Raw genomic sequence first — 144,179 nt, forward strand, 5'->3', positions numbered from 1 at the left:
TGAATCATGTCTTCTCATTATGTGTCGAAAGTATGATAACCCCCATTTCATCATTTTATCTTCCAGTGATAGTTCTGGTTTAATTTGTTCTAACACCCAATTATTTGTCTTTTTCGCAGTCCATAGTATGCGCAAAGCTCTCCTACACCAGATTTCAAATGAGTTGATTTTTCTCTTACCATAACGTGTTTTAAAACAGACGGCAAATTTATTATTCTTATTCTTGTTATAGTGTAAACTGCCCTGGAAGGTTGGCTGAAGGGTGGTATATAAACACTTTAAATATATAAATAAATTATGCAAAACAGTAGGTTAAGAACATTTTGCAACTTGTTCCTATGCACCCTTAGTCAGAAGTAAGCCCTCTGATATCAGTGGGACTTACTCCCAAATAAGTAGCCATAGGATTGCAATGAAATATTTGGAGATGCCCACAAAATATTTGAAGATACTCGACCAGTCACGGAAGAGGCAATCAGCTGACAAGTCAATTGAGTAACATTGTAATCCATGGATACTGTCTTGTTTGGCCACTGTGAGGACAGGATGCTGTACTAGATGGGCCACTGGCCTGATCCTGCAGGCTCTTCTTATGTTCTTACATTTATATCAATTAATTGTACCATATATCAAGTCAGGCTGGCCATTCAGAAGTCTCTGTGTGTTCCCATGTGTCCGCCTTCTCACTCCTTTCCTCCAAAAAAGCTCCAGTTCCTCCTCACTCCCACTAACTTTTTAAAGCGGAAGAGCCTTTTCAGTGGTGGCTCCTTGCATGTGCAACTCCTCTGCTAAGCTGCATCTGGTCCCATTTTTTTGTCGTTTTAGGTTGCTGGTTAAGAAGCACCTTTTTTAGCAGGCATTTGGAAGAAGAAAGGGCCTGATAAGATAAATGGATTAGTTGCTGCTGTTGCTATTAATAAATTGCTGTTTAGTGAATTTTGTTGTGCCTTTTAAGGATTGTTATTTTATAATGTTACATATTCTTTTTACCTTATTTGACTTTGTTGACAAAACCACCCTGTGGCCTTTGCAAAGGGAGATATAATAAATCATCTAAATAAACAAATCACGTAAATAAGGGGCTCAGAGTCCCGTAAGCCCCCACCTAACAGAAGCCTTGGTCAGCAGCCACAACCATAAAGTCAGTGGTGTCACACAGTCCAATAATCCATCAATGAGCAGAAGACCTATTCTCACGCAATATACATGAGTTAGCTACATATCCCAAATTACAGAAATTAGATGCTTACCAAGCTCTATAGTCTACTCTATAGGAAGCCAATACAGAACACACACACACATACTTTCTCACACACATACACACACCAGAAAATTTGAAGGGGCGGGGGAAATGAGCAAAACTTGTAAACATTAATCCATGCTTCTCCTTCCCCCTCCTCTCTCTATTAGCCTTTTTTGTTTTATTTTAGATTGCTTTTGATTTACATGGGTTTGTCAAATTGATATAAAGTGATAACAAAAAGCAATCAATAATAATAATGATAATAGCAGCAGTAGTATCTCATCAATGATGATGATGATGATGATAGCAGCAGCGTCTCCTCGCCTGGATAAAGCGTTAGGGTCTCAGGCGCGCTAGCCTATACATAGGCCAGCGACCGCGCGCTCATACAGCTTCAGGCGCCTGAAGGCACCGCTCTCTCTGTCGCCTGGCCCTCCCACTAGACACCTCCCCCGCATAAAGAGGCACTTCTCTCTATCTCCCCCCAGCTTTCCGATTCATTTCCCCCGCGCTCTCTCTCTCTGTATCCCCCTCCCCATCCCGTGCGCTACATAGTACCTGCGAGCTACAAGCAGGGAGAAACTTTTCCCTCCTGCCGGTTCAAACGTGCTGCCGTAAAGCGGCCGTCACCCCTGGCAACAAGGTTCCGGCGGCCGAGCACTAGGTGTAGGAAGGTGATGTAAAAAAGTAAAAAAAAGAAAAGAAAAGAAAAAAGACACACGCACACATACACACCAAACCACCCAGTGTCGTAAACCAGGTCCGGGCGGGGGTTGGGGGGGGAGAGCAGCGAGGGGGAGGGGGGAAGGGAGGGGGGAGGAGGTGACTGGAGCATTTAGACACAAGCGAGAGGATCATGGCGGATGGCCCCAGGTGTAAGCGCAGGAAGCAGGCGAACCCGAGGCGCAATAACGGTCAGTCAGCTCCGCCGGGCAGCGGCCCGCGCGGCACTAGAGCGGCTCGGAGGAACCGGGCCGGGGGTCGGGCTGAGCTCTTGAGGAGGGGGAGAAGGGGGGAAAGAGAGCGAGGCGAGAAGTAGAAAGTAATTTCCCGGGTGCTCCTCGCTGGGCGCCGGGCTCCCTCTGCACCGTTAGATCCGCTACCTGGTGCCTCCCTCCCTCCCCGCTCACTCTCCCTCCCCGCCTAGCTGCCTCCTTCTCCGCCTAGCGGTGCCTCCTCACTCAGCCTGCTTGCTCAGTGCCACTACCCGTTAGCTCTCGCTCGCCTGCCCGGGGACCGTTACACGCCGCCCGCAGCCCTCTCTCTCTCCCCGTCCCACCCTTCATTTTGCCCCGCTGGCTCGGCGTCGCCGTTCCGTCCCCGCTTCTTTCCCTCCCTCTCTCTCCCTGAGGAGAGCGAAAGGGGTTTCTTCCTCCAGTCACTCCGGTCTTTCTCCGAGGGAAGGCAGAGGAGGCCGCTCCTTCGCCTCTCGGCGACCTTACAACAGCCCCAACTTGGAAACTTATTACCTAAGCCGAGGCGAGTCTCACTGGCCTCCGAGGGCAAGGCTAGCCCCGCGCCCCAAACTTTTTCGGGGGGCTCTTGCGGAGGTTTAGGGATGGAGGGGGGGGTCATTCCCCCCTTCTTTCTCCTCCCCTCACGCTGAGGAAAGTCCCCGAGCGAAGCGCAACGCTTTCTGCTCACTCCCTTCTCATTGCTCTTCTCAACCCCCATAGTTTGTTGTTGTTGGTTTTGGGTGGTGGGTGCGCGGGGGTGACAGTAGGTGCGCGAAGACTCTTAGTTTGAGGAAGTCGTGGGGGGGAGGGAAGAGAGAGAGAACTGCGTGTAACTGCTAAACTACCTGCTTGCTAGACACGCAACAAAACGTCGAGGCAGGATGGCTGTAACGGGGAGTTCGTTTTCTCTGGCGTGTGGCGTGTTTTGGTCCCGACGGGGGAAAAGGGGGGTGGAGGCGAGGGGAAAGCACTGTTGCTTGCTGCAGTGTGTATTGATTTTTTTTACAAGGGAAACGAACCACATGCACACCCCTGAGATCGCCTTGAAAAGGGCCCCCCTCCTTTTCTCTGCCCCTCCTCCCTTCTCTGCTTCCCCCCTCTCTTCTCTCTCTCTCCCCCCCCCCGCTACTTTCGCCTCCGCCTCTTTTAGTGCCTGCAGTGCATGTTGATTTATCTCCGTAGCCATTGAACATATTGTTTCTCCTCCCACACCCCCGCCAACCTCCTGATCTTGGCAGAAGTGTTAGAAGTGGGGTGTGTGTGTGTGTTTCAAATTTCTCCCCTCCTTTATCAATGTGTTGGCGGGGGGGGAAGGCTTTCTTCTGTGTGGGTTGGGGAGGGGACGTGAATCAGCCAAGTTTCTCTTTCTCGCCCTCTTCTTGGATTTCGAGGTACCTGTTTGTATAATAATCATAATAATGGGTGGTAACGGTTTGGCCGCTGCTCTGCTCCCCCCCCCTTGTTCGCTGGCTATGAGCAACTGCTACAGCCTATATAAGGAATGACGCTTACTTTTCAGATTTCAGGGCTGTCTCTTTTTGTGTGCATACGTATTACTTTGAAATGAGTTTGAAAGCTACGTTGAGAAGTGGGGGAATAAATAATCAAAAACTTCTGTCTTTGGATTTCTTCTTATTGCTTCTAGAAAATAACGGGAAAGCTTGATGACTTCTTAGGATGTGAAACGGGAGGTTTTGTAACCTTTCTTGGCAGTTCTTTAGCTTTCGTTTGGCATTTCCTGTATACGGTTATGGATTGGAAGGGTTTTAGTGGTTGGTCCGAGATCATGACGTTTTGCTCGGGTTTTTAATATTGCCGAGAAGAATTATGGTTTCTCTGGGTGAGAGGGCGCTATGACTTCTGATACTTAACGTGTGGAGCACTCACATAAACATTGGCCTTCTAATCGACTAACAAGTTGATCTGACAGTTCTGAACTAGTAGTTCCCTGCTCTGTGTTGGGTGGGTTTATTTATAGCAAGTCAGGATGTATACGGGATAGTGGAATGCTAATTTCCTGATTTAGAGCACGCATTTGTGTGGTCTGTTTAATGTTGAGGCAATATTAAAGGTAAGTTTGGAAAGTACTCCTCTCTCCTTACCTTATTTAAAATGTTAATGATAGAGAAAGGGGGCTTTTCTTGTTGCTGACGACATGGGTATGACATGGGAGTCTGAACCACCCAGTCTCTGAGCAGGAGCTGTAAACATGTTTACCTGAGCACGGAAGAAAATGGATTTTCTCTTAGAGATACTCTTAATTGGAATATTATACTTGTAAAGCGTATCAACAGATGCCTTGAGAGAGTGCCTGAAAATCTTGCTTTTGAAATCAACCCGGGGGGAAAAGGAATTCTGACGGCTGCAGCAAATGGCAACTTGTGCAGGTAGAAAAAAAAATGGTGTGTGAGGTTTCTCTAGCATGCATGCCAGCCCTCTCCTGTCTGCTGCTTTCATTCTCAAGGGAGAGATTTATTTACCATGCTTGCTGTCAGTGTTTTTCCTTTGTGCTTAATATTAGAAAAACAGATTTGAGGCTGTTTAGCACAAACCGTTTTGTCTGCATCATGCATGACTCGTAGAAAACAAAAGGTGCGTGGGATACAATGCTGTTCCAGGTATCTTTCCATTTTTCATGATTTCGGCTGAAATCATTGCACCAGTGTTTTGGGAGGAAAGCCTTTGATTTATTATCCGGTGATTTCTGATTATAATATAATCTTTTTAACACATAAAGAATAAGTTGAGCTGCTCTGCATTAACCATCGCTGGGTAGGCAAGATAATAGATGCTGGATAATAGAGATTTCTCAGCAGTAGGTTCCTGTTTGACTTGCAAATGTTTACTGATCAGAATTGCTAGGGAAAGTTAACCCTTAAATCTTTGCCACAAATGGGCAATTGAAATTATTTCTCTACCAAATCTCTTTCATAAAGATGCTGTTGATCTCTTAGTTTTCAAAGATAGATACCTTGTCTACTTGTTAGTCGTGTGTAATATTTTTCCTGTCTCTAGTCTTAAGGAGGCCACACTATGGTAAACTGACTTCCAGTGGGGTGGTTTTTACTTAGTTGTAACACCAAATTAAGTACTGCACCTGTCTTAATGGAGTAGTATACTCTTTTTAAAATTCTACTTTTTTTAAAAAAAAAAGACTCAGTGTTTCTTCCAGTGCCTTGGCCTCTTATTAAAGTGAAAATGGTTCAGACCACCTTTTTCCTTCTCCCCCTTCTTTAATAGTATAAAGGTGTATTATCTTTGTGTGACAACTTAGGTATATGTGACATACGTGCCATTTTTAATACCTATATGTAACTGCTGCGCTGTTCTCTCTATTGACAATTTCAGTATTTGACTTCTGAGATGTGGACTTAAACATTGAATATTTGAAGTTAGAAATGTGAACTTGAGTCAGACAAATTGCTCAACCTGAAAAGCTTTTTATCCACTGGAAGATATCATGCCTAGTTTAGGCAAAATACTGAAATAGCATCCAAGCTAATGTACATAAATCTATTAATTTCATATAAAAGCGTCTTGAACTACTTTGTTTTCTACTGGTGTTCAGCTGCACAGCTTTGCCTCTGCTGCTCTCTGTTGTACTCTTGAAGTTTGCAAATAAAGAGACCTATTCAAATCACTTCATTCAACTAAATGGTTAGTGGTTATTTTACTTACATTGTACAGCTTAATTTGGACTGATTATTGTCATTGTTTTATTTAAGATACTTATTTCTCCACTTTCTACCACTTAGATCTTCAAGGGTGACTTATGTACACGATTGAATAAAGTTGTTTACAGTCTCGTTTGGGGTGGGCTAACACATGCATATCCTCTGTCCCAGAAAAAAAGAAACAGCCTGATACCTACTAAGGGTCTGGCTATCTTGGCCTTGCTGGTAAGGCAAAGAGCAACCTATTTCAAGATGAACCTACTTCCCCAACCAAATCTGGGAGCAGAGAAGGTAACCACAGAGTTCTTCACACAGACAGTTAACTAATGGCAGTAACAAGTATGTCTGAATATATACCTATTACTTGTAATGTCCGTAATACTTTGCCACAGTGCCAAGTTTCTAATATAATACAGTTCTTCTGGAAATTTCACAATACTTCATTTGCATTCTCTTATCTCTAACATCCCTTTATGCATTTATCCCCATTCTGCAAAATTGATTAGGGCTGAAAGCAATAGATATTTAGTTTAGGAAAAAAGTGAATAATGTGTACGTGTGTGGGTGGAACATGATAGAAGTGTATAAAAGTATGCCTAGTATGGAGAAATACATTTTTCTCCCTTTTTTCTGGGATCAGAAAAAACACGTAGTTAATTAATAGACTCTACCACAAGTTGTAGTGATGGCCACCAACTTAGATGGTCTTAAAAGGGAAATAGACAAACCCATGAATGATAAGGCTATCAATGGCTACACATTATGATGGCTGTGTACTACCTCCCACTGAGTACCAGGGGCTGAAGAGGGCTATTGCTCTGTTGTGTTTCTTGTAGGCTTCCCATAGCCATATGGTTTCCACTGTGAGAAACAGGATGATGAACTAGATAGGCCTCTGATATGATCCAATAGGCTTGCTCTTGTGTTCTAAGGCTACCTAGTGAATTAATGGCTGAGGTGAGATTTGGCCTTCCTGACATTCTTAACTGCTATACTATATTAGCCCTTGCAGTGACTTTGGGTTTTTTCCCCGGGGTGCTCAGAGAACATCAGTAGTAAAACTATTGTCATAGGCTTTCATGTGCTCCCATATAGTTTGGCTACATTGAGATATAACCTTAAACCATCACTTAGCATTATGAGACTGACCCTCAGGCTTGCATGCTTCCCTTCTCCCCTCTCCTCTGAGGTGGTCATGAGGAGATCAGAGTCTTCCATTTTGCAGTTTAGTGTGTTGTCCAAGCCATACCCTGTGATTTATCTTAATTATGGTTAATCGAAACAAGCCAATTTCAAGCCATATGTTATAAAGCTGTCTTGTTTCAACCAACAATAGATTAACCAGTTTGTCCAGGTTCATGACATGACAAGATAGCTTCTGAACTTGCATCTGTAGTGCAGTGGTGACAATGTGAGCCCAAGTACAGCTCAACAGCAAAATGCTAATCTGTGGTTTAATGCAGGGCCTTATGACCTGTGACCTTCCAGATGCTGTTGGCCTCCAGTTCCCATCAGGAAATCTAAATACCCATTTTGCTGAAGAAAAACTGGAAATGCTCAGAACCTCACCTCACTGCAACAGGCAAAAAAAAGACTGTTGATATTTTTTAAGGTCAGATAACACCCTTAAACAAATAAAAAGGCAGACAACACTTCCCCCAAACAGGCAAACCCCAAACAACTCAATAAAAAAAATTAGGAGGGACAGGGGGCTTGGCAGGCATCAAGGGGGTGTCTGAGGGTGCCATGGAGCCCACAGGTGGTGTGTTGAGGGTCTGAGTTGTATATGTTAAAAGGTTTTATGCCATATTTTATCATTGGTCTTGGGCAAATCACAGCCTTGATTTTTCAAGGTAATAAGTACTTAAGTATCTAAGTAAGTAAATAATCATTTAATAAGTAATTAAATACACTACTTTAAGTGTGTAGTGCAAATTCTATATTTACTAAAGTAAATTCTATATTTACTAAAGTATTATTAATGTTATCTTTCTGTAGCTAGTAACATAAATGAGATAACAAATAAGAATATATTAATAACCTAGCCCATGGCACTTTGATTTGCAAACAAAACTGTAACTCCCCCGTACAGAGCAACTAAAACCTCAACAGCAATAAATATACCAAATCACAGTCAAATTTTCAGGCACCATTCAGGTCAAGTGCTTGCTGATGTCTTGACCTGATGCCTAAAGACAGACAGTGTGCCAAGGAACTCTGTCAAGGCAGCAGATTTCAAAGTTGTGATGCCCTACTGAAAAGGCCCTCCTTTGTATCATCATCTGTTGTGCTGCCAGTGGAGCAGAGCCTCATCCAAGGAGCTCAATGTATGAGTGAGCTCATATGGGCAAATGCATCCTTCAGATACCCTGGTCCCAAAGCACTAGGGCTTGAAGGAGAAAACATACCTAATTTAATATCAGGTAAGTGTGCATAATTGCAGACTTATTGTCTGCTGATATTGAACAGTTCAGTATTAGTATAAGATAACTTCGAGGGAAGAAATTGATCACCTGATCAGAGGTCTGAACTTGACAGATAGCTTTACCCCCATCTTTGCATCCATTTCATCACTCCATCCACCATATAGCCCTTGAGCTGCAGGTTCTGCACTTCTGTTCTAGCTATAAAAGTTCCTATAGTTATCCTTTGAATCTTAAATTCCTATTCCCTAAGGTTTCAGCTGTGTCACCAACAGGTGGCTCCTCTAGATAATGCTTGTTTAAAACACCACCTCTCTCTACAGAATGTGCAAATATTTAAATTACACAGTGTCATACATACAACCTTGGTGTATACTCATAAGTCTAGTAAACAACTCCACTATTTAGTAGATACCTAATTTTATATGCAGTCAACTGTAGAAGTACTCATAATAAATATGTTAAGCAAATAATTGCTAATTGGGAGATGTTAGTGCTGCTTGGCATACAAAGATTTTCTTGTCCTTCCTTTTTCATTAAAGTCGTGGAAAACACGATAGTTGCAGTAACTTGAAAGTCCCAAGCATAGTATAAGATGTCTGCATAGCAAGCTTGAAATTTAGCTCATGATCATGAGTAAACATTGCATTTTGTAGTTAAGGCTTTAGTTTTAAGTTGCTTATTTGTACATTGTGTATAATATAATAGCTTTAAGGAATGCCACTACTTCCATGGGAATCCAGAGGAAATCCTGTTTATGCCAGTCGAGAGTTCTTGGAAGTAACTTGGGAGAAGGGTAGGATACTAACACAGCTTTTAGTCTCAAAATATCCATTCTGATAACATAATAGAAAGAAAAGTGTTTAAGGCAATATTCTGGACAGCAGTAAAACACTGCAAGTATCAAATGAGTTTGATATCAGTTTTTTAAACAACACTCTTTTGCAAAGTAGTACAAGAAGTGGTAAATGGGATAAAGAGTCCAAACAAGAAGATATGCTTTGACTGCACTGTTTTGGTAGGCTATTATGTTGACCACAGTGTCATGTGACACAATCATGATGTTTGTTTTATTATTTTACATGTTTATAAACCAGTTCGCTGCCACAAGCTTTTAAAGTAGTGTACAGCAAGTTAAACTGTGAAAAAATATAAAATATAATGTTGATAGAGCAGCTCTTGCTTTCTGTCATCTTCAGGCATCCAGTTTCTCCTATCTGAGGCAGGTGAAAGTGCACCTGTCGAAATTCTAATTCTGTACAATATGTTAGGGCACAGGAACTCTTTATGGTAACCTGATTAGAAGGAGCCCAATAAGGAAAACCTGATCATGTCAGTCAACTAGAGCAGACACCCTTCTTTGCTGCCCTGTGCCACCATGAATCATATCTAAGAAGCTGCCTTCTCATGTTGATATTTTTTAAGGTCACATAACTAGAATTATCCAATATTTAGCAGCCAGCTATATATAGTATGAAGACATGCAAATTAATAAGGATTTTTCATGAAAGTTTTTGTTCCACATTTCTGGCATTTCCATGTTTTTATAAACATGGACATAATCTGTGTGAGACAGAACTCTTTAACATTTTGAAGTGAATGTTCTTGCCTCTAGCTCTTCAAATTACTTTCTTGTATTTAAGGTAATAGTTTTCAGACACATTAATACAATTGTATGTCTCACTAGTATTTGTATAGCTCGTAGTCCAATGCCCGTGTTTTGGTTTACCACATTCCATTAGCATTGTAAAAAGGGCCAGGAGTATATGGATGTCTTTATTTTTCCCCTCCATTTATTTCCTTATTATTTACCCATATGCACAGTAAGTGGCACAATTGAAAAGTGAAATATGGCAGTTGGTTCAGACATATGCAGTGGTTTGCTCTTTAAAATGGTGCTAGTGCGCAGTTCCTAACCTTGTTTTTTGATAGTAAGATTTTACCTTCCCATTCCTTTTTAAGCTTTCAAACTGCTGTTCAGGGTATTTCCAAGATATTTTGGGATAGTTATGTATAGAAATCACCTGCTTAATGGGCGTGGGTGGGGAAGGAGAACTGTAAAAGATGTCCAAGAAATGGAAACTCTGTCTGCACCTTGGCCTTAATAACTCATCTGCATCAAGTTCTGCCAAAAGCAGGTGGGGTGACCTATGGAGTCTGTTACCTTACTAATTTTAAGCCGAGGATTGCTGAAGAGACTGCAGTTGGCTTCCCTGAAATCTACCCTGAGGGAAACAAGGCCTCCTCGCTGTTTAAAAGGGAAACCATTCTATCTGAGCTTGCTGAAGTGTAATGTTGAGTTAACATAAGGGTAATGCATGTATTTTTGTAAGTTGCTTTGAGAACTTGTGTAGTTAATAACCAACTACTATGTTAAACTTATATTTGTCCATGAGACAGGTACATCTCCTACCCCGTTTGATAGCCCTCTCCCCATAAATTGCTTGTGCATGTCTGTATTTGAGGGACAGGGAGTTCAGTTTTTAAATGCCTATATTGTTTGCTTTTGCCCATTGTGGCAGAACAAATTGAATATTGGTGTTTCTGGTAATTGAATTGGGCAGAGGTACATGGTGCCTGTTCTTTCCCAGGGAGGAAAGTGGTAGAGACAAAAGGTCTTGTATATTTAGGAAGAAAGTGAACAGCCTGGATGGTCTTTCTGGGTAGGTGATCTGAATTTATTGTCCTTCCTCTCTACCCTTTCACCTTCCCATTCTTTTTTAGCTTTCAAACTGCTGTTCAGTGTATTTCCAAGGAAGTTTGTGTATGTAAGAAGGAAAGGAACTGCATAGACCTCACAGGCAGGACTGCTGAACACACAAAATAATAAAAAATGAATGGGGAATTTTATACACTTTTCAACAGCACTATAAGCATTCTATGAACAGGTTTGACAGAAACTCATTTGGAGCAATTTTTCTTAAGACTGCTATGCTGTCTGCAGAACAGCTGCTGCTTGTTGGGCTCATGCTTAGCTGTGGATGGTAACTAAGGAAGAGTGCTTCTGGTTGCCTGGATTTAAGACTACACAAAACAAAGAATTATCAGAACTAAAGTTAACATTTTTTTAAAGAAAAAAAACTTTCTAATCTCAAGCTGTCTGCAGTGTAATGCTGCTAGGAGGAGGAACTTTGGTTGGAGATATTTCATTTATGCTGAATCACTTTTGTTTTTGCTTTTTGAAAGTAGCCCATAGCATCGCCTTTTACACTTGCTTATTCATATTTACAATTTTGTTTCAAAAGTCAAAAAAGAAAATCCCGGGTGGCTAAAACAAGCACTATAAAGTACAATAGGCCTAACTTGCCAGAGGAAGGGCCTAGCTGCTGTTCTCCCTCTCCTGCTAGCTGCAGGTTGGCTGGTTGCAAACAGCCTGTGTGTGAGTGGCAGTTGGTCCCAGTAGACCAATAGAAATATTATACAATGAGAGCTGTTGTGTCATCTTCAGGTTTATTGGAAGACTGTTCAGCCTGTGTATGAGAGACATACGGAATTGTCTCTGTTCTTCTAGAATGGAGAAGCAATGTCACCTGGGATCACTATTTACATTTACTGAAACTTGAGTTTGAGATTGGGGGGAGTGAAAATAGACGACTCCTATGACCTTATTGGAGCAGGTAGGAAAACTATTTAAATGTCCTGTATACATCTGTCCTGAGTACAGTATTTGGTGTAAAACTCGATGAAGAGTTATGTTCAGTATCCAGGGGTCGCCAACCTTTTTGGGCCAGTGGGCACACTAGGAATTTTGAGAAAGTATTATCAGTGTCAGATACAAAATAGCTGCTGTGTGGGAGAGGCATAACACTCTTCTTCAGAATGGAAGTGTTGGTAAGTGTCCAGGCCTGGCATCCAATAAAATGTGGGCATGTTTACTCGTGGCTGAGTAAGATTGTCTTCCAAGATAAGGTCTTTAATAGTGGGTCCGTAAGTGACTGTGGAGGCCAATTCTGGATCCACACAGCCTCCCACAGTGAGGACATAGGTTTCCAGATGGAAGATGGTCGCAATGAGGATTTGTTTGATGTGCCTTCTGCTTAGCTCGTTTGTCCCATTTGCCCTGTATTCGTGCTTCTTCAAAGTCCACAGCACCTTTGATAATAGCCGATCTCCATTTGGGACGTTCATGGACCAAGACCTCCCAGTTCTCAATGCTCATGTTACATTTTTTAGATTCGCTTTCAGAACATCTTTAAGCCTCATTTGCTATCCACCGATATTCCATTTTCCATCCTTAAGTTGTGAGTAAATTAGCTGCTTTGGAAGACGGTAACCGGATCAGGCATTCGAACAATATGGCTGGTCCAGCGAAGTTGATGTTGAAGGATCATTGTTTCAACACTGGTAGTCTTTGCTTCTTCCAAAATACTAACATTAGTCCGTCTGTCTTCCCAAGTAATTTGCAGAATTTTCTGGAGGCAGCGTTGGTGGAATCTTTCAAGAAGTTGGGAGTGGCATTTATAAATGGTCCATGTTTCACAGGCATACAGTAAGGTCGGTAGTACAATGGCTTTTAAAATAAGCACTTTGGTCTCCCTGCAAATATCCTGATCCTGGAACACTCTATGCCAAGTCAAGTGCAAACACAAATTTAACAGGAATAGCTAACAGTATCATATCAATTATGAATATTTACTGAGACTTTTTGCAGGCAGCATAAGAGGTACTGGCTGGTGCATTAGTGCCCACAGATGCCATGTTGGCAGTCCACAGTCAAGACAGTTCAAAATATATGAAAATTTGCTGTAAACCAAAATGGGGGGGGGTAACAGTTTTGTCTCCAGCAAACTACTTCTCTCTTTTAAGTAACATTTTGCATTTCTTTATGGAAAGGTGCAAAACCTATTTGTAAAGAGGTTGACATTCCTCACCTGATCTACTCACTTAGTAGTTGGGTAGCACACTGCATTACTTCCAGTGGGATGTGCCTTCAGATGCTCATCTCCATTCTTCCCCAACTATCCATGTGTAGTCATACATACCTAGAACCAAACTAGGGTGAAAGTCTGGCAGTCCTCCTGACAGGCAATAAAATAGCTAACAAGACAAGGTGTCTTGTCCTGTTGCCTGTACAATGGGAAAATCTCCTTTTTCTATCAGAAATTCACGACATAGCTAAATCTGGCTATGATGTAATTGAAAATTATGAAAATGGTGCCATAGCAGCATATCAGGTCTGTGAAGTAGGGATGGGCAAGAAATTTGACTAGTTCACATTCAAAGCTGAATTTATCAAATTCACACTCTCTGAAATAATATGAGAACTGAAACACAGCCATCTTTCTAAATTTGCACTTATCCAAATTTTGCAATGTAACTCACCAACACCAGTGGTCTATAAAAATGCATATATTAAAGGAAAATATGTATACTGGTGAAGATGAAATACAAAAATGCATTATAAGAACTTGCTTGCAAAAATGTACGTCAGTTAAAACTGCATAGAAAAAATGTATTAGGAGAAATTCACACTAAAAAACTGAAGAATTTTCATGAGGATTTTTTAAAAGTTGGCAGTTTGCTGCAGATATGTAGAGAATATCCAATTGAAGAATAGAAAAATGAGAAACTGAGAGAACTGAAACTGACACATCATGCCATCCCGACTGTGAAGTAGTGCAAAGAAATCAGTTAGGATTTCCCCCAAAACGCTTTTTGCACACCTTGACTACCTTCTCACAACAGGTTTTCCCAGCTGCATGAGTCTCTGCCTACTCATCCTCTTGAGCTCTGAATTGGACTGTAGTCTGTTTTGTGAATTGAACAAATTCTGTTTCTTTCAATTCTTGTTTTTACTATTAAAAATAACCCTTGGGTTTGCTTCAATCATGCTTGAGAGTTAGTTTTTATTAAGTTTGACTTCTGTGCATAGTTTAAGATAGTTATTTCCAGCATGGCCCACTAAGATGTATCACTTCCTCTTTCTAGAGCATTAGCAGTTATATCTTTAGAAGCAAGAATCTCTGGCATTTTTTGTAAATTTAGCAATAGCAGGGCTGAGCTGTGTGATGCTATTTTACTGGATCGTAACTAGTTTCTTATGGAAAAAAGTTTTAACTGATTAAAAGATATTGTCATTTTCCATATTAAGCTATTTTACAGAACTCATAAATGGAGGCAATTCTAAATGTTCTTCTAGCATAAGACCAATGCAGAGTTTTAGTTGATACTGCAGTTTTTATATTTTATATTTCAAAATATTTAACATAGTATCTTGCAAAAAAATACAAACAAATGTGCCTAATTGCAAAGAAAAAACCCACAATCATCATGATTTATGTTTGATTACTTTTTTGTGTTGCTGCTATTGTAACATTTTTCTCATATACGTCTATATTTCCAGTATGGCCTTCTTGACATTTCTGTATTGATTTTTTACTGTTCAAATATTCAATAAATGTAAATATTTATATCCCTAAATGTTTTTGCATTGTACTGTAGCTTCTCACTTTTCATTGTTTGTTATAATGTTGTATTTGTTTTGTAAATTACTTAGACTGCCTTAAGTATTAACCAGTTATCATACATAAAATAATAAATTTGTATCAACATTCCAGTAAGTGTTGTGCCATGCTACAATTTCTTGTATGTCTTATACACTAATGTTCTGTGCCAAATTGATTGTACCCACATATGGATGGTAACTCTTGGATTTTCCATTAATTAGCAGTCAATATTCTAGATGCAGTTAATTCCAATTTTTTATTTGTTTACAATTTATCATTTCATTTTCCCCAGCGATATAACTCCATTGTCCAGTTTTAATTTGTGTCCTGTAATTTCACTAATCTTTCTTTATAACTTAGTCTAGAATATTAATTTCTTTGTAGTCCCACCAAAAGTGCTTAATCTGTCTTGTCTGATGCATATCGCCAGGATAATGCAGTAGGAAATTTATTTTAAAAACTTGTATTCTGTAAGGAGTGAGATACCATGTGTGTTTTATAGCACACATGAAAGTGTGTTTTCTCTTGCTGCAGCATCACATGGAATATTGGACTATTTTTACATATAATACACCAGTCATAATTGGTTATTACAGTTGTAAACATTTTTCCCACCTGTTTCTAATACTAACTTTTGTTTCTTGAACTTCCAATAAAAAAATAAAATTTTAATACCCCAAATTCACAGAAAGGGACGTTATTTGATGATAATTCAAATTTGTAGGTGATCTTTAAACGATAGTTTGAAGGCTTTATTAATACTTGGATGTTGGCATTTCATGCAGGCTGGTGTCAACTTAAAATCTTGGCATAAAATACGTAGTAAGTTTTGATTGCCAAATCAAGATTTTGTCAAAATATGTAGCGTACAGAGAATTGACAGACCCATATCAAACTTTAGTTGGCAGCTGAAAAACTAACAACCTTTGACACAGGAGAGCAAGCAAATGCCCTATGTATGACTCCACTTTCACCACATTCTCTGAGCCTGAAAGCTTGTGAAATCAGATGTGTATTTAAATCTTTTCACTTAGTGTGCCTAGGAGGAAAAGAACAAAGCTTAGGGTCAGTTTGTAATAATTCCACATTTATCATTTGCTATTGTAGTGGCTTGTGAGGGATGAAGTAATTGTTCTTTAACAGTTTAAAAATACAAGCCAAAACATACGTAGGCTACTGGTCTTCTGCTATGCTTTGTTCACAGGACATCAGCTAGCTTTAAATGCTACATTACATGCATGATTGATTGGGCAGCTAGTTGATGTGTTCAGCTGTTTATTCTGCATGCTCATTGCGTTTATAGTGCCATCAATTGGGGAAAATGTCTGAAATAAAATTGTTTTTCAGGATTCAGTTTTGGAGAAAGAGTTATGCTGTCTTCATCTTAAAGCTTGACAAAAACCGGAACTTGATTATTTACTTTTATGCCCTCTACTTTCATGTCCTTAACACTTGTTGATACTGTGTAATAAAGGTGGGTGGCTTGTATTGAACTTGCGTGTTCTGTATCTGTATATGAAATACTGTGCAAAAAGGGCTGAGGGATTAGAAGAACTACACAACAAAGGCTTAGTTATGCTTTTACTGTCTCTGTTAAGTAAAACACTGGTTGGGGTGGGGGGAGCGCTATACAGTATACAAAGACATTCTTTGCTCAACCTGAAAATGGTTACAAATTAGCAGGAACTCAAATAGCTGATCACAACTGGTTCTGTGGAACACAAATTGGATTATAAGCATATATAGGAAACAGCAAAAAGTTAGCAATTCTTTTTATATGCAGGCTTGCATTGGGGAATAGGTGTTGGTTAGAAGTTGCCATACAGAACATGAGATCTGACTCTTAACTGTGACAGGCCTGTAGAACTGTGTATATGCTATAGAAAACAGAAGGCTTTTTTGGTGCTAATTCACACTGGGTCCTGCCAGATAAGCTGTACGCAGAATGGAACATATGAGCAAGCTCATGATCTCCCATATTTAAAGAAAAATTTGTGAACAGTCCTACATATTTTATTTTAAGAGTATACATAGGTATGCAATTATCCCCTCATTTTTTTTTCAGCTGATACATCTCATGTACAATGTTCACACAAGGGAGGTGCAAGAGGTGCATTATAGGCTGGCCAATAGTATCAGATCCACTGTACTTAAGCAAATGTGTCTTAAAAGAATAGTGAAGACTTCTAAAAAATCCTTCTTCGTTGCTGGGTTTGCTAATAAGTATTTCTCATATACTCTTTGCCCATAGCATAGACTTTAAGCAGACAATCATTAGCAAAACAGGAGCAATTTTGCCCTTCACCGTTTCTGTGGTACAAACACCTGTCTAGCATTGGTAGCTTAACATCTGTACAAATGTAGGGGGGAGTGTGGGGTGCCTAGCTCTGATAGTGTGTGTATGAGAAGGAAAGCCAATTTGCTATATTATTCCTAACTGCTGCTGCTTTCCCTCTCTGCTTTACATGAGGACTGATTCTTTACCTGTTGGTCATGGCTGCATTTAGAATACTAGTCTTTAACCTCTTCAAGCTCTGGAACCACATTTAGGCCAAGCATGCATTTGGGGACACATCTCTTAATTTTTTACCGTATATGTGTATGATGGTAGTATTGTTGCAACCCATCTTAGGTCGGACTTTGACCCACACACCAAATGAAGATCAGTTAAATAATTTAGGAGACAAGGTGCTTGACATCTGGGTGACAAGTAATCATCTATACCAGGTAATATTCTGAAGGCAGTGCATTGTAGCTGCAACCATGTGAAAATCCAAGGAGGAGGTGTTTCGGTCATGTCTCCAGGCCACCTTGCACTGATTAGTAGCGTGTCAGAATTGTAGCAACAAATGACGAAAACTTCACTAAACCTGCATTTTGGATTTGAAGATGTTTCTTATGATAGTGACTTTGAATAAATGTTGTGATTCAAATTATGCATGTTGTAGAAAAAGTGGATAGAGAAGTTTTTCACTCTTATAACACTAGAACTCAGGCATATCCAATAAAGCGGAATGTTGGAAGATTCAGGTCATACAAAAAAAGTACTTCACACAGCACATAGTTAAACTATGGAATTTGCTCTCACAAGAAGTAGTGATGCCACCAACGTGGATGGCTTTAAAAGAGGTTTAGACAAATACATGGAGGATGAGGCTGTCAGTGGCTTCTAGCAGCAATTGCTATACTATATTCTGCCTCTCCCGTTGGAGGCAGGATGCCTGTGAATGCCAATTGCTGGGAATCACAAGTAGGGAGAGAGCTGTTGTGCTTAGGTCTTGCCTTTGGGCTTCCCATAAGCATCTGGTTGGCCACTGTCAGAATGGGATGTTAAACTTAATGGGCCATTGACCTGATCCATCTGGCTCTAATGTTCTTATGATTTGGAAATGGAAAAAATTAAAATATATTTTTCTCTTAGGAAAATATGTGTTAAGGCATAAGCTGAAACTTAAAATGTAAACAGTTGTATACATGGTAAGGATAGTATTTCCCTGCATAATTTTTCCGCACAGAGAAAGCTTTGATATCTATCCTGATAAGGTAGTTGGACATGTTAATTTTGCTTTTCATTAGCTTTGTGTAAATTTTCATGAATGCTGGTAAATAAGGAAAATGCAAAAATATGTGGTTGTCATTCTTCAATTCCAAAATGTCTGTGTATTGACTCTCCAACTATTTTTCATGGAGTAAATATGGTTCTGTGCATATAGCAGTAAGGTATTATGAATATTCCACTGGTAGCAAAGGAAGGATGGGTGTTGTTTTGCCTTAGCAATTATACCCCCAAAGGGCATTGTATGAAAGTTGCATAGTTAGTGATAGCAGACTAAATGGGAGGAAATTGCACTATCCATTCAGCATCTGTTCCGTGATGCTCCCACAAACTATTTCAATACGTTGAGAATTTCCTGTAGCTACTTTGAAGCCTTTGGGAGCCAAGTTTGGGAGGAGGGGAGGATAAGTTGACCAGGTACAAAATTCAGTTTTTGAGCTGAATTAAATGTGCCCTACCAAAAACACCAGAACTTTTGCATTAAAAAAGTCAGAGAATACATAGTCCTGGAGGGTTACTTCAAAATTAATTTTCTAAAGCCTTCTTTCCACTTTGTCTCATGGCGTGTATCCACCCTCAATAAATTTTCTAGAAAGAGTGATGTATGCTCTTTTCCTCTACCCCAATGTCTGAATTGCACATAACTAGTTTCTTCAGCCATTCCTAATATCTATATATTAAATCACCTTTTACTGTTGCTTTCCTAAAAATCCTTTTTTGCAGGCTGAAGCAGCACAAACTAGATACCTCCTGTGATTTGCATCAGAACTAAGTTGCCCACATGCCTAAATCTTTGATATTGTGACTTAAAGAAATATTCACCCTTGGGTGTTTGTGTGTGCGTGTGTGTCTTGTGTACATTACTTCTGTTGATTGGCAGCTGTCTGAAGCAGAGTTGGCTGAATTTTAAAGACATATTTTAATGCAAGTTTTATTTTAAATGCCTTACATTATTTGATATGACATTAAAATATGTAGGTGTTCTTGTTTTAAATTAGACTTTATATTACTAGGCACTTAAAAAAAAGAATGCCCTAGTTTATGCACATAAGGCTAAGGCCAACAGCAGCAAGAAAACACAACTTATATTTACTCTTTGGATTTTGTTTGTAGCCTGTAGAAAAAGGATCATATCAACAGAGCCACCTAAGCTGAAGCTTCATTATTACATTAAATTACCAGCTTGCTTGAGTCTTCCGAGTCTCACATGGCAGCTTTCCCTCTGATGGTAAGATAAGACTCTACAATAGTTGTGATAGTCTTGGTCTTGAATGGAATTACTCCTTTGCTCCATCAGTCTTGTAGGAGCTAATGTGGGCTGGAGGGAGGCTCATATTCTCAAACTTGATGTTCCAGCAGAAGGTGCTTATTTCCAAGTTTTTTCATCCCACTTGGAAGATGATTTTTAAGCGAGAGGAAGTGGGGGAACCTGTGGCCCTCCAGATAGTTGGTTTCCAATTCCCATCATTGCTGACCATAGGCCATGCTGGTTGGGGCTGATGGGAGCTGGAGTCCAGCAACATCTGGAGGGCCACAGATTCCCCACTCTGATTTAAGACTTGGCTTGGCTTCTTATGATTCTATTTTGAGCTTATCCATTATAACTTGCTCTGCCAGCTTGCAGTCATCTTCTACTCAGTTTGTTCCAGAAAGTGATAATCTTGAAGTTGAGTGCCTTGAGGGCAGAAACATATGTAGTGGGGTGGAGGCATTAATACCATTGAATAACACAGGGGCTACATTTTTTGGATTAGGTTTAGGTTAATCTGGGACTGCCCACCTGACAAAACCTGACATCATCATGATGTCAGATGATTGACAGGTAGGGAAGAGGAGGAAAATATACTTTTTCCTCCTCCCAAAAAGCATGAACAACAGTACTACTGCAGTCTTGTTCCAGACTAGCTGGAGTCCTCGACAAGAGCTCAAGGATGATACAATTTTTTCTTGGCATCTTTTATTCAATTAAACGTCTATAATGCCCTTCAAAAATAATTCTTGAGGCAGTTTGCAAATGAAAAAAGGTATTTATTTATTTATTGCATTTGTATACCACCCCATAGCCGAGCTCTCTGGGCGGTTGACAACAATTAAACATTAAAAATAAATGTACAAATTTAAATATACAAATTTTAAAAAGCAATTTAAAAACACATGCTAAAATGCCTGGGAGAAGAGGAAAGTCTTGACCCGCACAGAAAAGATAACAGTGTTGGCGCCAGCTCAACAGGGGGATCATTCTAAAATTTGGGGGCCACCACTTAGAAGGCTCTCTCCCTTGTCGCCAGCTTCCCTTGGAGTAGGCACCCAGAGGAGGGCCTTTGATGTTGATTGAGCGTGGGGTACGTGTGGGTTCATGTCGGGAGAGGCTTTCCATCAGGTATTGTGGTCCCAAGCCGTGTAAAGCTTTATAGGTTAAAACCAGCACCTTGAATTGAGTTCGGAATCATACAGGCAGCCAATGCAAGCGGGCCAGAATCGGTTTTATATGTTTGAACCGTCTGGTCCCTGTTACCAATCTGGCCTCTGCATTTTGCACAAGCTGCAGTTTCCAAACCATCTTCAAAGGCAGCCCCAGATAGAGCGCATTGCAGTAATCTAACTTGGAGGTTACCAGAGCATGGACAACTGAAGCCAGGTTATCCCTGTCCAGATAGGGGCATAGCTGGGCCACCAACCTAAGTTGGTAGAAGGCTCTCCGTGTCACCGAGGCTACCTGACCCTCAAGTGACAGAGATAGTTCTAGGATAACCCCCAAGCTACAAACCTACTCCTTCTGGGGGAATGCAATCCCATCCAGGACAGGTTGGACATCCACCATCTGGTCAGAAGAACCACCCACTAGCAGCATCTCAGTCTTGTCTGGATTAAGCCTCAGTTTATTAGCCCTCATCCAATCCATTGTCGCAGCCAGGCACCGGTTCAGCACATTGACAGCCTCACCTGGAGAACCTGAAAAGGAGAAATAGAGCTGCATGTCATCAGCATACTGATGGCAACACACTCCAAAGCTCCGGATAACCACACCCAACAGTTTCATGTAGATGTTGAACTGCATGGGGGACAGAACTGATCCCTGCGGAACCCCATACTGGAGAGTCCAGGGTGAATAATGGAAAATATACAATCAAAAGAATAAAAATAGTACAATTATAGAAACTTACTGGATATGAAACCGTTTTTGGCATAATGTGCTGGGAGAACACTTTAGTACGATTTGGTCATAACTCATGCCTAGGATTTAAAACCTTTCTTATTCTGACCTCTACATATTAGATCAAAGCACTGTATTTTTTACACTAGTCAATGTGTAAATTGCTATAGCAGGTGAGTGCTGTTTCACCCATGTCCTGCATGTAGGCTTCCCATATGCATTTGGCTTTCCAGTACTAGACAGGCAATTGGTCTGCTTCAGCAGGGCTGCTTGTATGGTCATAAATGGGAGATTATGTCCACAAAAGGCCAAGAGTGAGACTTAAACTTTTAAAAGACATTGGAAGTTTCTTCAAGTGAAGTTTCTATCAAACAATATTGTAAATAATGGGAAATCAAGCACAAGTGCTGCAGGACTAGGGCAGGATATACACCTGTGTGACCAAAATATCCTGAAAGCAGTAGTAGTTCACTGATTTGAGGAAAATTATAATCACTCTTGAAAGCAAAGCACCTGTCTTAAATGATAGCTGCTATTTATGTACACTGAAAAGGGCATATTAAATTAGTGGCACTGTAAATCTAGATCTTTATCAAGTGTCTTGGTGTGTAAAAGTGGGTGAACACATATTTCTAATCCAGGGGCAAGTTGGAAAATTATAGGTGAATGCTAATTTGGGGGTCTGAATTGGTCCTCTACCTTCATAACAGAGGTCAATAGGTAATGTGAACACATGAAGATTCTGCCATTTGTCTCTGGTAGATGTCTGGTAGACTTTCTGCTTCATTTCCTGTTGAACAGACCTCGAGTGAGTGCTTTTGATTGCTTTATGTGTGAACCATGACTTGAAAGACCTTTTAAAAGCTAATTAACCTGTTATGCTTTACCGGAGCCAATCTCTGGATTTTGAGAGTGCTTCCATTGATACCAGTGCAGTTGAAAGTAAATTTGAAAGTTCACTATAAAATATGTATGTAGCTATTTTCCCAATTTAATTTTTATGCCAGCTTACAAATAAGTATATAATATTTAGCAGCATATATAATTTGATTAGTCCACCTGTCTATACTTAAATACATTATATATTGCCTTGAAAAATGCCATAGGCTCACTGCCTACTATCTTGATAGGATTCTTACTTGCCATAGGTGATTAGCCAAGTGGCTATTTACAAGCCTTTTTCAATATGTATCAAGTGACTTTAGCATTTGGATAAGCTATTTCTCTTGGAAGCTAAAGTGATATAGCACCTCTTTTCCCTGGCCTTTGATACCTGAGATATTAGCTGCATAGCATTTTGTAAGTCAAAACTAAACTTCAGCAGTAACACACATCAGTCATAAAATTTGAGAGGGTGGTTGTTATAACTCCTGGGATCTTAATTTAAAACTTGCACTCTTCAATCTATTCTATAAACTCCATGCATTTTTTTCTTACTAAAACTCAACAATACCTTTTGAAACCTATGTAGAGGAGGAGAGGGAGACTAATCACGTTTTTTTTAAATGGCTAGAAATGTCTCGAACAGTTTTCATAAAGTATAACTGTGTTCAAACATACATGATACTTCGGCCACTGGAGGGCTCCAATATTTTTCCCCATTTCAGCAGTGAATCCTGAATGATAACTGCAGTAGCTTCAGTTGGATCACTTCATTGTCTGTACACCACTCTGTTTACAAAATTTCAAAAATGAACTCTCTGTGGACAGGGTGGATTGATTTAAACCAAGTTTCCCATTGATTTACATCATATTTCCTAAACAATGGTGCAAATGTGTCCATTAAACCAAGTTAATTTACAACTAAATACAGGAATACCCCGCATTAACATACGCAATGGGACCGGACCGTGTATGTAAAGTGAAAATGTACTGAAAGTGAAGCAATTATCTATGCATGTACTGCACTGCAATCGTCACTAGATGGCAGCGGCGTCATGCCATTAATTGTCCGTAATTGCTAAGCGTGTGTACGTTAGCGGGGTATGGTGGCTTATGGAGCATGTCCATTATTGCGAGGGTCCGTTAAACGAAGGTACGTAAATCGGGGTATTCCTGTAGAGTATTAATATTGCAATGAGTTCATGCATTTTGCACTTTATACATTTTGTAGGCTTTCCTTTTTCATCTATAGAAGAAGTGTCTTTAAAATATTCCCTCATATAGTGTTTATTAATGATCAGTAGCCATGACAGTTTGTGGCATTAAGTATGGGGATACAGGAACCTGAGCACTGGACAAATCTTGTCTTCTTTTCAGTGTTGCTCCTTTTTCTTTACTTTGCCTTGATTCAGCTCCATCCTCACAGACAAAAGTGACAAACAAAAATGAAATATTTATGACTGTTAGGTCAAATTAAGATCTGATAGTGACTGGGCAGACTAGGTTAATTTCATCACATGAAAATGAAATGCTTCTGCTTGATAGGTAGAGTGTAAAAATGGTGAGAAATTACCAAATTTGTTCTTCTATAGAAAAGTTTCCTTCAAATTAATGCATCTGGTAGAAGCATTGATTTAGTTTAGAGATTAATTGTAAGGCAAAAATGTTTTTATTCAGATAGTTTAATAATAATTTAGTTATTCTTTAAGAGAAACCTGGTATAGTAAATATCCACTTATCAACTGTTCATAGTCCACCCAAAAAAATCACAAATCCTTAAAAGTCCCAACAAAAAGTGTTTGGTTCTCCTTGTGGATATGCTTGGTAGCCCTGGAATAAGAACGCTACTTGCAGTTTGGTAACCGGTTAAAGAGCAGGCAGCAGGCATAAATGGATAGTTCTCACAATGGAGTGATATAAGAAGTGGGGTCAAAGAGTATCTGGGACCAGTGCTTTTTATCTTGTTTATAAATGATTTGTAGTTAGGAGGAAGCAGTGAGGGTTTAAATAAAACCAAGTTATTTAAGATGGTAAAAACAAAGATTGCTAGGAACTCCAAAAGGGACTCTCCAAACTTGCTGAATAGACATTTACAATGGCATATGTGGTTCAGTGTAGGAATGTGTATAAAGTGATACATGTTGTGGCAAAAAAAATTCCAAACTTTACACTTAGGCCTGGTTTGCATGTCATGGTAAGCCATAGTTTTTCTTTCTTCAACAAACTACAAAAAACCACAAAGTGTGTTTGATTGTGTGGCAATCAGGCAAAAAATGACTAATTTAGTGAAGCTTGGTTCCTTTGTGGCACTTTAGTACTGGCACTCTACCAGCCCCCTTATCACTGGCCACCTGCACACACAGTGTTGAACTTCTTGGCACACTTTGACCAAGCCATACCAGCTTCCTTCCATTTAATGGAACTCCCAATGTTCCCTGGAGTTGAGAATCACCTAAACCTGGCCCTTGCACCTCTCTTCTGTTATTTCTTGTTCTATATAAGCCTCCAGTTAATAACTCTCCCCCTCCCTTGCAAATGTTTGGGTAAAGTGAATTCCTTGAAAAATATACCAATCTTCAGAGGGGAATAAGCAGGGGGCAGGACATACTTTCTTTCCAATGTTTTGGAAGACAAAAAAAACCATGATGATGCCAGCAACAAGGGTCTCTCTCTGTCCAGCAATGTGTAAAGCAACTTTCACTTTGCTTTTAAATGCCCAGACAATCACTCCACAAGTAACCTTGATCTGCTGATTATAGTTCCTGTCAATGCTGATTGTTGGACACTTGTAGGGAGTTCAGCCAGAGTTACAAAGTGAATGCCTAGCTCTCAAGAATGATGAGATGCACTGGAACACCATTGACTAACACCATTAGGCTGTAGAAGAAGGTCCCCCCGCCCCGGAGATTATCTGCCAGAGGGGATGTCCAGAAGGTGACAGTATATCGATGTTTTTGAGAAATGCCAGTGTACAAGTCCATAAATCCTCCTTTGGCATCCACAGCATGAGGGACCATGCTATAGAAGCACTTACGGTTGTAGTATCCTGCCCCATGCCTCCCAGGAATCAAAATGTGTATGTGGGATGAATTCAGGCACCCAATGCTCATGGAAGCTAAGCTCACAGAACCCTTGAATGACTTTGTTTATCCACCACATCTGCAAGGTAGTTTCTTCCAGACAGAGATAGTCTCTCCAAGCATCTCACAAGTGATGGATTTACCTACCCCAAAGGTAAGACTCTGGACATTGGAAGCCAGCTTGCATAGGGTCATGGACACTGCACATCATATTGTGCAGCCTCTGCAAGGGCCAAAGTGATCTCAACAATTTGGGCGAGGGTTGCCCTTAACATCTGAAAACTGCCCTAGAGAAACGAACATCATCACTGTCTCTCAGCTTCAACATGGTCAGCCAGAGTGTCTCTGTTTTGGGGAGGATCCATCTCTGCATGCCCTGGACTAGTTCTGGATTCAGCTGCTCATCAATGACTGCTGTAGCAAGTGCAGTAACTTCCTGTTTCACTGCCAGTGCACACTGTCTATGTGACCCCTGAAGACTGAAATTATGTGCTGGAAGAAGGCCCCTTTCTGTGTTGAGAAGACATCCAGCAAGGACTTCATGGAGGCATATCTAGAGTTCATGTTCACCCCTCTTTCTTTTCTCATTTTATCTACTATTGAAGCATAGACCAATATAGCACCAAAGGTGATCTTTAAAGGTATGAGCATCAGTAGAGCATCTTAAAGCAGGGATTGTTGCAGCTGCTTTTTAGAAGTGGTATGGTGTGATGCTCCTTCCTTAGCATTAAAAGACCTGTGGTGATAGGGGTTGATGAGGGAGGAGGGAGTTTGATGCTGGCATTGCTATGAGTGAATGGTGGAAGATGATAGAGGTGAGAAATGTGTGAATATTTTTCATTAACGGAGTGTGTAGAGGAGGAGGATCCTTCTTGCAGCCTGGGCTCTTTCTGGGAGGAAGGACGGGATAGAAATTTAAATAATAATAATAATAGTAATAATAGATGTGGGCAATTTGGAAAATGATTATCAGAGTTTGGGGCTGGATGCTGATGGTGTGTTGGTAGTTGGGGGAGGATGGGCATTTGTTCTGATGATGGTACTGAGAAAGATATTTAAAGGGGGAAATGAGGGCCAGCAATTTTCCAGATCACATTCAGGATTCAATCCTTTTTACCCCTAATGAAAGCTAGCACCTTGAAGTAACTCTTGCATGTTGTCTCCATTTCCCAAAGCTATCTGATTCTTGTGAACTTGGTAATCAGAGTTAGTAATAACTTTCTCTAAAGAAGAGAAGAGAATGTTGTTGTAAAATGCAGAGAGGGCAGCTCTAAGAAAGGTATACATGTTTAGTTGTATGTTGCTGCACTTTCAAAAGTTGCCATAGTATTTTAATAGTGGCAAAATAAGAAATAGTGGGGAGCACAAGGGCATCTATCCTTGCACTTGGACTTATTTAATATTGCCAAATTCTCCCTCATTCATTTTAGTGTCCATTCAGGTTATCTCTTAGAGCTACCACAACCAATCATTCTCAGGGAGCATCTCCCTGCCTGAACTTTAACTTGCCTTCTCCCTGCACATTCTCTGATGCTTCACATAATGTTTCTCTGCAGTATTTGTACCCATGTCAGTAAAGTAACCATCTTTTCATCTAGAGTTGAAGATAAGCAGCTCCAATTTCAAATACTAATTTTTAAGAAAATAGTATATTGACTTTGTAATTGTTCAGTTTTTGGAGGCAAGGGTATGCCATTTGTAGGTATGTTAGTGAGGTGTTCAGTAAGGTAAAAATGAAAAACGGAATTTGAGAAAGAAAACAATTGATAGAATATGAACTTTAAATTTCCTTTTCCCTCTCAAGCGAAGGCATTTAATTTACCAACCAGCCCAAAAGCATTACCACCCTTGAGTGCAACCTTCAAGTTATACACACCTTTTTTCTTTAGATATTCTTATCTTGCAGTTCATCCTCTTATTACACAAGGATATTCTCTGAGTGTATCTATGTTCATTATTATTATTATTATTAAGGTGCCTAGACCTCCTGCTTGATCATGGCATCTTGTATGATTTCTATAGAAAATGTCTCTCAGCAGAAACTCTACTGTGTTTTATAGAAATATGTGACCTTGAAGTTTAGTTACAAGTCTTATCTATTTGCAAAATGAAAAGCCATAGAACGTGATGCTATGTTCACTTAGTTTTGAATAAAGTGCAAAATGTAACTGATACTGTTAATTAACTTTTGTGTTATTAGGCTTCTGTCTCCAGACTTTTCCTTAAGAAAGTTAATGCTGATACAATGGCCTGAACAGCTTTTGTTTAGAGCAAGATTATTCTTGTTTCTTTATTCACATAGATCTTAACAGATTTTTAATTGTTGAAGGTATTCAACACCACCTGCATATCCCCATAGGCAACAACTTCAACATATCCACAGCTGCTTAACATTTTAACAATAATGTTAATGTTAGGAATGGGATTTTTTGGGCAGTGCCACTTTGAAAGCATTCCTTTGACCTGACAGGTGGTATTGATTTGAGTTTGTTCATTTGTCCACTATCCACTGCTTTTATTGGTCCAACTTTTTATCCCCCAAAATATTGGTATTTTAAATGGAAATAGTGATATTTTGAAAGGAAAAAAAGAAAGGAAAACGCCTTCATCTCCTCTGTTTACAGAGACTGGCTGTTCTCCTTTTGGAAAGGAGGAAAGCAGCTTTCAGTGCCCTCACCTTCCTCTACCTCCTCTTTGGCAAGCCTAGAGCCCTTAATGTGGGCAAAACTTCTAGTCTGTAGGTTTCCCCGTTAATCATTTAACAGGTTAATATTACTGTACAGAGATTAAAAGGCAAACCTAGGGTGGCTCTACCACATTAAGGATTCTCTAGAGACTCTGAAGAACTAGGCTTGTCTTTTAATCTTTATTATAGGATTGGCTTGTTTCCTCCTGTTAGGAGCTTGGATTATTCGGGGGGGGGGGAGGGAGACCGACCAACCAACCTGTATTGCTGTGTTCTGAGTAAAATCAATAAAAGCACAATATATTCTAGGAGAAAAAAATCTGGTGTTGGGGGAAAGCCGCTGAAGTTCGGAGCAAACAGAATCGCTCTGCAAAGATGAAGAATATGCAGACCACTTAAAATTCAGGTGCTAAATCTGAGTTCAGCAGAATTCTCTCCCACCCCTACTTAACATTATTGCAGTGCCACAGTCTTCTCGGCAAGTTCACTTTTTAAAAACATATTTAACTTTTCAATACAAAAAGTAATAGAACTGCTTGTTTTAATTAGCAAAGGTTTTAACACTCTGTTTTAAACTTTGTATAGCAACTACACATACTTGTAGTTCTTCTCTCTTCCTTAACTCTTACCTCAAACTGCTTCTTTTAAGTTACGTAAACACAGACCTTCTTTAGATATTCAACATAAAACAAACTACTTATTTTCAAAGCTTACTGGGAATTTCCCCCTTCTCCCATTTGCATTTTCTCTTGGTTCACAAAGAGACTTATGGCCATGTGAGGATCGTTGGAAAATGGAAGGATAGGGTTTGGGGGAAGTGGCAGTGAAGGTGGGTGTAGGTGCTGAAATGAGTCTTGCGTATCACTGTAAACCATTGGCTATCGCTCATTGGCTGATACATCTGCTGTGGTACAGGGAGTGCAGCTAGTTGAACAGTCACAGTGTCATCAGCCATTCAAAGGCAGCATCTGACTCCCTCATAGTTCTGGCCATGCATTCAGTGCCCTCCATAATGCTTATATGGGCGTGTTTTACACACCAGGGGGAAACCTGCCTGTCCCAAAATCTGCTTTCTGCTTCATGAATGTTTAGCTCTTAGTCTCGATCATCTATTCTAGAGCTGGGGGCCTTTTTCGACATTATTTGGCCCCACCCCACAGGTGAAGTTTGACATGTGGGAAAGGCAATCCACCTGTCAATCACATTACATGACATCATATGATTGACAGATGTATTGTTCTGTCCACAAAGCTCAGGAATCATAGTGAAAGAGGTGTTGCCAGCCCTGTGCTTTGCAAGCCACTTTGCACTGCTCCTTTCAACCTCTGATTTTGGAGGGTGAAAGGAGTAGCATGAAGCCACTCCCCCGCCCAGCAAGGTGTACTCCTACCACCAATGATGGGTGGTTGGGAATGCACCTTGCTCCTGCTAAGGAATAATCAGAAGTCCACTTTAAGCTCACAATAACTTGGAAGCTACACCCTTACTTGCCCCACACCAGTCCAGGTTTGGCCTGCAGGCTGGAGATTCTCCACCCTGACTATTCCCTGTGTCTTTTGATTGCCTTTATGAAGCTCTTTAAGCTGTACAAAATCATTTTCCTATTCCTTAGCCTTGCTGCCCCCTGCACATTTGTTAGTGCCACCTCTCCTTGCAGTTGCTGCTAAGAGGGAGCCTGGCTCCTCAGGTTTCAAGTATGAAAAAAGAAGAAACATTATAACTAATTTTTATGAGCATATATAAGTTCCCTTAGGATTGGGAACACAAAGCTGAGTCGTACTTAGCAGGATAGGAATGCACTTTCCTAGAGAGTACCCCTTACAAGATATATTTCAGAACAGGGATGTCTCTTTGCTAGAAGCATGAAGGGTGGACCAGTGGGAGCATCAAAGACTGCTGGACAGCAAGTTCTGCTGTACTGATAATCTTTCCCGCTATTCAGTTGCTGTCTAATGACCCAAGAGCCAACTCATTGTAGGATAGATCTTCAACTTCAAAAGAGTCTCTTTCTTGCACTATCTAATGTGATTGTCTAGACCCAGTAGAAGATGTTGATGGTTCTAGTGATGCCTCCTCAACTGATGTCTGCCTGTGGTCAGAAAAGAGAAGCAGTGAATCCTTCATTCCTGGAGACTGCTATTGCCTTGGTAGTGTTATTTTGGTCACACTTGCTGGATCGTCACCTTGTAGTGGTGCGTGGGCTTGAGTGTTCCAGTGACCCCTGTGAGTGATGCTGTCGGGAGTCATGTACTCCCAGCAGGGTCACGCATGGCAGTAAGGTCAAGGGAGAGGAACCAGACAAAGAACGATCCAAGAATGTCCTCAATGGCAGAACAAGCAGAGGATAACAATGTGTATGTTACAACGGCTATGAAGGTGGATGAAGGCTGCAGCAGATAAAAGACTTCCAATTGTCATGGTATCCATGCCATTGGATCAAAGCCTTTTTCTGTCAAGATTGTGTATTGATCATTGTGTGCCGATTTCCCCACATAAAACAAATTCACGCACAAGCGTCTTCCAACCAAAATAAAACAAAAGTCCCATAATTTTGATTTATGGCCAGAAACCATTGGGAAAGAAGGAGTTGGCAATAGCAACCTGAATGGAATTCTGCTTCTGACTAAATGTGCAGAGCATAATCTTGTTATAACAAACATGCTCTTTCACCAGAAAAAATAAATTTAAAACATCATGGAAGCATGCTTGGTGGAAACACTGGCATCTCCTGGGTTACTTAATTGTCCATGCTAGAGATGGTCATGATGTACTCCTCACTGCTGATCAGATCACCGATTAATTTGATCCACTATGGCCATTAATATTGCTCCTCAATGTAGGCTCCAAGGAAGAAAACCAAGATGTAAAATGAACAACTATTCCCTTCAAGATCCTATTAAGTGAGCTTGTTTTCAAATAACGCTTAAGAAATATCTACCTATGGAATTCCCTGAAAACATCAAGGAACACTGGGTTAAAGTGAAGACTTTGATTATTGCAGCACATGAACAAAATAATAGATACAAAACTTAAGAAACATCAGGATTTGTTTGATGAGAATGATACTGAGATTGAATGTATCATCAACAAGAAAAGGAAAGCCTTCCAGCTATGGCAGAATGATATTGACTGTGCTGCTAAGGAGAAAATCTATGCCAGTGCAAAGGCTGAGTTCCAAGGAAAAACTAAAGAACAAGAATGCCTGGTGGATAAAGAAAGCTCAAGAAATCCAGCATTTTGCAAATGCTCATGATATACAGCAGTTTTTTTAATGCCACAAAGGCCATCTATGGACCGACAAATTCCGTACGTTCAGTGGATGGTACAAAACTTCTTAAGGATAAACTATGTATTGCACTGCATTGGAAAGAGCATTACCACAACCTCCTTAATCATAACTCTATTGTGGCTGGTGAGGTCTTCTCGCAAATTCCACAACAACAAACTAGAGACGAGCTTGCAGTATCCCCTAATTTGGATGAAGTCAATAAAGTCATTAATCAAATGAAGAATAATAAAGCTAGTGGACCTGATGGGATTCCTGCTGAAGTCTTTGAAGAAGTTGGGCCTAAACTTACACAACAACTTCAGAAGCTCATCTAAAAGATCTGGATGAGGGTGGAGATCCCGGAAGACTTTAGAGACACCATAATTATCACTCTTTTTAAGAAGGGTGATAGAACAGACTGTGGGAGCTATTGAGGCATGTGTATTCTTGCTACCGCAAGTAAAATCCTTGCAAAGATCCTCACAAATCGCCTCCTACCTATCTTAGAAGATATCCTCCCCAAATCCCAAAATGGTTTCTGCCCTTCCAGGGGGACAGTGGACATGATCTTCACTGCACGACAACTTCAAGAAAAATGTTGGGAGGAAAACCAACCTTTATGTATAGCATTTATTGATCTGACTAAGGCCTTTAATACTGTGAATCGAACTGCTTCCTGGACCATCCTTTGGAAAATTGGGTGCCCTGATAAATTTGTGAATATTTTGTGACTCCTTCATGACATATCAGCAACAATTTTGGATAACAATGGCTTCCAGAGCGATCCATTCAGAGATGGATCAAGCGTAAAACATTGCTCAGACTTTATTTGCTATTTTCATTGCTATGATTCTACACCTTATTGAGGGAAAACTTCCTACTAGTGTGGAAATCATATACCGAACAGATGGAAAGCTTTTTAATCTCAGCAGGCTGAAAGCAAAAATTAAGATAATTACAACCTCTGTCATAGAACTTCAATATGCCGATGATAATGTAGTCTCCGCACATTCAGAGGAAGATCTTCAAACTATCCTAAATGTCTTTGCAGAAGCATATGAAAAGCTTGGCCTCTCGCTTAACATCAAAAAAACCAAAGTGCTTCATCAGCAAGTGTGAACCAATCCCTCTGTAGCACCATCAATCCAGCTTAATGGTGCGACGCTGGAGAATGTTGATCACCTTTCCTATCTTGGCAGCCATCTCTCTATAAACGCTGACATCAACACTGAAATGCTCTTTCAGACTGAAACATTATCTGAGCTCTGCAAGGGCCACATTCTCCCAAATGAGGCGTAGAGTGTTTGAGGATTGGGATATTCGCAGGGAGACCAAAATGCTTATTTACAAAGCCATTATACTATTTCTTAAAGCGAATCTAAAAAAAGTAACATGAGCATCAAGAACTGGGAAGTCTTGGCCCATGAACATCCAAATGGAGGTCGGCTATTATCAAAGGTGCTATGGACTTCGAAGGAGCACGGATGCAGAGCGAATGGGACAAACAAGCTAAGTGGAAGACACGTCAAACAAATCCTCAGCGTGACCAGCGTGTGGATCCAGAATTGGCCTCCACAGTCACTTATGGACCCACTCTTAAATACCTTATCTTGGAAGACAATCGTACTCAGCCACGAGTGATCGCCAATGAATGAATGACACATGTGAAACATGGACCATTTATAAACACCACTCCCAACTTCTTGAAAGATTCCACCAATGCTGCCTCCAGAAAATTCTGCAAATTGCTTGGGAAGATAGGCGGACTAATGTTAGCGTATTGGAAGAAGCAAAGACCACCAGTGTTGAAACAATGATCCTCCAACATCAACTTTGCTGGACCTGCCATGTTGTTCGAATGCCTAATTACCGAATGCCTAATTACTTTGGAAAGCAGCTACTTTAGTCCCAACTTAAGGATGGAAAATGGAGTATTGGTGGACAACAAAAGAGGTTTAAAGATGTTCTTAAAGATAATAAATGTAACATGAGCATCGATAACTGGGAAGTTTTGGCCCATGAGCGTCTCAGTTGGAGGTTGGCTATTATCAAAGGTGCTATAGACTTTGAAGAAGCACGAATACAGGGCGACAGTGACAAAGGAGCTAAGCCGAAGGCCCGTCATGCAAATCCTCATTGCTACTGTCTTCCATCTGGAAACCTATGTCCTCGCTGTGGGAGGCTGTGTAGATCTAGGATTGGCCTCCACAGTCGCTTACGGACCCACTGTTAGACCTTGTCTTCGAAGACAACCTTACTCGGTCATGAGTAATCACCAGTGGTAATTTGCTGCAAAATGCGGATGGATGTGTCCGATGGCTGGTCTCTTGTTATTGGTACCTATGTCGCATTCGTGATGGATGGACAACCTCGTGCTGCCCATGTGCAGTCACTCCAAGCTACTTCTCTCCACTTGGCATCTTTGTAGAAAAACCAGAATGTGCAGCAGACTCGTGGTGACGATTTGGGGACCTAACCCCAGTCTGAGCAGGTGCAGACTGTTTCTGAAGATGCTGAAGGATCTTGTAAGCAGGAGCCTTAGAGAAGACAGCAGCAGGTCAGCATGGGGGATGTTTGTCAGGGCCACTACTTTCAGAGTTGGCACCTGTTCCTGTCTTGAAATTCTTGGGGTCATTGCCTCAAATGGCCAGATGTTCTCAGGGTGAATGGTGATTGCCTAGATTGCACATTTGTCTATGTGGCTGGTCTGGGTCTCTTCCATTGACACTGATCAAGAATGTTAATGACACTGCCCACAGTGTAATCCAGAAATTGAAGCCAGGGATTGCATCTCTCCTTCTATAAGAATAGTTGCCAACTCATAAAAGAAGGGAATTATCCTGGTTTCCACTCTCAAGTGCTTGTTGTGAGTGATGGCTACCGTGAACATCTTCGCTGCTTTTTTATTTAACCCATTTAAGATGTTAGTAGGTAGTTCTGGGCTGCAGTCACTTTAAAGTTGCCTCTACTGGGCAGCAGCTGCAAAATGGTGTGCCTTGTGAGGGAGGGATTACAGTGTGGGAGTGGGGTGAGGAAAGGGACAAGGTGGGGAAAGCAACCTGTTCCCAAGCAGGAACAAATTCTTCAGGCAAAGCACCAGTGAAAGCTGCTTAGTCTTGGAATCAGTTTTTGTGTTGCTCATGCTGTACAACTCTACAGTTGGGTGATGAGCGTCTGGAATGGGCAAACAGGAAACCATGCCATGTTTGCACATAATGACAAACCACAGAATAAGGCAAGAGTCATAAGCCAACAAAAGCCCATGGCTTACAGTTGTTGGTTGTTAGGCTGCTTCACACAAACCAACTAACCACGATTAAGCTAAATAAACCATAGGTTTAGTATTATATGTGAACCAGTCCATTGTTTCCATTTTTGCTGCCACTTTGGTGCCACTTACAGTCCACAGTCAGGATTATGTTCATTGAGTGATTCCAGCAAATTGGATCTGGCTGTGTGCTGATGTTGCTGAAAGTAAATAAATTTCATTTACATTGAGGGCAATGCTTCCTGGATTGGTCATGAGTGATCTTAGCCAATCAAGAATATGAAGACATCACAGAGAGCAAACAAAGCTTCTGAATATGCAAATGTCCCTTTTTGCAGAAGTGCCCAAAACTTGCCAAAGGGAGTGTCTTTTTAGTGCACAGTGGGGAGGAGAGCCTGGCTGGGAGTCTAGAGTCTGTGAGTTCAAATCCCCGCTCGAGTCTCCTGGGTGTAAAGTGCCAGCTAAAGATCACCCCCACAGTGAGTGGCTCAGGGGTTACATGCCCTGCCACCTGAGCAGCCATGGGCAAGCTGCATAGTCCCAAGGAGCCCAGTTGCCCCCCAGCTGGCAGTTACGGACAAGGAAGGGGCTGGCTTGTGCAGCTGTGGCAAGCTGAGCAGGCCCTAGCCAGCTGGGAAGGACTAGCCTCAGAGGGAGGCAATGGTAAACCCCCTCTGAATACCGCTTACCATGAAAAGCCTATTCATAGGGTAGCCATAAGTCAGGATCGTCTTGAAGGCAGTTAATTTCCATTTCAATGTTTGTTCTCTTCCTTTAACTCATTAAAAATACTATAATCCTTAATCAATCAAGAAGACAATGAATTGCATTAAACGTGTTTTATTGCTTTGTATATTTAACTTATCCTGCTCTATGCCATAGGGTCAGAGAAGCTAACAGTCATTTTTCTAAACATGACTAGTTCTGTCCCCTTAACGCTGACAATCTCTAAGAAGTTTCCTATATCAGAATACACAAAAACTCTGTGAAGTAAAGCAGGAAAAGCAAGAGCATTATTTTAGTCTACTAGAAAGTTAATAAGAACCTGGTTAGAATTTTATACAAAGTCATCTCTTATTGATTAGCATGGATTGCCAAGAAGTGACAGAAATGTGATGAAACTTTAAACAGATGAGATGATCCAACAGACTCATTGTGTTGGCTGTGCATTGGATTACCTATGGCTTTTATTAACTGAATTGATACAGTGATGCGGCTCCTCTAACATGAAGCACATCTAATTTTTCCTTTGCAATGTAAAACTATTCCCAAATTGAATTGTCTGGATTCTAATTGTACCATCTCTGAAATATTTGAGCAGATTAGTACATAGCAAAAAGAACGTTTCCCTAATTGGTCCTAAGGGGCCAGTTGATTAAAATGTACAACTACTTTGTAGCACAACTATTTTTAGAACTTGGGAGTCTTTATCTGATGTCCTTTTTGTAGACATGCCAAGAGGTTAATTGTGAACACTTGTGAAATATTTTAATGAAATTCAAGCTCAGGATGCTTAACTGGCTGAAAAAAAGTTACAGAATTAGAGTTGAGTGTTTAATACTTTTTAGCAATATATCAGTTTTCCTGTTTTCCCTTCCACCTCTCCAAATGTTGCATAAACTTTGTGGATTACTTGGGGTAAGGTTCACAGAGCTTTTTAAATACGGTCTTAACTCTGGCTAGGGTTACTCCATTTACCTGGATAACAGTGATATGGCCAACAGTTACAGCTTGGGGGTAACACAGTCCAAGATTCAATCTTTGTTAACTTACAGTGTAAAGAATCTCTCACTGCAAATTTAGAAAGAACTGTCTGAGATTCTGGAAAGTTGCTGACAGGGGTTGTAGGCAAGTATAAGGTAGCTTGATGTGTTCAAATTTGCTTGGTGTCTCTTGCTCTTGGATAGTCATTGTTTATACTAATATTAAACAATGCACATCTTACCAATTTCTCTTGAGCAGTGTTTTGTCCAAAGGAAGTTATTTACATGGTACAACTGATAGCAATAACACTAGGTGAAGCAATATATCCTTCAGTATGGTAATTATCCTCTCTCATTATTTTGAAAGGATATCATGGTATAGAGAAGTCTGATATATGAAGACAAGATGAAAATCTTCAGCTCTTGTTGACTCTGATCCCGTCCTCCTCACATAACTCACTCCTGAGAAGGGTTATAATCCCCTCTAAGAACTCCTGGTTCAGAGGTTTTAAGTACCCATACTTTTTTATGGACCTTGAAAATTGCTGGTGGACTGGTTGACAGACCAGTTAATAAACTTTTTTTGTTGTATAGATGAAAGCACATGACTAATATATTAACTGTAGTTTTGCCTTTCTTTTTTATCATTAATTTTTATTCAAATTTTCAAAGACAAAAAGCAAAACAAAACAAAAACAATTAAACAATAAAATAAAATGTCGACTTCCGATTTGTCGCAGATCAGTTATAGGTCTAGAATATATAACAATCCTATCTCTAAAATTATATTATAAAATCACTTTCCTCCAGTAGTTATCTTAATTAATCATCAAATCTCATAAACATTATTTTATTCTTTCCACAAAAAGTCAAAGAGAGGTTTCAATTCCTTGAAAGATATATCTTTCAATTTTTCTCCAAATAAACATATCGCTTAATCCATCTAATTCAAATCTGTTAGGCCCAATAATTTCAATAGCCATTCTTCCATTATCTATATTAACTCCATCTTCCATCTTCAATAATCCTGTTAAGTCCAGTAATTTCAGTAGCCATTCTTCCGTTATCAATATCCCATAATAATCTTTTTGTCATAGCCATAGTCCAAGTAAACATATCAATTAATCCATCTCGTCAAATCTGTTAAGTCCAATAATTTCCATAACCATTCTTCCATTATCAATATTAATTCCATCTTCCATCTTCAATAGTCCTGTTAAATCCAGTGGTTTCAGTATCCATTCGTCCATTATCAGTATCCCATGATGATCTTGCTGTCATAGCCATAGTCATATAACAAGAGTCTGATGGGAATTTCCCCCATCACAAATATGTCTTTGCCATCAATTCTGAATATGTTGTTGAAATATTGTTGTAAAGTCACATCTCTGCTCTGGGTGCATCTCTGCTCTGTCACATATTTGTAGTTAATTCCACAATTTTTTTCCATGTCAAGCCCCATCACATCATTCCAGTCAAGAATTCTGAATATGTTGCTGAAGTATTGCTGCAAAGTCATATCTCTGTTCTTCTTTTTTACAAAATGCACTGGCTCATCTCTTAAGAATTTCTCCACTGTCACATATCTGTAGCCAACTCCATAGATTTTTTCTATGTCAAACTCCATCACATCATTCCAGTCCAGAAAATTATCCAAGACATTGATAACTTTACCACCAAATCTTCATTAATTTCTTCAGAGACAACGTTGAATTCCAAACAGTCAACTTTATTTCTAACATCCATAAACTCCAAATCTTTTTCCAATTTCACATTTGTTCCAATCTCCAGGTCTTGTAGCTTCCCTATCCCATCAAACTCCTCTCTCACAGAATCCACTATTTCTTTAAGCTCCTGCGTCATTTTGTTAAGTTCAATTTTCATCTCCTGTCTACCCTGTCTCAGGGTTTGTTTCGTTATCTCAATCTCACCCATTATTTTTGCCTTTCTGATGCAATGGATGCGCTTTTTTCTGTGACCAATTTCTGTAAAGCTGGATGTAGCATTTGTCAGCATTAGCAGGCCCAAGTACAGATATTCTCAACTGTTCTACATCCTTTCTGCAGACCACCTGAATGGAACATGCACACCCCAGTTTATGCAAATTAATGATTGCCATCCTTATCACCTATAGCAGTCCGTTCCACACAGGTTGTCATGTGCAAAAATATCAACTGTGAAATGTTAGGACTATGCAAGCCTCTCTGATACCATCTCTATTACCTCCCATCCTCTCTTGTCCCCTCCCCGCCACATATGGCCTTCCTTCACTGAGATTCTTCTTCCACTGTTAATCCATCTCTTTGTAGCTATTTTTTGTGGCTGTTTTAATTTTCTTTACTTTCAAATTGACCAGTGAAACCAGACCAAGGGCAAAGAAATAAGGTTGGCACCCATTCTGTCAGATTTCCTGTAAAAAAAATTAAAATCACGAATTTCTGGTAATTTTCAACAAAATAACTGTATTTGCAGGACTGATAAAAATAAAGATAACAATCCAGGCAAGAAAAAGGTGGCGTGACAGGAATTGATCTTGGCAAAAATGACTCCCCTCAGTCACATTTCAAGTGATACATTTCTGGGCATAGTCTTAACAAAAGCTTTTAAATACACAGATACCCACTTAACATTTTCCTTAGGATCACCTGGGATAGCCACTCCTAGATGCTTGCATAAGTAGTCTGCTTTTGTTTCACCTGAAACTGTGGCCCTAAAGGTCAATTAATAAATTTGTTAGTTTAAGATGTTGCAGACTGTTTTTCAAAAAGAAAATGAAACAAAGTGTTCCATTTTCTACTGGGAATGGGCCCATTTTCTGTTTCCTAAGTAAGCATCTGCAAAGCTGAAAGCAAGTAGCTCATTCTTGCTGCTATTGGTATTGTCCCTTCTTTTGCATCCAAAATACTATTTATTCTGATAAATTATTTTAAAAGTGTTTTCAAGCCATACTTTAAAACTTCTAAGGAGGCCCATGAAACCAGTTTATTATCTGATACAGCTTGCTGGGATTCAAATCTCAAAACAATTTTGCTCTGAAAGTGACATCATGGAGTTAACAGAATTAAGAAGTTTGATTCCAATACTCAGTTGGCCTTCCTTTAATTGAAGATATCCTTTCAATCAATTAATTGATTTCCTTAGTCTTCAGCCCCATTGAGAGATGAACAGACCCACAAAAATTAGGAGCTCCACCAGGCACATATAGTCTTGTGCAGATCAGTTATGCATCTGATACATAGATAACCAATGCAGAGTTGCTGTAGGGCAGAGACTGCTTCAGAGAGAGAAGGAAGCTATCATAACTTAGAGGGATGGGGTGAAAGATGAAATGGTTCTGCCAAGTAGATTTTGGTTTTTGTTTCAAGCCAAATATTGTGTATTAAAATATTTTAAAATATCTGCTTCCATTTTTTATTAACTAGTTGAGGATTTCGACAACACAGAAAGCTGTGGTTGATTTCATAGTCTGCTTCGTAAACTACAGATTGAAGCTGGCTTATTTCCACTATGTGTAGTTAAGATACATCACAAGTTTGTCAAGGTTCAGATAACATGGAAAGCTGTGGTTTGTGGCAGCCTCACTTCCACCTTCTTTGAGGATACTTAAGACCTGTGTGCCCTGAAGGAAACACAGAAGAGAAGAAGCCCAGGCCATGGAGTAGTGCCCTGAGCTCCTGAAGCCAGCCTTAGAATAACTTGTACTATTTCTGTATCTTAAATTGTAAAGAACTTGTACCAGTTCAGTTAATATTTTAAATTGTAAATGATATATAAATGAAATAAATAACCAAACACAGAGACAAAAATTGCCATGTTAGAGGAGGAAATGTATAAACCTGGAGGGAAGATTAAGCTTGTTCTTATAACTAAAAATTATGGTTTTGTGTTATGAGTGAATCAGCCAATTAGAGCACTTGTATCTAAACTGGATCCTAGATATGCTGGAATAAGGTTTATACAGCCCAGGTTGACTTGTGTTTTTTTTTAGTTTACAACTATTTATTTTTTAGTCTCCAGCGTGTTTGATTATTTTAAAAACATTTATAAACCACTTCATATTTCAAAAATCTCTTAAGTGGATTATTAAGTGGATCTAAAACAATAAATTATTACAATATTAAATAAAAACACAACCTAAAACCAATAAAACATAAAGACACATAGGCATATGAAAGCAAATAAGGCTGCAATCCAATACTCAGAAGTAATCACCATTGGGCTCAATGGGACATACTCCCAGGTAAGTGTGTATTGGATTGCAACCTAAAACAGTATTTCAGAGGATATAAACATGTAACACAGGGTCCATCTTTAAGGCTCAGGGAAAGCCTGAACTAAAAGGTAACAAGACATCTGAAGCAACTGATGGTTCCTGCTGCTTCTGTTATAGCATCCTATATTACTGCATCTTATTGCTTCTATAGTCAACCAACAACACAGAGTGGGTATGTTCTGTGCTCTGCTTACAAAAGCTGTTGCACATGTTGAGAAAGATGTTTTGAGGTGGATCAAAAACCTACATGGGGAATTCTTCTTAAATTACAAGTTATCCTGGCAGCTATCACATTATATGTGCATGCTGCAGATACATGAACTGGATAGGCTTGATCCTCAGCCTTCTCCATTCCTGTTCTCTCCTCCTCTCCTTCAGCCTAGTCTGTAGCAAAGCTGTTCCTGGTACAGCTGAAGGACTGTAGGGTCTGTGCAGGTGTGGGCCTTGTATGTGTTGTGTTGCTCATAGTAGTTGGTGGTCCGTGGGGAGCAGATGGCTCCATTGTAAGCTCTCATGCTGCATTTTTAGGCTTGATTTTTAGAATCTTGGATCTGTAGTAACATCCTCCTCTCTTTTAAGCTTTGCAAACAGTCTATGGACTGATGCGGCAAATCATCTTCTGTAGATTTAATTTGTTGCTGATGTTTCAGTTACTTATGCAGAGGAGTACTGTTGAAAAAGCAGTCTAATTTACCATGTATTGTTAAAGCCCTGGGTGCAGGGCAGGTTGATGTGCTACTATTTGGGTACTAGCCACCCCTGCTGTCTCCACTGGTATAATTTAAGGAGCAGTGGGGCCACTCTACACACCACTTGTTTAAGCCCACATACAGTTATTCCTCAAGCACTGTGTTTCTGGCCTGTTTACTGTTTCCACACAAGTGATTATTATTAGGTATGCATATCAAAAGATACAAAAAACTTTGCTTAAACAGCAGCAAATTCTTTTGGCACAAACTGCTGTTATACTTTACTCCTATTCTGCAGTTTCATGATTAAGCATAATAGATGGAAAACAGACTATTCAGGTTGACTGTTTGAATCTACAAAGCAAGCACCTACTTAATTTTAGCTTAGCCTGTTTCTGCTTTTAGAAGTTGTCATAGTTCCTTCCTAATACAGCAAATGATGCTAGGTGATTTTAATCCTCACTACTTTTACACGGCAGGAAGTAATTTCTAAAAATATTTTTAAGGATCTCCTATGTCCTCAAGGATGATCATAGAAATATCTATACTGCCCTCCACTGTTCTTTCAACTTGAAATTTGTCTAACTGTGGGTTGTCTTTTGGAAAGAGCAAGATTCAGACTGAATTTTGTACTATGTTGCCTTCTTTGTAAATGAATTTGATATGCAAAGCTCAACTTCTGAATAGTATCTTTAAGAAACAGTCCTACTTTGTTAAGGGTTTCAGCTGGTGGTTAACAATATCAGCTCAATACACTTGTTCCAAATAGCTGATTGCAGAGTTTTCCCTTTACAAAACAAGGGTCTAGAAGTGGTTCTAGAGATAAGTACTGTATCTTGCAGTGCCTCAGGCTGTAATCCTATCCACATTTAATTGGAAAGAAGCTCCATTGAACTTGTGGAGTTGTTTCCAAGCAATAACATAGGATTGAGCTATAGGTTCTGAGTCCATAACTTAACAAGAACAACAAAAAAGCCACAACGGCTTTGTTACATGCATTACAAAGTTGATTCCATAAGTCAGCCATATCAGTTTATATTAAGAGTAAAAACGTGGGCTAACAACATTTTTATAAGAACTAAAAATGATTGTAATCTATTAAGGAAGAACCTAAAGGGAACATGAAAATACCGGAATGGGTGGAAAGAAAAGACTTAAGAACCCATTCTTTTCTGCTCCTTTTATTTCTTGCCTGTAGTAGTTACATTTCTTCTTTTTTTGCTTCCTACTTTATGAATTTCTCCAAGAGCTTGGAATTTAAAAGCACGGACACAACAATGCAAGTCTGGGTGAGGGGGGCAAATTACATGTTATGCAAGTGATCGATCACCCAATGTGTGTGGTTTCTTACTGAAATCCAGCTGTGGAGGTAGTTGCCAACTATGTGCAAAACAGCAGGGGAAATGATGCGTGTGAGGAAAGAGTTAAAAAACTATTCCTACTTTAAGCAAAATTACAGCCATACTGAATGCAATTTGGTTTAGTTTTTTTAAAAAAAGGCTTAGGTGAATAACTGCATTCTCCCCATATAACATGGTTTGACCTTCAGAATTTGCATCTTTATGTATACCTGTCCAGTTCCATAGAATCTTTTCATTTGGAGGGGCAGCAGGCAGTGTTCAGTCTGAGTCACTGCATCAAGTCCTAGCAGAGAGCAGGCAAGAACAGAGCCTTGGACAGCTCCAAGGTGTCCTGATGGTTGAAATGTTCGCTTCAGGGAGCTAGAGCCAACTGAGTCTTATGCAGGTTGAAAAGGCCTGAAGTGTGGTAGGCTCTGCCTTCCTGGAGGAGCTGCCTGGCTGGTTAAAGGCACTAATCTGATTTTGTGATCTTTGACTTCTGCAAGGCTGGGGAAACAGATACCATCAAAATATGATGACGCGGGCTGTGTCTTCTGGTTTGGAGGGACTTAAATAAAATACTGATATTTCTCCTCCAGAGGAAGCAATATGAATCTTGGCCTCATCAGTATTTTGCACTGCAGACTGCAAGGTTCTCCGGTCATGATGTCAGCCATGGAGACTGCTCACTCTTTATGATAATGTGACATTCACTCTTTAATATAATATAATGCATAATCTGTTTATTTTACACATCAGGGACCCATCTAAGTTACATATAAATGAGAATTGGATTTGCCACTTCAGGTTCTTTTGATCATCTCCAACACTAACTTCTTCTATGTTTCAAGCTGTGAACAAACAATTTTTGAAGAGCTCTGATCCAGAATTGATTGATTGATAACTACAGAAGGGGAGGGGTTAATTCTCTCTCTGATTTTGAAGGAAGAATATTCTGAAATACCTAGGTATTGCTGAAGTAGCTGTACATTCTTCTTGGTGTTTTAAAGGGCTGCATGTGGAGATATTTCCAGTTTTTTTCACAATTATATTTTTTCAGAACCATTCTAATATTGTTTCAGGTAAGGGCTGGGAAGACCAGATGTTAATGATAGTCCCATAAATGCAGTTATAGCTATTATAGCTGAGTTGGTCATGTTTCTTGGAACTAGTTTACACTCTTCCCAGGTAATGCTTGAAGTGGTGCAAAAACGTATAAAACAGGTTGACACACAAAAAAAAGCCTGTGCTGGGGCTACATACTCCCTCCAACCTTTAGAAAAATTATTCACCAGATTTCCTAGAATCAAGTTTGAGAATTTAAGCAGAAGCAGGGAACATAATGTGTTGTAAGTCCAAGCAAACCCGTTTCTCTTGGCTCAAATTAAAGGTAACTGTAACTGTGGAGGGCTACAATACCCTAAAACTATTTGTCATGCAGAGTCACTAATTGTTCTCTCTCTTAAACAGCTTTATGTGGAAACCAAATTGCATCCAGATAATGGATTCTCCTATGTACCTAAAATTGTACAAATATCACATCTGTGCACAGGGAATCTTGAGCTGTATCCTCCCCCCCCCATCTATATAAAGCAATATTTTTCTGATTTATTTCCTGATTCAAAAAAGAATTAAAAACATAACTTTGAGTCATTTTTCTATTTTTTAATGAAGCTCCTCTACACTTCAAATTCCATTTCATTTTATTGCATTTTTATCTGTTCAGATGCAGTTATGTCAATGAGTAATTCACATAAATACGCTTTACTGGATTCCCAAATCCTGGATATATTGACTGTGTTCAAATGTTAACAAGTTGCAGCAAGTTTCAGGTTCACCCACTCTTCCCTCTTTTGGAGTGGCTGCAAGGAGGAGTTTGGAAGCTCTTGCTTCTGTTATTGCTTAACTATAGCTGTGTCATCTGGACTGACAAGCTGTGGTTTAACTATGGCATCTTTCAAACAACCCATAGTTATCATAAACCACAGTTTGCTGGTTTGGGTGACAAAAACAGAAATGAAAGCATTGACATTTCTCCTCATGGGTGCACCAGAGGAGGAGAGGGGAGGGGCTGAGGATCATGCATGGCTGTGGCTTGCTATGATTCACGTCACTCTAAACAAGAAAAGCTTATATGGTGCCCTTCAGCTATTGTTGGACTTCATCAGCTCCTATTATCCCTGACCATTGGTCCTGCTAGCTGGAGCAGATGGGAGTTGGAGTCAAACAACACTGGAGGGCACTATTTGGCTACCCCTCCTTTATGGTTTAGTGACATCCAGTTGCAACTAATTTGTAGTACTGATCTCAAAAAGACTATCTCAGTTTTGTAATTTTGTCTCTTGAGCTCCAATGCTATCTGCTCACTTGAGTGTAAGTCCCACTGAACTCAAGGTCTTTTTTCCAGGATCCATGGATGGCTTCAGTGGGCAATTGCCATTCAAAATAGAGAGTTACGGTCTGCATAGGATGATACGCTTGCATTGGCTGCCTGTATGTTTCTGAGCTCGATTCAAGGTGCTGGTTTTGACCTATAAAGCCTTACACGGCTTGGAACCACAATACCTGATGGAACGCCTCTCCTGATACGAACCCATCCGTACACTACGTTCAAGATCAAAGGCCCTCCTCTGGGTGCCTACTCCAAGGGAAGCTCAGAGGGTGACAACAAGGGAGAGGCCCCCAGTGGTGGCCCCCAAATTATGGAATGATCCCTTTGACGAGGTGTGCCTGGCGCCAACACTGTTATCTTTTCGGCGCCAGGTCAAGACTTTCCTCTTCTCCCAGGCATTTTAGCGTGTTTTTTAATTGTTTTTATATTGTTTTGAATTTTAAAATTGTGTTTTAAATTGTTTTTAAAATATGTTTTTAAATTGTGTATTTGTTTTAATGTTTTTGATTGCTGTAAACCGCCCAGAGAGCTTCGGCTATGGGGCGGTATACAAGTGCAATAAATAAATAAATAAATAAATAAATATGCATATTTCTCATCACGTGGTTTTACAGATCAGTTGGAAGGATAAGAATAATATATCTGTTTTTCTTAGAAAAAATAATGGTACAATCTCCTTCATCTTGCTAAGTGCCAGGAGGTGTAATTTTTTCTGTTTTACTTTCTGTGTGGTTGGTTTTTTATATATTACTTTTTTGGACCCATGTAAACTTTTTTCTGAGCCTTGAGAATCTTCTTACACTCGATCAGCCGTTTTACATTAATTGAGGCTTCTTTATTTTGTTCAGCTTGAAATTACTCTCTTAAAAACCAAGGTTCTGTTAATTTGCTTTGGTTAAAAAAAATCATTTATAAAAAGAGGGGCAGCACCAAAAAGGACTAGAAGCCTCCCCCTCCCCAAAACACACAGAGGTGAAGGGGGAGTAAAACCTCAAAATTACGTTCAAAGTTCTTTGGGGGAGGAGGTTGTTTCTGTTTTTTTTTAAAAAAATTAAGGGCACAAGTATTGTACAAATTGCTGAATTAACTGAATGTCTGATGTGGTGATAGGAGGACCTAACACCTTTGAAAATTCATTTCCCCTTTCTAAAATCTAATTTATAAAGACTACTGCTTCATGTATCCCTACACTTGGTAGTTCAGGTTTCACATCATCTAGCATTTATATGTTTGAACTCATTCAATTAAGAACATAATCAGAGCCTGCTGAATCAGGCCAGTGGCCCATCTAGTCCAGCATCCTGTTCTCACAGTGGCAAACCAGGTGCCTATAGGAAGCCCACAAGGTGCAAGCAGGACCTGAGCACAAGAGCATTCTGCCTTCTTGCATTTTCCAGCAGCTAGTATTTGGAAGCATAGCACTTCCAACTATGGAGCAGAACCATCATGGCTAGTAGCTATTGGTAGCCTTATTCTCCATGAATCTGTCTAATCACCTTTTAAAGCCATCTACGTTGGTGGCCATCACTGCTTCTTATGGGAGCAAATTCAATCAGTTAACTGTGCACTGTGTGAAGAAGCGCACTTTTTTGTCAATTGGATGTCCATAATTTTATACACTTCTGTCATGCCACCTCTTACTCACCTTTTCTCTAAAAAGCCCCAAATGCTGCAACCTTTCCTTGTTCTTCCATAAAACCATTATGTTGAGTGTTTAAAGAATGTTACATAGTTGAACCACTCATTTTTCCTCCAGTGGTATCTATTTGATTACTTAAGTGTCTTACAGTACAGTCTCAACCATGTCTACGAAGAAGTAAGTCCCTTTGAATTCAATGAGATTTACTCCCAGGTAACTTGAATTAGGATTATAGCCTAAAATGTCACTTTATCTCTTCATAACTATACTTGCCCAGTGAATTTTCTACAGACCTTTCTAATACCGCACAACTTGCTCAGTTGCATGATACTGGTAGCACAGCCTGCTTTGCTGTATGAATTCCATACAGCAAAAATCCATTAAATATACTCAAATAATTTTTCAAACTAATTTATTATGTCACTTTTGTTCATGAAGTGAACCCAAAACAACTTACAAACAATAGATAAGTTTAAACTGGTATAAAAAAATAAAACAAAATATAAGAGCAGTGAAACAACCCAGCCCCTAAAAGAGGCTACAATATCAAGAGCCCTCCAAAATTAGAAGCCAAATGACTGGGAGAATAGAAATGTTTTTACCTAGCGCCTAAAAATAGATAATGATGGCTCCAGGTGTGCCTCCCTGGGGAGAGCATTCCATAAGCCAGAGGGGCACCACTAAGAAGGCCCTCTCTCTTGTCCCACCCTTTGCACCTCCCTTGGAGGGGGCACACAAAGGAGGGCCTCAGATGCCAAACACAGGGTCTGGGTTGGTTCATATGGGGAGAGGCAGTCCTTGAGGTATTGCGATCTTGATCTCTACAATGCTTTATAGGTCAAACCTGGCACTTTGAATTGAGCCCAGAAACTGATTGGGAGCCAGTGTATTTGTGGCAGAATTGGTGTTATGTGCTCAGACCGTCTTGTTCTGGTGAGCAATCTGGCTACTGAATTCTGCACCAGCTGCTGTTTCTAAACTGTCTTCAAAGGCAGCCCCACATATAACGCATTGCAGTAATCTAGTTTAAAGGTTTCCAGGGCATAGACAACAGAAGTCAGGCTATCTCAAATCTGATGGAAGGCACTTCTCATTACCAAGGCCACTTGATCTCAAGCAACAGCAATGGATCCAGGAGTACCCCCAAGCTACACATCTGCTCCTTCAGAGGGAGTGTAAGTCTGTCAAGAGCAAGCCACGTACCGTCCATCCAGTCTAGGGAGCCACCCACTAACAGTGCCTCAATCTTGTCTGGATTGAGCTTTAGTTTATTGGCTCTCATCCAGTCCATTACCGAGGTAAGACATCAGTCTAGCACATTCACTGTCACACCCGAGATGTAAAAGAGAGCTTATTGATGACAACATACTTCAAATCTCTGGATGACTCCACTCAGTGGTTTCATGTACATATTAAGTAGCATGGTGGATAAATTCAAATCCTGTGAAGACCCATACATGGGGCCAAATAATACTTCCCAAGCAGCACGCTCTGAGAACTGCCATCAAAGTAAAACTGGAACCACTGCACAGCAGTTCTATCCACCCCCACCTTGGACAGTCGTTTCAGAAGAATACCATAAGTGATGGTATCAAAAGCCACTCAGAGATCAAGGAGAATTAATAGGACACACTCCCCTATCTCTCTCCCAGCATAGGTCATCATACAGGGAGACAAGGGCAGTTTCTGTGGCAAAGCTGGGTCTAAGCTCTGAATGAAATGGAACTAGAAAATTGGTTTCATCCATGAGAGCCAGGATCTGGCCTGCAATCACACGCTCAAGAACCTTTCCCAAGAAGGAAACATTAGTGATTAGCCAATAATTATTTAGATTTTCTGGATCCAGGGGGGTTTCTTAAGGAGTGGCCTTATCACTGCCTCTTTTAGGCAAATGGGGACCAAGCCCCTCTTGCATCAAGGCATTAGTCATCTCCCTGGCCCAGCTGTATCTTCCTTGTTAGTTTTTATCAGCCATGACAGACAAGGGTCAAGAGCACATATGGTTGCCCGAAGTGAGCCAAGCACCTTGTCCATGTCCTCAAGCCCTACTAACTGAAACTCATCCAACACAATGGGACAAGCCAGTGCTCTGGACACCTCTTGAGATTCATCTGCTCTAATAGTGGAGTCAAGCAATTTTATCCTCAAAGAGTTTGGCAAACATATCATAGCAAGCCACCATAGGTTCCACCACCTCCTTCAGGCCAGTAAAAGGTCCTGTCCAACCCGGAAAAGCTCTGTGGATGACACAGTGAGGATGCACTGGAAGCAGCAAAGTATTTCTCCTTCACCACCTTTATTAATTACCTGACCTTCATCCAGAAGGTCAATTTTAAAACACATAATTAAAACAGTTAAAAACAACATAAACAACATCACAGAAAATAGGATGGGCCCTAAAAATACACATCTCAGGTGTTGAAGGCCAGGGTAAAGAGGTGCATCTTCAGCATTTGCTGAAATTGTACAATGAAGTTGATAGTCATACCTTGTTGGAAAGGGAGTTCCACAGCTTAGGGGCTACCACAGAGAATGCCCTCTCCGAGGCCATCACATCCCAAGCTTCCAGGAGTAGAGAAACTACCAAAAGGGCCCCCTCTGCTAATCTCAACATCTGAGAGGATCTGTAGGGAAGGAGGTGGTCTTTCAGATATTTGCAACCCAAGTCGTTTAGGACTTCAAACACTAACGTGATTACCTTCAACTGGGCCCAGAAACGAACTGGCAACCAATGCAGTTGTTTAAAACCAAGGGTTTTATGAGTTCTAAAAGGAACCCCCGCCAATCATCTGGCTGCTGTATTTTGGACCCGTTTAAGTTTTCAAGATGTTCCATCAGCCTTCAGGAGCAGACCATCCTAAAAGGTCCCCAGCCTCTACAGAGGGGAAAAGCCACTCAAAATCTAAAAAACAGGAGGTGATCTGACCATGATAAAGGACTGATGTTAATATTCCCGCCATCAGCTCACCCTCTTCCTGCCCGCTTGAGAAAATCAGAACTAGAGTATGGTCTGCAACATGTATCAGGCCGCTGCTGGTGTCCTTAGCATGGATGTTGAAGTTCCCCAGAAGCAGAAGTCTGGGAGTCCTCAACACTACTTCCGAGACCAGCTCTGTCAGGTTTGTTTATTCCGTTGTTTATTGGGGAGAGGCTTTCATTTGCAGCATAAAGAGATTTGTATATGGCTCTCAAGAATGGTCAGCTGCTTTCTATTCTATAAGCCTTCCACAAGTTTTCTTCTATCTTCCACTTCATCATTGAGTGACTCACAGGCAGTTCAGAAACAGAATTCAGTTCTGTAACATGAGCTGTTTCTTGCACATGACCTTTTGGATTTATGACAAGGGCAGGTTTGCATGTTGCTTTAGCTATACTACATCTAGTTCAATATTGCCCATTATTTGAATTGTTTGGATTAATCTTTAATTATTAGAAAAACCGTACCTCAAAATTCAGGATGGATTGGCTATTCTGTTGCACTTTTGAATTGTTGACTTGCATCATTTAATAACAAGAATTTGTTCTGTCTTCAAACTGAGCACTTTAAAAATGTTCAGCTTTGACACATTTTAGAACCTGCATTGCTCTATGTTCTGGAATATTTACTGCCTTTGTTTCATTTCAGAATGACCTTATTTAAAAATGTATGAGGCTATTTATAATTGACTCCATGGCAGTGATTAAAGAGGTGTGAATAATAGGTTATTGGACGTTGACAGCTCCTTGTTTGCTAGGCGGCTGTTAGAGCGTTTATGCTGCTCAATCTTACCTCATTTATTCTAAACTGATATCTGCATTTGACGTGTGCATAGTAAGTTTATGTATTCTTGGGAGGGGGTTGAGTTTTGGGTTAGTGAATTACTAATATTTTTTAAATTAACATGAGCATTTCAATGTCAGTTTACATTTATGTGTCTAATGATGCTATGTTGTATATATTATAATTATGCTCTTATCAGCTGTTTAGTTAGTTCACTGTAAATTTGAAGTTCCCCTCCAAATGTTCTTGATCGAGAACTCTAAACTTCTAGCCAATATTTTCATAAAACAGTTTTATTTGAAGCACTATTTACTTTGCTCTCTCAACTGTGGCCAAAATGAAAATGTTAATCCAATTTCCAAAACAATAAAAAGGAATTTTAAAAAATATGTAAAGTGCAATTTTAATTGCAGACCTATCCATGAAGGAAGGAAAGTATCAAACAAATAAGAGAATTATAGGTAATATTTCACCTGTGTAGTAACTGCCATAATATTAAAAAATGGAAGAACTTCTAAACTGTATTTTTTCACCAGTATTTTCTTTAATCTGAAGAAGACATGTCTAATATGTTTTGTGTGATGTTTGAACTGAACACAGCTACAATGTCTTAGTGTGGGTTTGCCTGCTAGCAGAAGTCCATCATGCATTCTGGAGAAAGTGCATGGGGTAGCAGTATCGTGTAATAGTATGTGAAGCTGTGCATTATGTCGAGATGGGAGCATAAGACAAGATATCTAGTATTTTTTTACTGTTTTATACTCGTTTTTTGTTTTTTGTAAACCACCACAATATTCATAAATCTTGAAATGGTTTCACCTTCCTTCTCTCATCTCTCTGTTGTAAGTGTATATTTTTATCCTGGTCTCTGAACAGCTATTAATATTCACACCACAATACACCAACCAGATCATTATTCCCTTTTTAAAGGAATGAAACATCATTAAAAAGGATGAAAAAGCAACTCATATAATTCTGAAGGAAAGTGGCAGGTGGCAGCACCTATAAAAGCTGGGAGGTGGGTGAAAGAAGAAAATATGTACACCCCCAGTGTGTATACTAACAACAAAATGCCTGTGTATCATTACTGTTTGTGTCTTTGCAGAGGTCCTGGGAAGCAAATGAGGATATACAATGTTCTTAGACATTTCTTTATTATTATTATTATTATTATTATTTTGCCTGCACCTCCTGAACATTGTAAATAGACACTGGGTGCGTCTGTAACAGAGGTTGGGAACCTCAAGGGTGGGGGCTGAATGTGGTTCTCCAGGCACCTCTATCTGGCCCTTAGGACTCTTTCCTAGGCCATACCCTCCACCAACCCTGCTTTGCACCCTCCAGTGCTTCTGCCTCGCTGGAATATGTCCTTCAACTCTAATAATGCCTCCCAAGTTTGCCTGGATGGAGGACAGAAAAGGGTATGTGTAGAAACTGGCTTACTGTTTTTTAAAAAAGCACTTTAAAATTTACATTCATGGCTATGCCCACTTTTGCCTCTGGCCCTTCCCACCACTGGCATCTGTTCCCACCCACCCCCATGCCTCCAGGTTGCCCAGAAGATAATGTGACCCTTCAACTGATACCACCCCTGCTCTATATTATCAGAGAATGGATAGGAAAACATTTCCTGTTAGTGCCACTCCAGCTTGCAGCTGGCATTTTGTATAATTGAATTATTTCCCATGCAAAGAGTACATCATGCTTACCTGGGAAAGGTATGCCCTTTTAAGGATCTTCCAGATATTTCCTAACAGTTATTCAGAAAACATCTATTGGTCGTTTAGCCAGCACATTTCCTTAATATAAAAGGAAGCTTATAATGTCTCAATGTCTCAAGCTTGATGAGTGCAAATATTAAACTAAAACTGCATTCAGTCACCACAGATAGGTGAACATTAACCCTAATGTTAACAGCCAAGCACAGTACTTTAATTATAGTAGACAGGCAGATATTGGGAATAACATGCCAAATGTTACGCAAAATATAAGCAAGCTAAGCATTCTCTAAATATAGCCAACACTTCCTTATCTCATGTTCCATATCCAGAGGTAAGGTGGTGTTCCATGAGTTCTAGTATTATGAGAGAGGGAGAAAAACTTGTCTCTATCCACTTTCTCAATGCCATGCATACGTTTATACACTTCTATCATGTCTCCTCTGACCCGCCTTTTCTCTAAACTAAAAAGCCCCAAATGCTGCAACCTTTCCTCGTAAGGGAGTCGCTCCATCCCCTTGATCATTCTGGTTGCCCTCTTCTGAACCTTTTCCAACTCTATAATATCCTTTTTGAGATGAGGCGACCAGAACTGTACACAGTATTCCAAATGCGGCCGCACCATAGATTTATACAACGGCATTATGATATCGGCTGTTTTATTTTCAATACCTTCCCTAATTATCCTTAGCATGGAATTTGCCTTTTTCACAGCTGCCGCACACTGGGTCAACATTTTCATTGTGCTGTCCACTACAACCCCAAGGTCTCTCTCCTGGTCGATCACCGCCAGTTCAGACCCCATGAGCATATATGTGAAATTAAGATTTTTTGCTCCAATATGCATAATTTTACACTTGTTTATATTGAATTGCATTTGCCATTTTCCCACCCATTCACTCAGTTTGGAGAGGTCTTTTTGGAGCTCTTCGCAGTCCATTTTTGTTTTAACAATCCTGTACAATTTAGTATCGTCAGCAAACTTGGCCACTTGACTGCTCACTCCTAATTCTAGGTCAGTAATGAACAAGTTGAAAAGTACAGGTCCCAATACCAATCCTTGAGGGACTCCACTTTCTACAGCCCTCCATTGGAAAAACTGTCCATTTATTCCTACTCTCTGCTTTCTGCTTCTTAACCAATTTCTTATCTACAAGAGGACCTCTCCTCTTATTCCATGACTGCTAAGCTTCCTCAGAAGTCTTTCGTGAGGTACTTTGTCAAAAGCTTTTTGAAAGTCTAAGTACACTATGTCCACTGGATCACCTCTATCTATATGCTTGTTGACACTCTCAAAGAATTCTAATAGGTTACTGAGACAAGACTCTCCCTTGCAGAAGCCATGCTGGCTCTGCTTCACCAAGGCTTGTTCTTCTATGTGCTTAGTTAATCTAGCTTTAATAATACTTTCTACCAGTTTTCCAGGGACAGAAGTTGAGCTAACTGGCCTGTAATTTCCAGGATCCTCCCTGGATCCCTTTTTGAAGATTGGCGTTACATTTGCCACATTCCAGTCCTCAGGCACGGAGGAGGACCCGAGGGACGTTACATATTTTAGTTAGTAGATCAGCAATTTCACATTTCAGTTCTTTGAGAACTCTCGGGTGGATGCCATCCGGGCCTGGTGATTTGTCAGTTTTTATATTGTCTATTACGCCTAGAACTTCCTCTCTCGTTACCACTATTTGTCTCAGTTCCTCAGAATCCCTTCCTGCAAATGTTAGTTCCACTGTGAAGTCAAATGCAAAAAATTCATTTAACTTCTCTGCAATCTCCTTAACGTTCTTTAGTACACCTTTGACTCCCCTTATCATCCAAGGGTCCGATCGCCTCTCTAGATGGTCTCCTGCTTTGAATGTATTTATAGAATTTTTTGTTGTTGGTTTTTATGTTCTTAGCAATGTGCTCCTCAAATTCTTATTTAGCATCCCTTATTGTCTTCTTGCATTTCTTTTGCCAGAGTTTGTGTTCTTTTTTATTTTCTTCATTCGGACAAGACTTCCATTTTCTGAAGGAAGACTTTTTGCCTCTAAGAGCTTCCTTGACTTTGCTCGTTAACCATGCTGGCATCTTCTTGGCCCTAGTGGTACCTTTTCTGATCTGCGGTATGCACTCCAGTTGAGCTTCTAATATAGTGTTTTTAAACAACTTCCAAGCATTTTCGAGTGATGTGACCCTCTGGACTTTGTTTTTCAGCTTTCTTTTTACCAATCCCTTCATTTTTGTGAAGTTTCCTCTTTTGAAGTCAAATGTGACCGTGTTGGATTTTCTTGGCAATTGGCCATTTACATGTATGTTTAATTTAATAGCACTATGGTCACAGCTCCCAGTCGGTTCGACAACACTTACATCTCGCACCAGGTCCCGGTCCCCATTGAAGATTAAGTCCAGGGTTGCCATCCCTCTGGTCGGTTCCATGACCAACTGGTCTAGGGCATAGTCATTTAGAATATCTAGAAATTTTGCTAAACCTTACCTCAGATAACTAAGCATTATGTCTTATTTATTACATTTTTATCCTGTCCTCCTCTTTCCACTGAGCTAATGGCGACATGAAAGAGATGTCTTGTCCCCCATCCCATTTCCTTCCACAACAACACTGTGAGGAATTAGGTTTACACAGAGACTTATTGAATGGCCCATGGACACCCAGTGAGCTTCCTGGATTATCTTAGGTCATCAGCAATTCGTAGTTACTTTATGTGTACAATTTTCAAGTGTACAGTTTTGAAATGCACAATTTTAGGATCCAAATTTAGGATCCAAGTCCACATTTTTGTATGTTTGTTGGTGTTCTTTTTACTTTGTTTCTTTTCTGTGTTACTGCTGTTTCTGCAGCGAATGTAACCTGGAAAATTACATTCCTCATTCATCCTAGAAATCAGTGTCAAATTTATTGTTATTAATTTCAAAGCCTTTTTATTGGTCAGTGTCATGACTGGGTGGGTGGGCACTGGGCAGAGGAAAAGCCCTTTTCCTTTCCAAAAGGAAAACATTGTTAACAATATCATTATTTGGGGAGGTTTCCCCCACCTTTTTATTCTACAGCAGACACATGCAGTCTCCCACCCAAATTTAAAACAAAGCTGTCACTGGCCACATCCACACGAGACATTTATTCCACTTTAAACACTCATGGCTTCCCCCAAAGAATCCTGAGAAGTGTCATTTGTGAAAGGTGCTGAGAGTTGTTAGGAGACAACTATTCTTCTCATAGAGCTACAATCACCAAAAGAGGGGCTGATTGTTAAACCACTCTGGCCACTGGAGCTCTGTCAGAGGAATCGGAGTCTCCTAACAACTCTCAGTACCCTTCACAAACTACACTTTCCAGGATTCTTTGGGGGAAGCCATAACTGTTTAAAGTGGAATAAATGTCTGCCGTGGGTGTGCCCCCCTAATTAGCCAAGCAAACAGCTGTTAGTCTGGTTTTTAGAACACTGACTGTTTGTTCTTACTCAGCATGCATAGACTCCATTGTTAAATTTCTTAAATTAATAAAAATGAGCCATGCATTTTTTTTAACTTTTAAACTGCAGAGATTGAAAGTCAGAGTATAGGGGGGCAAGGTCAGTAAAAGGATTACAGGTAATCTGTGAACATGGCTGATTTTTAATTAATTTCAACAGATTATGAGACCACTGACAGAAAAAAGTCCAACAGGGGTCTGGATTTTTTCCCTCTTGTTTTAGACTTTAAACTCTAGATTCTCTCTGACTGTTTTGTGTATCACCATGAAAACTTAGAGGCAATATTGTTAAGGAAGCGTTTCTGAGTTCAGGACTATAAATTTTGTAACATTTTGTTTTGAAAAGTTTATGAGAAGCAGCAGAATGGCATGGGGGATATTATCAATTTAACATGGCAGAATGTGAAAAATCAATTCTGGCTATACTGTAATAATAGTATAGTATAGTTATATAGTATAGTATGTGATAAAGTTCATCAGCTGCTATTTTTTCCAACAATAAAGTTTCTCTTTCACATCTTCATTTTAGGAAAAATGTTTAACATTTGCCTGAAAGTCCTGTAACGTGATCCAGCAGAAAAGTATTAAACAACAGATTGCTTTTCATGTGTACAGGTGCAAGGTCTGGCTATCTTAGGACTGAAGAATTGATGTTGAATATGTGCATTACCCAAAAAGTATTTTAGATATTGGTCCCTTTCAGTTGCTGTGCTATTAAAAAAAATACCATTCAGAAAGTAGTTCTCGATATATCTTGTCTTGTTCACATTTGTGTAGCAATTTCATAAAATCCAATATCTTTATAGAGATTTAGCACTACCTATGCACTACATGCAAACTACATAAACTTGGCCCAAGACAGCTACAAGCTTATGTTAGATGGATAGGATTTTGGCTTGGATTGATGTGTTAGTAGCCATTCTCAAAATTTTAATCTCTTATATTTATCTAGTTTAAGCATTCTCAAGGAGCCATGTGTTAAACCATACTAGCTGTTAAGAAAATGCATCTTTAAGGGTGAAGGCAAAGGTAATCAGAAAACAGAATGCAAAGCAAATTCTCATTGGCATTCTCCAGCTTTGCAAGCAAAATGAGTTTGCTGAGCACTTCCAGCGTAAGATTTCATGCATCCGCTGGGACTTAGACTCCCAATTTATAGTGGCTGATCCTAATGAGGTGTCCGGAGCACAGTCTTGTCATGTTTTATTGGATGAGTTCCAGTTGGTTCAGCTCGAGGACGTGGACAAGGTGCTTGGACAGGTACGTGCAACCACTTCGGTACTGGATCCTTGCCCCTCTTGGCTAATAAAAACTAGCAGGGATGGAACAGTTGGCTGGGCCAAGGAAGTGATAAACGCCTCTTTACGAGAGGGAGTGGTCCCTGGCTGTCTGAAAGAGGCAGTGGTGAGACCACTTCTGAAAAAACCTTCCTTGGACCCAGAAAATTTCAACAGCTACAGACCAGTAGCGAATGTTCCATTCCTGGGCAAGATCTTGGAACGAGTGGTTGCTGGCCAGCTCCAGGCGCTATTGGATGAAACTGATTATCTAGATCCATTTCAATCGGGTTTTAGGCCCGGTTTTGGCACTGAGACGGCCTTGGTTGCCCTGTTTGATGACCTATGTCAGGAGAGGGACAGAGGGAGTGTAACTCTGTTGATTCTCCTTGATCTCTCGGCGGCTTTTGATACCATCGACCATGGTATCCTTCTGGAGAGGCTCACGGAGTTGGGAGTTGGAGATACTGCTTGGCAGTGGTTCCGCTCCTACTTGGCAGACCGTGTCCAGAAGGTAGTGCTTGGGGAACATTGCTCGACACCGTGGGCTCTCCAATGTGGGGTCCCGCAGGGGTCGGTTTTGTCTCCTATGCTTTTCAACATCTACATGAAGCCGTTGGGTGCGGTCATCAGGAGCTTTGGAGTGCGCTGTCATCAGTATGCTGATGACACGCAGCTCTACTTCTCCTTCTCATCCTCTTCAGGTGAGGCTGCCGATGTGTTGAACCGTTGCCTGGCCGCGACAATGGACTGGATGAGAGCTAACAAACTGAGGCTCAATCCTGACAAGACTGAGATGCTGTTGGTGGATGGTTTCTCTGATCGGATGGTGGATATATACCCTGTCCTGGATGGGGTTACACTCCCCCTAAAGGAGCAGGTTCGTAGTCTGGGAGTCTTCTTAGACTCTTCTAAGGCTCAAGTAGCCTCGGTGGCACGGAATGCGTTCTACCAACTTCAGTTGGTAGCCCAGCTACGTCCCTATTTGAGCAAGGAGGACCTTACATCGGTGGTACATGCTCTGGTAACCTCATGTTTGGATTACTGCAATGCGCTGTACGTAGGGCTGCCTTTGAAGACAGTTCGGAAGCTACAGCTAGTGCAAAATGCGGCCGCCAGATTGTTAACAAGGACCAAGTGGTCCGAGCACATAACACCTGTTCTGGCTCGCCTGCACTGGCTACCAATATGCTTCCGGGCCAGATTCAAAGTGTTGGTATTAACCTATAAAGCCCTATACGGCGCGGGACCACAATACCTGTCGGAACGCCTCTCCCGATACGAACCGGCCCGTACACTACTTTCTACTACGAAGGCCCTCCTCCGGGTTCCGACTCACAGAGAGGCCCAGAGGGTGATGACAAGATCTAGGGCCTTCTCAGTGGTGGCCCCTGAATTCTGGAACAGTCTCCCCGAGGAGGTGCGCTTGGCGCCGACATTGTTATCCTTTCGGCGCCGAGTTAAAACCTTCCTCTTTTCCGAGGCATTCTCATTTTAATTTTAAGTTTAATTTTAATTTAAGCTAACTTAATTTTAAATTTGTTGTAATTGATTTTAGATTGTTTTATTTTTATATGTCCTTGTTGTATTATACTGTGTATTTTATTGTATTTCTTGTGTTCACCGCCCAGAGAGCTATTGCTAGTCGGGCGGTATAAAAGTCTAATAAATAATAAATAAAATGGTAGATGTTTTTGGTGAATTTAATGTTAGCTGTGCATTCTAACTCCCCTTGCTTCAGGTGGCTGTCACATCTTTTTTATGTTTAAAAGTCGTGTGTTAACATTCACGTGTTTGTCCATCTATGTGTTGCATTTTTTTTATTTACAAAACTATTCTTGGGAGTACTTTTTTTATTTATAACATCAGGGAGACCAGCCAGTCAGTGCCATGGTCAGTCAACTCTTGAAGATTCCTGCCACTCACCAAAAGCAGAATCCTGGATACTAATAAAACTATTGAACATAATGGGAGTATTTCCACCTTAGTGTTCTGAAAATGTTACGTATGTCTTTACCCTTTTCTTAGCCTGGTCCTATACATTCACATCTTGGGTGCTGACTCATAGAGGCAGTTTTCCCTATATGTGAGCTACTGTGGCCCTTCAGCTATCTATATGGTCTTGATCATATAGAGAAGATGTTAAAGTGATCCAGCCAGTACATGGATACAACCACAGAAATTCCTATAATTGTGGTGACTAGAAAAGGTATTACGATCCATTAGCAAAATGGTTCCTATGTGCAGGCAAGTATATAGCCCAATTTGCACTAACATTTCTCTACATGATTATATACACAAACATGACTGAACTGCTCGTTTGTGAGGACCCTTAATTAGTATACTTAGAATGGTAATTTCAGGTTAAGGAAATGCTTATCTTACTGTTCTGTCATGGATGAGGTGTAGTAGCCTATCAACTAATTGCACATTACCTTCCATTTTTTTCAAGTTAACATTGAAGTCCCAACATGGTTGTGGACCCCATGATACCCTCAGACACCCCGCAGCCTTGGAGCCTGCCAAGACCATCTGCCCTTCTCATTTCTTTATTGTTTAAAAATGAGGTTTTGAGGGAAATTCTTGTTTGTTTGGTGAGTGGTTGCCTGATTGGGATGGGGGAGGTTGACTTTTTTTTGTCTTTTGTTTTGCGATGTGTGTAGGTGTTTTGCCTGTTTGTGACGAATTGGGGACTCTGAGCATCACTATTTGTCTTCTGTGAAATGGATGTTTTGTGGTGCCCACAACAGTTACTTAGATTTCCAAATGGGCTCAGAAGGCATATTTATTCCTAAAACAGACAGTACTCAAGAATGATGTGAAGAGATGCAAGCAACTATTCCACTACACTAGATAGTATACCTTGATTTAATATATGTGATATGTTCTTGTCTCATAATACATGCAGTAACCAGCAGAGCAAATCAATGATCACATGACTGTGTATTTCTGAGCTGCTGAAAGGTAGTGTTCTAAGCTGATAAATTCTGGGCTCATTCTCTTAGAGTTGCAACATAGGACATTTCTGAAAAGGTTTTGTCACACTTGACATTTGAAAGCCTCTTACTGCATGGGTTGGCCTATAGATTATTTGTGACAGTGGCCTCTAATAATGTGTGGCATTGGTGTAGAAAGTTATAGTAGCAGTTCCAGCAATCTCCCATGAAGTCCACAAGATGAGAATTGAGCAGCCGAGGCAGTGTTGTGCTGATCTTTGCAACCAGAGAAACAGCAGTACAATACATAAATGACTACATATACGTTATCTCTTAGCTTTAATGGGCATGGGGATTCTTGGAAAGAGTTCAGATAGCATGCACTTTATGTTACAGCTGGGGAAACAGCATTTAGTCACAATAAAATATTTAACCCCTGTTTTGAAAACCACAGTTTAAATTAATAGCAGCTGGTTCAATGCAAAGGGTGATTCTCCATGATCTACCTCTTGTGATTGCAGTGCGTGATAGGTGATAGCACGACTAGGTGTCTAAATGAATAAAAATATGTATTTAGAATAATTAATCAATGATTAGATATAACAATGTCTATGGTATGCACTTTTGTGGTCAGGTTGTGACTGGATATTAACGTATTATATGCTCAATAGGGATGAACTATATGTTAAATGAAACTTAACATTTGCATATTTGTTTAAATATGTACCATGGGTGTCAGCTCAGTAGCATAGATTCAGGAGAGTTTTAACTCTTTCTACTTGCACTACAGTTCTCACACACATAATCCACCCAAATCTCAAAAAGGAAATGATTCAGGAAGGGTGAAATATGCATTTACTGAAAACCAAGCATATTTCAAATTCTTGAGAGCTATTTTTCCAGGGAAAACTTAGTTCAGAGAGATTAAGAATCTCCTGTAATATTATGACTCTGTGGTTTCTACATAAAGTTCTCTATAACTTTTTCAACTATTTCCAATAGTTCAGTTTCCCTTAAAGTAGTCCCAATCAAATAATGGAATTTTAAGAACTTAACAGTTCACTTTGCTGCCACTAATTTCAATTATATTTAAGGGTGGTTCATTTTCTCTGGATTCACATCGATTGTAAACATGTCTCAGCTTTGCTCCCAGTGTTGCTTATTTCTCCCTCTATAGCTGTTGGATTTCAATTTTCCTGGCTCTAAGTTTCTTCTCAGTGCTTGCTGCTATTGTCTTATGTTTATAATATCAACCATAGTAATAAGTTGTAAGAGAATGAAACAGTTCAAGAAACTGTTCAGGTTTTTTCCCCACTCTGAAAAGAATACACACAGTCTTCGTGTATCTCCTAAAGGCTGCACATATATTGCAGGGATAGCCTGTTAGTCCATTTTTCAAAGTGCAAGATGTTTTATCCCTTATTGCTTACTGTCATTGGTATAGTTGGATGGGTGGTGTGGATATTTCTCAGGGTCATTAGGATTTTCCCAACTTGAGATTACATGATCAATAGTTTTTTGATCAGGTAACCTCCCTTGTAGACTGGGAATACTGTAGACATAATATATCTCGACTTCAGCAAAGCTTTTGACAAAGTGTTCCATGATATTCTGATTAGCAAACTAGCTAAATGTGGGCTGGATGGGACAACTATCAGGTGGATCTGCAGTTGGTTCCAGAATCGTACTCAAAGAGTGCTTATCAATGGTTCCTTCTCAAACTGGGCGGAAGTAATGAGTGGGGTACCACAGGGCTCAGTCCTGGGCCCAGTGCTCTTCAACATTTTTATTAATGACTTGGATGAGGAGGTACAGAGCATGCTTATCAAATTTGCAGATGATACAAAATTGGGGGGCACAGTTAATACCGTGGAAGACAGAAAGAAAATTCAAAGGGACCTTTATAGGCTGGAGCATTGGACTGAAAACAACAGAATGAAATTCAACAGGGATAAATGTAAAGTTCTACACTTAGGAAAAAGAAACCAAATGCACAGTTATAAGATGGGGGATACTTGGCTCAGCAATACGACATGTGAGAAGGATCTTGGAATTGTTGTTGATCACAAGCTGAATATGAGCCAACAAGTGTGATGTGGCTGCAAAAAGGCAAATTCTGTATTAGGCTGCATTAACAGAAGTATAGTTTCCAAATTGCGTGAAGTATTAGTTCCCCTCTATTCAGCACTGGTTAGGCCTCATCTTGAGTACTGCATCCAGTTCTCTTCAAGAAGGATGCAGACAAACTGGAATAGGTTCAGAGGAGGGCAACAAGGATGATCAGGGGACGGGAAACAAAGCCCTATGAGGAGAGACTGAAAGAACTGGGCATGTTTAGCCTGGAGAAGAGAAGATTGAGGGAGATATGATAGCACTCTTCAAGTACATGAAAAGTTGTCACACAGAGGAGGGCCGGGATCTCTTATCAATTGTCCCAGAGTGCAGGACATGGAATAATGAGCTCAAGTTGCAGGAAGCCGGATTTCGACTAAACATCAGGATAAACTTCCTAACTGTTAGAGTCATATGACAATGGAACCAATTACCTAGAGAGGTAATGGGCTCTCCGACGCTGGAGGCATTCAAGAGGCAGCTGGACAGCCATCTCTCGGGAATGCTTTGATTTGGATTCCTGCCTTGAGCAGGCCATTTTACTTGATGGCCTTATAGTAGATAGAATCATAGAATAGTAGAAGGAGCCTATAAGGCCATTGAATCCAACACCTTGCTCAGTGCAGGAATCCAAGTTATAGCATACCTGACAAGTGGCTGTCCAGCTGCCTCTTGAATGCCTTCAGTGTTGGAGAGCCCACCACCTCCCCAGGAAATTGGTTTCATTGTCATACCACCTTTAATAGTTAGGAAGTTTTTCCTGATGTTCAGCTAAAATTTGGCTTCTTATAACTTGAGCCCATTATTCTGTGTCCTGCATTATTTATTTATTTATTTATTTATTTATTTGATTTATATCCCACCCTTCCTCCCAGTAGGAGCCCAGGGCTGCATCACACGCAGATAGCACTACACAGTCTGATTTGGGGGGCAGGATATAACTTTTTCCCAGGTCAAATAGGATTGATGGTACCTGCTTGCTCTGCATCTGTCTTTAATTCTTGCTCTCTGCCAGTGACTCACTAGGCCTATGTGATTATTTGTTGCATCTCGGAATAGGTGTTCTTAATTACCTGGTCCTTTTCAGCCATACAATTTTGCTGTCTCCAGGATGCTAAATCTTCTTACTCTTGAAAATTGATGGGATAGGTGGGTAGATTGCATGTGCCAGGCCATGGTTTCATATGCTGAAGAAGGAGCTGTTTCTTACTAATCAAAACTGCTGCTTGTGTATTATACAAAAGAGACAGAGGGTGGGAGAGACCTGCAACGTGTTTAAGGGAGAGGTATCCTCCAGCTTTACAGAGTGCTATTCCATCAGCTAACTCAAACCTAATTCCAGACAGTCATTATCCATAAATATTCTTAAAGGTTAATGTGTGATAGAACCATTACAGTATTAGCTTGATGGATCAAAACTAGCATAATGCCACTTACAAATAGGAGTGCAAGAACATATTGTAGTGTGAAGTGCTCCTGTTCAGTGCCCCAGCCAATCAGCAATGCCTTCTTCGATACTTCAGTCCATTCCCTCTCCCCCTTGGTTTTAGCTGTTTTTTCCTTCTCGGTAGTCAGCATTCTGTGCCCACTGAGCATGCTCAGTTCTCACTAGACTCAGGTGGGATGTCCCCTTATGGGTTTGTTTTCTAATTTTATTTTATTTTTCCCTAAATAATTCTCCATGAACATGCTCTTGTTCATGGATGGTTCCATTTTGGCTACATAAGGATAAGTACCTGGCCTTTTTATTATAATCAAATGGTAATAATTGAGTCAATGCCAGTGCTTATTACATACTATATGTATGTGAAAAGTAAGACTTAGTAAGAAATTTGCCAGAAATAGTTTAGAATGTGATAATTAGCTTCATTCTTTATAGCGTTTTATTCATTTGTTTTTATTTATCTACTTACATTCATATCCAATCTTTCTTCCATAATGGAACCCAAGGTGACATACATGTGATTCCCAGGCACTTCGCACAGCTGACCAGACCCATACCTGCTTAGCTTTAAAATAGATAAAAATACATAAAAATGCATAAAACAGTTCCCCTTCCTATTATAATGTGATAACTGTTTCTCTTTATTTTTTATGGTATGGGGCCTCTGAATTTTGACATGGCTTAGGGCCTCAGCCTGTCTTAATCCAGCCCTGTTAGCTTCAGCAAGGTGATGGACTCATGTATCTTAATTTAGAAGAGGCTTGCAATGCAACTGCTATGCCAGTTAGTGTTGAGATATCTAGCAGTTTACCACCTGATTTCTAAAATGCTTAACATAGTCCATTGCTGGTGCAAATATGTAGCTGGGATGGAACAGGGAATGTAGCTATTCCCACAGCCCTTCTGAAGCCATACTGAAAGCTGCCTGCATCCTCCCAAGCCTCTTAGGCAGTGCCATTAATGGATGTTGCCAACCTGGCACAAGGTTTAGAGCAATGGAAACTAGTCACAAGGTCAATAGCAAATCACAGAATTATATATAGCTTTGTAGTAATATATACAAAGAATTATATTGTAGATACTGTTATAAATCGCTGCGACTTTATTTTTTAGCAGAAGAGTAATTGCTGGTCTTGTCTTGAGTTGCAGGTTAAAAAAAGAGGAGGTGCCTCTGATCATGGGGAGAGTGTGTTTCTTGCACCATTGATTACTGTAGCGTGGAGTTGAGGGCTGGACTTTTAGGTCAGCAGACAGAGCTAATTGTCTGTACTCATTAGAAGTCAACTGTTGCAGAACAGCATAGTTAAACTGATCTTTCTTGTTTCTCTGCAGTTACCAATTACAATAATGTTATAGAAACAAATTCAGATTCAGATGATGAAGACAAATTGCACATTGTTGAAGAGGAAAGTATAACAGATGCAGCAGATTGTGATAACAGTGTGCCAGACGATGACTTGCCAAAAGACCATGCAGTATTACCAGAGCGCAGTGAAAGAGAAGGAAGTGCAAACAGTTGCTGGGAAGATGAAGGTATGTGTCATCATGAGTGTCTCCACTTATTTCTTTGCAAACACAAAAATAAATTAACTTTTTATAAAACTGCGTTGCACTGAAATGACTGTACACTACATAAAAGGTAAACCAAATGGAACAGTTATTGACTGCTAACTCAAATAAATCTTTTGGGCTCTGATTCAGATTTTACCTAGTGCTGATGATAGAATGTCTACTTCGGAGATTATCTGTGTGGCAGAGGGAAGGACTTGCATAATCATCCTGTCATGTAAATGTGTCCATACTCATTGTGAATTGTGATTGCATTAGTAGTACCAGTTATGTTCAAAACTAGCAGGACTAATAACAGTTGTTAGATCATTTTCTCCTGGTTTTCAAAAACAGATGTTTGAGCAAAATCTGCCTTTTGTTTCAAATTTTTGTTTCTTTCAGTTGGGTGTTACTTTATTCATTTTTTAAAAAAATTAAAGCCCTGGGTGTCTTTATGCAGACATATTTTGCTTGCATATGCCTCTTATCTTGGGTTTAATTTTTAAGGCTGCATGGAGCTCATATGAAAATTACAGACTGCATACATAGCCTTAACTTAGCTACTTATTTAGCTCAAAATCTTCTTGGGCTGCAATCAAATACACACTTATCTGGGAGTAGGTCCCATTGAACCCAGTGGAGCTTACATCTGAGTAGACATGTATTGGATTGCAGCCTTAGTGCTTACCACTTCACTGGGATGTTGCAATAGGAGCTTAGATAGATCTTGAGACTCAACTACTTCTAATTCTTCAGCTTGTCACTCTGACACACACACATCCTTTATTCCCCAATAAAGAGCAAGCATGGAAATACATTGTGCTCCTAAGCTCTTTCATGCCCCATTTCAACTAGCCATAGAGTTGTCTTTTCAGTGGGATGCCAAGGTGCCATAGGTATGCTCTGTCATTTCTAGACACCATCATCCATTCTTTTGTCAATGCGTGATCTGATTTCTTCCCTGTCTTAGGCTTTTTTCAATTCTGTGTCCAAGATGAATATGTAACAAATCCATCAAAAGCATGGATACTAGGATATTTTGGATTAGGATTCAATATTCCACTGAATTTTACTATTTTTAATTCAGTAGCAAGTCTAGATGAAACTTTCTCACAAGCCTTTTCATCATCTCTTAACATCATTTGATTATAGTCTGTGCTTAACTGATGGTGATCAGTCTTTTTTAACTTGTGTAGATCTTTTACTGTAGTTGTTTTTATGATTGTCCTGGTGTTAAATGTTTGTTTTTGTTGCTTGGCTTGTTTATTGTTATAAATTGTTTTGTATTTTGATGTGTTTTTAAATCTTATTTTATAATAGTGTTTTATATCACCTAGAGGCTCATTGGATGGGGTGTCTGAATTTTTTAACAAAGAAATAGCATTTATATATTGCTTTAGAGTTTTCTATGGGCTTAAGACAGGTTATCTGAATAATCCCTCCTCAGTAGTACCCTCCTTTTTTCTTCTCAGTACTGAACTGAAGAACAAAAAAGTTTGAAATATAAGACTGAACTTCTTCAAGGAAAAAATGCTGTGTGGCTTAGACCATGAGGCAATGTATTTTCCTAGACGAACCTAAAGAAAACATTGAAGCATATTTCATATCCCTTTACTCTTTTATCTGCTTCTTTTTGGAATTAAAGTGACTGAAAGAATGACTGAAGGAGACAGCACCACAAACCACAATAGCTCAGTGAGAAAGAATAGTGTAATGGAAATTTATTAACTACTGAAAATCTTTTTAGACTACTTTTCTGGATGAATACCAGTCCAAAGCAGCTTATAATCAAAACAGAAGATAAAAATACTACAAAATTTAAAACTTTAAAAACGTAACACTATAATCCATAGTGTTTACAGAACCACATTGGACATAAATTGAGACATGCCACCACCCAGCTAGCAAACATCATGCCTGGATGGCCAAGTCTTTAGCGCCTTCTGAACATCCTATAGTGTAGACATTTGGTGCAAACCTTCTTATCTTTCTGTCAACCAGCTTTCAAAGGCATAGGAGTCCTACAAGGACAAAAAAAAGATGTGTATGAGGAGAGTTGGCCTCAGAGAGTGCCATCAAGTAGGTGCTTTTTCCATTCCAGTGGCAGGCTCCCCTCTTCTCTCTCATATTCACCTGGTAGTTCCTATTTTCAAAGTTTGTGAGTTCACCTTTTTAAGAACATAATGGCATCATCAAAACAACAGTCTCCCATCAACACTATGAAGTTGTTTTATTGCCAGGTGGCTGGCTCTGATCCTACAAGGCTAGTTCCATTTAACAATATGAGAAGTTTACATCTTACCCTCTGATGTAGCTGAGAGGTTGATGAAGAAGGACAGTTACCTGGATCTGTCCCTTAACTCCACTGAGGGTGCTTTCATTTACACCGCATATTTTATTGTTACAGTGGCACAAAAATCACAGTAACCACAAAGCAAGCATAGGACTACATTCTGGTATTCTCTTGTTGTGCCCCTGGTTTCCCCTCTTGCCCTGATGGTCTCTAATAGCCATAAGGGTTGTCCAGTGGCAGCTTAAGCTTACTTTGTAATAGTGTTGTATTTCCAGCTTTCATTCACTATGCCAATTATGTCATCTTGCTTCATCAGTGCAATGGGATTTTGTAGCAATTCTGACCTCATTCAACAAATGTAACTTGAACATAAGATGAAAAATCTGAAATACAAATTCTTTGGGGCAACACCTACTCTCAGTCTTTGTTTTCCAGGGATACAATTCCATTGACCTGGTTCAGATGATAGCTGAAGGCTTCATATAAACCACATCTTAACTTATTTTACTGGTTTGTTAACTGACATTAAGACAGAGTTCCCTAGTTTGCACATAACAGGAAACTCTTGCTTAATACAAGCCAGGATCTTTGTGCTGAAGCTGGCATGTTATGGGAATGGGAAGACAAGGGGTGAGGGGAGGAGCATTCTACCCTGATACTCATTCACATCTTCATAAACCATGGTTTATGAAGCCACAAATTATTATCCAAAGCAGGCCAGCTTGTAGGAGGTCTAAATGCATTTTATTCTTGAGCTAGGTCATGCTAATGTTGTTCAGATCGTAACTACCTAGGTGTTGATCTATTCTTTTTATTCTAGCATGGTGTGGTCTCTGTTGGCACTGAAAGAAAAATGAAAATCAACTATGTTCAAGTTGCTGTTGCTGTTGATTAAATTTATATCCTGCCCTTCCTCCCAGAAGGAACCCAGGGCAGCAAACAAAAACACTAAAAGCACTCTAAAACATCTTAAAACAAAAGACATGTTAAAACAAAAGATCTTTTTTAAAAAAGACTCCAACACAGATGCAGATTGGGAGAAGGTCTCTACTTAAAAGACTTGTTGAAAGTTACTAGGTTTTATACCTCCTAGTATAACATTTTTACCTTTGTGAAGTTAGCTTCTTTGTGACATTCTGTACGCCTGCTGATTATTCAGTTTGTTTGCTTCAGCAATATTAATTTTTTTCTATACTTACTTCCACAAACATACAGGGGTTCGCAACTGTGGTCCACATACTTCATTCAGGTGGTCTGTAGCATGTATGTGGATTTATGGTTGAAGATGGGATATAGCACATCCATAACATTAAATATTCCTATTGATTTTAATTGTACTTTTCTTGCATTCTGTGTTCAAAATGTAATACAATAAATTACAATATATGAGAAATAAAAGAAGCAAGAAAAATACAATTAAAAATCATACAGCATCTAACACAGCTCATCACAATTGCTACAACAGGCAGAAAAATCATTAAGTGATCTACTCAAACCCTCTGTGACTTTCAAGTGGTCCATGGGGGAAATGTTTGGGAACTGCTGCCTTAGGATTTCTTTCCTTATTTTTTTCTGTCTATTATAGTAGGATGAGCAATTTTAATTATTTTGCAACAGGAAGCTCACATGCCTTTATGAAGAAAAAGGTTTGAGGTGATCGTAAAAAAAGATAGCTAGATCATATGTTGTTGGTTTAAACTAATCTGTTACTTCTTTTAGGCCTCATTACGAAGTCTCCAATTTTATTAACATAATTCCATTCATCAGAAAAAGTCCTAGAATTTTACAATTTTTGTGATATATTTCTTGAAGCCCCATGTCTTTACTCTCTACTCACATCACTAGTTTAGCAGAAGAAAGTTTGTATCATCATATGGAATACTTAAAATATTTGGGGTTACAGATTTTAACCTTTATTCTGAAGAACCAAGAAAATTATTAGGTCATGGTAGCATAGCTCAAGGGTTTAAAATTCCTTGTACCACTCTTTGTGGAATTAGCTGGGACCAAAGGGATCCAGTCTTAACAAAACACCAGCTAGATTGTTGTTATGTGCCTGCAAGTCAATTACGACTTATGGCAACCCTATGAATCAGCGACCTCCAAGAGCATCTGTCATGAACCACCCTGTTCAGATCTTGTAAGTTCAGGTCTGTGGCTTCCTTTATGGAATCAATCCATCTCTTGATTGATCTTCCTCTTTTTCTACTCCCTTCTGTTTCTCCTAGCATTATTATCTTTTCTAGTGAATCATGTCTTCTCATTCTGTGTCCAAAGTATGATAATCAGTTTCATCATTTTAGCTTCTAGTGACAGTTTTGGTTTAATTTGTTCTAACACCCAATTATTTGTCTTTTTTTGCAGTCCATGGTATGCGCAAAGCTCTCCTCTGACACTACATTTCAAATGAGTTGATTTTTCTCTTATTACTTTTTTCGCTGTTCAACTTTCACATCCATACATAGAGATCAGGAATACCATGGTCTGAATGATCCTGACTTTGGTGTTCAGCGATACATCTTTGCATTTGAGGACCTTTTCTAGTTCTCTCATAGCTGCCCTCCTCAGTCCTACCCTCCTCCTGATTTCTTGACTATTGTCTCCATTTTGGTTAATGACTGTGCCAAGGTATTGATAATCCTTAACAAGTTCAATGTCCTCATCAACTTTAAAGTTACATAAATCTTCTGTTGACTTTACTTCAGTCTTCTTGACGTTCAGCTGTAGTCCTGCTTTTGTGCTTTCCTCTAACTAGATTAGAGGATTGCATTTTGTCTTTTGCCGCTTTTACATTTTAAAATCTGGTTTTTCCTGCAGGACAATAACAGGAGGTATGATGTAAATCTCAGGCAAACATTTGGTTTGTACATAGTAAACTAACTTAAATCTCACTGGGGAATAGTCTGATAACATATGTGGGCATCTCTATATTTGTTCTTGTATGATTAAAGTGATGCTTAAATAAAGTCTGCATAACAAAAGTATGCATATAGTGGTTAGGGCATCTTCCAATGAAAGTAGAACTTCTTAAGTGAAGTACAGTATACCCAGGAATAATTTACATTCTCCAGTGTCATGTTCAGATTTCAATCTAATTTCTTTTCCAGGGCTAAGTTAAAGCTATTTACGGAAGCATGTTGTGAATTCTTTAGGAGCAATCTTCCAAATGGCATCATCTGCAACCCCCAGGTCTTTCCTACAGATCCTAGCATGGTTTTCTAGCCTGGACTGTCGAGTAAACACTTTTTAAACACATACAACAAGTATAAATAGTGGAAGGTGTCTCATGTAATGAAGGACCATGCTCACAGCATACATGGATCTCTTGTGCATGTAGACTCTATTATAGCCATCATCTTTTGAGCTTGCTATCAATACCATAAAAAACTACAGAAATGAAAACTGGTCAAAGTTATCAATGTACTGATAACATTGGGATGGATAACTTTAATGTTCTGTAGGTGGAGTTGCATTTCCAGACTGTTAAAAATACAGCGGCAAGCCTGTTAATTAGTATTGACTGTAGGGAACATGTTTCACTTTATTTATTAATTTTGCATTTAAAGCCTGCCCTTCACCGTTTGGTCCCAGGGCAGGTTACAATGACAACAAGTAAACCATGTTATACATAAACATTACCAGTCTATACATTAAATTGAATCAACAGCACTCAGAAACAGCACAGCAATTGGATGCCAGACAAACATACTGTGGTTTGTGCAGGATTTTAATGGGGCTTAGGGAGCAATCCAGCTCACATATATGCCGGGCTGAGGGGAGTTGGATACAGCAGATCTTCAGTGAGCCGGCTGGGTCCCAGTTCAGCCAGGTTACACTGATGTAAGTCCCTGAGCCAGGCTGAGCTGGGACCCAGCTGGCTCAGCTGAGATCGGCGCAAGTGGTGCTGGTGTAAAGCCCCAAAAAGGGGCATGTCGGGGGAATGGCCGAGGTAAGGTGACTTAGGCCACATCCAACTCGTGTTTGGAGTGCTCCTACAGGTGCCAATCCAGGCAAACACGCTGGGGAAAAGGTCAGTCTAAGAAAATAATTGTAATAGAAGCCAATGGAGAGGGCTTACTTCCTGGTAGGGGTATTTGGGAGAGCAGGCTTTTACTGTCTGGTCCCTGTGCACAGCTCATGACCGAGCCAGCATACAGCCAACCCAGAAGCTCCTGAATGGCAATTGGATGTGGTGGAATTTTATGCCAGCCTCTCTTGCTCCAGCACAATTTAAACAACGGCTGCCCATATCTCTTGATCAGATTTTCTGTTGGTATTTTTAAAACTGATATGAGGCTGTTTTTAAAACCTGTCTAAAATTGTTCTAAAATTTGTTGAGATTTTTTGCTGATGGCTTGTCTGCTGACATTGGAGTATTGGATGTTTTGAAACTATATTGTTCCAGTTATTGTGAGCCCCACAGGAAATTACTATTGAGAAGTGGGATATAAATAAATATGGGTTGTATCCAACTAAGTCCTACTCAGAGTAGACTAGGGATATACTAGAATTCTGCCCAATTCAGATTTGGTTACGAGTTTTCCATTAATTTGCTTATTCACTATCATTACGGATTAGATTTTTATGTAGTGATTTTCCACTGCTATTTTTGGAAATAGATTTTTTAAAAATATCCATGTCTAAAATACTTATATTAATATTTATTTGTATCAATATTTCCTTCAGTTTACCAATATTTTCTTTAATTAATATCAATATTTTTTTGAGTGGGGAAAAACTGATTGGTAAAGCAGTGGTTTGTGGACAAATAATAAACTCAAATCGATACCAGTCTGTTATGTCAACAGAATGCTTTCGAAGTGGCACCTGCCAATGGATCCTATCCCTAGCGTTAGAGCCATTGAAATCAGTAGACTTGACTAACTTTCAGTGGGTCTAACTCTGAGTTGGATACAGCCCTGTATATCTGCAGTCAGTACAATATTGGTATACAGAATAAGTGACTGGAAAACAAAATCTGTTTCAAACTATTAAAAGTTGCTTTTGCTCACTAGCAATATTACATAATACTTCATTTCTGTACTTAAGCCTTTCAAGAACTCTAGTCAGAGCTACTGAATCAACTGATAAATGTTTTGATTACATTTTGTACTTTTTACAATGTTATGTCACATTTTCTTTTAGTTCCTTAGTTTTAAGATTAGTAAGACTCCCTATGTTGTGTTTTATATGACTGCAGTGAATATATTCTTCTTTGGATTTGAATATTGGAGAGAGTGTCTAATATCTACTGTTGTTCATAATATGTGCAGAGCATTTTTACGCAGCATGCATATTATTCATGCCAGCGAGGTATATACTCAGAAATAACCATAATTAAATATGCAGCAGAATGTCTACCCATATTTCTTGCTTGTGTTCAAATAATATAATTGGCTGGGTTTCATAAATCTACAGGCTAGCAGCCCCTCATTTCCAGACCAAGGGTCTCTTCCTACTGGGCTTTTGAAGGAGATGCCAGGAGTGGTACCTTCTGCAATAGCCTAATGAGTGAGAGAAACTACCCCAAGTGATAACATTGGCAGCAACCACAAATCAGAATGGCTAGAAAGTGAACCAAGCCTTTTCGATCCTAATTCATTGTTGTGGTCTGTTTGCTTTCTATTGTGTAACTGTTCACAGTAATACTGCTGTCTGGGGGAATATTTGCCTCCGATGGCAACAGACAAAAAAAAAATTCTGAGTAAATGAGAGTTTCTGAATTATGTAAAAAACTAATCTTCTCTTCTTGTCATATCAGGTAGTAAAGAAGCGAAGGAAATCCTGGGGCCTGAAGCTCAAGCAGATGAATCTGGATGTACAGGTATTTGTCGCCAAATTCCTTAGTTGGTTTTTGTGATACTTAGCATATCATTGAGGTTTGCATAATAGTGCATGTTTTTGTGAAAGGAAATGATTCTTTTCTGACTTCCATCCCTCTCCCTTTTGATTTCCTTTGATCTCTCTAACTGTCTTGTCTATGCACACTCCACTTGAAGCCTGAAGCTGTAGAAGTACTACTACTGAAGATGACCATCTTAAGCACCCATTAGAGCACTGTTGAGGTGTTGCTAATAAATTATGCAAAGCAATCCCTTCCCCTGACTGCAGTGCCTCTGCAGCCTCTTAGCTGCTTTTTTGTTCAGGAAGTAAGAGCAATGGATGGACAATTTGCTTCTGGTCTGTTGCAAGATTACAGCAGAGCATTATGATGGGTTGCAGCTGAGGTAATACAATTAGCCATAATAAGTTAATATTGCATTTTATGCTCAACAATGTATGTAAAACTACCTTATATAATGAGCCACAATATGCCAAGGACATGTTTATTTACTGCAGTTCCCTTTTATTTGTGTAGAAAATAATGATTCTTTGCATGGGGTTTTAAATTGGCACTATATCATAACTCTGGGTAAGTGGCGTACACTTCTGTGGTATGTGTGGTCTCCCAGTATTTTTATGCACATTGCAAGCTCGTCAATATTCTGGGGATACAGAGAGATATTTGAGAAGGTAGTTGCCAAAGTATTAAAAGGATCAAAAATAAGGAAGTAGGCAAAAAGAAACGGAAATTTCTCTGCGACAGTACAAACTCCTACACATGCTGTACTTCCCATACATTGCAGTGAAAAGGAAGTGTTGTGTGCATGAATTGTGATGCCAAATAGTGCCTTTTAATAGACTGTGCGGGTAATTGGAGCTGCTAAATTGTTGCTGTTATGTCTTCCAGTGCTCTAAACTGAGACTTTCAAAGATTGATTTCAGTTTAAATGTGAGCTTAGCAATTTTTGAAAGGGTGGTGTGGGAGAGGGAGGGAAGCATCATGTCTTTCATTTTTGGAATTTTCATATTGTATTTTTACAGTGTTTTTTCCTCACCTTTTTAAAAGAGCTTCAAAATAAATCAACTAGTAAAAGCAACATTTAAAATTAACAATGCAACCAGCAGCCAGAATTGAAGTCAAAACGCTATAGGCCTAGCAGAACAAAAATATATTTACCATTGTTCTACAAGTCCTTATAAATTGCGTCTTGCAGGTTTTCTTTCAGAAGGAAGTTTTATAAGTATGGTGCCACAACAGAAAAGAACCTCACCTAATTTGCTGTGAGCCTAATCTCTGATGGAGGATGCCCATGGAGAAGGAGGCAGGCCTCCTTTAGATAAAGAGGAGTAGATGGAGTAAGGCCTTGCTAAATTAACGGAGAAGGCAGAGAAGGGTGGAGGTTTTTTATGCAGATAGTTAGTATAATAGTAAGAACTTCAGCTTGTGAGTTCTGTGATCTATTTCTATATAGTAAGGCCCTGCTTATATGACGGGTTAGGGACCAGGCCCACTCCGTAAAGCGGAAATCACCGTAAAGCAGGACCCATAGACTATAATGGGGCCGTCGTGCAAAAATGACGCTAAAATGTCGTAAAATCACTAAATCGGCTTTAAAAAGGGGAATTTCCCGCCGCCGCATTAGCAAAGCGCCGGTAAGCGGGGCCCTACTGTACTGCTAAGGCCTTATTTTCTCTAACTGAGACCTGAGGAAAAGATTAGAGTGGGAGACAGAGGCCTGCAGGGAAGGTAACCAAGGAATGAGAATCCAAAAAGTAGAGATGAGTGAAGCATCGTTGGGCTTTCCTCTGACAGGCTTGCGATTTTTATATGCTTTCAAGGAAAAAATATTCTAAAACACAGAAAAATCCTGAGAGTTCAGAAAGTTTACCCTCCATCCACACAACTACCCCCATCCTGCACCTTTCAAAGGTGTCTCTGCCAGCCTCAAACATGTTTTCCCCCCCTCAGCTTGTCATTGACAGTGGTGTGTGATCAGTGGCAACAGAAAAAGCAAAAAGGAGCCTTTTTCCCATCCTTCATCCATTGCACTTGACTGTATGGACTGCCTTCCAAGTCGATTCTGACTTATGGGTGACCCTATGAATAGGGTTTTCATGGTAAGGGGTATTCAGAGGGAATTTACCATTGCCTTCCTCTGAGGCTGGGAGGCAGTACTGGCCCAAGGTCACCCAGTGAGCTTCATGGCTATGTGGGGATTCGAACCCTGGTCTCCCAGGTCGTAGTCCAACACCTTAACCACTGCACCAGGTTTACTGCTAATTTTTATGATAAATAATACCAGAAATAATCCATTTTCAAGCCTGGGAGCCAAGAAGATTGTGGGAGCTTTGCGCTAGCTGCAGCTGCTCATGTGACAGGCATCCCAGCATGTAATGCACTCCCTTCCTTCAGGCGCACACCAATTTTTTTTGCCTGATGAAAATTGTGCCAGTATTCAGGCATAGGCATAGGTAGCAGCATTCCCTTCCTCCTTTTCCCACACCCCTCTGTGTCCAGGCACTAATTCAAGCAGTGAATTATGGGGAAATTACAGTGCACATGTGTATAACTGGTGAGGGAAGAAAACAAGACATTGTTGCAGTAGTATGAAAGCCAGTTCCACAAAACGCCAGTATATCGGCTGAAAAACCCACAGTTCCTTAGCACAACAGGTACTGCAGTGTGAAAGGAATTTTAGAAATCAGGACAGAAGTGCTACAGTTTTAATTCAAAAAACTGATGCAATAAGCAGCCATGGTGTCTCTCAGAGTGCAGCGAAAATTATGGCTGAGGAGAGTGTTAACCCCGGATTTCTCTACACATTTTTGCTGCTGTGTTCCATCTTTTGTTCTTTAAAGTTGGGCAGCTTATAACCACGCAAAGCCAACACCTTCTGGCACCAGCACCAGTTTCATGGCTGTGTGGGGATTCACACCGTGGTCTCCCAGGTCGTAGTCCAACACCTTCACCACTACACCACACTGGCTCTCGTTTGACTATATAGACTAAAAGAATTATGTGGCTCATATCATTATGGTAGCTTTTTGAGAGCTCCACTATTGCATTGTAGTTCTTTTCAAGAACTCTTGCAGCTACCATAATGCTCCAAACCTTGGCATTTTTTAATCTGAGTGACAGAGGGAGAAGGAAGAGGAGGTATTTCTTCAAGCATGCAGATTTTGACCCAAACAGGAAGGAAAGAAAATTCAAGGATTTAAAGATTTGCCTTCCTTTTTGATGTGCCAAGTCCCCAAAGAACTCCACCAGTGTCTGTTCAAAGGATTGTTGGTAGAAAATAGCTAGATCAATTTAATCAATCTCTCAGATCTTTAACAAGTTTACAATATCTAGTGATAGCTGACAGCTTGATTGGCTTTAAAAAAGAATTAGACAAATTCATGAAGGATAAGGCTATATTCTACCACCACTGCCAGAGGCGGTATGCTTCTGAATACCAGTTGCAGGGAATCTGTGATCCTGCTTTCAGGATGCTAGACTTTGGCATGATATAGCAAGACTATTCTAACGTTCATTGTATCTGCAAAGACTCTAGTTCTGCAGGCATCAAAAGTAGGGTGGCCATGTGTCTACTTTACAAAGCACAGTCCTCTGTTTGAAGGGTAGTCCAGTCCCAGTCTGGTTTAAAGATAGAAAACTGCAAGAAGGGAGAGCAGGGGCCTTGAACTTGCCTATCAACAGTTTGCACCTGAACAACAAACTGAGCAGGTACACAGGTCACCAGGTCAGTCTTCTCTGTGGTGAGATGTATTTCTGCTTAAATTGTAGTAATTATTTCTACATTTTCATCAATTCATATAAATTAGCATATGAATCTGTATCCTCTTTGTCCTCTCTTTGGTGATGCATAAGTGGCCACCTACCAGAAAATGAAGGTTAAATAGCTTAGCAAATTATTGATTCATAATAAGTTCCTTTAATCTAAAAATAGATTTTAAAAATAACACGTGTACATTAATTTTCACTTATTGCTCCAAAGTTGTTATGATGCTTTTATATATAAGCCTAAAAACTAGATCCATAAGTGAACATTTTGGAGGCAAACACAGCTTTTTTGAGTGGTCTGAAATTAATAGGTGAAAATTATTATCATCATCATCATCACTCCTTGCCCTTCATCCTGAGCTCCCAAGGCAAGTTATAACAATTTAAAATGTATCCTTAAAAACAATTAAAAATAACTTATAATCACAAAAATAGGATGGGTCTTGAAATATTACACAGCCACAAGAGTGACTGTATACTACAGCCAGCATGGATTTTTTGCATTTCGAAATGTTAAATTGAAAATACTCCCACATGCCATTCTGCCACTTCCCATAAGCTCATTTCGAAACAAAACCTCACAAAACTTATAGTCCTGAACTCAGAAACACTTGCTTAAGAACTCTCTAAGTTTTCATGGCAAAACACTCAGAGAGAATTGAGAGTTCAAAGTGTAAAACAAGAGAGAGAGAAATCTAGACCCCTGCTGGACTTTTTTCTCTCAGTGGTCTCATAATCTGTTGTTAAAAATCAGCCATGTTCACAGAGTACCTGTAATCCTGTTGTTGACGTTGCCTCATACTCCAACCTTCATCTTCTGCAGTTTAAAGGTTTCAAAAATGCCTGGCTGATTTTTAATTAATTTAAGAAATTTAACATTGAAGTCAATGATAAGCACAGGCATGCTTAGTAAGAACCAACTGTCAGTGTTCCAACAGCCAGATTCACAGCAGTTTGGCTTGGCTAATCAGGGGGCCACACCCATGTCAGCTATTTATTCTACTTTAAACAGACCTGGATTCCCCCAAAGAATCCTGGGAAGTGTAGTTTGTGAAGGATGCTGAGAGTTGTAGGAGACTCCTGTTCCCCTGACAGAGCTCCAGTGGCCAGAGTGGTTTAGCAGTCAGCCCCTCTTGTGGGGATTGTAACTCTGTGAGGGGAATAGGGCATCTCCTAGCAACTCTCAGCACCCTTCACAAATGACACTTCCCAGGATTCTTTGGGGAAAGCCATGACTGTCTAAAGTGAAATAAAAGTCAGGTGTGGATGTGGCCAGTGACAGCTTTGGTTTAAATTTTGGTGGGAGACTACATGTGACTGCTGTAGAATAAAAAGGTGGGGGAAACCCTGAAAAACAATGATACTATTCACAATGTTTTCCCTTTGGAAAGGAAAGGGGTTTTCCCTCTGCCCAGTGCCCACCCACCCAATCTCCTTCCCTCCCTCCCCGTCCTCCTCCCCTCCACATTCCTTCCTACCCCTACCTTTCCTCCCCTTCTCTCTCCGTTCCCCCTCCTCCCCCCTCCCTGCCCCTCCCCCAGGTCATTTTCACCTATCCTAAATATGATTGCACAGGAGTAAATCCCAATGAACTCAAAAAGCATGCAAATGATCAAACCTGCCCTCCCCTCCTCCTCCCTCCTATCCCATCCTTCTTGCCCCATCCCTCTCCCTTTCCTTTGCCCCTCCTGCCTCCCTCCTTTCCCTCCCCTCTCCCTTCCCCCCTTCTGCTTCCCCATAGTCAGTTTTGTCTATTCTAAGCAGGATTGCACGGAAGTAAATCCCATTGAACAATAAGCATTCATATGATCAGACCTGCCTTTCACTTTCCCATCCCCCTCTCTCTTCTCCTTCCCTCTCTCTCCTCCCCCTCCCCTCCTCTTCTTCCTTACAGCAATAAGACAGGAAAGAAGCGAAGTAAGAAGAACACCAACAAAATGCAAAAATTGTAATTCTCCATCTTTGGAGATGTAGTCCTGATTGCAGGTGTTGCCACCACTCACATGTGCTCAGAGGCACATGTTACCAGTTCTTCCAAGTTAGACAGGAAGTGGATTGGATTGGATTGTGAAAGACCAACCTAAATTGTGTTTGCATTTTTACAAATTTGTTGGGCAGTGTGGTATCTCACAGAGGAGGTCAGGTCTCCTGCTCCCCTGATGCATTCTCTATAGTTGCCCAATTTCCCTGGCTTTTAAAGTTTGATAGAAATATCTGTCGGCTATAAGTACTTTCTTAAACTGCAAGGGTTTGTTGCCTATTAGTGAATATATATCTGAGGTGTCAAAGGCCAGGGTAAAGAGGTGTGTCTTCATTATTATTGTGCATCTTATTCTCAGGGACAATTTGAAAAAACACCTTTTATTAGGTCATCTTGGGAGCCTTGATGCCATTGTATGGCCAGTCAGGTTTTGATTGCATGATGAACATCCTTGGCAAACAAAGCCAGTTCACAGTGATGGCAATGATTCATGAAGCATATTCAAACACTTTTGTACGCTTGTGAGCCCCTCCCCTCTCTCTACCTGTCTTGAAAAATCCCTGAAGTGGGAGCTCTGTTAAAACAGACTGTGGCTTACCTATCACTTGCAACTTTCCCTAATTATTGGTTGAGCTATTCAGTATCATGGAACAGTTGTAAACAATGCTGCTTCAGATGAATGCATCAGGAATAAAGTACTGGCAAATATTGCATTTTCTGTGAAGGAAATAACAGTTAATTTTCAGAGAAAAACTTCATTCCAGGCACTTTCCATAGTAATTTACATGGTTCCAATACTCAGTTTTTAAAGTATTTGGAATATACCAAAGATTAGGATAGTGAAAGAAAGGAATAATATGGACATTATATATAGGTGGGCTGTGGTTCTGGAAACAGTATCTAAGGAAAAGAAGCTATGAAAACATTGAAACCTGCTCCCCTGGCTATTGAAGCTCACTTCTGGATTTCTGTCTCATTGTCCACATGTTTTCAAGCTTCTCTCCATTATCATTAAGGCTATTATAAGTCTCTTCTTTTAAAAAAGAGAACTGAATTCTAATACATGTTGTTAACACCTGTTCATTCTTTACAAATTGTCTTTTACTTCTAGTAAAAGAAGATGAATGTGATTCTGATGCAGAAAATGAACAAAATCATGACCCTAATGTTGAAGAATTTCTGCAACAAGAAGACACAGCAGTTATCTACCCTGAAGCACCTGAGGAGGATCAAAGACAAGGCACACCAGAAGCCAGTGGCCAGGATGAAAATGGTTAATATTACTTCTGTTTTCTGTAATTTGTAGAATGGTTTAATTGGAAGCAAGTGCTGTATACATTGTCTTCTGTTTTGAAATAAAATGTTCAAATGGTGCCATTTCAATAGAAGAAATCCATAGGCTTTTAAGCACAATAAAAATACAAAATAACACCTTTGTGTTAAAAATTTATATTAGGATTTCCTGTTTATTTCTTATACTCCCCATATATCCATACTCTGCTTTTTATAATTCAGGAATTTGATGTAGAGTAACTTACTCATAATTAGGTTTAAGCACAAATATTCATTCCTATCAACAATTCCATCTGCTAAATGTCATTGGATTTAACATGTAAGTAGAGCTTCAGGATTGGTCCTTTCAATTCCTATTTCTGAAACATTTGTTTAGTGCCCATACTGTGCAGAGTATGAAATTGCATGGTTTCAATTTGCAGCATTTACTTAAATGAAATGAAAAACATTGGTAGAAGGAATAAAATTTCTATACAGCAGAATAAGGCAGAACTGGCCTTATAAGGAGAGGGAAAAGAGCAGTACCCTATGTATGTAGAAAATCAAACATCCTGTCCCAGTTCCACTTCCCCTTTCTTCATATTTCATGTCCATATTAAGACCAAATTAGATGCAGTACAGGAGATTCATATTCAGAACACTTTACTTTTTTCTGTTTAACACAGCTGCAGGGAAACATCCCAAGTTAATCAGAGGTGTGTGTAGCTCTTTCCTCACACCATTTTTCTGATTGAATTAGTTCCCGTGGAGCTCATTTAGCCCCACTGGGGAGAAAATACAGGCACAGTATAGCAGCTTCAGGGGGTGATTAGAATTAGGCAGGCAGGCCCCAAATAACAAAAGAGGGGCAGGCAAAACTGCCAAAACGGGCTGACAAAACACCATCCCCAAAAGAGCCAGCGGACAACCTCTGCCCAAACCAAAAAGCACAAAACATACACACAGACACCCCAAAACCAATTCAGGAAAACTCCCCCACAAAAAAGCAAAACATCCCCTTCATTACCCCAAACTTTGCAGGCAGTGGCAAGGTCCCCCTTTTTCCTCTCCTAGAGTTTCTGTTGTAGTCTACAAGATGAAGCATGGGCCTCCAGCTGCCCCACCCTCTTCTTTTCCTGTGAAAATGTCGCTGGGCCTACATGGGGCTCCAGGGCATTTTGAGGAAAGGAAGGGAAGAGGGTTGGACAGATGGAGGCCTGCGCTCTCTTTGCAGACATGCCACCATGGCCCAAGGTAAAAGATCCCTGCCCTAACTTAAACACTGGAAAGTGCTGGGGTGCTCAGCAGGCATCATGGAGGATGCCTGGAGGCATTGTGATGCCCGTGAGCACTGCATTGGGAACTCCAGGCTTAAACACTTCCTCCTCAAATGCCACTGCTCTGATCAAAATCAGTGCTGCCTACCCCCATGGCTGCTTCTAAGAGCTGGAGGAGGAAGACGTCAGGCAATCTGGCCTGTGATCTTCTCTGTCATGTCTGACTGTAAGTCTGTGGGCAAGGTCCTTGTCAAATTGTGTACGTTGTGCAGTGTCTAGTATATCTTCGGTGCTTTAGACATTTTGATGTTTTGACGGAATTTATGGTGGTAAATACCAATTTAAAAGTGCCTTTTTATGGACCCTATAATCAAATTTTACTATTAACTACTGTGAAATGTCTTCAAAATAAAACTTCTTTTTTAAAGGACTGGCTGGTTTTATTACCATTAATAGCCAGTTTGTATTATTTTATAAAGAAATTAGAAGCATTTAGCAAAAAAATCCGCAAAGTTACTTTTCAAAATATGAAAAGGTATTGTTGATTAACTATGGTGAATGACTTCAAAGCTGCTATGTAAATATCCTTTTTTAAAATAAGACTTTTGTTATGACTGTCCTAATCGGCCTGATTAAGCCCTGGCTGCAATTTGCTTTAGCTTTTTCAACAAAGCAAAAATAGACTATTTCATAAACCTAGATTATGGGCGGTGTTGAATTGGTTCACAAATTTATGCAGGAAAATACATATATAATAACAATAAGGAAATAACATTTGGAGGGATAATGAGAAACAACATGACTGTCCAATCTTGCCTACTTGAAACGATGTTCCTACAAGTTGTGTCCCCAGGATGTGAGGGTAGATCTGTCCTCATTCTTATTTATTCTGCAGCTTTCCTGTCACATCCTAAGCATTAATAGTCTAAAGAATGTTCCTTAGGTTATTGTACATTTTTATAAAAACCCAGAATGAATTAGGCTGTTCCTAATAGAGGTAAGGAGATCCATGTGCATAAGTACATCTATTATGGATATCTGCAGCTCTACTGTTTGACCACCATCTTGCATGAACATGGTAAAGAAATACCAGATTTAGATTTTTGGTGTCCACTCACACAAAAGGGCCTCTTCTTCCTCTCCTTCCCCTGAAGCCTCCTGTGCACCCCCAGATCTGCTCTGGAGGGCTGGGGGTGCACAGAGGGCTGGAGGGGGAAAGAAAAACTTGAAAGTCCCATTGCGCCAGCAGATTTCCAAGATGCAGATGGATGGATATATTTGGATGTTGCCCTTTATGCACTTTTCAATTGTTTATACCCTGTGATGTGATAATTAACAAAAAAATGTTTTCTTATTCTTATTCAGGCACGCCAGATGCATTTTCCCAGCTGCTTACATGCCCTTACTGTGATAGAGGGTACAAACGCTTTACCTCTCTGAAGGAACACATTAAATATCGCCATGAAAAAAATGAAGATAACTTTAGTTGCTCCATATGCAGTTACACATTTGCATATAGAACACAACTTGAACGCCATATGACATCACATAAATCAGGAAGAGATCAAGTAAGTGGCAAAGTTCATATCCAGTGTACCATTTGATACTTATAGTAATTGCCTTAAACAATTGTCTTCTTTGTTCAAGTACAATTTCAGGTATAAATGTCTTAAAAGTATACATGTCTTTAAAATGCAACATAAATATAATTTCATTCTCAACCATACATTTCCAGAATAATGTTTTTAGCCGATTGTGTTTTCATTAGGCCATGTGGTATTGGCTGCATGCCTATGCCAAGGATTTGGCCAGAATCCTCTGGTGAAAATAACAGTAATGTCTTACTTTTACTTGCTATTGAACATTTCTGGACTGTGTGGTTGTTCAAAAACCTAAAACTTTTGTAGAGAGAGTTACCAGAGTACCAGTCACAAAGAACAAGAGAGAGAGTGGGTTACATTATAAGTTTTGTTAAACCAATTTTGTAGGTAAAAGTTGGTTTTATCAAACTACAGAGGGGCAGGACTTACAGATGTGTCTCCACTGATACTGTGAAATTATATAAATGTGTGAAATAACATAATGGAAGCATATTGTAAAACTAAAATCATAAGAGACGAGAGTAACCTGGGGCCATCACTGCTTCTAACACCATCCGGATGCGGCTACGGCATGAGCAATTACAGATTGTTGTATAGATATCACACCTCAGAGATGTTCTGGCAGGCAGCCAATATACAAGGAATATACAGTGTCTTGCAAATAACATGAATTGGTCAGACACCAGCACCTGGCTAACATAAAATTAAATAATAAATGTATTTATTAAAAGATAAATATATATGTTTTTCAGGGCACAAACCCTTCCAAGGCAATTCAATAACAGTACGTTTTGGGGCAAAAAAATTTTAAATTCTTCACTCACAATTGTGTTTGAATTTATATACCCTTACAATATGCAGTGTGTTTTTTAATCTTAATCTTGCATGGCCAGAAGGAGAATTTAGGTATAAGCAGTTTAGTTGCTCTTGTACAGAATCCTGATTTAGCATTACATTCAAACCAGGGGTCCTGGTTTAAAACAACCAGCCTCAATCTATGGTTTGAAGTTGGCTTGTTATGAAACTTAACAGAGTTTCCTTTTAAATCAGGATCCCTGGTTCCAACATAGCTGGGGGATTCTATATAAGTGAAACCAGTGGTGGCTTCTGCCCATTGGGGATGATTGGGTGGTGGTCAGGGCAGCTAATGGCAAGCCTGGAACCAGGGAGTCATAAGAGGTAAATTTGTTCTGTTTTTTTCCCTTTTTGCAAAGATACCTACCTCCAATTATAATTAATCTTTACATATAGTGACAATATTTCACCCCTAGTGAGGAGAACAGGAACAGTTATTTTATCATAGGCAGCCCAATCCAATGGAAGTTTACTTGGAGGTCAGCCCTGCTTAATGCAAATAGGACTTTCTCCCAAGAAAGTGTATATTGGATTGCAGTCTTAGGATTCACCTCTTTTTCTACTGGACTCGTGTCTGTGTCCCTAACAGCAGCCTGACATGCAGAAATTAAACAGGTGCCATTCTTCATCAGTGGCAGGGAAATCAAGTTCCAGCCCAAGGTTTGCAGCTATACTGAGAAGGGGACTTACTCCTAAGTGCAAAGGAATGCAGGCCTCATAGACATGTTTTTTATATCAGGCTACTGCTAAACACAAAGGATTCTCCTGGATTCTCTGTGTCAAGCTTGACATGGCATTGGTATTATGAGGAAGAGGGTGGACGCTGTCTGCTCCTTAGGCTATTGATTGCAATTTTGTTGCAAGATGCCTCAGGTCATACATTTGCAAATTGCAGGGGACAAGTAGGGCTACCATCTTTTCTCCTCATAGGATTCCTGTGCTTTTAACAGCTGCAAGAGAGGCAGATAATTAACAGGTATAGCTTCTCCAAGAATGTAAATTGGAAGCCTGTTCCATGCATCAAAATGAACAACACTAGTACAGCTACATAATTTTAGACTCTGGACTTAATAGACCCACTTACTTCAGATGCAAAGTACACAAAGATCACACAAATCAATCACTCTCAGAATTCAGCATCCTGAGGGTCTGTTGATATATGAAGCTGAATGAAGTAATAAAGGCTTTCTTTTTCTGTTTTTTAAAAACTCTCTGGCATAGAAAAATAGTACGTCAGGGAGAAACCTAAATTGAACCCTTCTCTCTGACATGCTGCTTTTCTATGTGCATGGGGGTGTATTTTTTTAAAGCATTCAAGCACATTCTTTCCCCAATCTGCACCTAAAGTGATACAGTCCAGAAAAGCTTTATTTATTTCATTTATGACATGTATATCCCACCTTTCCTCCTTTGAGCTCAAACCAGCTGTAAGTTTCTCTTGGTCCCCATTTTATTCTTGTAACAACCCTGTGAAGTAGGTTAGGCTGAGAGAGACTCGCCCAAGATCACTTAGTGATGTTCATGACTGGATGGAGATTTCATCCTGGGTCTTCCTACTATATTAAAGGCCATAGCACATTGGTTCTAAAGCTGAATGTAATATTTTATATGTATAGGTGCACACTTAGAAATAGTTACCAGAAGTTAAATTAAACTAGAAGTCATAGAATACAAGCTGATGTCCCATCCAAATTATTCCAGTAAACAAATTCTTCAATTAATTTGCACCCTACCCCAGATCAGTAACTCCAATTTCTCAAAAGGTTCCTGCTTCAGATCAATTTCAGTCCCCCTTTGATTAATTATCCCCCAATCACCTCTAGATGAAGTTATTTTAAAATGTATCCAACCAAATTAATACCCTACTCCATAGTAACCCAGAGAACATATATATCTCACCTTTCCTGTTGTGACTTCAAAGCAGCTTTACGTTTCTTCCGCTCCCCATTTTATTCTCACAATAACCCTGTGAGGTAGGTTAGGCTGAGAGAGACCGGCCCTGCAAAAAATCCTTACATACTTACAACTGGAAAACATTAGTGCTTACAGCTGCATTCCTAACCTCATTTACCTGGGAGTAAGCCCTCTTGATTTCAGTAGGATTTACTTCTGAATAGACATGGTTAGAATTGCCCTGTGAAGCTGTACATCCATTTATTTGGGAACAAACCTTATTGATTTCAGTGGGATATATGCTGAGTTGACATGTATTATAGGGTTGCACTGTAAGAAGAGAAATGTGAGGAACATAGAGCAGATTAAGTCAGGAGTAAAGAAATAAGAAATAATGATTTATTTATTTATTTATTTATTTATTGCACTTGTATACTGCCCCATAGCAGAAGCTCTCTGGGCGGTTTACAGCAATCAAAAACATTAAAACAAATACACAATTTAAAAACATATTTTAAAAACAATTTAAAACACAATTTTAAAATTCAAAACAATATAAAAACAATTTAAAAACACATGCTGAAATGCCTGGGAGAAGAGGAAAGTCTTGGCACCAAAAAGATAACAGTGTTGGCGCCAGGCGCACCTCGTCAAAAACATCATTCCATAATTTGGGGGCCACCACTGAGCAGGCCCTCTCCCTTGTTGCCACCCTCCGAGCTTCCCTTGGAGTAGGCACCCAGAGGAGAGCCTTTGATCTTGAACGTAGTGTACGGGTGGGTTCGTATCGGGAGAGGCGTTCCATCAGGTATTGTGGTCCCAAGCTGTGTAAGGCTTTATAGGTCAAAACCAGCACCTTGAATCGAGCTCGGAAACATACAGGCAGCCAATGCAAGCGGGCCAGAGTCGGTTTTATATATTCGGACTGTCTGGTCCCTGTTACCAATCTGGCCGCTGCATTTTGCACAAGCTGCAGTTTCCAAACCGTCTTCAAAGGCAGCCCCTCGTAGAGTGCATTGCAGTAATCTAATTTGGAGGTTACCAGAGCATGGACAACTGAAGCCAGGTTATCCTTGTCCAGATAGGGACGTAGTTGAGCCACCAATCGAAGTTGGTAGAAGGCACTCCGTGCCTCTGAGGCTACCTGAGCCTCAAGTGACAGAGATGGTTCTAGGAGAACCCCCAAGCTACGAACCTGCTCCTTCAGCGGGAGTGCAACCCCATCCAGAACAGGTTGGACATCCACCATCTGGTCAGAAGAACCACCCACTAACAGCATCTCAGTCTCTCTCTCTCTCTGGCTCACTCAACGAGAGTAAAAAAAAATAAAACGCCCAGAAAGGGCATGGTGCAGGTCCCGCATTTTTCTGCCTCTAGCCCCCACCCCCTCATTATCAGAATATTAAAAATAAATTGGAATAATACTATTTCCAACTTATTGAGAAGTGGCTGCTCAGTATTGACTGCTCAGTCTTGACTTTGTGATGTTCTAGAAGACTCCCCCCCCCCAACAGCCACAAAATGAAAATGCAGATCTCATTGATCAAGGTAATTGAAATTGAAGGCACAGTGCACCTGATTAGAAGGCAGAGCTTTCAGAACTGCAATCCAAATCCTAAGCTAGGATAGAGACACACTTGCAGTTGTGCCAGTTCCAGTGCATCTCTCCTCTCTTTTCTCAAAACGGGGGCACACAAAGCTAGTCAAACTCTGCCCCTTTTTACTCTTAAAACTTTGTAGAATCAGTTCCAGTGCATTTTTTTTAATTCAGCTTCAGGGAGGTTTCGCAATTGATTGGTAGATTGACCCTTATGTCTTCCAGTTGTGCCCAATGGAAACTCTTTGCTGCAGGCAGAGACAGTGATTGGCCCAACACTTTCCTGTGGGCGGTCCTGAAAGGTCTGAAGGCAGCAGTGGGAAGAGAGGTGTGGCCGGCAGAGGGCAGAGTCGCTTTAAAACGCAGCCAGAAAAACAGTTCTCCCTTCTTTAGTGGTTAGCGTGCCCGCAGCCTTACTTAATGGGCCCTGAAGGGGTCATGTGAATGGCTAGTGCTACTGATCAGTGAAATGAAGGACATAAAGAGATAAATGTAAGAGCAAAGGAGTCCTTCAGCCCTGCGTAATCCTTTCCTACCTATATATAAGGGTTGTTGCTTTTTAAAAATGGAGAGGGGGGGAAAAAGGGGGAAACACCAAAGACTCCAAAAAGGATATTTGTAAAATGTTTCCAAAACAGTTTATTAAAATGACAAGCCCAACGCATTTCGGCCATGTTATATTTCGGCCTTCGTCGGGGCAAAGGTAAAAAATAACTTTTTTCTGAAGGGATTTCGAGCAGTGTAGCCAAAGATTCTTTTTTATTGAAGAAAATGTCCAAGTCCCTGACAAAGGCTGAAATATAACGTGGCCGAAATGCGTTGGGCTTGTCATTTTAATAAACTGTTTTGGAAACATTTTACAAATATCCTTTTTGTCGTCTTTGGGGTTTCCCCTCTTTTTTTCCCCTCTCCTGACGCATCAGACGCCATCCACTTTTGCTGCACTTTTTAAAAATGCCCTCCTACCTGCTTGAAGGCAGGGGTGGGAACTGCTCTCCATACCCATGTTTTGTGATTGACTGTAATGTGCAGAGAACAGATAGAAACAACTCCAGAGAGTTTTTCAGACTTCTCAGTAAGTGGACATTTAAGGATATGAATATGAGGACAGGAAGAACAGGTTGAACTATGATTTTGGGGGGTGATTTTGATCATTTGGAGGGACTGACACCTGGGCAGGCTGAGGTTGATGGGGCAGTGACCCATTTGCCCTAATGGGTCAGTGTCCACTGAGTGAAACTAAACTCTGCCAAAGTTGTCTCCTTGGTTGCCTTGGAAGATTGAAGGTGAAAGTACAAGAGCTCCACACTTTGCCTGGGTTCATTCAGGCTTATCCACATAGCAATAAACCATAGTTTAGCAGTCTGTTATTCATAGAAATCATGGCTCTTGTGACTGGTTAGCCATCAGCAGAATTCCATCATGCCCTACAGCTGTTGCTGAAGTATAACTCCCATCAGCCCCAGGAGACATGGCCAACGGCCATGGATGATGGCAGTTGTAGTTCAGCAACATCTGGAGGGCACAGCTGGGATAGCCAACATGGTCCCCTCCCAAATGTTGTTGGACTATAAGTCCCATCAGCCCCAGTCAGTATGGACAATGGTTGGGGATTACGTGAGTAGTTGTCCAACCCCACTGGAGAGCACCACATTGGCTATCCCTGCTCTACAGTTTCAAGAAGCCAACAATAGTCTAATCTTTGCATAAGCTAGCCTGTATTTGATTGCAAAGTCACATCTTGTTCTGAATCTTGGTATTTTCTACTGTCATTTGTACTCTTCAACCTGGAGCCTTAATTTTGGGGTTACAACATTTTTAGTAGATGAATGGACAGTATCATACTTGTGCAAGTACAAGAACATGAGATCAATACTATCCTAGATGAGATCAATTAAGACAGACCTATTCATTTTTATTGGTTCAGTATCTGTGATTCTACCTTTACAAATAAGCAGAGGTAGCAACCAAAATATGTGATCTTAGTGTATCTGTTATGTTGTTTGGTGGCTAGAGATGCCTTATTCCCCTCACAGAGCTGCAGTCATCAGAATTTTCTGGGACTGTTAAACCACTCTGGCCACTGGAACTCTGTCAGGGGAATAGAAGTCTCCTAACAATTCTCAGCATCCTTCACAAACAACACTTCCTAGGATTCTTTGGGGGAAGCCATTAGTGTTTAAAGTGAAAAAAAAATCTGGTGTGGGTGAGGCCCCCTGATTAGCCAAGCCAAACAGCTGTTAGCCTGGCTTTTAGAACACTGACAGTTGGTTCTTAGTGAGCATGCCTGCACTCTCATAGACTCCAATGTTAATTTTCATAAATTAACTAAAAACCAACCATGTATTTTTTTAACTTGCCAAAGATGAAAGTCAGAGTATGGGGCAAGGTCAGTAATAGGATTACAGGTATTCTGTGAACATGGCTGATTTTTCATGAATTTCAACAAATTATGAGACCAGTGACAGAAAAAAGCTCAACAGAGGGTCTGGCTTTTTTATTTGTGTTTCAGATTTAAAGTCTGGATTCTCTCTGAGTGTTTTGTGTATCACCATGGTTGTTAAGCAAGTGTTTCTGAGTTCAGGACTAAAAGTTTTGTAAGAGTTTTGAAATGAGCATATGGAAAGCAGCAGAATGGCATGGGGATTATTTTCAATTTAACGTGACAGAATGTGAAAAATCCTTGCTGGATATAGTATACAGCCACTCCTGTGGCTGTATAAAGACTGAAACTAAATTATTATGATGTCTGAAGTCAAATAAGCACAAGGGTTGTGCTTCCTGTCCTCATCCTGGGGTCTTTAGTGAGTTTAAACAAAACAAAACAGGCTACCCAGCAACAATTGAAAGTGTGATTATCGTCAGGGCTGGCACCAGCCTGCCGCAGGCATGTGGCTCCTGACTGTTCCACCTACCTGTCTCCTGCACGTACTGCATGCGCAGGGCTACCATCAACTAAGAAGGCAGGGAAGGCTTCTTTATGGGGCTGATGCCCCACCACCATCTTGGTTGATGGCACGCATGCACGGTACGCTACGTGCGCACACGTACCTGCCATCAACCAAGATGGTGGTGGGGCATCAGCCCCTTAAAGAAGAATCCACTGCCATAATGGTTGATGGTAGCCCTGCGTGCACAGTGTGTGCAGCAGCAAAGACAGGGGAGAGCTAGGTGGAGCACGTGAACAGGCAGGCAGCCTAGAAGCTCCCTCCCTGCGATCCACAGCAGGGGAGCACTACTGACCCCACACACAGGTCTCACAGACTAACCCCACACACACACACAAGCCCTGACTCTTGAGCTGAAAAGGTTCTTTTAAAAACATTGTTTGACTCAACTAGTTTGGTTATAGTCTAGTATTTGTCAAATTTGTCAAACATGTTGCTTTAGCTGTCTCTCAGGGTCTCTTTTTGTAAGATGTACTTTGCACTCTGTTGGGTGTGTAGAGCATTTCCTGGCCTTATGCTATTTAATGTCATAAACTGAACAGTAAGATAGTTTAAAACAATATCTATTTTAATTCGCTCAATAGCCCTTGGCAAATCCATGTCTCAATCTCAATTAGTTATCTATCAAACTGGGGGGAAATAATGATTTGCCTCATGTTGCTGTTGTGATTATGGTGATGAGGGCTAACACCTTAAATTATTAAAAGGTTAAATAACTGTTTTGTTACCCAGGCTTTTGATGTCTGTTTTTACACAAAGTTGCTCTTTCTGTTAGGCATATTTAGTAAACCATCGATCATTTGTTTAATTATTTTAAGTTTTCATAATTGCCTCCAATATTTTACAGACACTCTCAACTTCCTGGTGTCTGTTAGGGTATCTGTAGGTATAGGTCATGATATCAAATTAGCAATCTTTGTTTCACTTGTTTCTTCTTCATAATAAGACTTGCTAGATATTTTGCCATGTGATCTGCAGGAGTAGTTCAGTTCCATTAAAGAGGACTTTTCATTGCAAAGTGTTGGCAAATGCCTGCTCACACCACAGATTAGTATTTATAGGGATACAATCCAACCATAAATAAGCACTTTTAGTTCCAAATCAATGGGACTTAAAAAGAGTTAATTTTGACTATATGGTCAAATATTACCTAGTAAAATATCATTACTTCTGCACCATTTTTTGTTTCATAATACTGTGCTTGCTGTGATATAGTTTTCTTTTTATTAAAGCAAATCCAAATTGAAAAGATACAAACTATATGTCATTTATCTCAGTTGTTGCAGAATGGAACTGAAATTTTGTGAATTTCTAAAAGTGCTAACTAGACATAATAGAGGGCTCAGTCATTTTATCTGGACGACAGGAGCAGTCACTCAGATACACATGCAGGGTGTTGTTGCCATGTATATTCACTTCAATGTCAGATACAGTTGCTTTTCCTAATATTAAAGTGCGTTGGGCAGCCCTTGCTTGTGTGGTATTCCAATGCTTCCTTCCATTTCATACAAATGTTTTCCTGTGGATCCTCTGTTGTTAGGGTGCAACAATTGCTATATATAGAAGGGAAAATGTATCCAGTGCATAGGCAGAATTAAATGTATTTTCTCATTCTTACCCACAATGTACCATCCTATGCTGAGTAGCTGTGAATGATGCAGTGAGCATGCAGCTTCCACCATTCAAGCTGAAGCCCTGGGGACCTTTGAATTGGAGAAACTTGAGTTCAGTGGCTCAGATTAAATTATTTGTACAACGTAAAGGCTGAAACCCCCTTGATATATTTTTGCAAAAAGTTTCTCAAGAATCAATGTAGACAAGAATTTCTGGAATCTGATCTCTTCTGTTACCATGAACTTAGCTAAATCCAATTAGTTATGTATTTATCAAACATGTTTTAAATGTAGGAAAGAGTTTATATTTCATCGAATGGTAAAAAAAATTACCTATTACAAAAACAAGTCTTCAATAATATCTTAATTCCACCTCTTATCTGTTGATACACAAGAAAAATAAGAATGCCTGAAAAGCTAAATCATATTGCAGATGTTGTACAATGTGGTGACGGGTTCTTTTTTATGATAGTTACATGGCTTCAACATAACTTATTAATGCTAATTATTAGTTATTTGTGAGCTCTACTAACTTTTGAAATATGATGTCTGTGTATTTATTTGGAGAATGTTTTATGACTGAGTGCATTTGTTACTGGACCATCTTCTCTAGAGCATCCCTGTGATGTCGTTACATAAAGGAATTCGAGGCCAACAGTAAGAGCTGGAAGCATGTAAATGGAAAAATCAAGTCAAATAATTAAAATTTAAATAGGCTTTAATGTTTCTATGTCTCATAACCCAGATTCTTTGGATGTCTTTTACAAATAGAATAAGGGAATGCCTTGCTGAATTTTCTAGACATGTAAATGGTAATACCATCTCTACCTGAAATTTTGATAGAGGGCAAAATTATTTTGTGGCTTATTTTTCTAACTTTGCTCACCTGTGTTCTTTCTAGTTTGCTTTTCACAAGCAATATCTTCAATTATCTGGTGATTTCTTTAACTCTATTAATTTTTTATCTTTTTCTATTGCAAATAAGAGATTCCTCTCATGTGTTTCATTATACCTGTTTTTTTCTTTATCTTCTGACTGATACCACATTCTGTCTTACAGAGACATGTGACTCAGTCTAGTGGTAACCGAAAATTCAAGTGCACTGAATGTGGAAAAGCTTTCAAATATAAACATCACTTAAAGGAACACCTACGAATCCACAGTGGTAAATATCTCAGGTCCTGCTCACCAGTATAGAATGTTTTTTAGCCTTTTCTACTACTTGCTATGTTAAAACTATAGCAACATATTGCCTGCAGTATAAATTATGTGTTTTGAAGTGTTGAACATAATTTGTCAGCAATCAGATAAAATATATGTAGTAAACACATAAAAATAAGTTCTGGAGGCTCTATACAGAAAGGCTTCTTATACAGTAAAACAATTCGTTGACTATAAGGCCTCTATTTTGGCTAAATGGTAGGGTGGCATTAAGTTGTTTCAGTCATTGGATATCTGGTGTTACTGCTGACAAACAGTTATTTTTATTATAACTACTATTGGGTTGAATCCAAAGGTGTCTTCCATTCATGGATTGTTTTATGCCTTGTACTCTGAGAAAATGAAAATAAATCCAAATGCAATGCAGCTTACATAGCAGCTGACAAAGGAACATAAGATGCTCCCTTATAGTGAGTCAGTCCATTGGTCAATCTAGCTCAGTATTGTTTACTCTGACTGGCAGCAGTTCTCGAGGGTGTCAGGCAGGAGATTTTCCCAGACCTACCCAGAGAAGCGGGAGACTAATCCTGGGACTTTCTGCATGCAAGACAAATGCTCTACCACTGAGCTATGGCCTTCTCCCAAGCAAAAGTATGAGAAAGTTATAGACCCTTCTTGATATATTGAACTGTGTGACCTCTTCAGCAAGTATTTATGGAACAGCACTTGCAGCTATTTTCTTTCTGTTTGGCTAAATGTTTGGTTCCACACAGCTATAGCTGTCACATAGCTCATGTCATTCATGTTTCTAAGATTTTGCCTTTTAAAAAATAATAATAAATTGCCCTTTTCTAAGAAGTTATGTAGCTTATTGATTCAACTGAACTACTGACACCCATAAATCCAGCAGATTAATAGAACCTTTGGACGTTTCTTGCTTGTTTGATATGCAGATTTTATAAATGCAGGAAATCCTGATTTTATAAAGAAAATTTAGCACAATCCAGCAAAAGTTAGTAGTCATTAAATCCCCATCTCTGGAAAGAAAGTGCATAGTTAAATGTTTAAGTTCCATTGGTGAGAGTTAGTGATAGATAACATTCATTGGCTTGTGCCTATTGTATTGTTTTTCTGAAGGCTTTAATGCAAAATTACTTGAAACGATAGTGTGATTTTATATAGGCATATGAATTGGCTTATTGCTAGTTTTGCATCTGGAAATTTGGGGGAGTTGCTGTGTCAGTACCGGGCAGGATCCAAAGGTGGCCTTCCACATGTGGAAAGCACCTGCTGCTGACAGAAGGGCTGTTTTATACTTTGAGTTAGTGTTGTGCAAAAAATGTAAAACCAAATCCAAAGTGATGCATATGCCCTTATGGAAGCATGACTTCTATAGAGCCTGCTTTTGTAGCAGTATGTGAACTCTTGTGCTTGCCGCTATTATCTTTCCAATCTCAATTATTTAGATCCCACTTATGTCTTAATTCAGATTGCTAGATTATAATGGTTCTTTTCTCTTTTTGTATATATATAGGAGAGAAGCCATATGAGTGCCCAAACTGCAAGAAACGTTTTTCCCATTCTGGTTCCTACAGCTCCCACATAAGCAGTAAGAAATGTATTGGTTTGGTGCCTGTGAATGGCCGAGCACGATCAGGGCTCAAGACATCTCAGTGCTCTTCCCCTTCCCTTTCTGCATCGCCGGGTAGCCCAGCAAGACCACAAGTACGACAAAAGATAGAAAATAAGCCGTTACAAGAACAGCTCCCCATTAACCAAATTAAAACTGAACCTGTGGATTATGAATTCAAACCCATTGTGGTTGCTTCAGGAATCAACTGTTCAGCCCCTTTGCAAAATGGGGTTTTTAGTGGTGGTAGCCCATTACAGGCAACCAGTTCTCCTCAGGGTGTGGTGCAAGCTGTTGTTTTGCCAACTGTTGGGCTGGTGTCTCCAATAAGTATCAATTTAAGTGACATTCAAAATGTACTTAAAGTTGCCGTAGATGGCAATGTAATAAGACAAGTATTGGAGAACAGTCACACCAATCTTCTTACATCCAAAGAACAAGAAACAATCAACACTGCATCCATTCAACAAGCTGGACATTCCCTCATTTCAGCTATCAGTCTTCCTTTGGTTGATCAAGATGGGACAACCAAAATTATCATCAACTACAGTTTGGAGCAACCTAGTCAACTTCAGGTTGTGCCACAGAATCTGAAAAAAGAAAATTCTGCCCAAACAAACAGCTGCAAAATAGAAAAGTTACCAGAAGATCTTAGAGTGAAATCTGAGAAAGAAAAAAGCTTTGAAGGAGAGACCAATGATAGCACTTGCCTTCTTCATGATGACTGTCCAGGAGAGCCTAATGCACTTCAAGAATCAAAGCACTATGATATCAAAAATCCCACTCAGCAACCTCAGCTCAGTGGTGCCGAAGCTGAAAAGTCTGAATCCTCTGTTTCACCAGAAACAGGGGAGGCTAATCTATCTCCTGGGCAACCCCCTTTAAAAAATCTTTTATCCCTTCTAAAAGCCTATTATGCATTAAATGCACAACCAAGCTCAGAAGAGCTCTCAAAAATTGCTGACTCGGTAAATTTGCCATTGGATGTAGTAAAAAAGTGGTTTGAAAAAATGCAAGCTGGCCAAATTTCTGGACCATCTTCTGGACCATCTTCCCCTGAGCCTGACAAATTAAAAAATTCTGTTGATAATGATAACCACACAGGACTTGCAACAGCAAGTGAACACCAGGACAGCATATCTAATTCTGAAAGCCCCCTCAAAACAGATCAACCACAGACTGTATCAACAGGATCAACTCAGAATGGTTCACGGAGTAACACGCCATCCCCATCACCTCTTAACCTCTCTTCATCTAGAAATTCACAGGGTTACATGTACCTTAATGAGGGTGTCCAGGAAGAGCCACAAATAGAACCTCTTGACCTTTCACTACCAAAGCAACATGGAGAATCATTGGAACGATCTACTATAACTAGTGTTTACCAGAACAGTGCTTATTCTGTCCAAGAAGAACCATTGAACTTGACTTGTGCAAAAAAAGAACCACAAAAGGACAGCAGTATTACAGACTCTGAACCAGTTGTAAATGTAATCCCACCAAGTGCCAATCCCATTAGTATTGCTATACCTACAGTCACTGCTCAGTTACCTACAATTGTTGCCATTGCTGACCAGAACAGTGTTCCATGCTTAAGAGCTCTTGCTGCCAATAAGCAAACTATTCTTATCCCACAAGTAGCTTATACTTATTCAGCCACAGTTAACCCTACAGTTCAAGAAACACCAAAACAAATGCAGGCCAATGGAAGTCAGGTACCTAAATTTATATATGATTATATATTTTAGTCAATGAGGCAAACCTGTAAGATCACAAAAACTATGGTTGGGAAAATGTAAGTGTTGATTGTGCTAATATTAGGTTATTTTGAATGGCTGTATTTGGCTGATAAAAGTTAAAACTATATTTCTGTGAAAATTCTTCACATGATACACACACGTAATGTGAACAAGACCTTTCCTTCCATATGCCAGGTGCCATTTAGCCTTACTGTGGACTAGATGCAGATTAGGACTAGAACCTGAGACTTGTATTGCAATTCACTTTTTCCACATAGAAATGCCTACACAATGGGACTTACCATAGCCTCTACAATGGTAGTATCACACACACGTTTTATTTGTATTCATTATTCTAAGGCACTTCCAAAATTGTCTAAATGAAACACTAAGTGTATGAAATTTACTGTGGGTCTCTTCACAGTCAGTGCCTGCATTTTAGAATTATGTATCAAAATAATAGTGTGATTACAGCTGTGCTGAATAGCTCTAATTTTGATATACTTCAAAAATGTGCATGTTATCAGAAAATATTGAACTTTCCAATCATTGCATTGTTTCAAGGCTCTTTAGAATTTTTAGGCTTCTCTGGTTACTGCTTGGTTTTACCACCATTTTTCTTGTCCATCATCTTCAACCTTACTGCCCCAGTACCTTTTAATCAGTTGTGTAAGCCACATGATTCTGTTTACATGTGTCTGTGATGTTATCCCATTATGTTGTCGCCATAGCCAATCAGATTAAACGGCAGCAAGGGCAGATGAAACCAAAGACAGTCAGAGAATCAAAACAATGTGAACAAGTTGTATGAGATCTAGTTGGGAGATTAGTAAGATCTGATACAGACACCTCAGCAAGTGCTACCCCCTCTAGCCAAGGACTCTATTAGTACAACCCTCCCTCCTAGCTATGGTTTGGCTATAGCGGTCTTTCTGGATGCTGCCAACATAGAGCCTTCACACTGTCTAAGCAGGACAACCCAACTTTGGCTTGTATGTCTAGGTAGGAGGCAGCTGGAGGGTGGCTTTTATTGCTACATCAGCGTCTGCTATGCAGTAATGCTACTAATAACCTGTGTACTAGATGCAGATGCTAGCAGGCAAATTTTGCCAATACCCAGTCCCCTGGTCCTTTTTTTTTTAATGCTCACGGAGCTGTTTATACCTTGTTCTTCATGTGTTGTAGGATGCACTAATATGTCTCACTGGTCTAAATCCAAGTTTAATCTTAAATTATTAAGGGAAATACTATTTATAAATGATTATGTGGTGCTCACATTATTGTTCAGCTGCACTGCTAAAAAGTTTCTTTTTTAGCTTGTTGATATCATTGCTGGAATTAAAATAACTTTTCTGGGTTTTTCCTTACTAATCAATGATGAACCTTTAGCATGACTATATTAGAAACAGATGCAGATCATTGGAGGCAAAATTAAGCCACTTTAAATACATGCACATGCATCAATCCTTCAGTATCTTGGAAAATTACTTTATTTATTGTGTGCATTACATTTTAATAGGTTTAAGAATTCTGTTCTTTGGTTTCTCAGGATGAAAGGCAAGACACTAGCTCAGAAGGAGTATCAAATGTGGAGGACCAGAATGATTCTGATTCCACACCACCGAAGAAGAAGATGAGGAAGACAGAAAATGGAATGTATGCTTGCGATTTGTGTGACAAAATATTCCAGAAGAGTAGCTCACTCCTGAGACATAAATATGAACACACAGGTATGTGAATGAGAAGCTACATGGCTTAAGTGTATTACTTTCATCCAGATCCCACTGTAGTCATAGGCAACAAGTCACACATAACAGCTCGTGGCCCCAGGTGGGAATATGCATCACCCTTCATGTCAAAAGATACCTCCAGCCTGTCCAAATCAGGTTCAGATGAGCAAGGCTGTGTGAATAGGGTTGCCTATCCAGATGTGCATTTTCATTGACTACAGGTACAGAAGGTTAGCAATACATCTATCTTCATGTTTCGAGGCAAGAACATAACAGGTTGTATCTAATTCATTAATTTAAATTACAATTCATATTTAGAAAATGACAGGATCATAAAACAAGAGAAAGTGATCATTGTCTGAATTTAGTGAAAATAGATGTGTTGGGTGGCCGTATTTGCTATTCATACATTTGCCCCATTCTAAAGTGGTAAGTGGAGAAAATGAGCTGGGGAGAAAAATGCCAGAAGCAACAAAGTGTTGGAAAATCAGGTGAAGGGGGGTGGGAGTGGAATTGTGGTCATCTGAGTCATCACATAACCTAATTGTTTTTGGGTTTTTCTCTGAGGAGAATTAAAAATAACTTCCTTACTGCCATTTGGTTCAGTTTCTGAGCTAATCTTTAGCACCATTATTGCTGCCCAAAATTAGTTTCCCTACCAAGTTAACACCTTTTGATTTTCATATGAACATAAGAAGAGCCTGCTGGATCAGGCCAGTGGCCCATCTAGTCCAGCATCCTGTTCTCACAGTGGCCAACCAGGTGCCAATGGGAAGCCTACAAGCAGGACCTGAGTACAAGAGCACTCTCCCCTCCTGAGGCTTCCGGCAACTGGTTTCAGAAGCATGCTGCCTCTAACTATGGTGGCAAAGCACAGCCATCATGGCTAGTAGCCACTGACAGCCTTATCTTCCATGAATTTGTCTAATCTTTTAAAGCCATCCAAGTTTGTGGCTATCACTGCCTTTTGTGGGAGCAAATTCCACAGTTTAACTATGTGCTGAGTGAAGAAGCATTTTCTTCCTTTTCTGAAACATTTCTGCTCTTGGTCTCCGTGTAGTCCCTCAAATGGGAACTATTCCTACACAGAGACTCACGTGTGGGGCCTCCTAGAAATGCTATTCACACTTGTAGAACTTGGGGCCTAACTACACGTGATGCTATATGCATAGCCGGCAATCGCATCAGGACTTGGAGGGAAAGAAAGATACTCCCCCCCCCGCAGGACTATAATACACAGGGAAGGGGGATTTTACCCTTCCCACCCCAGCCACAGTCTCTGCAAAAACCATCCCCTCACACACACACACAGTCTGAAATTAGCAATTGTGTAAAAGCTACCACTGAAGCCAATGGGAGCTTTTATACTCATTAATTGCATTGGGTGGGGAAGATCAAGGCTGGAGAGAGGTAAAATCTCCCCTCTTTGCACTGCAGTGTGTGTGTCTGGGGGAAATCAATCGCACCCATGCTCACACACTTAAATTAGCAAAACAAAAACCCCTGACTTTATAGGCAGTGATGCATTTAGTGTCGCATATAGCTAGACCTTCACTGAAGAGCAGAGCCAGCGCTTCCCCACTAGCTGCTCCTCTGCACAATGCTCAGAGAGAAAGTAAGAGGGCCTATCCCAGTATTCACTCATTAAAAAGTTTTTCAAAGTGGGAGCAAGGAATGGGGGAGAAATTTGATACACTTCACATTTAAAGGAAACTTCCCTAATTCACACTTTCCGAAACAATATGCGGACTGAAACATAGCCATCCTTCCAAATTCACAGTTCTCCATCCAAATGATGTGTACAAAAACGCATATATTAGTGAAAATAACATAGAAAATTACATTATATTAGGGGAAATAGCATACAAACCTGTATATAATAGGAGAAATGTGCACAAAAAAGCTGACAGATTTTCATGAAAACATTTTTTAAAATAAAATCCCAAACTGATGTGGAAATGGGGAGAATTGAATTTAAGATTGGAAAAATTAGAAACAGAGAGAAACCAGAATTGGCATATTTGCCCTACTGGTAGCCACTTTTGGTTTTGCATTTGAGTGAAATAATTCGTGCTTGTGGTTCAAAAACCAAGCAAATCATGGGACCTCTGCTTGCAAACACAGTAATCAAGCCCCAGTCCCGCAGTTGCACACAGGCCTGGAAGTTATATTGTTTTTCTTTTTCAGGTAAGAGACCTCATGAGTGTGGGATCTGCAAAAAGGCATTTAAACACAAACATCATTTGATTGAACACATGAGACTGCACTCTGGAGAAAAGCCCTATCAATGTGACAAATGTGGCAAACGTTTTTCACACTCGGGGTCTTACTCTCAGCACATGAATCACCGCTACTCCTATTGCAAAAGAGAAGCAGAAGAACGTGACAGCACAGAACAAGAAGAGACAGCACAGGAACACCTCGGTAATGAGCATGCAGGGGGCGGGGCGTCTCCCTCGCAGCTCGACTCTGATGAGAGAGAGAGCTTAACTAGGGAGGAGGAGGAAGACAGCGAAAAAGAGGAGGAGGAAGAGGAAGAAGAAGAGATGGAGGGACCTCAAAAAGAAAAAGAATGTGGAAAATTACAAGAGGAAGAAGAGGAGGAGGAGGAGGAGGAAGAGAAAAGTGAAGGTAGCATGAAGGATAAAGAAGCTGTAAATGAAGAAAGCAGTGCTAAACAAGAAGGTATACAGAAAGAGGAGCCAATGTCAGAAGCAGCAGCAGCAAATCAAGCTTAACTGATTATGTGGTTGTGTACAAGGAAAAGATCCTGGCTAGTAATGAAGGTTGTTCTATAATCTACATGCTTTTCATGGAAGCACAGTAGCCTGTGCACTGTGATTCCTGTTCACTACTGTGTAACAAAAATTTAAAAAGAAACAGAAAATATAAAAAATATATATATCCAGGTGTGCCTGAACCTCAAACCTAGTAATTTTTCACACTTTTCAAAGTTAGGAATTTGTGACCTGAAACAGATTAGAAGAACATGGTGACTTTGGAAGCAGATATTTAACGTGTTGTAGGAAACATGTTTTATTTGATACGTGTTGGACATCAGTTTGTTTTTATCAGTATTAATTTTTTTTCAATTTTTTTGTTGGTTTAATTTTTCAACTGTACAATTGGGAGAGATTTATGTTGTTGTTTTTAATTTTATCAGTGAAACAATTCTGCTGATTCCACTTCAGTATTTTATTATATTTTTTAAAATGTGAGAACTTCTGCACTACAAAATTCCCTTGAGCAGAAAGGTATGATGCAGTTCCAAACAGTGCTTGACTACCTTTGTAAATTCAGCTTAGAAGGTAGCAGTTTAAAACATTTAGATGTTGTTAGTAGAACATGTTCTCATTTAAAGTGTATTGTTAGCCTTAAGAGAGCAGCTGATAGAAGAACTGAAGTTTCTTACTCATGTGGTTGAAAATGTAGTTTGAAATGATTGTGGTGGGGTTCTGATTGCAGGGACTAACAGTGTTAATACTGGTGAGGACAGCCAAGTTGTCAAAATCAGTGTTTGTAATTGTGTCTGGAGTACGTAGTAAAAAATATGAAGGATATGACATGAAGCTTTGTATCTCCTTTGGCCTTATGCAAGACCTTGTGTGCTGTAAGTGCCATTTCTCAGTATTTTAAAGGCTCTGACCAGCCTTTCTCCAATGTGTGGCCTACAATAACTAGCATTTGTTGATTTGTATTGAACTTCTATAAACTAAATCATGGGGGGAAACACTTAGCCATCAGAAAAGTAAAAGCACTGGTACATTTCATAATGCAATTCTTCAGTATTTTTTCGTTAATTACTTACTTGGAGAATTTCTCTATAGTAATTATGAAGGGAAATCTTTCATTTGTTTTCTTGGTTCACTTAATTTCAGACACATATATGATATGTTATTGGGCTCATAAATGTTTCCAAATGTTAGTTATTCTGGACCCCATTTATTGACAATGTTAGCTGATTTTAACCTATCAGTATTATTTTATTTCCTTTAGTTTTTAGATCTGTGCAACATTTTGTACTGTATGTTTTCAAACCTGGCAGTATTAATACCCTTCTTACTGACATATGTACCTTTTTAGTTTTAGAAAACTTTTATATTTATGTGTCTTATTTTTATATTTCTTTATTTATTACACAGTGTAGTGTATAATACTGTAGTTTGTATTAATACAATAATATATTTTAGTATGAAAATTTGGAAAGTTGATAAGATTTAAAGTAGAGATGCAATTGGTTCTCTTGCATTGAGATTTGATTTAACAGTGTTATGTTAACATTTATACTTGCCTTGGACTGTAGAAGAGAAGAATTAAAATGGGAATGTATCAATTTTACAATCGCAATCAATTCATTTTACCTTTTCCCAGTTTTTAATATAAAGCTCTTAAATTTTGAAATTCACTGTATGACTAATAGCATGATGCTCTGCAGGTTTATTAAGAGATTAGCCTAACCATAAAACACTCATTTCCTTAGGTAAACCAAGCTAGAATAATCTTCTAAACAGTGTTGGGAACAATGTTTAACATTTCTGTGCCAATTTGTTCCTGTATTCATGTATGTGAGTTACAAATCTGAAACTTCTTTTTTTTTTTAAGTTCCTTGTTACATCATGGTCATTTTCTAGTTTTCTACCAGACTCCCCATCTCACAATAAAAAGCGTCAACAAGCCTGATTTACTGTCATTATTGCAGAAATAAAGTAAGGAGAGTGTTATTTGACACATTTGTATGGGACATCACTGAACTATGTTTATGTAGAGCAAACAAGAATGACTTTCTCCTTACTGTTATCAAGGCCTGATTCCAGCAGTGATAGCAAAGTTAACTCTACAAATGGAATGGGAGGATTAAGGAAAAGAGAACCTATTGTGAAAAAAAAAGGAACTTTCATCAGTTTCTCTTATTCAGGGAAAGCTTGCATTTCCCCCCCTTGTCGCTATGCTCCCATTCTTTCACATTCTAAAGTATTTTGAATGCATTGCAGTCTTTGCAAGGAGTTGGGGGATGGGGGTATTCATCAGCATTACCCAACAGATGCTTTCAGCAGAAATGTTAAAATATAGACTCATCTACAGCAGCAGTATCTGGCATGCTTCTGGAAGCTTACTTTCCAGGAGATAATTTTGAAGCAATGAGAAAATCTGTAGAACTAATTTGACTAGTGAGTCCATGGACAGAAGAAAGTAGAAGCAAATAGTGTGATCTTTTCTGATCAGGTATGTATTGAAGGTTAACATGATTTAATACAACTGAAAATGAAATAAAGATTTAATGAAAAGTTCTTATATCCTGTAATTTGTCTCATGTCCTTAAGTAGGGGAAAAGTGAGTAAGTTCTACCTGGATATTTGCTTCAGTTTCATAGCTCCAGAACAACTTCTCAAATTCTCAGATTCTGCCTTTCTTCCCTTCCCAACATCATTCACAGAGCTTGTTTTATCCTTCCTTCACAACAACTCTGCATAGTAGATTAGGCGGATGGATTGTAGTGTTTGTCTCTTTTGTGCAGCTGCTAGGGTGCCCAGTGGGACACCCAGCTTTACACATTACATCAGTGTTGAAAGATCTCCACTGGCTGCCTATATACAACCGAGGCAAGTTCAAGTTTTGTTGACCTTTAAAGTTGTAAACAACTTGAGACTAGGATACCTACCAGGCCACCTCCTCTGGTGCAGACCAAGCTGATCTTTAAAATCTTCCAAGGAGACCTAGTTGATCATTCCATGACCAGTGGATTGTCACTTGGTGACAGCACAGAAGAGGGCCTTCTCAGTGATAGCACCCACCCTCTGGACTGTCCTCCCTTGGGTAATTTATGAGGCAGGGACTGCAGTGACCTTTCAGCTCTTTATAGCTGATGTGTTTACTCAGGCTTTCCTGGACTTTGACCCTTAATTTTGTTTTGTTATATACATTGCTCAGTTTTATGTCTAGTATAAAATTGTGTTTGGTTTTCATCTCATTTTTGTTGAGTTTTCAGGAAATGTTTATTTAATGTATTTTAATTGTTTTACATAAACCGCTTAGAGATCTTTATTAAGTGGGTTTTTTTATAAATAATAAAATATTGACACTCTAAAGGCCATTCAGTGAGCTTAATGGCTGAGTGACTATTTGAACCCAGGCCTCTTGGATCCAAGTCCAAACTCTTTTAATCCATACTAGAGTGATCAGCCCATAAGGCTAAAGATCTTAATGCTATCCTAGGGCTTTTCGCAGTAACAGGTATTTCAGATGCATTATAGGGTGGAGACACACTCTTCTGCTAATTGCAGTGCATCTCCACCTCTTTTTCTGAAAATGGGGACACACAATGCTAGTCAAACCCTGCCCCTTTTTACTGTAAAACCTGGTGGGATCAGCTTGAGTTTTTTTTTAAATTAGCTTTAAAGTTATTTCACAACTGATCAGCAGACCAACCTGCTCCTCCTCAGGTATGGCCAATGGAAACACTTTGCTGTAGGCGACTAGTGTGCTCACAGCCATAGTTAAGTTTTGTATAAAGGCTGTTCAGTTTTGGAAACATCTCTTTATATTGTGCTTTGGGGCTGAGAAGGAAGTCAAGCAGTAAAGAAATAATACTCAAAGTTTATTTCATCTTCCATTTCAAATAATGACTTCGGTTGGTTCTTCGTTCTTGAGTCCATTGTTATCATGATCTAAGCCCAGTCTTTGCCTCCATTATAATATCTTTTTTCTCTCCTTTGGGTTTTGTTTGCAGTGATACAGTCCAGATACTCCAAACCATTTTTAAGACTTCAAGCATCTTTGCCATGGTTGTCTTTTGGGAATGTTTCTATGGAGATTTTGGAAAATTTCCATTCTTCAATTTTCAAGCCATTGCCATTTCTGCCCTAGAAGTTCTTTAGTTCTTGTTTCTTACTGATCCTCCAAGTTGACCCAACTGTAACTGAGTTGTCATATCATTAATGTTCTTTTTCATTTCTCAGGAAGGTTTTTAAAGGTTAAGCTTTTCAGTAAAGTTGCCAACTTTGGAAACCTGCAATTCCCGTCTTTTGAACATTTTATGTATTTATTTGCTAGATCTTGAATTCACCAGGGTTCAGTGAATCAGTTTGACTTTTTGTTTAATAAAATTTCTTTTTCAGTGTACAACACAAAAGGGGATGAACTCATTTGAAATGGCTCCAGTGGAAAGTCTCAACACTATAACACATTCCACCAATCAAAATTTATACTCAAAAGTCAATTAAAAGCTTTTTATTTAGCTTTTTAATTTGTAACTTTCATCCATACTGTAGGCCACGAGTGATTGTCAATGAATGAATGAAGGGTGCTGGGACTTGTAGCCTTGTGAGGGATGAACTACAGGTGCCAGGATATTTTGCGGGTAGCCATGTGCTTTAAATCTATGGTGTGGATGTGACCCTAGTCCTGCAGACCTACTCCACTGATATGGAGTACAGGTCCTCTAAAGGGGGATATACTGCAACACATGAGATCAGTTATACTGCAGAAGCTTCACTGCCTGCATATGTTAAGCCCAGATTCTCCCTTCTTTAAACCACTTAAGAAAATGTGCCATGTATATTTGAGATGGAATTCTGTTGCATAGAATGCCTTCTGTAATTTCCTGGGCATACTCCGCTACTGGAATTGTTCATACTCAAGCAGATCAGTGTTTCTGGCCTTTTTAAAAAATTGTGTGGGTGGTTGAGCAGAGGCCAGTGCGAGCTCCGGTTGGTCAAAATGAGAAGGGATGGAGTTGCTTGTTGTGATCTGAACATACTTGCTCCAACCAAAACCTTTGCTTGATGGATCACACCACAAATGCCTATGCAAACTGGGCATTAACTTCAATCCCTTTGTCCTTCTAGTATGAGATACAGGAGTAAACCTCAGTAAAAAAAAGTACAGAGGTGGTGTTTTTCCCATTTCAGCAACAAAAATAGAACAGTTAAAGCCAGAAATTTGGCCTACAGGTTCATATCCCCTCCCCACATTTAAGATATTTATTCTGATGTTTTTCCCTACATTATTTTGCCCTGAAAAGGCTATGTCTGAAAGCAGCAGTTGTCAGCTCACACTGTAATGTGGTTTAATAAGCTAATTTGTCTGTCACCTTTGTTGTTACAATGTTTCCATCATACAGCATCTCACTGCGGTGAATTCTTTCTCATATCAGTAATTCACCACAGTTAAACAGGACCATTGAACTCTGGGCTTCTCAGGCTGCAATTAGCATGCTGTCAAACTGTAGTTAACAGGTACACTAGGTGTACGCATTGGTGTGACCTACTTCCTGAAGCATCTCTTCCTAGTTCATCTCTCTTGTTGGCTGGTGTGCACAGAGTGCTAAAATTATGCATGTGTTGCTATGGGGTGGGGGGAGATGTTGCATGGTAATAAAATACAAATATACCAACCAGATGTAAAACGTGTGTATGTGAGAGAGAGAGAGAGAGCTTGTAGAGAAAATTGTATTTTAAAGTTAATGTAATTCTTTGATAGGACATGGCACTGGACCTCAGGACACCGGTCCCAGGCTATGGTCTGAAGGCACAGGAACCTGCACAGGGTCAGGTCTGGTCAGGGCCTGGATGGGAGACTGTATGGGAACCACATGTAAGCTGCCTTGGGTTTCTATCATGAAAAGAAAGGCGGGGTATAAATGTAATAAATAAATAAATAAATATAGCTTGTTCATTTGACTTGCTTACTGTTATGAACCCCTGTTCACATATCATAATGTAAAAGTAAATGTCTTCATCTGACAGATGTTGGACAGTGTAATTTAGCACTTCCTGAGTCTTTCCTATAGAAAATCCTATCATGGAGAAAGGATATTTATTTAGCTTCACTCAGGCTTTTGTGGAACATTTTATCAAAGTCACAGTACTGTCTCCATGTGTCTCTTGCTGCATCACACTGACACATTAGCTGCATTACTCATTTCTTCATAATGGAAGTCTATACATCATGGTTATGCAGGTATCATCCAACACACCATCCAGAAAATTCATTTTAAAAATGTATTTTAATTAGCTGCAGAGCCCTATATTGGGATAAACAGATATTTCATCTGTAAGACATTTTATGGAGTTTGACTGTAAAATGTTGGAGGCAAGTGCTATAAACTCTGGGTAAATAAGATTTCATAGACTCTGTCCTCTAAGGGTTGTACATACAATTATAAAGAAGGCAATTTGCAATAACTGAGTAGGAGACAGTCTAGGTTAATTGGTGCAGTGGAACCACATAATGCATTCAGACATAAATAATTGCTTCTGTGTTGCTATTTGTTTTGCTTTATTGATATAATGTCCTCAAAATCCCTCTTTAAAACTTTCCTGTCATTTCCAATAAGCTCCTAAATAAGGAACCAGGGACAACAGAACTATTTAACATTTTTCCCCCCTGAATTGATATTTTGAAGCCCTCCTGAGGTGGCTATCGTCTCTCATTTCTTGGTAATATATGAGGGTAAGGGAAGGATGGATGTCAGACAAAAACTGCTTTATAGTTTAGGGCTCTCCATTGATTTATAGGGTTTTATTTTGTTGACCTGTCTTGCTTTTAACTAATTGACTAATCTGATTAAAAATCAGCACGCTGGTATCTTGACAGAAGGGGGTGTATTGCAAGACATTTAATGAAAACCATCTCTCCTGCCTACCTGGCATAGGCAAAACGCCCTCAAATGCACTACCAGAATCAGACTGTTGCTCGACTGGAAGGGTGGATCAAAACATAGTCACTACACCTTTTTTTTTTAAAGAAAGCAAATGACTTTTTTAAAAATCACACATTTAAAATTTTAAGTGCATTTTCAACATTGCAGTTATGAGGCAGTCCTTGCATGGGGTATTTGTTTAGGACAAACAACAACAACAAAAATCTTAGGCTGCTTTAATATGCCTTGTTGTGGCATAAGCATTTGCAGCATGAGTCTATTTCGTCAGATGCTTTTCTTTCTTTATAACACCACTAATATGCCAAAATGACTTTTAAGCAATGATAGAATTCATACACAGTTTGAAATTACCCAATAAAACAATTCCATCAAAGTATTTAAAATATTTAAAATATTCATAACTCCAATATATAATAAAACAAGCTAGTTTAAAAGCATAACAATTAAAAGAGTTTTTAAAAATTAAAGCAATTAGCTTAGGAACTTTAGGCTCATCAGATGCATCTGATGAGGTGGACTCTAGTCCATGAAAGCTGGTAGAGCAGTCTGTTAAAGAGTCTTGCAGCTTCCAAACAAACAGTGCACCATATACACAAAATGTTTTTGTTGCAAATTAGTATTTAATTTCATTTTAAAATCTAAATTACAAATTATTGATTCATTGTGATGTGCACTGTATCTTCAGATGTTACTTCTCAATGATTTCTTACTGCCAGCATCATTTGCCACTGTTCAGGTGACTATAGAGCAGGGGGAAGCCAATATGGTGCCCATCAAATGCTATTGGCTTACACAATGGGAGCTAGCCTACCAACACATTCTAAAGTCTCAATCCACACCAGGCATCATTTCTGCTAATCCCCTCCTTGCCACTTTCCCACCTCTTTTTTTCTCTTGGAATCTTGACATGACGGAGGGCCTCCAGCTGTCTTAATTTGGCCCTGCTACCACTCATACCCTGATCTACTACACATCTTCCAGGCTGAATAAGACAGTTAATGAACACCTATCTCTCTCTGTTACAGCCAGCTCCAAATAGTGTGTCACACTCTAACATGAGCCAGGACCAGGGGGTGGAATGCAGATGGGAGCAGGCTTATTTATTATTGTATTTATAAAAATGTTTGCATACAGCTATCTTGTTAAAAACATCAAAACAGTTTACAACACGTTTGAAAAAACAACACCACCACCATAGAATAAAAATATTAGAAATACAATAACAACTGTCAACTGTTGTGAAAAAGTATCTTTTTAATTGCCTGAATAAGCCTAGCAGAACAGAAAGGTTTTCAGCAGGCACTTAAATTTTAAAACAGAAGGTGCCTGTTGAATTTCTGTTAGCAGAGCATTCCAGAGAAGTAGGCCGATGACACTGAAGGCTCAATTTCATGTTGATGTTAAATGATCCTCACCAACTCAGGGGACAACGTAAGCCACTCCTGCAGTGATCTCAGTGATTGAGCTGAGATATAAGGGTTCAAACGATCCCGAAGATAGAGTGGACCTAAGTTGTAAATTAATACAAGGACCTTGAACATGGCTTGGTAGTGGATGGGCAGCCAGTGCAGATGTTTTAAGAGTGGTGTCACATGTTCTCAGCCATGTGCCCCCATCAGCAGTCTGGCCGCTGCATTTTGCACCAGCTGGAGCTTCTGAACCAGGGCCATGGGCAGCCCTACATACAGTGCATTGCAGTAATCCAGCCTAGAGGTTACCAATACATGGACTACAGAGATCAGACTATCCCTGTCCAGGAACAACCGTAGCTGATGAACCAGACAAAGCTATTAAAAGGCACTCCTAGCCACAAAGGATACTTGGGTCTCTAGTGAAAAAGATGAGTCCAGGAGTACCCCAGGCTATGGACCTGGTCCTTCAGAGGGAGTGCAACCCCATCCAGAACAGGTAACTTGCATATCTCCCAGACATGGGAACCACCTACCTAAAGAACCTCCATCTTCCCAGCATTCAAGCACAGTTTATTGGCCCTCATCCAATCCACTACAGCATTCAGACACCGATCCAGAGCATTCACAGCCATTACTGATCCAGATGTTATAGAGAAATAGAGCTGCACATCATCAGGCTTATTTTTCAATAGGAGGGATGACCCCACTCAGCCATTTCCTTGGGCATCATTTACCATATATGAAAAAGTAAAGCACTCCACTTGGGGACACTGTTGCAATCGGGGGGAAAACCTACCCTCCACTTCTAGATGCAAATGACACCACACCCAAGGACCATATTTGTGCCCCCTTCCATTTATTCTACTTTTGAATAACTTATTTAATTTCATTTGTAGCACATTTCATTCCAGATGTATGTTTTGCATGCATGATTTAATCCCTGTCATGTACCATGATACATTTTCAGGCTAGGATAGGTAAGATTGTATTTACTCACGGCCTATAAATTTGTTCAGCTGTTAAGTGGATAGTTGAGTAGCTGGTCGGCAGACACAGTTGAGGCCTGGCAACCCTGCCTCCAAGAGCCTGCTGCTAAATCTGGCTCTGCTGTCACTGACAAGGACCCTGTAAGATTGTGTTTGCAATGTGTTCCTCTGAACTTCATCCTCAAGGCATTTTTTTTATGATACAACCCCTCCATCTCTACCGGGGATGGGGAACCTGTGGCCTCCAGATGTTGGACTCCAACTCCCATCAGCCCCTTCAGCTTCATCAATGGTCAGGGATGATGTGAATTGTAGTCCAATAGTATCTGAAGGGCCACAAGTTCCCCATCCCTGCTCTATACATACCCCACCCACCTGGACTCCTACTGAGAGTTTGACTCAGAGTAAAACAAATAAATAATGTATAAATAAATACAAATAAATAAGACTGAGAGTAAAACAAATAAATAATGCAGCCACTTTGGTAGTACTAATAATATAGCTCAGTCATGCCATCAACGATGGACCAAACGTAACAGAGGGAATGAAATGTCTCATGTTTACGAACTCTGAGTCACCTTGGCATGGCTGTGAAATTGTCAGTGTAATTAGAGATTGCTAATGACTTAGCCCAGGCATTCTGTTTCCCACTGTTTTGAACCCTTCAGCATACAACCTGGGCACACTTCTTCAGTTTCTGGCTGCATTTTGCTAATGGTGGGTGTGTCTGTGTGCGTGTGCACACCACTCTTCCATCAGATTGGTCAACAAACCAGAAGTGAGGCTGTGACTTCCTCCTTTGAGCTGGTCTCGACACAATGAGTACAAAAAAGGGAACAGGAAGGATTTCCACAGGCACTCGTTTGTTGGGAGAAAGATGTCGCCATGCATAACATTTTTTTAAAAAAGGAGTGTGTGCGTGTGTGCCCATGCTATTTCTCTGTAAAGCAGGAAGTATGCCTTCTGTCTGCCCCAAAGACAGTTAATTCAGAATACAGAGCCTCGTAGAGGCATTTTGATAGAGGATGCACAGAAGCAGAGTAGTATCAACCTGTGGGGCACGTCACCTTTGGATTATCTCTCTCAATCACTCACTCACTCACTCACTCACTCACTCACACACACACACACACACACACACACACACACACACACACACACACACACACACACACACACACACACACACACAGACTTTTAACCATGTGATTCCCCACATTTGCAGATTGAGGTGGCACACTTCTAGCACCACATCTGGTATTTTGTGGAACTATCGTGGAATGGAATACTATAAAGAAAAGCCTAGCATGTATGCTCTGCTACTCTGGCACTGATTCAGCGACTGATCTTGGAGGAGTCACCTAATATATCCATGTGATTTAGAAGATGTGCCATTTCAGATATCAGTTTGTATGTGATGAAGGCAAGTAATGGTCAAAAACAGGTGAGGAATCTGTGGCCCTCGTGAAGCTGGACGGCTATCATCACTAATCATTGCCCACGCTGGCTGGGGCTGAGGGCTGTTGGTGTCCAACAACATCTGGACAGAGCTTGGAAAAGTTACTTTTTTGAACTATAACTCCCATCAGCCCCAGCCAGCATGGCCACTGGATTGGGCTGATAGGAGTTGTAGTTCAAAAAAGTAACTTTTCCAAGCTCTGCATCTGGAGAGTCACATGTTCCCTGCACCTGATCAAAGGCCTGGTCCTGAATATACATGAGTTTAATTTAACAATAACAACACCAGTGCAGTTTTAAGAGCATTTGCTGTGGTTATATTTGTAATTCATAATAACTAGAAATATATGTGCTTCAGAGGAATCGGAAGGAGGTTATGCTTATTGGCTGCATCAGTACACCAGCATCTAGATTTCATTTGATCCTTACCATACCTTACATCCTACATGTCACCTGCTTGTATCAGAACAGTTGGGAAAGGGAAGGCTAGAGCTGATGCTATCTCCAGTACCTGAACATGACACAAATGGCATCCAGTCATTCAGAGAGGCAAAAAAGGCTGTGGTGGGAAGACAAATATGGATGTCAAGAAGTATAGTAGAATGTAGTAGAAGATTCCCAGCTTCTTACCTGCATTCACATGTATGTAAACAGCCTTGGGTACTACTAGAAGGGTAATTCAGGTCCATATGCCTTACCTCTATACTGCTTACCCATAATTTCAGGACAAGGATACATAATGCTTCCCTCCCATTATATTCAGTGAAATCACATGGGGATATCCCAGAATTCTTCTTGGCCCTGATTATGTCAGAGCTCATGCCCTGGACACACATATAGTGACTTTGAGCCAAAAGAACCCTCCCTGGAATTCTGACATCTCCTAAACCCATATGAGGCAAACACTGAGGAGGAACCTTCTTAGACTGCTCTCCTGCCCACAAAGATCTTATCAGCCACCTGAACTTGGGACTGATGATGCATCTCTTTCAGGTTGAAACCCCTTTGAACCTGTTAACCTCTCTGCATCAGGAGAAATGACTCCTTCACTAGAGGTTTCCAATTTAAGAGAAGCAGCAGGAGAGGTTACCTGTGTGAGATGCAGAAAAAGTGTAATTCATTAATTACAGCCAACTTGGGCCCTTCCAGCCTATTGTTATCTTGGGGTGGAATTCAATCACTTACCTGCAAATTCCATGTGTGCAATTAAAGTTGATTTGGCCCTCTTCCACAACAAATCTGCTCCCCTCCAAAAAACAAAAAACAATCTTTTTTGCAGGGAAATGTACTGCTAAATGTGGGATAGCAATTGTTTGATGCAACACCATATAATCTCCCTGAATGAATGTTCAGCAAACAGCCAACATCATGTAACCTGTGCAAACAAATCAGGATGAATGCTCAATAAATTGGTTGTCTGGAAGTCATATGTGTTTCAAGAAAACCCTTCCTCAGAGGCACAGTGCACTATATTCTAAACAGCAGAGAACAGAAAGTGTGGTGCTCCTGAGGAAGAATTTTCTCAAAAGTCTAATTAACAAATATTTTCAGCATGCCCAAGAGATCATCTCTGTTATTGTGTTTGTTTGCTTCATTTCATTTATGAATCCTTTCCCATAAAACATCCTAAAGCAATTAACAATAAAAACATCAACAATAAACATTATTTAAAAACAAGTTCACATCCAATATAGATACAGACTGAGAGAAAAAGCTCCACTTAAAAGGCTTGATGGAAAAGGAAGATCTTTGATAGACACCAAAAAGATAATAGAGAAAGTGCCAGTCTGATATATAATGGGAGGGAGTATTCTTTTAGGAGTGGACAGGCAGAATACTTGCTACCATGAGAGGAGGGAAGTTTATTTATTTAATTAAATTTATATACAGTTATATACAACTTATTATAAAAAAAAATCTAAGCGGTTTACAAAAGACATTAAAATGGTTGATAAAACAGTTAAAAACAAGAAATCAAACACATTTTTAAAACAAATTAAAAACAGCAACAGACAAAAAAATAGCACATCAGCATCTATGCATCTGGGTAGGCTTGCCTAAACAAAAAATAATTTTAAGCAGACACCAAAAAGAATAGAACGAAGCCCCCTGCCTGATGTCAATAGGGAGGGAGTTCCAAAGAGTTGGTGCTGCCACACACACACACACAAATCTTACAAGTGAGGTATGGATTATGTGGCATCTGTAGGGTGCCTGTTCCACAGATCAAAGTGCTTGAGTGGGCAGATACGCGGTATGGCTGTCCCAGCTTACTGGGGATGATGGGAGTTGGAGTCCAACAACATGTGGAGGGCCACAGATAGGGATGGGGGAGAACTTTGGTTCAGTTTGCATTTAAATGTTTAACCCCTGCCCCTTCATATTCACAGCAGAGGCAGAGGTGGATGGGATACTGAGAAGAACATGATTGTATGTTGCAACAGCTTTAGAGAGTTCCAAAGGGTAGATGCCTCCACATTAAAGGTCTGATTCCTACATGGTACCAGTATTGATACAGTGATTGGTTGAATGTGTTCTTCCTTTTCTACCCAGTTTAGAAGACAGCCTCAGCACCTGAGCACACAGCTGCAAACTAGAGCTCCATTCCTAAAACCCTTTGCATCTTCAGCTTAGGGTGCAGGGCTCTACCAGCTGTCAGTCCTGCTCAGAGTACATTCAAAAGAGGTTTTTTGTGACCTCACCTTTGTTATAACAGCAGCTTGGAGCTGTTCCAGGTGCTCCAGCCAGTGATGCTTCATATCCTACAGCTTGGATAGCTTGTCACCTCACTGTATATTCCCTTGCAATGTCCATCCAACCCAACGCGACCTAACTATGCACCTTCTTCCTCTGCTTTCGGGGTTATGATGCTGCAAAAATATCCCTGGATAACAACTCCATCTATGACAGCTTCCTACATAGCCACACTGGCCATGGTGGGCAGAGGCCCTAAAAAAGGAATGGAATGTAATCCATTGTATTAATGAATTCTCTGATGATTTACTTTGGTCTTTCCACAAATAGTTGAAATAAGACTAATTCTGCATGGCATTCCAATTCCTACAGTTCAATATCTTTATACCTGGCAAGTGACCTTATTTCCAACATCTAGTTAGCAAAACCTCACCCCTGTATTCAATAAATCAGAAACTTGCCATCTCTGTTACAAAGTAGAAAAAGTTTCACATACCCAAGTAAGACTATTATTATGGACATCACTGAAATTTTATACAAACACAGGCAATGTCTTAGGTATTGAAAACATGCTTCTTTACAGGGATATTGAAGATCAGAGTTAAGTTGTTTGCCCTGTTTTCCAAAGGGAAGCATTTTGAGAAATACCTGCATTCTGGCTGGACAAAAAGCCTAAATAGTTCTATTCATTTATATGTTTCCATTTCCTTTTCTCCACAAAATTCATTATATTTTTTCCAGTTGATTTTTAATGGCCTTAAGTTAAGTTTTCTCTCAGACGTTTTTGTCACATAGCAATGATACAGCAACTATTGTACTGAAGAAAGGATCTTCCCTTTTCATTTGATTCTCTTGCTTTTCTTATTACACTTTCAATCACCTCTTTTGTAGTCCAGTGTGTCCACTCAGTTGTTTAAGAATGTGTAAAATTCAGCAGCGCAAAGTTTGTTGTTGTCCTTGGATTAATACAGTGTCATTCACTGGAGAGTGTCTTTGAGAATGTTTGCATTAAAGTATTTGCTATTCTCCATATATTGCCATCCTTCCCTTGCTTCCTCTCTATGATATTATTTGTGCCATATTGCTATATTTGGAGTGATATATAACATAAGAGTCCTGGCCTGAAGAGGGATGGGGAGGTGCGGAGGGCAGAGATAATGATTTCAACTTAAATGCACCTGAAACAGCAGGTTCTGCTTAAAACAGTTCCAAAGTGATTCCACCTGTATTTCTAGCAGAATATCTCCTGCACCCTTCTAAGAGAGAAACAGAGGCAAAGAGCATAATACAAAGCAAGTTAGGTGAATCTATATTTCGTCAAATTTAATTGCTGCTAAGTACACATTTAAGTGCAACTGAGCACTTGAGTGCAACTGAACTGAAGGGGAGTTGGTTGTGCCTGAATTTCTCTAGTCTAGATCCATGGCTCCCAAACATTTTTCCCCACGGACCACTTGAAAATCAGTGATGGTTTTGGGGGACCACATAATGATTTTTCTGCTTGCTGTAGCAATTGTAATGCACCATGCTAGATGCCGTATTTTTATGGCTTCTTTTATTTCTTATACGGTATTTGATTGTGTTAAAATTTGCAGAGAATTCAGACTGTAATACAATAAAATACAATATGAGAAAGACAAGAAACAATACAAATACAATAAGAATCAATATGAATATTTAATATGGACATGCCACGGACCACCTGAATGAAGTTAGTGGACCAATGCTGATCTATGGCATGGCCTTCTAGATTATGACCAAAGGTCCTCCTGCTGCATAATCGTGATCATTTCACTGGTGCTTGTGCAGAAGCTACAGAAGCCCCATTGAAATAGATGGAGGTTGCAGAACAGCCATGTATGGTGGGCGACACAGAAATAACAGTAGACAAGTTGCAAGGCTGATGTTTCAGGGTACGTAGTGCATTACTTGCATTATCAAGCCTCATGACATTCAGTGTTCTAAGCCTCACTAAGCCCCACCATTAGCTTTTGCTGTACTTCTTTGTCTTGCACTGTGTAACAGCTGGATTAATGCAGTGCAGAGGAAGTGTTCATCGTGACCCACTGAGTTGGCCTGCCATCCATACTAGGGGTGGTGCTGGCACTAATACTAAAACTTCAGTCAGTCTGGCTGTTGTTCAGAGAATTTCACTGGGAAACTAGCTTGCTGTTAACTGTTCAATTGGATTCCAGGTTTTACAGCAAGTGTATAAGGATGTGAATGGGATCATCAGACCTGGTTATCTCAGCAGCTTCCGGGTCTCCGTTAGTTTAGAACATGTGTGGGGAACCTTTGGCCCTCCAGATGTTGCTGAACTACAGCTCCCATCATCCCTGGCAATTGGCCATGTTTGCTGGGGCTGATGGGAGTTCAGCAACATCTGGAGGACCAAAGGTTCACCACACCTGATTTAGAAGACCCCAGAAGCTCAACTGGTGTTGGTACAGTGCATTAATCTAGAGACTTGCTGCCAAAGAGTGCCAAAGGTTTTTACACATCTATCTGTCACCTTAGCGGCCTCAGATCTTGTGCAGGTCTCCCTGTTTAACTTCTCATAAGTTTTCTTTTTGGCCTTTTGGCCTTCCCCTCTTTACCCTGTTTCATTACTTATTCCCTTGGTCTCCCCACCCCTGGCCAGCAGCAGGTTTATCAGACTCCCTATTGCAGGGCTGGGGGACGTGTGGCCCTCCAGATGCTGGGACTGCAACTCCCATAATTCCTGACCACTGGCAATGATGGCTGGGACTGATGGGAGCTGGAGTCCAAGTAACCTCTAGAGGCCACAGGTTCCCTGCCCCTGTCTCTTTCCTAAGCCCCTCCTTCTTTTACCCCTCTTAGGGTGGCCACTAGCACATTACCAGAAAAGACATATCTGCATAAAGAGTGGGTGTGCTAATTTATATGTATAGATGAGATGGCTATTGTGCTCATGTCCTATATGCATCTGGTTGCCCACTGTAAGGACAGGGTGTTGGACTAGATGGGCCTTTGGTTTGATCCAGCTGGGCTGCTGTTATGCACATTCAGAAATAAGTAGCATAATTTAAATAGAAATACAATCTATTTGTCTTTCCTTGCCATAGTGGGGAAGACTTTAATCAGGTGGCCTGTGTGTGCCTGACTCCTCAGTGTCCAGTCCAGGTGCCTCCTGCTGATGGACAACTTCAAGTCTCCTGCTCTTTCTTCTTATGATTCACTATCTCTCAACTGGACCAAGACTGGACAATGCTTCAAACAGAACACTGCCCTCTGCCTGTTCCTCCTTCACCAGGGTCCTTTTACCTGCTCTGTTCTGTCATTATCGAGCAGCTCAGCCAATGGCAAAGATCTTTCTACCTGCTCCTCTCTGACATTAGAGCAGCTCAGCCAATCACTACTACAGTCTTCTTCGCTGCCACACTAAAACTCCTTTGCATGTTGCCATTCAGTCCCTCTTGAGATCTGCCCAAGCACGCCTTAGAATTAAAAGGGAAGAAAGGTCCTAAAAGGCCATTCATTGCATACTCCAGCCCACATTTTTGACAGCTCTCATCAGCAAGGCAGCAGCAGGAGAGAAGGAGGAGCAAAACATCTACCATCGTTTCTGTGGAAATCCACATATTATTCATTCATGCTAAGCCATGGTTTGGCTTAGCATATGTGCAAAGTGGGTCAATGACAATGTAAATCCTTCTGTGCAATCTTTAGATGAGATGGATCTTCTTTGACAACCTGTAAGAAACAGATATCTAAAGCAACTGGGCCTGGAAAGTTATTTATTTATTTTATAATTTATAACTACATTTGTATGCTACTGTATCATTTAAAAACATCAAAGCAGTTTGCACGTTTTTTTAAAAAAACCATATAGTAAAAACCATTAGAAATACAGTAAAAACAAAGGTCAACCATTGCAAAAAGACATCTTCTTAATTGCCTGCATAAGCCTTGTGGAATAGAAAGGTTTCAGCAGGGATTTAAAGTTAAAACAGAAGGCGCCTGCTGAATCTCTGTTGGCAGAGCATTCCAGGGAGCTTGGCCGATGACACTGAAGGCTCAATTTTGTGTCGATGTTAAATGCGTCTCACCAACTCGGAGGATGACCAACACCACTTCTGCTGATGATCAAAGTGATCAAAGTGGGATATAAGGGTTCAGGCAGTCCCTAAGATACCCTGGACCTAAATTGTTCAGGGATTTGTAAATTAATACAAGGACCTTGAACCTGGCTCAGTACTGGATGGGCAGTCAGTGCAGTGTTTTAAGAGTGGTGTCACATGTTGTTGGCCATGTGCCCCCATCAGCAGTCTGGCTACCACATTTTGCACAAGATGGAGCTTCCAAACCAGGGCCAAGGGCAGCCCTACATAGAGCGCATTGCAGTAGTCGAGCCTTGAGTTTACCAATGCATGGTCAGGCTCCCTCTGTCCAGAAGCAATCCTAACCACAGAGGATAACTGGGCTTCTAGTGACAAAGATGAATCCAGGAGTACCCTTAAGCTACAGACCTGTTCCTTCAGAGGGAGAGTGACCCCATCTAGAATAGGTAACCTACCTATCTCCCGGATTTGGGAACCACCTACCCAAAATGTGTCTTCCCAGGATTCAAGCAGTTTTTTGGCCCTCATCCAGCCCACTGCAGCATTAAGACATCGATCCAGAGCGTTCACAGAATCTTCTGATTCAGGTGTTATGGAGAAATATAGCAAGGTGTCATCAGCATACTGCAAAAGTCCTAATGATTGCTCCCAATGGCTTCATATAGATGTTAAATAGCACAGTACCCTGGGGAACCCCATAGCACAAGTTCCAGAGGGCCAAGGAACATTCCCCCAGTGCTTTTCTCTAGACACAGCCCTGAAAATAAGAGCAGAAACAGCGTAATACAGTGCCTCTGATACCCATCCCACTGAGTTGGTCCAAGAGGATACCATGGTCTTCGAGCAGAAGTTACTTGTATACACAAATGCAAAGAAAAAATTGAGGCCTACAAGATGCTTTAGTGCCAGAACACAGCAATCAAATTACTATTGGCTCTAAGTAGGTCTCCCACATGCTGCTAATTCATTGCCTGCAGCTAAATTGCAATCAGGAAAGTGCAACATTCTTTCTTTTGGGGGGGAGGATCAAGTTATAAACAACTTTTTTATTTTTTTTCCTGCACTAAGCCCCTGTGGATATGTGGATTATAAGCAAAGAGTGAACACACCAGAACCCAGGGGAGCTAGCTTTCCGAAAACAAGACTTAATCCATGTAGCCACTATCTCAACCAGTGAAAGCAGAGGAAATTGAGTGCCACTCTCTGGCAAATGAAAGGAAGCACTTATTAAGAGCTGCACGGATTCACTGCCTGACACCTTTCCTCCAAATAAAAGTTGAAGCAACATGAGGAGGAGATGTTCTACATCTACATCTTGTGAAGCTGTTAAAATATGCTATTTATTGTTGTTGTTGTTGTTGTTGTTGTTAATTAGCTCAATAGATTCCCCTGGATAAAAACCTACATATTTGTCACTCCCAAATGTCTCTTGCTATCATGTGAGGGCTAATGAAGGAGAGTGATTTATTTAAATCCTACATGAACATTATTACTATATGATATTAATTAAGCTAATTTATTTAGGGTGGTTCATAAAGTACTATGGTGGAGTCTTCCAGGAATCTAGCAATGTGTACAGATGTGCATGGTAAGAGAGGGAATCAGCCTGGAGGAGTCAACAGTTGTTTCCAGATGGGGGAACCAGGGGGTCCAAGTTGCCCCTTGGGGCCATTTTCCCCTAACCATGTCCACTTACCCATCAGCTGTGCACACCTGTTCCGTTCATCAGCTGAATTTAAATCCTGCTCAGTTCAGGAGGATTCCATGAAAATTTCTGGGATAAAAATATAACTGGGATAAAAATTAACTGAGTAGGACTTCACTGAGCGTGTAAGGGTTCAGTGGGGGCACACAAACAGCCACACACAACTTTTTAATATATTTATTGAAAGTAATATATCTTCAAATGGCTGTGTTTTTTGTTAACTTAGGCAACAGAATGAATAACCCAGGAACAAAATACATACTGATTTTGTCAATATTTTACCAATTAGAGACTTTAGCTTGTACATAAACAGAAAATAGTAGCAAACTGGGAAGAGTTTAATCTGTCTTTAAGAGGGAATCACTGTACGAGGCAGTATTTGTATATATTTAGATTTGGTGGAAATATCATCTATTAGAAAATTGGTAGAAGTAGCTTGTGTTCACTTTCAGCTCCAGTACAAAGAATCACTCATCTACATAATGCAAACTCATTTTACCTAATTTCACTTGACAGGTGATGGGGGGGGCTGACATGTGAGAGACAGCAGTTCAGAAGAGCAATTGAATTCATTAATGAACAGGAACAGGAACAGGAACTCAGGTCTCTCCAGAGCAAGCTGCAACACTCTCTGCTCAGTGGCTCATCTTGGTTCAGCACTAAGCCAGAAGTAGCCTGTGTGATGCCCTCCAGATGTTGTCAGCCTGAGGCAGCAGGGACAATGCCAGGGATGATGGGAACTGGAGTCCAACAACATCTGGAGAGCAGTACATTGGATATCTCTGGATTAACATCTAACTACAATCTCAGCATTCGTTTTACAAAATTTAAATACCAGACTGATTAGCACTGCAGCATGTGGGCAGGGGTAGCTGAAATCTTCCCTTCCCACCTGTGATCTTGGCAAAATACTAATATGGAGCAATTAGTATTAGGGGGGGAAACTTCTGTTGGTGCCAATGGTCTTGCTGAAGGAAGCAACAAGTTTCTTCCTGAGACTTTGATTCCTCCTACTAGTACAGAGTTCTTCAGCCTTGGGTCCCCAGATGTTGTTGGCCTACATCTCCCATAATCCCTGGCCACTGGCTAAACTGGCTGGGGATGATGGGATTTACAGTTCAACAACATCTGGGGACCCGAGGTTGTAGAACACTGTCCTTCACTGGGATCCAAATATTCCCTACCTCTGATGAAGCAGTCCTTCCACTACTGGAAGTCCTTCCACAACCAGAGGAAAACTCCTTCTTTTGGAGGAATAGAACCTTTGGATCCAACCCATTGTGAATAAAGATGAATTTATACCAGAGTGGATAAAGTTATCTCAGAAATTGTTAACAGTCTTCTGAGCAAGCAACACACTCTTTCAGAACTGGGACTGGTACCAAGACATTCATTTAAGTGACAGAAGTTGTGAGCAGCCAAGTAAGCAAAACAGGCAATGGAATTGGTAGATCACTTGAAGCTTGTTAACCTCCAGTTCACTTTCTGGCTGTGAAATGGAACAAAATTCTAATATGGCTTCCTGTCGTTGATTGTCCTCATGCTTTTTTTCAATTGGAAGCCCTCCAACTGAAACAGTTGACTGGCAAAAACAGATTAGGGTCATGTCTTGTGAATCTGTGTCAGTGATTTGTAGCAGAACCTGCTTGGCTAAATTTGAGCCGAGGATGTTGACATCGTTTGAGACTGTTCCATAACATTTGGATCTAGCAGAAACATCTTCAAATGTAACAATTCATGCAATCACTGTATTTTCCAGATATATTTGGCTTTTTTGTTCAGCATGGATTGAATGAAGGCATAATCAAACCATTATCAAAGTGCTCCATGACAATCACAGATTTTAATTCAGATCTAATATTCCCTGAGGTGGTAAAGCCATGCCACTTCTGGTGAGGGCTTATGTCAATAAATGCTCCCCCATACACACTCACAATCCCTGCACTCAGAAAGCTAGGTGCAGGAAGAAGGCTAGGCTGGTCCTTCTTATGGCCTCCCACAGCTGCTATTTCCATTTTAAAAGAGGACATATTAAATGCAATCAATGTCAGCCATGCCTAGTTTGGCCCTCCAAGTAAGACAGAGTTACATTTAGGACTTCACTGGTGTTCCAGAAAAAAGCTTTGACAACCTTCAAAGCTTGGAAGCCTATGCCAACTGAACCTGATCATTAATGGATAAGTATCTGTTAACCTCCTTCGTGTCTGCAAATGCTGCATATTTGGCACTACACTTATGCTATTACCCATGATGGCTACACCCCTACCACATTAAACTTATGTCTGAAGCAAATTTGGGTTTTTTTTCTGGTAACATCCTGGAACAATGCACCACTGGAAAAGACTCTTCAGATTGTGTCCTCCTTATGTGGCATAAGGGTGTCAGTGATATTTTTTCTGCCTTATCTTCTAAGGGCATAGGATACAACTCCATCCTGCAGACTGTCAAAGTGGAAGGAAGACTCCTAGACTCTTGTGTTTTATTGCTTCTTTCTATGGTTTAGGATTTTATATGCATTTTTGTTTTGGTGAGTTTTAAGAACACAAGAAGAGCCCTGTTGGATCAGGCTAATGGCCCATCTAATCCAGCATCCTGTTCTCACAGTGGCCAACCAGATGCCAAGGAGAAGCCTGCAAGGAGGACCTGAGTGCAAGAGCATTCTCTCCACTTGTGATTCCCAGCAACTGCTTCTGACTATGGAAGGAGATAGCCTTATCTTCCATGAATTTGTCTAATCCTCTTTTAAAGGATTTTTAAAGGTTTGAGATCAGGCTGCTGGCAGGGCCGGATTATCCATTAGGCTTAGTAAGCTGAAGCCTAGGGGCCAGGAGCTCTTGGGGGCCCGTGATCCGTGGAAGCAGGACAGGAGCCAGGGATCGTGGGACAAGAGCTTCAAAACCGCCCGACATCCCCCCGCTTCACTTACCTTTTTCTCTGCTGTTTTTTGCGGTTTGCCATCAATCAAGATGGCGGCTGAGGTTCCCTAAGCGGCTGAAGCCTCTGCCGCCATCTTGGTTGATGGCACACATGCGTGCTACAAGTGCGCATTGCTGCCATCAACCAAGATGGCGGCAGAGGCTTCAGCCCCTTAGGGAAACCTCGGCCGCCATCTTGATTGATGGCAAACCTGCGCACGCAGCCGCAAAAAAAGCAGAAAGTTAGGTGAAGCAGGGGGGATGGGATGGGATGGGACGGGATGGTGGGCGGCTCAGAATCAGCCTAAGAATCAGCCTCAGCTTAATCCGACCTTAGCTGCCGGGAAGAGCTAGGATGGCAGCTGCTGGAGACTGGCAGAGACTAAAGGGACTTTCTGTTGTTAGAAAGAATGAGACTACATAGAACATCATGGTTGGGGTGCTCTAGTAGCTAAGTTGAAACTGCTTTAATTTTCTTTTACTCTTGCAATATTGATTAGACGTATAATGCGGCCTCCTATAATATGTTATGTTATACTTATAGTGCGGAAATAGTTTTTGTGTTGTTGTAATATTTGTTATTTGTGATTTTTTTTCTATTATGGTTGTATTATCTTGCTTGAAATTGTTTTGTAATTGTTTCCTTTTGTTGCATGCTATTTCAACTATTGTGTTCTTGCTTCCTTTTTGTAAGTTGCTTTGAGTTCTATTGTTGAAAAAAAGTGACTAATAAATACTGGTAATAAATAACGACAATAATAATAATAATAATAATAATAATAATAATAATAATAATAATAATAATAATAATAATAAAGCCATCCAAGTTGGTGGCCATCACTGCATCCTGTAGGAGCAAATTCCATAGCTGAATTATGCACGGTGTGAAGAAGTACTTCCTTTTGTCTGTCCTGAATTTTCCAACATTCAGCTTCATTGGATGTTCCCAAGTTCTCATGCTATGAGAGAGGGAGAAAAGCTTTTCTCTGACCACTTTCTTCATGCCATTCATAATTTTAGACACTTCTATCATGTCACCTCTTACTCACCTTTCTCTAAACTAAAAAGCCTCAAATGCTGCAACCTTTCCTCATAGGGGAGCCACTCCATCCCCTTGATTATTTTGGTTGCCCTTTTCTGAACTGTTTCCAGCTCTACCATGTCTTTTTTGAGGTGAGGCGAGCAGAACTGTGCACAGTACTCCAATCAAAGTTTTTTAGATTGGGGAGGGGGGAGATTGGTTGGTCATGGAGTGTCTTGCTCCAAGTTTGAGATGATTTTATGTGCACACACCATCATCTTCTGTTTCTCTCCTCCTCCCCCAATAGAAGATTTTGTAGATATACTCGGCTCAGATAATGAGATCGTTCCTTTCCTTAGATCTTTCCAGAAGACTGAAGTTTCTTTTCTTGTCTTTTCTTCCTCCCTCCCCTTGTTTTTCTTTTCTTGAAGTTCCAGGAACCAGGGATGCTTTGCTTAACCCCATTGCCTTCTCTGCCTGAAAGCAAAAAGAGAATTAAAAACGTTAATGTTTTGAATAAACAAATCAAACCCTTTTCTCCCCCTCCCCCACTCTTGCCCACTCATTTATGTGGAGCAGTGGCTCACCATTGATTATATTTCTCTACAAAGCAATGTGCAGGTTATAGGACACATCGAAGCCATATATCATGGGAGAACTGGCAGAAAAATGGTCAGTCTACGCTTAAGTGACTGGATTTTTGCTTTGCTAGCTCTTGGTACACAGCCAATAACAACAATGTAGGAGCTGGCTTGAAACGACGACTATCAGCAGCTGTGTGGCAGATATTGGGCACAATCCACCAAACCCTGCTGCATAATCTCTGTCTGCATCACTGAAGCTTCAACACTGATCCACTACAGACATCATTCATATTATTAAGGTGTTGCAAACTGGCAGTTCTTTAGAGACAGCACCCGCAGTCTAAGGTTGCTATTCAGGCGGTGGAGTTAACTAGACCATTTGGCCATCCATTTGTTTGTTTTATTGTTATGCAGTCATTTTGATGAACGCTGAGATGTTGGAGTAAATGTTGGTATACGAATGTAGAACTGAAATGCTACATTTCAAGCAGGACCCACTCCTCATCCACATACAACTATTTTTAGCACAGGAGGGGGGCAGGGAGAGAGAGAGAAAAGGTGCAAAAGGCTATGAAATTTGATAGCTCACTGGATGACCAGGAAATGAAAGTTGGTGTGTATGCTTAGGACATTGTTCTACATTCTACCCCAGCTCAACATCCACAACTAATTTTGAGGATTTTCCTTCTAACACAGAGTCAGCAGCATGGTGGCTGGTGTATACATTTAGGACAGCATTCTGTGTTAAACCTCGACTTTATCCTTGCAACTGTTTTCAAACCACGGGAGCAATGCAAAATAGATTGTAATGTGTTATCTTTACACAAAGGATAGTGGCCAACACATTTTATTTAGAACAAACTCAAACACACATTAGGTATGATAAAGCCCACCAGAAGTCTCCTCAGCTACCTCATGACCTAGTCTCCAGAACTGTCTATAAAACCTGGACTGGAGCTGCTCCAGACTCTGGTGAACTGGGTCACATAAAGCACAGACTGGATTCCCTTAACATTAGATAATATAACATCTGAACTGAGGCCTCTGCCAGGCTTCATGGGGCTCATACCAGGAGCCCTGGTTCCCTGCACCACTGAGGCTGGTTGTTGGAGGATAGAAGTGCAGGCCATTCCATCTGGGAGTTTGCCACTGTAGCCTGGCCAGGGAAATGAGGTCATGCTGAAGAGTCAATCAGGTGCTACTAAAAACTAACACACCAGCTGACTGATCTCAGTCTTAGAAACTGATCTCTGTGGGAAGCTACCCAGTCCTGTGCCCCTAGACCAGTCTTTCCCAATTTTGGGTCCTCGGATGCTCTTGAACAGATGCTGTAGCCACCCTGGGCTCCTACTGGGAGGAAGGGCAGGATATAAATCTAATAAACAAAATAAATAATAAACAAACTACAACATGCATCATCCCTGACCTTTGGTCACATTGGTTGGGGATTATGGGAGCTGTAGTCCAACAACTTCTGAGGACCCAAGGTTGGGAAAGGCTGCTCTAGATTTCCAGTTTGCCTACCTGTAACTTTCTTCCAGCCTTATCCCTCCTTCCTGGGAAGCTGCTCATCCTTAGTTTGAGTGCTTGAGAGCCTCTTAAACACTAGTACGCACTTGCTTTGGTTAATCACTGCCACTTACAAGGCTGATCCACGCATACTGAGAACGGCAGGTAGAAAAACATTTGCTGCACATACAGATTTTATTGCAGGATCCCAGCCCACAGAGCTGTATGCATAGTTTCCATTGTTGGATTGGGACGTCATGGGGCATCAAATGGATTATCAGCACTGGGAACGCTGACAGTGCCAATCACCTGCTTGGCATTGGAGAACTAGTTGCAGATTCTTCCTGCCCTATTCCAGCACATAAACCGTACTGTCCAAGTTCAGAACCAAAGATGCTTTGTGTGTGTGCAGCTGGGAGCATCGTCAAAGACAGAGCGAGGCAGGTAAAAGGAGAGGCAGGAGTTTCTAACGGGAAACTGGGGTGCAGCTTGGAGAAGGGGGAGTTGCACGAGCTGCTCTCTGGGAATGTGCTGCCTGATGTAGGTGTGCCTGTTTGCCTTCATTCACTTGTGTTCTGCTTCAACAGCTTACCAGTGGTTCCTCTATCAGCAGATCAGCCTTTCTTGAATGCCAGCTTGCTCACTACTGATGAGCTTCATTTGCCCACAGACGACTACAAGAGACATTCTCAGGTGCATTTTCAGATCATGCAAGTCGAAGTGAGTGAGGCCCAATTGGCCAGCATCCCACTGGAACTGAGGGCCCACCTTAGAAGATGCCTCCAAATCCTCTACCACATGCAAGGATTCTACCCACTGCCTTAGGCTACACATGGGCATTCTCATGGGCTCACCTTGATCAAAGTAGCAGAACACAGGGTGCCACAACAGGTGGTTCCTGCATCACTATTTATTTAAAACATTTGTACCCTGCCTCTTGTCTTTACAATTGTTAAAGTAATTTCAAAAATTAGCAGAAGCTCACATAACTATTTATAATGGAACAGTAAGATTACTTTGTGAAGACACCATTCCTGACTTGAGTTACCAACATCCTATTAGTTTTTTCCTCCCTCTGGCAGAAGTCTGACAGGCAGAAATCAAGCCAGTAAAGCATTTCCAACCATCTATTTCTCCATGCTGGGAAAAATCTGGATGTTTCCAGACCTGGTGTCGAACAGGTCAGCAGGAAAGCTGATATGGGCCCAGATGTTCTACAGACCTGCTGTAGAATACCTGGGCCCATAACAGCTTCCCTGCCATCCTCCCCCTTTGTTGTCTTGTACCCTCCACTTCTAATGCAGTGACCTGCCAAGTATTTTCTAACGGGTAAGGAAAACTGTCCATGGCAGAACTGCTTCATGAATTAAAAGCCTGTAAATAATAGAGACCAGATGGAGAATGAAAGCTCTCAAATTTATGTAGCGATCTGTAGAAATATGCTGACAGAGCTGACCAATAAGAGAAACCATCTCCATACAGGTCAGCCTACCACCAGGTAAACTGTCAGGAGGTTTCCACACACACATACTAAAAGGGAAATTGGTATCATTTTGGAAAATTCAGCAGCAACAGCATCTATTTCTATGTGAAGAACCACTTTCTCCTACAGATCTACTTGAAGGACCACTTCTCCCATATGAACCTGCCCCATATGATGCAGTTGTTGCTGGAGAAGCCTTGCTCTGTGTCCCTCCCCTCCTACACACACACCTTCAGAAGAAAAGTAGGGGGGGGAACTAGGGACAGGACCATGCCAGTTGTGGCACTCAGACTCTGGCCTGTGGTTCCCTTCTCTTCCAGAACTAAAATCCAATTTGATTGGACTTTGGAAGGATGATGGTCATTTAATTTTTTCACATTGATTTTCATTGATTTTTGATTGAGTAATTATTTGTTGATTTTAGAGTAATTTTAATGTGTTTTATTGCTTCCCCCCCCCCGTTTATATTTGTATAGTTTTGTTCAGTTAGCTACTTTGGATATTTTCCATGGAAAGGTGAAGGCACAAATATTTTATATATATACGTGAATATACCTTGCTAACACAGGCCCTCCGTTCTAATTGATCGTGTGGGTTGCCTGACAGATTTGGGACTGATAGATTTATTTTTAAATGCTGGTTTCAATAGATAGATTGTGGCACACACCACTGTCCCACCATCTGAAAACTGCATGGCTAATCTCATCTAAGCTATGCTAACTGGGGACAACTACATTCATCTGAGAGATGCCAAACTCTCACCTCAGCTCTCTGCACAACTCAGCCAATTTCAATCCAAATGGATTGCTATGGCCAAGAGGTCATAGAATCATAGAATATTAGAATTGGAAGGGGCCTATAAGGCCATTGAGTCCAACCCCCTGCTCAATGCAGGAATCCAGATCAAAGCATTCCCGACAGATGCCTGTCCAGCTGCCTCTTGAATGCCTTCAGTGTCAGAGAGCCCACTACCTCTCTAGGTAATTGGTTCCATTGTTGTATGGCTCTAACAGTTAGGAAGTTTTTCCTGATGTTCAGTCGAAATCTGGCTTCCTGCAACTTGAGCTCATTATTCCGTGTCCTATACTCTGAGACAATTGAGAAGAGATCCCGGCCCTCCTCTATGTGGCAACCTTTCATGTACTTGAAGAGTGCTATCATATCTCCCCTGAGTCTTCTCTTCTGAAGGCTAAACATGCCCAGTTCTTTCAATCTCTCCTCATAGGGCTTTGTTTCCAGTCCCCTGATCATCTTTGTTGCCCTCCTCTGAACCTGTTCCAGTTTGTCTGCATCCTTCTTGAAGTGCGGAGACCAGAACTGGACGCAGTATCCCGCCCATCTGTCTCCAAACAGAAAACTGTATGACAATATTTTTTTACCTGATCAGTGCTACTTGTTTCCTTGCCCTGGTTGTGTAGTTTCCCCTTCCCTCCTGTTGTCATCATTTCAGCCAAGCTAATGTATCTAAGCTTAACTGGTCTACCTTAGTTTCAGCTCCAGGAGCTGTTGTGAGCATGTTCAGAGTTGCTTCCTTCAAGGCCACACACCTTTAAACAGCTTTGAAGCAGGCAGGAGAAGGGAATGGTAGTTAGTTGGAGCCTCTTGAGTGTTTGTTTTTTTTAAATTAGCATTTGTTAACAGAGAGAGAGAGTGCACAACAGTGGACGGTATAAGTCTAGTTCTATAATAAACATCTTTATTTTTACTTTTTAAATTATTTGCATTTATTTTTGTGAATGGGCTGCCCAGGGGATATCATGAGAGGGCTGGGAGGAGAAATGGTGGCCTGCAGTCTGTGCTCCTACACTTGATGAACTGTTGGAAGTAGGAATAGTAGCTGAAGGTGAGTAATTTTCCAATTCCCCTTCATATCCGCCCTCCACGTGCTTGGTAGTTGCAAGTATGTTTGCTCCCAAGGGCTTTTGGAAAGTAAGTCTGCACTCTCCTAGTGTCCCACCCACCTTTTTGCTCTATAAGCCCACAAGATTGCTGTCAGGAAGTTGGGAGGAGGTGGTGGATCTCTACTCCAATCCAACTTTTGCTCCTTTGCTAAAGTTGCAAACTGAAACCCACTTACACGGAAGTAAGGCCCACTGGATTCAATAGGACTTAGTAGTAGAAGCGGTTAGGATTAAGAACATGAAAAAAGCCTGCTAGATCAGGCCAGTGGCCCATCGAGTCCAGCATCCTGTTCTCACAGTGGCCAACCAGGTGCCTGGGGGAAGCCCGCAAGCACTGTAAAGTGGTGACTTGTCCAATTAAAAACTCCTGTTGTGCAAGCTTGTTGGCTCATAAAGGCTTTTGGAAAGTTAGGAGGAGATTACAGACAGGCCTTTGGGACTTCCGGGCAGGGTTAATATCTATGACAAATTGTCTATTACTCTGAACTGTCATTGTTTATAGTTTTATAGTTTTATCGTTGTATTGTATTATTATGATGTATTTTATTGTAACAGAGATGTACGTCGCCTAGAGTGGCCATTGGCCAGATAGGCGACACATAAATTAAATTATTATTATTATTAATTATTATTATTAAGTACATACTCCCACCAGGACTTCTCTTTCTGCAAGTCTGTTTGCTCACAGGAGCTTTCAGAAAGTTGGAAGGGGGGGATATTGTGGTCATAAGTCTAGCTCTCCCATGTCCCATCACATTCTTCTTCTGAAAGTCTGTTTGCCCACGAAGTGTTTGGAGGCAAGGGCAAGGGGTTGTGGCTGCCTTCCTCTCCTGTAAGTTTGTTTGCCTAGGAGAGCCATTGGAAAGGTGGATGGTGGATAGGGTTACCATCATTTTGTCATTTCAAAAAGAGTACATTTGGCTTCGATAAGTGAAAAGTAAGAGTATGCTGTTGCACCATCTCAAAGAGAGTACATGTACTCTTAAAAGAGTACAGTTGGTAACCCTAATGGTGGATCATTGTTCCAGTCCATTTTTTTATCTCCTTGCTAAGGTGGCAGGGCACGTAGCCCCTGAGCCACTCGCTGTGGGGGTGATCTTTAGCTGGCCCTTGACACCCAGGAGACACAAGCGGGGATTTGAACTCAAGACTCTGGACTCCCAGCCAGGACCACACAAATAATCTGGATGCACCACTAATACATATAAATATGTGCTCCTTTTGCTCCTGGGAGACATGACACTGCTGTGGGAAGGAGCCACAGTGTGGCTTCTCCAATGTTATGTTAGACTCATGACATCACAATAACTTTCTGAGCAGTGTGGAAAAGTGTTGCATTGCAGTGGCACCCATGCATAAAAGTGTGCTGCATCCTATAAATGAGCACAGATACCACTGACTCTTTTGATCTTTGTGGTTTGAAGAATATCTCAGGTACACCAGGTCATTGCCAATAATAAAGAGAATGGCAGGCAGGTGTGAAATAGAACTACTTGCATGTGCAATTGTAACACTCAATTACACTGGAAGTATTCATAGTCCCTCCATCATCAGAATAACAAAAGACAAGTAGAGGCCCAGGAAAGTTTCAGTTGACAGTCCTTTTGGTGGTGACTGTTATATGATGGCCCCAGAGAACCTGGATGGAAGACGGTCCTGTGGAAGACATTGCTTTGGAGGTCTTGAACAATCTCCCCAGAATAATCCCACTTGGTAGCTCCTTGTGTTGGCTGCAGTTGCTTACTTTCAGCCCATATAAGTAACCCCCAACACCTATGCAGAGCAGACTACTTCAAGGAAACAACCGGAGGAAGTATTAACACTTCCTCTTCCCCAGTGCCACAGTTCTGATCTGTGGCTGCATTTAGCTTTTTTTAAATGCACAGGAAAGCTGATCACGGATCTCCTGCTATCTTGTCTAGCTGCACCCGAAGAGTGTTACCTGTGATAGGGACTTTCTGGTTTACTCCCTAAGATGCCCTAGACAAGCCACTGTTTTTTGGTCCCATCTGCAATATGAAGATAAAAATACTGGCCTACTTAATAAGGTTGTTGTAAGGATTCATTAGTGCACACACACACATCTGGAGGTTCTAATCAATTGTGGTTTTGCACTAGCAGAAGGCACTTCTGCTTTTGCAAGGCAGCACACCCAATTTTGGCACTGCATCCTGCTCACTGCATCCTCCCATGCCCCCTAATAAGAGACTGTTCCTGAGATTTGAGGGATCCCTTGGAACAATACACCATATTACATGGAGGCTGCAGGATGAAGGGGGAATTGGCAAAAACTGGATGCTTTACCTTGCACTTTTATTTATTTATTTATTTATTTATTTATTTATTTATTTATTTATTTATTTATTTATTTATTTATTTATTTATTTATTTATTAGATTTATATCCCGCCCTTTCTCCCAGCAGGAGCCCAGGGCAGCCCTAGTGGAATACAACCTTATATAAATAAATGTTATTACTGAAGGGCTCAGAAAGTTTTCTAATCTCAAATTCACTCCAAGTTACTTTCTAAAATATGTTCTTGTCCAAAACAGAGCTTGTCTTGTAGAAACTACAGCTCTTGCACATACCAGATATATATACATTCATCTATCTCTTCCATTGGGAGTGGGCGGAGCTGAAGACAGGAGTACGGTCATATTTTATCCCAGCAGAATGATGGAAGAGAAAGCAATTGCTGTGTCTGTGTGAAGCTTTTTGCCACCTCTGCTTATGCGTTTTTGAAACTTGACACCTCCAGTAAATTTTTTGTTTTGCTTTGTTCCAAAGCGCTCAGACTTCAGATGAAGGTGTCTTGACATTCACATTCATTATGGGAATGACCTGTGAAAATAGCTCAGCTCAGCTCTCTTTGTGATATTAATCTACAGCTGCATTTTGGAATAAAACTGCTGCCATTTTCTCCCTCTGATCAGAAGCCCACAGATCATCCCACACAGCCTTGAGGGCTAACTCAAGAGCAGGACAATGGGGGGGGGAGAGTAGTCACTTCATGTTGAAAAATGGGATTCCAGATCAGTTCCTCCAAACTTGCATTTCTCTGATAGGCCATAGGTCCCCTGTGGGGAGAAAGGCACTAGAGTGTTCCAATCATTTGACACAGTAGAATCATCCTGGGAACCAGACTGGCTTCATTTAACACCGGCTGGAGAACGTCTGTAAATAAAAGCTTCATGTGGCAAAGAAACATTCGCTTTGGGGCAGATGTGGTTGTTTTACCCTGTGATATTCTTAGCTTTTAGTGCCAGCACTTTAACTGCGAATGCTGAAGGTTGTTCCAGACAGTGCAAGCTACAGTAATTATTCCGTTTCTCAGTTTATCGCTCTTCATAGCAGATGTCTCTTGGGATGAAACTGGAGAGGAAATAATGAGGTGGAAGATGAGAAAATACTTGGGATGGGTGTGGGGGTAGGAATCAGGTAACTTTATCTCAGTAGAGCAGGACATTCTGGGAATATCAGAACTGCGTGAATCAGACATATTTATTCAGCCCTGTAGAAGCCCAGTTCAAAATTGAAGCATGTGTATATTGACAGCCCTTATCCTCCACACAGGAGACCCCAGTACACATTAATCCACATAAACCTGACCACTTTCTGCCATATGCAGAGGGTGGGAGCAATAAGGATGCACTATGCCATGGTATTTGTCCATCCAGTAGCTTCAGATGACATGAATAGGTGAGCCCAGCCACACTGTAACAGGCTCAGTTAGATGATTCTGCATATCTGCTGGCTCCACTTTCTCAGTAAACCATGGTGCTAGGGGAAGCTGACATGTAAGGTAAGGTAATGTTATAGAAGATTTGATCATGCATTACCGAGACCTGGGTGAGTGAGGTGGGAGGAGTTGATCTGACCCAGCTTTGCCCACCTGGATACTCGGTGCAACACCAGCACAGGCTGCAGGGACAGGGGGGAGGAGTTGCTGTGGTCTACAGAACTTCCATCTCTGTCACCAGGATACCACTCTGTCTTGGAGCTGTCTGTGAGGGCCTGCACCTGGTGTCAGGCCAAGGAGACAGGAAACTAGAGTTGCTGCTCGTGTACCGTCCACTCTGCTGCCTGGCAGCTCTCTGGCTGAGCTGGCGGAGGCCATCTTGGCTGTGGTATTGGAGGAGCCCAGAACGATACTGGTGGGCTGGATGAGGGCCAGTAAAATGACTCTGAATCCTAGCAAGGCAGAGGTGCTGTGCAGGGCCGGTTCCAAAGGGTGGCCAGGTTGGGCACTGGCCCGAGGGCCCCGCAGCTCTAGGAGCCCCTGGGGGGCCCTAAGGGGCCCTCTGCTCCCCTTCCGCAATCCCGCGGATTGCAAGACGAGCTTCCAAGCCTCCCGCCATCCCCCGCGCTTCACCTACCTTTCTCTGCTGTTCGCGTAGGGTTGCCATCAATAAAGATGGCGGCCAAGGTTTCCGTAAGGGACTTAAGCCTCTGCCGCCATCTTGGTTGATGGCAGCAATGCGCGCGCTGCATGCCATCAACCAAGATGGCGGCAAAGGCTTCAGTCCCTTACGGAAACCTCAGCCGCCATCTTTATTGATGGCAACCCTGCGCGAACAGCAGAGAAAGGTAGGTGAAGCGCTGGGGATGGCGGGGGATGGTGGGTGGTTCGGAAGCTCTTCTTGTGATCCACGGGATCGTGGAAGGGAAGCAAAGGGGCCCGGAGCAGGCTAATGCCCAAGGGCCCCCACATTCCTGGAGCCGGGCCTGGTGCTGTGGATAGGTGGTTCCAGAGTTGAGATAATTGGTCAGTTGCCTGCTTTGGATGGGGTCGTACCTCTGAAAGAGCAGGTCCATAGTCTGGGTGTGCTCCTGGATTCATCTTTGTCATTAGAGGTCCAGGTGACCGCAGTGTCTAGGAGTGCCTTTTGCCAGCTTCGGCTGGTAAGACAACTGTGGCCGTTTCTGGACCAGGATAGCCTCACCACTGTTGGCCATGCATTGGTAACCTCCAGGCTGGATTACTGTAATGCGCTGTATGTGGGGCTAACCTTGAGGTTGGTCTGGAAGCTGCAGCTGGTGCAAAATGTGGTGGCGAGACTGCTCACTGGGGCAGAGTATTGCCAACATGTCACTCCGCTGCTGAAAGAATTACACTGGCTGCCCATTTGCTGCCCAGCCAAGTTCAAGGTTCTAGTTTTGGTGTACAAAGCCCTATACAGCTTGGGACCAGGATACCTGAAAGACCGTCTTATCCCTTATATACCCAGTTGATCACTGTGCTCCACAGGTGAGGACCTCCTGCAAATACCATCTTACCAGGAGGGGCGTTCTGCACAGCATAGGAAACAGACCATTAGTGTTGTAGCATCTACCCTGTGGAATTCCCTCCCCTTAAATATTAGACAGGCTTCATCTCTGTTATCTTTTCAGCGCCTATTGAAGACCTTTCTCTTTCAACAAGCCTTTTAAGTTGAAACCTTATCCCAGTCTGCATCTGCATTGGAATTGCTTTTTAGTATGTTTTTAAACCTTAAAGAAAAATGTTTTTAACCTTTTTTTAAGATGTCTTCAAAGCTTTTAAAAACTATGTTTTTAAAGATGTTTTGTTTTAATGTATTTTAAAGTCTTTGTGTGTTTGATGTTTTAAAGTGTTTTTAGTGCTTTTGTTTGCTGCCCTGGGCTCCTGCTGGGAGGAAGGGTGGGATATAAATCAAATAATAAATACATAAAATAGTACAGTATATGCTGCACTTCTTCAATTATAGCCAGAGCAGCTTACAGCTGCAGTACAATATAGTCAAATACAAATATCGCAGATAGTTACAACATATGATATAACCAGCACTAAGAAAGGCAACAATGGTGAGGTTAAAAGATGATACATTAAAAACTAGTCAAGCTAATAGATGTTATACATTAAAAGCCCTTTGAAGCAAACAGGTATCTAAGTTCTGATGGAAAAGGCACAGTAGTAACCCTATCTAGGCATTTAAACAATTAGGTCCATGAAGAGAGTGTGGGAGCTCATGTGCCAGTCCCTTCTCCTGCAATTTTTACACATTAGGAGGAAAGGTCTACAGGGGGATTGTAAGCGGGTTCAGCTAAACTTACAGTCCTCTCTGCAAATGGGAACCTTGTGTGATGAGGGTTCCTGGCCACAGGGCGGACTGTAAACACATTTAGCTGAATGAGCTTAGAACGTCCTGTTCACCTGGGGAAGGTTGGGATGAAGATGGTGGAGCTGACATGTACATCCACATGCCTCTTTCATGGATGGAATTTAAGAACATCTGAACAGGACTAGAGAGGGAGCCTGATGGATTTCAACGGGGAGAGCATTCTAAAGCCATGATACCACCACAGAAAAGACTCTGTCTCCTATGGCATTGAAAGCAGATCTATATGGAAGCAAGTGGTTAAGGTAACTTGCTTGTAAGCCATTTGGGATTTTAAAGGCTAGAACCAGCATCTTGGAATGCACCCAGAAGCAAACTGACACAATTAGTAAATGAGACTTATTTGATTTTTGTTCTGGGTCAAGTTCATCCAGTCCAGAATTTAGTCTGCCCTGTAGAGGCCCAGTTCAAAATTGAAGCATGTGAAGTATATTGTGTGGTGTAGTGGTTAAGGTGTTTGACTACGACCAGGGAGACCAGGGTTTGAATCCCCACATAGCCATGAAGCTCACTGGGTGACCTAGGGCCAGTCACTGCCTCTCAGCCTCATGAAAACCCTATTCATAGGGTCGCCATAAGTCGGAATCGACTTGAAAGCAGTACACTTACATTTTGAGGTATATTGACAGCCCTGATACTCCACACAGGAGACTCCAGTACACATTAATCCTAACCATATATCTACTCAGAAACAAGTCCTACTGAATCCAGTGGGGCTTACTCCTAGGTAGACGGGGTTAGAATTGCAGACCTAGCTAGTTAGAACATCTTTTGACTGCCCAATCACCAAAGTCATCTAGGTGGTTCACACAATATACAGTTAAACATTAAAAAGTTTAATTAAAATATTAAAAATATTATAAATCACATCAATTCACTTTCCTCCCTGAAAACCAGCACAAGCAGGATAACATCATATAAAACCCAGTAATTGGTTCTAAGAGCAAGAAAACCCCCAAAGTTCTAAAAGGCCTGAGAGAATTATAAAGGTCTTCACCTGATACCAAAATGTTCTTAATGTAGGCACCAAGAGAGTCTTTGAATGGAGGGCATTCCATAACTAGAGTGCCACCACCAAAAAGGGCCCTGTCCTTCGTAGCCACTCTCCTCTCCTATTCAGAACTGAGAATGATCCAATCCCATTTTCCAGTCGTGCATCCCACTTCTGAGAGGCCTTATCTTACTGGAAATGTGATGAATTAACAGGTATAGCTTTATGTTTGTGCAGTTTGGTGTTGGTTGCAGGGCTGACTAGATGCTGTTAAAAGCAGACACTAGCTTAAGGTGTTTTCAACAACAGCAAGAGAAAACACAATGTGCCTTAGATGAGAAAAAATATAAAAATGTTACAACTAGTCCCCAGCACAATTATTTCTGGATTTTTAGACACACAACTCTCACCCACCTGCTCACTTATATCAGAAGATGGAAAGGCAAGTGTAGCAATTTGGAGAGAAAAGATGTGTGAGGACAAAGGTGGGCGTAAGTTGAAAGTAATGGAAACAAGGGGGGGAACAGAGAGAAAGTGGAGGAGAGAGAGAGCGCTAAGACCACGGAGCCCTGGGCTCCGAAGAGCACATGATGTATGTTTATTCTTACCACAAACCAGAAGTATGTTCCCGTTTGAAATGGTTGAATCCACAGCTGTTTTAAAATCCCTCGGTACTTCTGAGACAAATGATCCAAGTCAGACTGTGCTAACAGGGTCAGCTTTAGAGCCAAGAGAAAACTGTGACTGATGCCGAATCATGGCAATTCCAACCCTTTTCACATCAATCACTGCTCAATAGAAATCCTGGGGGACTGTCAGACTCTCATGCAATACTGTTTACATTAGAAGATGATGTAAAGCTCCTCCTGAGATCCTCCACGGTTGCTGCCGGATTATAATCCAGGCTAGCTGGACAAGCACAGGTTATTATTACAGCTGTGGGGATACGTGTTGGAAGGCAACAGGGAACAGCTTCCTCAACCCGCTGTTGTGACAGGACAAGTGGAGATGTTCTATAAAACAGGCTGATTGTGTCATCTCTGCAGGACAAATATTCTCTCTCTATTCCAATTACTATCAATGAAGCTCTGGGGCGGGGAGTGTATGTCCAAAATGCTCTCTCTATAGTGGCTGTTCTTGATGTCACTGTAATTGCTAAAAAAGCTTAAACACATTTATTCACAGTAGCCATTTAAATTCACTTCAAAAGAGATTTACTGTCGGTAAAATATTCTTTTTGTTCTTTGATTCATGCCCTAAGGTGATAAACTTGCCCTAAATGCCAAAGCTAATCTATCATGGGTGTTTTTCTTTTTCTTTACTCCTTACCTCTCTCCACTCCCCCCCCCCTTTGATGACAAGTCTCTACCAGAAAGGCAAATAAGGATCTTCAAACACTGTGTCACTGAAAGATCAAATTAGGGGGGTAAAACAAAACAAAAATTGTAGTCGCATAGTTGGTAGATTCTCAGCTGCTAAAGGAAAAACAGTTACATCTTAATCTCAAATATCTCAGAGATTTGAGACAGATGATACATTCAGTCTCAAATATCTGAATGTAACTACCCTGTTCTTCCCACAGTACTTTTAATTCAATTGATAAACTCTCACTTATTTTGCCGTGAGGTAGTTATTTGTCACCCACCTTGTCCTTCATCTCTTTAAATTAACCATGACCCAAAGTAGCTCTCACTCTGCCCTCCCTCACCTCAGAACCCTTTGGGCTTCCTTCAAGTGGATAAATTTGCATGCAGCTTGGTCCTCTAGACATTTGTGATTCAGTCAATAGTTAGGAAGAGTTTGCAGGCTGTAGGTAACAGTCTCCCTGTGTTTGCGGAAGATTTGGATTTTTTCCTGCAAATTATTTGACAAACTATTTTATTGCAAACCTACATATTCTGTACTTTATTTTGGCATCCATGAGGATGGCAAGCGTCCTAAAACAGCAATCTATACCTGGTAAAGGTAGCAGTCTGGAAGTAGGCTATAGATAATTTCAACACTGCCCTGGGCTCTACTGGGAGGAAGGGCAGGATATAAATCTAATAAACAAACAAACACAGCAGTGCTGCACGTCCTGACCATCCATATATACCAGCCTCTACCAAAAGATCAGTCTGTACAGCATGATCACAATGTGCCACAAACAAGGAATGAGCAGCAGCAACCAGTTGCACTGTTACACAGTGATGCCTGTAGAGCAAAGAGGTTCAGATTTTTCCACCAGCTGAGCTAAATCATATGCTGCAAACACGGTGGACACAGGAAACTAACCCAGGTTTGCCAATCATGTGGCATGGGGTAAAATTCCGAAACCATCAGTGCAACTCTGAGGGTTTCTTATCTCCAGCTCCTTGTCCTTCATTATCATCAAGATGTTAATCTGTTGAGAGTCAGCTTCCTCTGCTAATACAGCATCTGCTGTGAGGCTGTACACTACTCTGGCTTTTCCTACAAACCCTCTGTTAAGTTGCATGTCATCCAAGCATTTGGGGAGGGACACAGCTCAGTGGTTCATGTTTTACACGCAGCTCAGGTAGCAAATGATGTAAATCACCTCGGCCTGAAAACCTGGAGAGCTGCTGAGTGTGTGCAGAAACTAGCCTACTATACAAAGGTAAAATATACATTTGTTGCTCACCCAGTTTTTCCTCTGGCCCCACTCACCCCAGTTGGTGGCCCTTGGAAGGTTGCTGAGAAGGGACTGTGGCCCTTGAGCTGAAAAAGTTTCCCCATCCCTGAGCGAGGGGGGCAAATAGTCTGGCCTGGTATACAGAAGTTTGCTGTGTTTCTTAGATTACTAGTTTGACGTGCAAAAGGGAAAAAAGTGCCTTACCTTGCCATTTACAGTATCTCAGGATTAATTAATGTCTGCAGTTTCTCAAGACCTTGTTTTATGGCACAACTTTAAGGTGCAGAGCACCACAATAGCAGTTAAAGCACCCCCAGACTTTGCAAGTATTTTCGTTCTTTTCAGTTGTAAACATCCAGGAAAAACACCCTGAGATGCTGGATTGCCTTAATTGCCCAGCAGTAGCAGAAGGTGAGTTGGCAGTGTTATCTTCAGCCTGCACAGACTGATTCTTCACCTCGCCATATGTCTGTTCAGACATTTGCTTGTCACCTGAACAAACTGCAGAGCAGTTGGAAACTTCATAAAAGCAGCACTCAATTTGCTAGAGATGTAATTAAAATGCCTTTTTTCCCAGCCAGCTCCTGTTGAAGAATCCAGAAGGAAAACGCAAGCGTTGCTTTTCCCTCCTGACCTTTTTAATCCGTTAGGAACTTAAATCTATTAAAGAGACACGAAGCAGCATTCACTGTGATCCTCAGCACAAAACCCTATTAGAAGTACTACACTTGGGCATATCTGCACTGTTGTGGGGAAAATCCTGTTCACTTCAATCAGGAGCGAGCAACCTCAGCCTAATTTCATGCAGCTCTCTGCTTACTTTCATGTGGTTGGTAAGGAGGCAAAAACGTGGGGAAAGGGAGTGGCGGGGGGGGGAAGGAAACAGGCGCTTAGCTAGGGGGGGCCAGCCCTCTCTAAAATCTTTCTGTCCCCCTAATTTGTTTTACAAAAAAAATAATTAAACTTATTACAGATATTCCCCCCCTTTATTGTACCCCCCTGAATTTTTATGCTGGCTATGGGCCTGGGAGGAAAGGGGAGTGCCATCCACTTTTGTCACTGGCTCTATCCACTTTTTGCTTCTGCAATAAAGATTTTGTGAGTGTTTGAAAAATCTCTTTGGAGAATTCACTTATCTTTCCTTCAGCAGCATCAATGCCCATGTGCAGGACTCCATGATAAAAGTGGTTCCCCAACTTTTTTTCCCCCATAGGCCACTTGAAAATTGCCAAAGGTCTTGGCGGACCAATTAATGATTTTCTGCCTCTTGTAGCAATGCATCATACTAGATGCTACATGATTTTTAAATGCATTTTATTGCTTCTTTTATATACATTGCATTTTACAGCATTCAAATCCCATCAAATACAAATGGTAATACAATAATATACAATGCAAGAAATAAAAGGAGCAATCAAAATACAATTAAAAATCAGTATGAGCTTTTAATGTGATGGATGTGCCCACTTTTGGCCACAAATGCACAGCCATGCTGCGGACCACCTGAATGAAGCTCAGGGACCACTAGTGGTTCACGGACCACAGTTTGGGAATCCCTGCATTACGATGTCCCACAACCAGAGGATGTCAGTGTTTGCAATGTTATTGTTCTTCTCCCATCACTATGGTTTCCTGTAACAATGAAAATGGATAAATCTTCTCTCAATATTTTCCTCTGATTACATTACATCATAACTACAAATATTCTTTGCTTCAGCAGTTGACATTATAATATCCATATTATACTATTCCACCATATGTTTCTCTTCCTTAACTTAAGTGAACCCCGGAAGTGAGGAAAGGGGCTAATCCTGTTCAGCTTTTGGGTAAACCTAACTAACAGGAGTACAGAGAAAAGTTGCGGCAATGATATGATTGCCAAGTGTGCACCGTAGAAGTCTGTACAGATGAAATTGTTCTGGCACTGACCATAAAAGATGGTCTCATTTCAGATTAGGCCAGTGTAATACAGGAAGGTGTTCTTTCCCAACTAGTACAAGTTTTAATTATGTACTTTGTGTCTTAATTATTTGTCCCTGTTACTCCTGTTTAGAGGGGCCAGATAAGGGTTACGCCTGAACATGATCACTTAGGCTGAATAATACACTATTCAACAGCGTGTATTACTTGTTCCATCCATGTATGGTAAAAAATGGATCCCAAAGAATGGAATGGAATGTACTGTCAGTCCCTAAATACCTTCATAACTCTAGCAGTTTGGGAGATGCCACAATTTTTGTAAGATATTTAGGAACATAGAAAGTGCCTTATGCTGAGTCAGACCCATTTGTCCATCTAATTCAGTATTGTCTGTACCACTGTTCTTCAACCTTGGGTCCCTAGATGTTGTTGGAGTACAACTCCCATCATCCTTGCCCATTGGCTAAGCTGGCTGGAGTTGGTGGGACCTGTAGTCCGACATATGGGGAGAACAGTGGTCTATCCTGACTGATCATGACTCTCCAGGGTTTCAGACCAGTGAGCTGTACCTGCATGTGCTCTATCACTGAGCTGCAGTCCTTTCGCCTTAAACAAGCTAGCCTTTTGTTCCACTGAACTATAGACTTTCCCCCTTAAACAGCCTAGCCTTTTGTTCCTTATGAGATAATTAAATTAGCATTTGTTAGACTTGAAGAGGAAATGGCTAAAAATGGCAACACAATGGCATTAGGCTCCTTGGGAAACCCATAAAATATGGAAATAGTTGACTTCGAACATAATAACAAAGGGAATTTAATTCCTATTTGGTGGAAATGTCCAAAGACAGTGGAATAAAGCAACTAAGAAAAACAAACAAAATAGTACGAATGTGATTACCATTATGAATTATGTAACACTTGAAATATCTGAAGAAAGTATGTGCTTAATGCTAAATTTATGAGTAATTGCTAGCCAAACACTGGAATGCCGATAACAATTTTTTTTAAAAGGAGCAGGACAAGAATGGCCATTAAAGGTCTGGGAGATACTTTATATTTTTATTGTTATTTATTATTTCCCAAAAGGTTTTGAAAATAAAAGAATCCCTCGTCCCCTCCCTTCCCAGTTACAAAGTTGGTGACAGACATGTATCAATAAGCCTCCACTTCCCAGGATTCCCTCCTTTTAGGAATCTGATATGTGTTAAGTTCTCTGTGTCTTTAAAGTTACATACTAAACAATTTACCATTATAGCTTACAAATAAGCTTTCTGACAATATTAATTCGTTACAAATTGCCTTTTACATGTGTCTCAAGATAATTTACAAACATACCAATAGCAAAAACAGTTTTTAAAACAGTACAAAAAACCACAGAAAATAAGTTTAAAACCATACAGAATGAACACATTTTCATCCAGGTGAAAAAGCTTGTGGAAACAGAAATGTTTTCAGTTGTTTTTGGAAAGTACCAATAGTGGGCACTTCTCATTTCTTACCAAGCGCACAATGAAAGCCCTGCTCTCAGTTACTGTGGAGTGGGCCTTTGATAGTTTTGGGAAACTCTCCAGGAGCAAACAAAAGAAATACAAAGCATAGTGTTAATGGTAGGGTTGCCAGGTTCTTGGCCTGAGACTGATCCTGTATCTTTCGGAGAAGAGAAAGTCAGCCAAGTGCAGGTGTTCTTGCAACTCTGTAATGAGAAAAACCACAAGGTGGAATTCTCCCTTCCCCTGCCCAACGTTTAAAGATACAGAAGACCTCTTGGAGGCTGGATCTGGCAGCCAAGAGGTCTTCTGTATCTTTAAAAGTTGTGCAGGGGGAAGGGAGAATTCCACCTTGTGGTTTTTCCCATTACAGTGTTGCTAGAACACCTGCAGTTGGCTGACCTCTTCTCCTAAAGATACAGGATCAGTCTCAGGCCATGGACCTGGCAACCCTAGTGTGGCATGATAGCTAATGCCTTCAGTTGTGTAAAATTCTCAGAATTTAGGTACTGTCCCCCTAGTTGTGTAATGCTTCCTGTTTTTTCCCCATTTACCCCCCCCCCTTTAAAAAAAAGAATTGCAGGTGGCAATGTCTGTAGAGGAAGGGAATCTATATAAGGCAGCCTAATATTTGATGACATATACATATTCAGAGCTACTAGGTATGTGGTAAAGTTTAGGGGGTTCTTTTAAGACAAAGGGAACATTTTCTTTCTGAATGTGAACTCATCTCATCCTAGGCAATGCAGAGGCCCAGGAGGGTGTTCAAGTGTTTCACTGGGCCCTCCCTAAATTAGAACATCAAGACAAAAGCAGACATTTGAATAAGAACAGATTCTTTTCAACACCTCCTCTCAGTAAACTGAATAGTAGATAAAAAAGGGGGCCTGAGGGGAGTTTGGAGTCCATTATTTATCTATCCCAAGGGGCCCTTCCCCCATTCGGTGGCTCTATACACTGGGCCAGATTGGGCTTTTAAAGCTCAGACTGCAGGAGGGCAGAGCTGCACTACCTCAAGAGGAGAGAGCCAGCACAGTTATTTTTCCAATAGCATTTTATAGGCCGAAGCAGCTTGCCTGCCCTTTTGACAACCCATTGTGAATGGGGCCCAGGCCGTAAGGCTTCAGCACGGGTTCCTGGCTATCCCAGTCGCCTTGGCAACAGGGCTTTGGATGAAACTGTGCTTATGTGGGCCTTGTGTCCTAGTTTAGAGAGGACAGTCCTCTGTCTCAAGGCATCATCTTATGGGAAAGGCTGTCCAGTCGAAGACTGGTTTAAAGGTGAAGAACCATGGGAAGAGAGAGAAGGAGGGGCCTTGAAGGTTCCCATCAACCGTTGGCATCTGGACCCCAGGTAGAGCAGGCACACAGGTCTCCTGGCCACAGCCTTCTCCATGATGGTGAGATGTTCTTTTTTTCTTTTTAAATGTTTAAATTTGCATCTATAGCTAAATAAGCATATGCAAATTT

At 40.6% G+C, this 144,179-nt stretch overlaps 1 protein-coding gene across 2 annotated transcripts; it reads left to right on the forward strand.

The window, feature by feature from the left end:
* The first annotated feature begins 2,062 nt into the window (after positions 1–2,062).
* ZEB1 (zinc finger E-box binding homeobox 1) lies at positions 2,063–102,808 on the forward strand. Of its 2 annotated transcripts, none has more exons than XM_061587902.1 (9): positions 2,063–2,157; positions 64,721–64,921; positions 72,991–73,053; positions 79,929–80,090; positions 82,732–82,934; positions 92,933–93,038; positions 94,569–96,379; positions 97,953–98,133; positions 100,321–102,808. In XM_061587902.1, exons 1-9 carry the CDS (start codon positions 2,100–2,102, stop codon positions 100,869–100,871), a joined length of 3,336 nt encoding a protein of 1,111 aa, XP_061443886.1. In that variant the 5' UTR covers positions 2,063–2,099; the 3' UTR covers positions 100,872–102,808. The 2 variants fall into 2 exon arrangements, with proteins under 2 accessions (XP_061443886.1, XP_061443887.1); XM_061587903.1 differs by lacking the exon at positions 2,063–2,157 and adding an exon at positions 4,317–4,586.
* The last annotated feature ends 41,371 nt before the right edge of the window (positions 102,809–144,179 follow it).

Source organism: Rhineura floridana, chromosome 10, assembly GCF_030035675.1.
Source record: "Rhineura floridana isolate rRhiFlo1 chromosome 10, rRhiFlo1.hap2, whole genome shotgun sequence".
Classification (NCBI taxonomy): Eukaryota; Metazoa; Chordata; class Lepidosauria; order Squamata; family Rhineuridae; genus Rhineura; species Rhineura floridana.

What these genes read in the sequence shown, in the direction of transcription:
- ZEB1 (XM_061587902.1), top strand. Translation starts at nt 2,100, where the DNA reads ATGGCGGATGGCCCCAGGTGTAAGCGCAGGAAGCAGGCGAACCCGAGG. An exon ending in CAGTGGCCAGGATGAAAATG is followed by an intron (nt 80,091 to 82,731) that starts GTTAATATTACT and finishes ATTCTTATTCAG; the next exon opens with GCACGCCAGATGCATTTTCC. An exon ending in ACATAAATATGAACACACAG is followed by an intron (nt 98,134 to 100,320) that starts GTATGTGAATGA and finishes TTTCTTTTTCAG; the next exon opens with GTAAGAGACCTCATGAGTGT.